Source organism: Panthera uncia (genome assembly GCF_023721935.1).
Source record: "Panthera uncia isolate 11264 chromosome A1 unlocalized genomic scaffold, Puncia_PCG_1.0 HiC_scaffold_17, whole genome shotgun sequence".
NCBI lineage: Eukaryota > Metazoa > Chordata > Mammalia > Carnivora > Felidae > Panthera > Panthera uncia.
The window spans coordinates 74,681,105-74,825,283 of NW_026057577.1; positions in this window are offsets into that span (position 1 = coordinate 74,681,105).

The window sequence follows — 144,179 nt, forward strand, 5'->3', positions numbered from 1 at the left end:
CTTGAGAGAAGCTTTGTATTTTCTACTGGAGATTCTCAATTCTGTGAGAATGTTCTGTACCTAAAGTTTCAGTCCTATTTATTATTTCTTTCAGGAATAAAAATATCTGTAAAATCTATTCAGATGCATAGAAGCCTTGTGCTCTTCCAGTGTTACTGCCATTGCTCCCTCAGGCACTCTTGATGGGTAGTCCTGGTCCTCTGCCCTGTCTAAAGCAAGCACTACCATCACTGGTCTGTAGTAGTTACCCAGGGGAGGTAAAGGTAAGTGCTAGAGAGAGGGGAGAAGAAATCTGTCTTCTCCAGTACTTTGTTCAATCATGGTTGATCACACACTATTTCTTTTTTTTTTCCTTTGTTTTAAAAGATTGAATTCCAAGTTAGTTAATATACAGTGTAATAATGGTTTCAGGAGTAGAATTTAGTGATTCATCACTTACATTAACACCCCATGCTCACCCGACAAGTGCCCATCACCCATTTAGCCCATCACCCCTCCAGCAACCCTCAGTTTGTTCTGTATTTAAGAGTCTCTTATGGTTTGCCTTCCTCTCTTTTTCTATCTTATTTTTCCTTCCCTTCCCCTATGTCACACTATTTCTTTATAGGAATTTATTTCTCTCCAGTAATACACACAAATATATGCACAAGCATATAAATACCTGCATATAGATGCCTAGTGGTCACTAGCCTACCATGCCTTGGTGAAGTGTTACAATAATTCCAGCAAAATCTTATGATAGGCTCTACTGCAGGTGTAGCAGAAATCAGGGCAAAGGGCTAGACATATGAAATTATTTGTAGTAGGATTATATTTGGAAAGTGAAAGAAAGGGAATAATGCTAGGTTTCTGGCCTGAATAAGTAATTGGAAGAGTGGTAATGTACTTTGTTGATATGGGTTAAGGCACAAAAGGAAGATTTTCTGAGCAAACAATTAAAACTTTTTTTTTTTTTTGAAATGTTAAGGTTGAGCTTACCTGTGAATCTAAGTGAAAAAGAACAGAGTCCTGGGTCCTTTCTTTGAGAATCTCAGGAGGGTAGCATTTGATTAGACTATAAAAACCAGAAAAGGAGATGAGAAACAGCAGATTAAAGAATAAAAGGAATAACAGAAATAAATGGAAACCAAGAGAGAATGTTTCAGGAAGGAGGGCAGAAATATTTGTTTTTGTTGGGCTAGACAGTACCCTGGGCCAGTGCACACCTCTGAGCTCTAGGCCAAAAGACAGGGCACAGTAGATTAACATTAACTACCTTTGTGTCTTGTGCTATTGATTCCTTTGTTAATATAAAGGCGTGTTAGGATTACCAAGTCCTGCCAGGGAGTCACACATCCCATCTGTAGTGTCTATCTCTAGAAAGAAAGTACTATAATTAATACAACTTCCTAAATTAAAAAACAACAAATTTAAAAACAAAATAAACAAAATCCAAGAACCATTATGTAAAGACTATCCCTCATTAACAGATTTCTGTGAAAAATTCTGGAATGTGGCTCCTTATTACCTTCCTCTTGCCTTCCAATGTTAACTTCGGTATACTCCCTTTCCTGAGTTAAACAGTTTCTTAAGTATATAGTCAGGTGGGTGCCAGTGAGATTAGGGTCTTTTGGTTAGGGCCTTGGTGAGAGATTTGGTATAAGGATTTCTCTCACATAAGCAGAAGAACCCTAGAGTTTCCAGTTAGTGTCAAATTCTAGGAAAAGCTTAGACTTCAGAGAACCCTGTTTTTCTGGGAGATCATTAGCTTCCCATGAGTGTGCTCATTCTTCCCGGGCCCCAGGAGACTGAGAAGAAGCCAAATAGATAGAACCATCCTAGCTTCTAAAGCTTGGAGATAATGGGCAACTTTTCCCTCATGCCTCAGCAAGGGACTGGAAACCTACACTTTTTGAAGCTCTTAATTATCTTTTGCACTCTCCCCTTCTCACCCCTTTATGTTCCCCACCCTTCTCTCCCTCTCCCCCCAACTTGAAACATTTGCTTGCTGCATTGTATCCAATAGCCCATGCTGCTGATGAGATATCTGATGCCATGCTCATGCTTATTCCCAGGCAGTTAACATCTTTCTTTCTCCTTGAAATCTTACAGAATTTTCTCTTTGTATTTATGGTTCTGTCATTACATTAGATAAAGCTTGTATTAGCCTTTCCATTTGAAAACTTGTTTTTAGCCCAGGCAGATGTGTGGTGTTAGATCTTTAATGGTCTCCACCATTTTGGTATCGCTGTTTTCTTGAAGTTCACATTGGATAAAATTTTACCTTTCTGGATTCATTCTCCAGATGACTTTATTTTTTTTAGTTCTTGTTCTCTGTCTTTTTGTCTGTCTTCTATGTGAGTAGCTATTGCTATAACAAACCACCGCAAAATCAGTGGCTTACAACAGTAATTATTTAGTATTGCTCACAAGTCTGTGTGTCAGCTACGCAGTGCTTCTGGTCTTGGCTATATTCATAGATATTTCTGTGGCTGTTTCTAAGATTGAAGCAATAAATGTGCATTATGAGTATTTTAATGATTTTAATATATCAGCTGTCAAGGAAGTTATTAAATACTAGTAGGATGTTTAGAGGAGTCAGGAGGCAAGTTGAAGATACTCCTAACGGCCAAGATGAGATAATGTGAACATCAATAGTGGCAATAACTGCAATGTATCAAAGTACAATTAATGTGTTTAAACTCATGAGTACATAATGATGCTAAGAAAGAAAAATGAAAAGCCTAATCAGTTACTTTTGAATGATATTAAGAAATTTAATTCCGAAAACTAAAAGTAAGGAATCAAGAATTTATCATATCTCTCCTGTACAAACTACATCTCTAGGTAACAAAATAATAGATAAAGTGACATTTTTCTTCATATAGGCATTCCAATAAAGAAGTCAAGAAGAAATGGTCAAATTAAACATCACAGTTGTGCAACTCCTAATGGATTAATGATTGAAGCAATGCACATCAGTGTCTGCTAACATTACAAAAAAGACAGCAAACCAGAATGTGCAATATTCTCATTAAAAACACAAGCCTCTAAATCCAAGTCAATTTACAGAAAATGTAGAAGGACATTTTAAACTATACCATGTGAACACAAGCAACCAAGTTCAGACTTGGAAACTCTACAAGACCAATTCTCCAGTTTCTCCAACAAGTAAATTACAAGGGATAAAATAAAATGATAAAGAGGGCAAACTCAATTATGATATTTAGGGATGCACACCTGATGATAAAATCATAAAGAAAAGCAGATAAGTGTTTACCATAGAATTTATCATAGTGGCTACTTTTGGAGGGAAAGAGGGATTGTGCTTTGAAGGGAGCACATAGCGGTCACAAAAATCATTCCTACTTGGGGAGTTGGTTAAATGATGGTCAAATTTCAGTAATTGAGTAAGATGCATATACATTTAAATATTTTATTTTTATGTATTTGTACTAAGTTTAAAAGTATTTTTAACTGAATGAAAAAGCAAAGCTTGTGGGATGAAGTTAAGCAGAACCACGGAGCTCACCAGCCTTACTTATCTTAACCATAAAAAAGACCAATAGATCAATGCAATCCAGAGCTATACCCTGACAATCTGAACAAATTAGACCTCTCTGCCAGGGACCAACGCTTCCAAAGAGCTAATGGCCTGGCAAATGTCCTAACAGTTTCCCAGTCTTGCTGGGAAAGCTCTACGGAGTCCTGATCTTTTCCAGGATACAAAGCAAATATGTAATGATACATTTAGATTTAATGGGGAGAATTTTTTTGCTTATATAGGATATTTAAGAAAGAGCTGCTGTAGGAAGCAAATGAGTAAGACATACTTCTCGATCCTTTCGCATAATTTCCAAACACAAGATATGTGCCAATTAGAATCTGAAATCTTTCATATTAACCTACCTTTATTCCATATTACATAATGTTTGTGAATCCAAGAACAATGAGATAATAATTTTCATTTAGAATGAAAAAAAAATATTACTCTGAGCAATCATTGTTTTTTTTCTGTTCTTGTAAAAGTTTTTATTTAAATTCCAGTTAGCATACAGTATAATATTAGTTTCAGGTGTACAATATACTGATTCAAAACTTCTGTACAACACCCAGTGCTCATCACAACAAATTCACTCCTGTTTAACCCATTCCCATACGCCCCTTTCTTCTCATAACCATCAGTTTGTTTTCTATAATTAGAGTCTCTTTTTTGTTTTGCCTCTCTTTTTTCCTTTTGCTCATTTGTTTTGTTTCTTAAACATATGAGTGAAATTAAATGGTATTTGTCTTTCTCTGACTGACTTATTTCATTAGCATTATACTCTCTAGCTCTATCCATGTCATTGCAAATGGCAGGATTTCAATCTTTTTTATAACTGAGTAATACTCCATTGTATATTTATACCACATCTTCTTTTTTTTTCAATATATGAAATTTATTGTCAAATTGGTTTCCATACAACACCCAGTGCTCATCCCAAAAGGTGCCCTCCTCAATACCCATCCCCCACCCTCCCCTCCCTCCCACCCCCATCAACCCTCAGTTTGTTCTCAGTTTTTAAGGGTCTCTTATGCTTTGGCTCTCTCCCACTCTAACCTCTTTTTTTTTTCCCTTCCCCTCCCCCATGGGTTTCTGTTAAGTTTCTCAGGATCCACATAAGAGTGAAACCATATGGTATCTGTCTTTCTCTGTATGGCTTGTTTCACTTAGCATCACACTCTCCATTTCCATCCATGTTGCTACAAAGGGCCATATTTCATTCTTTCTCATTGCCACGTAGTACTTACTCCATTGTGTCTATAAACCACACTTTCTTTATCCATTCATCAGTTGATGGACATTTAGGCTCTTTCCACAATTTGGCTATTGTTGAGAGTGATGCTATAAACATTGGGGTACAAGTGCCCCTGTGCATCAGTACTCCTGTATCCCTTGGGTAAATTCCTAGCAGTGCTATTGCTGGGTCATAGGGTAGGTCTATTTTTAATTTTTTGAGGAACCTCCACACTGTTTTCCAGAGCAGCTGCACCAATTTGCATTCCCACCAACAATGCAAGAGGGTTCCTGTTTCACCACATCCTTTCTAGCATCTATAGTCTCCTGATTGTTCATTTTGCCCACTCTGACTGGCATGAGGTGATATCTGAGTGTGGTTTTGATTTGTATTTCCCTGATGAGGAGCGACGTTGAGCATCTTTTCATGTGCCTGTTGGCCATCCGGATGTCTTCTTTAGAGAAGTGTCTATTCATGTTTTCTGCCCATTTCTTCACTGGGTTATATGTTTCTCGGGTGTGGAGTTTGGTGAGCTCTTTATAGATTTTGGATACTAGCCCTTTGTCCGATATGTCATCTGCAAATATGTTTTCCCATTCTGTTGTTTGCCTTTTAGTTTTGTTGGTTGTTTCCTTTGCTGTGCAGAAGCTTTTTATCTTCATGAGGTCCCAGTAGTTCATTTTTGCTTTTAATTTCCTTGCCTTTGGGGATGTGTCAAGTAAGAAATTGCTGCGGCTGAGGTCAGAGAGGTCTTTTCCTGCTTTCTCCTCCAGGGTTTTGATGGTTTCCTGGCTCACATTCAGGTCCTTTATCCATTTTGAGTTTATTTTTGTGAATGGTGTGAGAAAGTGGTCTAGTTTCAACCTTCTGCATGTTGCTGTCCAATTCTCCCAGCACCATTTGTTAAAGAGACTGTCTTTTTTCCATTGGATGCTCTTTCCTGCTTTGTCAAAGATGAGTTGGCCATACGTTTGTGGGTCTAGTTCTGGGGTTTCTATTCTATTCCATTGGTCTATGTGTCTGTTTTTGTGCCAATACCATGCTGTCTTGATGATGACAGCTTTGTAGTAGAGGCTAAAGTCTGGGATTGTGATGCCTCCTGCTTTGGTCTTTTTCTTCAAAATTACTTTGGCTATTCGGGGTCTTTTATGGTTCCATATGAATTTTAGGATTGCTTGTTCTAGTTTCGAGAAGAATGCTGGTGCAATTTTGATTGGGATTGCATTGAATGTATAGATAGCTTTGGGTAGTGTTGACATTTTGACAATATTTATTCTTCCAATCCATGAGCAGGGAATGTCTTTCCATTTCTTTATATCTTCTTCAATTTCTTCATAAGCTTTCTATAGTTTTCAGCATACAGCTCTTTTACATCTTTGGTTAGATTTATCCCTAGGTATTTTATGCTTCTTGGTGCAATTGTGAATGGGATCAGTTTCTTCATTTGTCTTTCTGTTGCTTCATTATTAGTGTATAAGAATGCAACTGATTTCTGTACATTGATTTTGTATCCTGCAACATTGCTAAATTCATGTATCAGTTCTAGCAAACTTCTGGCGGAGTCTATCGGATTTTCCACGTATAATATCATGTCATCTGCAAAAAGTGAAAGCTTGACTTCATCTTTGCCAATTTTAATGCCTTCGATTTCCTTTTGTTGTCTGACTGCTGATGCTAGAACTTCCAACACTATGTTAAACAACAGCAGTGAGAGTGGGCATCCCTGTCGTGTTCCTGATCTCAGGGGGAAAGCTCTCATTTTTTCCCCATTGAGGATGATGTTAGCTGTAGGCTTTTCATAAATGGCCTTTATGATCTTTAAGTATGTTCCTTCTATCCCGACTTTCTCAAGGGTTTTTATTAAGAAAGGATGCTGAATTTTGTCAAATGCCTTTTCTGCATCGATCGACAGGATCATATGGTTCTTATCTTTTCTTTTATTAATGTGATGTATCACATTGATTTGTGAATGTGGAACCAGCCCTGCATCCCAGGAATGAATCCCACTTGATCATGGTGAATAATTCTTTTTATATGCCGTTGAATTTGATTTGCTAGTATCTTATTGAGAATTTTTGCATCCATATTCATCAGGGATATTGGCCTGTAGTTCTCTGTTTTTAATGGGTCTCTGTCTGGTTTAGGAATCAAAGTAATGCTGGCTTCATAGAATGAGTCTGGAAGTTTTCCTTCCCTTTCTATTTTTTGGAATAGCTTGAGAAGGCTAGGTATTATCTCTGCTTTAAATGTCTGGTAGAACTCCCCTGGGAAGCCATCTGGTCCTGGACTCTTATTTGTTGGGGGATTTTTGGTGACTGATTAAATTTCTTCGCTGGTTATGGGTCTGTTCAAGCTTTCTATTTCCTCCTGATTGAGTTTTGGAAGCATGTGGGTGTTTAGAAATTTGTCCAATTCTTCCAGGTTGTCCAATTTGTTGGCATATAATTTTTCATAGTATTCCCTGATAATTGCTTGTATCTCTGAGGGATTGGTTGTAATAATTCCATTTTCATTCATGATTTTATCTATTTGGGTCATCTCCCTTTTCTTTTTGAGAAGCCTGGCTAGAGGTTTATCAATTTTGTTTATTTTTTCAAAAAACCAACTCTTGGTTTCGTTGATCTGCTCTACTGTTTTTTTTAGATTCTATATTGTTTATTTCTGCTCTGATCTTTATTATTTCTCTTCTTCTGCTGGGTTTAAGCTGTCTTTGCTGTTCTGCTTCTATTTCCTTTAGGTATGCTGTTAGATTTTGTATTTGGGATTTTTCTTGTTTCTTGAGATAGGCCTGGATTGCAATGTATTTTCCTCTCAGGACTGTCTTCGCTGCATCCCAAAGCATTTGGATTGTTGTATTTTCATTTTTGTTTGTTTCCATATATTTTTTAATTTCTTCTCTAATTGCCTGGCTGACCCACTCATTCGTTAGTAGGGTGTTCCTTAACCTCCATACTTTTGGAGGTTTTCCAGACTTTTTCCTGTGGTTGATTTCAAGCTTCATAGCATTGTGGTCTGAAAGTATGCATGGTATGATCTCAATTCTTGTATACTTATGAAGGGCTGTTTTGTGACCCAGTATGTGATCTATCTTGGAGAATGTTCCTTGTGCACTCAAGAAGAAAGTATATTCTGTTGCTTTGGGATGCAGAGTTCTAAATATATCTGTCAAGTCCATCTGATCCAATGTATCATTCAGGGCCCTTGTTTCTTTATTGACTGTGTGTCTAGATGATCTATCCATTTCTGTAAGTGGAGTGTTAAAGTCCCCTGCAATTACCACATTCTTATCAATTGCTTATGTTTGTGAGTAATTGTTTTATATATTTGGGGGCTCCTGTATTCGGCACATAGACATTTATAATTGTTAACTCTTCCTGATGGATAGACCCTGTAATTATTATATAATGCCCTTCTTCATCTCTTGTTACAGCCTTTAATTTAAAGTCTAGTTTGTCTGATATAAGTATGGCTACTCCAGCTTTCTTTTCACTTCCAGTGGCATGATAAATAGTTCTCCATCCCCTCACTCTCAATCTGAAGGTGTCCTCAGCTCTAAAATGAGTCTCTTGTAGACAGCAAATAGATGCGTCTTGTTTTTTTTATCCATTCTGATACCCTATATCTTTTGGTTGGCACATTTAGTCCATTTACATTCAGTGTTATTATAGAAAGATAAGGGTTTAGAGTCATTGTGATGTCCGTAGGTTTCATGCTTGTAGCGATGTCTCTGGTACTTTGTCTAACAGGATCCTCCTTAGGATCTCTTGTAGGGCTGGTTTAGTGGTGACAAATTCCTTCAGTTTTTGTTTGTTTGGGAAGACCTTTATCTCTCCTTCTATTCTAAATGACAGACGTGCTGGATAAAGGATTCTCGGCTGCATATTTTTTCTGCTCATCACATTGAAGATCTCCTGCCATTCCTTTCCGGCCTGCCAAGTTTCAGTAGAGAGGTTGGTCACGAGTCTTATAGGTCTCCCTTTATATGTTAGAGCACGTTTATCCCTAACTGCTTTCAGAATTTTCTCTTTATCCTTGTATTTTGCCAGTTTCACTATGATATGTCGCGCAGAAGATCGATTCAAGTTACGTCTGAAGGGAGTTCTCTGTGCCTCTTGGATTTCAATGCCTTTTTCCTTCCCCAGATCCGGGAAGTTCTCAGCTATTATTTCTTCAAGTACACCTTCAGGACCTTTCCCCCTCTCTTCCTCCTCTGGAATACCCATTATGTGTAGATTATTTCTCTTTAGTGCATCACTTCGTTCTCTAATTTTCCCCTCATACTCCTGGATTTTTTTATCTCTCTTTTTCTCAGCTTCTTCTTTTTCCATAATTTTATCTTCTAGTTTACCTATTCTCTACTCTGCCTCTTCAATCTGAGCCGTGGTTGTCTCCATTTTATTTTGCAGCTCATTAATAGCATTTTTTAGCTCCTCCTGGCTGTTCCTTAGTCCCTTGATCGCTGTAGCAATAGATTCTCTGCTGTCCTTTATACTGTTTTCAAGCCCAGCGATTAATTTTATGACTATTACTCTAAATTCACTTTCCGTTATATTGTTTAAATCGTTTTTGATCAGTTCGTTAGCTGTCATTATTTCCCGGACGTTTTTTGAGGGAAAATTCTTCTGCTTCATCATTTTGGGTAGTCCCTTGAGTGGTGCAGAACTACGGGGCACTTCCCCTGTGCTGTCTTGAATAACTTGCATTGGTGGGTGGGGCCACAGTCAGACCTGACGTCTGCCCCCAGCCCACCACTGGGGCCACAGTCAGACTGGTGGGTACTTTCTCTTCCCTTCTCCTAGGGGTGGGATTCACTGTGGGGTGGCATGGCCTGTCTGGGCTACTTGCACACTGCCAGGCTTGTGGTGCTGGGGATCTGGCTTATTAGCTGGGGTGGATCAGCAAGGTGCACAAGGGCAGGAGAGGCAGGCTCAGCTCACTCTTCCTTCGGAGATCTGCTTCGGGAAGGGCCCTGCGGCACTGGGAGGGAGTCAGACCCGCCGGAGGGATGGATCCGCAGAAGCTCAGCTTTGGGTGTTTGCAGAGTGCAAGCCAGTTCCCTGGCAGGAACTGGTTCCCTTTGGGATTTTGGCTGGGGGATGGATGAGGGAGATGGTGCTGGCGAGCGCCTTTGTTCCCGGCCAAGCTGCGCTTTGTCGTCTGGGGCTCAACAACTCTCCCTCCTGTTGTCCTCCAGCCCTCCTGCTCTGAGTGTAACTGTTAACTTATAACCCTCCAGATGTTAAGTCCTGCTTGCTGTCCGAACACACTCCGTCAGGCCCCTCTGCTTTTTCAAGCCAGACTTGGGGGCTCTGCTTTGCCGGCGGGCTGCCCCTCTGCCCAGGCTCCCTCCCGTCAGTCCGTGTAGTGCACACAGCCTCTCTGCCCTTCCTACCCTCTTCCATGGACCTCTCATCTATGCTTGTGTCAGGAGAATCTGTTCTGCTAATCTTCTGGCGATTTTCTGGGTTATTTAGGCAGGTGTGGGTGGAATCTAAGTGAGCCGCAGGACACGGTGAGCTCAGCGTCCTCCTACGTCGCCATCTGATTTGTCCTTGGGTGAAACTTTTTTCCTCCTAGATTGCAGAGTAGAGAGGAAACTGGCTCTCACTTTATAGTTCACCTCTATTTCTTCTCAAAAGACATTTTGGTATGGGATATTATGCCAATTACAACCACATTAAAACCGGGTATGTGCACGCCATGACGCCGGCGTGCTGTGTTCAGGCCCTGGTGGCTGCCCAGCCTGGTGGCTGCCCTGGGGCTGCATTCGGGCCCTGGTGCCTGCAGCTGCCAGCCGGACCCGCCGAGACTGCTGTTTCCTAGACAGCCGTGCTGCCGCTCCGCAGCCCCACATGTTCTTTATCCATTCATCAGTTGATGGACACTTGGGCTATTTCCATAGTTTGGCTATTGTAGATATGGTGCCATAAATACTGGGGTGCATGTATCCCTTTGAATTAGTATTTTGTATTCTTTGAGTAAATACCTAGTAGTGCAATTACTGGATCATAAGGCAGTTTTATTTTTAACTTTTTGAGGAACCTCCATACTGTTTTCCAGAGCTGTACCAGTTTCTATTCCTACCAACAGTGTAAGATGGTTCCCTTTCCTCCACATCCTTGCCAACATCTGATGTTTCCTCTGCTGTTGACTTTAGACATTCTGACAGGTGTGAGGTGATCTCTCATTGCAGTTTTGATTTGCATTTCCCTGATGGTAAGTGATGTTGAGCATCTTTTTATGTGTCTGTTGGCCATATGTATGTCTTCTTTGGAAAAATATCTGTTCGTGGTTTTTGCCCATTTTTTAATCAGATTATTCGTGTTTGGAGTCTTGAGTTTTATAAATTCTTTATATATTTATCTAGTGCAGGCTTAAAACTTCACATAGTTCATAAGCCCTACTATTTCTTTGTAGGAATATGCTATATGGAAGCCAGAAATAACTGTGTAGGCAATCATAGAGGATGACAATATTTTTATTCTTAAATGTGTATTTAATCTGAACTGGGCACTCTGGAATGAACATTTTCTTTTCCTGAATGAGGTCTGTCATCAATGAAACCTAATCATCAGAATATTAATCTCACAATATTATTTGTCATTATGCCATTATCAAGTCTACTTAGTAACCTTTAGCAGAAATAATTCAATCCTTATTACTCTCTAATATGCTCGAACATTAGCTCTATTTTGAATGTGGAATGAGCATTGGGGTAGAGAGGATTATGAAAAGAGCCAACAGCAAATGAAGAAGGGATTCTCAGAGGCTAACACCATTAAAAAATGCCTTGATAGTTGCAAACTTAAAAGATGCAAATTGAATGGATTTTACATGTAAAATCCCAAAAAGTAGACAAATATCAGACAGAAAAGTCAGCTGCCTCCTCATGGCACTCCCATTGAACTTATTGAAGATGACTTGATTTCTAATTTCAGCACTAACAGGAAGAGAAATAAATTTAATCCTACATAATTATAATAATTTAATTTTTCTGCCATCTGGATGTAAAATTTGGAATTATTGGGGTGGTTTTAATTAAACCAAAAATACCATTTAACATGACTAATAACAACTCCCTTATTGTAGGTTGGCTTATAAAACAAACTCAACCTACCTGTATATGTACAAAAGGTACATTTAAAGTTAAAAGAAAAGTGGGAAATAAAATTCTGTGTAAATACATAACAGGAAAAAAAATAGATGAATCATGTTAATACCAGAAAAAATGGTATTCAAAGCCAAGAGTAAAAATGAAGACAAAACATTATCATTTTTTTTAAGTTTATTTATTTTGAAAACGAGAACGAGAACACAAATGGGAGAGGGGCAGAGAGAAGGAGAGAGAGAATCCCAAGCTGGCTCCACATCATCAGCACAGAATCTGATGTGGGGCTCAAACTCCTAAACCATGAGATCATGACCTGAGCCAAGATCAAGAGTTGGACACTTAACTGACTGAGCCATCAAGGTGCCCCAAGACAAAACATCTTTAAAATAGAATCATTCTGCTGAACCTGAGTGGCTCAGTCAGTTAAGCAAGCCAACTTGGGTTCAGGTCATTATCTCACAGTTCCTGGGTTCCAGCCCCGCATTGGGCTCAGTGCTGATAACTTGGAGCCTGGAGCCTACTTTTGTCTCCCTCTCTCTCTGTCCCTTCCCTGCTCATGCTCTGTCTCTCTCTCTCTCAAAAATAAATAAACCTAAATAAATAAATAAATAAATAGGAATCTCTCCAAAAGCAATATACAAATTTAATGTAATTCTCATTAGAAACCAAATATTGCTATAGTTTCTGTTACCTCTATTAAAATATTTAAAAAACTTTTTTTACATGTTATTTATTTTTGATAGACAGAGCACAAGTGGGGAGAGGCAGAGAGAGACAGAGACATAGAATCCAAAGCAGGCTCCAGGCTCCGAGCTGTCAGCACAGAGCCCGACGTGGGGCTGGAACTCACAAACCAGGAGATCATGACCTGAGCTGAAGTCAGATGCCTAACTGACTGAGCTACCCAGACACCCCTAAATAACTGTATTTTAAAATAACTAGCGCTTAAAAAAAATAAAAAAATTTAAAAAATAAATAAATAAATAAATAAATAAAATAAAATAACTAGCGCTTAACTGAGCCACCCAGGTATATCTCTATTAAAATATTTTTAAATTAATATGGATGACTGAATGAGTAATAATTACCAGATATATTTTTGGTGAAAAAAAAATAATAATATAAGGTAACTGACAATACAAGATAACTGAAACCATTTTAATGTTATCATAATAAATATACAAACAGAATGTTGTGTTTTACTAATGAGATCAATAAAATAAAAACAGGGTTCAGAAATAGATGTCCTAGATATGGAAAGCATATGAGAGAAGTGTCAACTTAATTCAGAGGGAAATGGATCTTTCCCTTAATAAATAATACAGGCATAATTAGTTAATCATCTGAAAATACAAAAACTTATACACTCTTTTTTCATACTATATAAAAATAATTCATATAGAGATAGATATCTAAATATAAAATAATAATAAACATGTTAAAATAAACGTAAAGAGAATATTTGTAAACCTTTAGATGGAAAGATCCTTCAGCAAGACACTAAATCTGAGATCTGGGAAGAAAGAGAAATAGATTTGAATACTAAAATATTTGTAATTATAGCACCATAAACAAAGTTGAGAGGAAAAAAGAGAAAAATAATTTTTGAAAAATATAGGATTAATTTTCTAAATACCTACAAAATATAAAAGTAATAGTGTTTGATGGAAAAATAGATAAGAGGAAATGAAAATTACCAAAAACTTAAGAAAGCATACTCAATCTCATTAGTAGTCAATAAAATGCAAATAAAATAACAAAGGGACACCACTTTATATTCCTTTGTTGGAAAAAAATAGTTTTTTTTAAAAGCTAATATCCAGTATTTTTGAACTTGTACAGAAATGACTGGTTTATGAAATTGAAATCTTCATAAATAACAAGAAACAATATAGGAATTGTTAAAAATTGAAGAGGAACATAACTAAATTCAGAACATGATCCTACACTGAATCTTTTTTCTATAAAGGACATTAATGTGACATCTAGCAAAACTTCATACAAGATTAAATAGTATTATGAATCAGCATTGATTTCTTGATATGGATAGTTGTAATTTGGTGATGTTGGAAAATGACCTCCTTTGTAGGAAATGCAAGCTAAAAGATTTGGGGATAGAGGAACATCATTTCAGCAACTTACCCTACATCCTTTGTTTTGTAGTTGCAAATTTTCTTTAAGTTTCAAATTGTTTTATACTCAATACTCCTTAACACAGAAAACAAACTTTTAGAAATCTATTCTGTAAAAATATAAAGGCAGAAAGGACAAGATTATTTCTAATGGAAATTAGAAAAAAAATCTATCCTTCTATTAATTAAATTATCATATACCCACGATATGTAAAACTTTGTAGCCATATTAATGAATTAATAAAGCTTTGTGCTTAATTTGCACATCTGACCATGCATGGACTTACAGAGGACCAATGTGAGGAAAGGCCTCTGCTGAGTGTCATTGTGGTCCTGTTGGTTTTCTTGGTTGGCCTGTAGGGTGACTATGCAGATGAACAGAAAAATGCTAACAACCTATGCACCTAGACACAAAAACCCATCAAGAGAAAACTCATGTTTTTCATTTCAATAAATCATTTGAAGGCTTTTTTTTTACTTTTTTTTTTTTGGTAGTAACAAACTAAACCCATTCAACATAATGTAATTTTCCTTCTTACATTGAAAATTTTCAGGCCACCACAACATAATGATGTGTTCCCATTCTTCAGATCCATACATTCCCATAAAATCAGGAACCAATGTCCTAACACTGTTGATCCTAGGCTTTTACTTATTTTATTAAAGTTATGATCTCCACAAGACAAATGGGAATGATGAACTGAAGTTAATGCTAAGTATAATTCTAAGTAGAAAGATGAAGCAGAAATACCAAAAAACAAAAAACAAAAAAGTTTATTGTCCTTGAAAGAGTTACAATTACCTTTTTTATAATGAGCTACTATTCTTTAAGAAAGCTTCAGGTTAAATATTTGTTGATTTCAAAATTTAGTTTGTTGATGTTGGTGTCATTGAAATGCAGATGATAAGGGAAAGAGACACTGCTCCCCAAGGGTGGAGAGAACAGAATCAGCACTCTAGGGTCAGAAAATAATTCACAAAAATTTGATCTAAACAAATTTAAAAATCACTTTCTAAATACTTAAGTTAATAAGACATTTCATCCCCTCCTTTTTACATTTCTCTACCAAACATCAGTTTGGAGCTTCTACTCACTTGAGTGCCTTTGGGAATTTGAATTAGAGCCTGAGGAATGTTGGTCTCAGTAGGGCATGCCAAAGCCCTAAGGGACACTTGAGCTTTATTTACGCTGACTCTAGATTGATCATAGCCTCATATTCAAGTTTTTGCTTTAGTATACACTCTTGACAATGGCTTATTTTGCCTCTTTGAAAAATAGTATTGCCATTCATTTCAAGCTAAGTCTGTTCTTTGATTCAGAGGCCTGAGAAAATTTTCTTCCACTATGAGAAGGAACAATACAGAAAAATTACCAGAGTGGGCACTGGATTTCTCCACCCTAATTTGGTGTAATTCATTTCAATATGGTTATGTTGAGCATTTACTATTAACCATGTTGTATCCAGCAAAAGGAAATATGTGACAAAGTTCTCACTCTCAAAGGACGCATAGGGAAGTCTTTCTAGATCACTCCCTAACCCTGAACTGCTCTAGGTATTTGAAGTACCTAAGTTCTAAGATGAAGTACAAAATATTTGAGACTTTCTGCTAAAAATAATTTTTATGGGTAAGGTTGTAATTTTATTGTTTTCCTCTTCAAATTACATTGTAAGTTCCTCAAAAATAAGAATTATCCAGTATCATATTCTTTTCTATCCCACTGCTATGTCCTACTCACAGCACATATACATGCACACACATATTCCTCAAAAGCTCCTCTTCAGATGAATTGCTCACTACAAAGGTAAAATGATTTTTCATTAACTTAGCCTTCAAGAGTATACTCTTTTTTGATTGCTGATTTCCTTTATTTGAGAAGTCAGATCAGATATCATTTTTTTCAGTTTACCAATTTTCCCTCTAAAATATAGGTTTAACAAATATAAACATTCTTAATTAGTAATTACTGCAAGAGATAAAGCAGCTTCTCTTCCTCCTTGAAGAGGAGCTCTAACACTTACAATAACTCTTAGCTTTATAAAGGGAAGGATCTTCCTTTGTGCTCTCCTCATCCTTCATACTACATCCCCTAACCCCAGCCAGCAATGGAAAATGGCCAGTAATTATATGCATATGGTTAGGATGGCGTAAGGGCTGTGTTCTACGCTTATGCAGTCTTCATCATACAAGTAGTTGATACAATTAAACATAGAAATATTTATTATATACCTTAGGTATTAGTTTTCTAGAACTGCCATTACAAAATACCACAGACTGAATGGCTTACGCAAGAGAAATTTACTTTCTCATCGTCTGGAATCTAGAAGTCTTAAGATTAAGGTGCTGGAAGGGTTGGTTTCCTCTGAGGTCTCTCTCCTTGGCTTGCAGACGACAACCCTCTGGCTGCCTCATGACATTCCTTCTGTACGCACACATTCCTGGTGTTTCTCTGTGTCCCCTGATCTCCTTTTCTTATAAGAACCGCAGTCATGTAGAATCAGAGCCCACCCTAAGAAACTCATTTTAACTTAATTACCTTTTTAAAAGATCTGCTTCCAAATACAATCACATTCTGAGGTACTGGGGAGTAGATGTTTCAACATATGAATTTTGGAGGTCACAGTTCAGTCCATAATACCTTATTAGCAGCTATTCAATGGATATAAAAGTGGCACAGTCCCTGGTTTTAATAAGTGGAACATATACTCTATTAGGGAGATAAATCGATAAACAATAATAATAGTAGGTATAATGTAAGTACAACAAAATTCAGCCTGCAAAATGTTAAGTTTGAAAAGGAAGTGATTATACTAATTTGGAAGGATCAGGGAAGAGGTCAGGGAGCAAGTGACATTTGAGCATAAGACTTGAGGAATCCTTTGGATAGAAAATAAAGATCGGACATTAATTAAATGCCTTCTGAGGTTTTAATCTTCAACACACTCTTTAGGTTGATAGTTCTCATTTTTAAAGAGGAACATCAATATTTAGATGATTTTGGTAAGTTATAACATCAAGCAACTTTCAAATAAAATGTCAGGATCTGTCTTACTCTACTTTCCCTGAGATGATGAATTGACAAAGGAAGTTTTTAAAAGAAAAGAATATTTTAAAAAATGCAAAATGAGTCTATCAAAGTATTATAACAGTTTTTAACATGAAAAAAATCTATAAATATAACCCATTTCATAATATGTTAAAAGAGAAAATCACATGATCACTATAAATAGATACACACAAAATTACTTAATTATTCAACATTTTTATTAAGAAAAACATTCTTAGTAAAAACAGAAAATTTCTTTATCTAATAAAAGAAATATATGAAAAATCTATAGCTAGCATTAGTCTGAATAATGAAACTTTGGAAGAAGTCTCTTTAAAATCTAGAAAGAAAATTTAAAAGAAAAGAAAAGAAATCTAGAAAAAAACATAGTTTTTTGTTGTTTTTTTTTAACTTTTTAGTGCACATACTGGCCATAGCAGTGAGTCAAGAACAAGAAATAGGAGACAAATTTCAGGAAAAAAGTTATGAGTGATATGGTTATTGTTAAAAAAAAAATCATAATACATGTTCCTAGAGGAGAATAGAGATATGGAATAGGGAAGGAGCCCAGAGATGGATACAGCTGTTGGGATTTTCTTTGTAGGTTGACTGATGAGGTTTGGGATTTTGTTTTGTACGTTTGCATCATAGCCTACATATACACTGAATTCATTTTATGTATTAAATATTATAAAATGGTAATTGTAAAATCTGCAAAATATGAGCTTTCATTCTAATAACAAACTAATGTTTAAAAAGTTTCTCCAAAGTGACCTCCATGCAATATCCATGGTTTAGGCTTACACATGCAAGCCACTTTTATTAAATTCAGTGATATTTTTTCCCAAACTTAGTTCTCTTGAAAACAATCACACAATTGCTAAGTAAATATAAGCTACTGGAATAACTTATTTATATAAACAATATTTTGTGCATTTTATACATAATGCAATGTCTGTACTCCTACACTTTTTTAAATGAATCATATTGTCTCTCCCAACCTATTTTTCCCCTCTTCTCATGTTGATCTAGAATTTCTAAACAGGTTACCTATTAGCACCATGTAAGATGCCGTTAGAAAGAAAGCACCATAGCAACAATGTTTTCTATGTTTTTTCTACCCAAATAAGTATGTTCTGTGTGCTTGAATGATACAGGAACCATGGAAACTAAGCCTTCCTTTATTATTTAAGAAGACACAGTCACCAGTTCTACAGAGGAAGGAAAGGGACGCAAGTAACAACCCATCCTGATAGTTTTCTTAAGTCATACATCATTTGTAGATGCTGCTTTTTAGAACTTGTGCTTATTAAGAACTCTATTTTCCAGGCACTGATCTGGTATACACTACTAAATAATGTATCATGTCTAGAAGGACAAGCAAAAAAACAGAAATTACACATTAGACTAAATGCTGGGGTAGAGATGCTAAGGGAGCACAAAGAAGAGGCACCTTTCTTGAGAGTGTTAGAGGAAGAGTATTTAGAATACTACTAAAATGTGTACTGTATGGGCACCTGGGTGGCTCAGTCAGTTGGGCATCTGACTTTGGCTCAGGTCATGATCTGACCATTCGTGAGTTCGAGCCCGGTGTCGGGCTCTGTGCTGACAGCTCAGAGCCTGGAGCCTGCTTCAGATTCTGTGTCTCCCTCTCTCTCTCTCTGCCCCTCTCTCTCTCTGCCTCTCTCTCTCTCTCTCTCTCTCTCTCTCTCTCTCTCTCTCTCAAAAATAAATAAACATTAAAAAAATCGTTTTAAAATGTTTACTATAGGGATTTTGTATATGCTGTAGTCAGCAGAATGTCCCCCAAATCTGCCCATGCCCTATTTCCAGGTCCCTATGAATAAGTTATGTTACATGGCAAGGGAAAATTAACGTTGCAGATTTAATTAGCGTTGCTAATCAACTGATCTTAATAATAATGAGATTATTCTAAATTAACCAGGTCAGCCAAGTGTGATCACAAAAGTCCTTTAAATATGGAAGAGGAAGGCAAAAGTCATATCAAAATGAAGCAACATGAGACATAATTGGCTATTGATAGCTTTGAAGATGGAAGGGGGCTATCAGCAAAGGACTGTAGGCAGCCTGTGGAAGCTCGGTACAAAAATTGGATTCTCCTCCAGGGCTTAGCCTTGATTTTAGCCTGGTGATAAACATTTTGGACTTCTAAATTACCAGAACAGTAAACTAATATAAATACATTGTTTCAAGCCACTAACTTTGTAATATTTTCTGACAACAATCACAGAATACTATAATGCCTTTTATCAACTTAAGGAAGTGTGGTTGATTCCTAGCTTTCTAAGAAATTTTAATCATGAAAGAATGTTGAACTATGTAAAATGCATTTCTGTATCTACTAATATGGTTGTTTTTAACCTTTATATGGTGAATTATACTGATTGAGTTTTTAATATTGAACTAACCTTGCATTCCTGCTATAAATGACACTTGGTCATAATATATTATTCCTTTATATACTGCTATATTTGATTTACTAATATTTTGTTGTAAGACATTTGTATCTATGTTTATGGGAGCTATTCGTATGTAGTTTCTTTCCTTGTAAGGGATTTTATTTTAATATCAGGAGAATGAGATGGAATAAGAAATGTAAAAAATTCTATAGAATTGGTAGAAATTTTCCCCTAGACACTCCTGAGTCCTCAGATAGTTGCTTTTTGCATTGTCTCTGTTGATTTTAGTTGTGACTAGTGTAACTAATGTAGCTTTCCCATAGTGGTCTCACTCAATATTTGCTGACAGTAGAAGGTGTGTGTAGTATTTGGTTTGGTTTCTGTTTGATGCATTGTGCTTCTAATATCTGGGCATTTGTATCTTCTATTATTTATGGAAAATTTTCAGTCATTTTTTTCTTCAAATATTACCCTCCTCCTTTCATTTTATCATCCCTTACTGGGTTTCCATCTAGACGTATATTAGAACTTTTTTTGCTCTGTCTTTGTCTCTTAACTATTCTTTCAATTTCCATTTCCTTGTATATCTGCATAATTTCTTCAGACATATTTTCCACTATAATAATTTTCCATTTAATTCTGCCCATTTTGCTGCTCACTTCTTCACCAGTTTTTAAAATTTCAATAATTTGTACTTTTTTGCTTTTAAAAGTTTATTTTATTTGTTGTGATATTTAATTTTACATATCAAACTTGGCTAGGCTATAGCAACCAGTTGTTTCATCAAAATTAAGTCTAGGTGTTGCTATGAAAATATTTTGCACATGTAATTAACATTTGCAATCAGTTAACTATATGTAAAACAGATTATTCTTGATAATGTGGCTAGGCCTCACTTTATCAATTGAAGGTCCTTTTTTATTTTTTTTAATTATTTTTTAATGTTTATTTATTTTTTGAGAGAAAGTGAGAGACAGAGTGCAGGCAGGGGAGGAGCAGAGAGGGAGACAGAGAATCCAAAGCAGGCTCCAGGCTCGAGCTGTCAGCACAGAGCCTGATGCAGGGCTCGAGCTCACAGACCATGAGATCATGACTTGAGCTGAAGTTGGACGCTCAACCGACTAAGCCACCTAGCTGCCCCTAATCAATTGAAGGTTTTAGGAGTAAAACCAGATTTTTTGAAGAAGGGATTCTGTATTAAGAATATATCATAGAAATCCTGCCTAACTTATGGTCTGCTACCTTGCCCTATAATTTATAAACTTGTAGTCCTCCACAAGCACATAAGCCAATTCTTTAAAATAAATTTAGATAGCTAGAGCATTCAACTAATAGATAAATGATAGGGGCGCCTGGGTGGCTCAGTAGGTTGAGTGTCCGACTTCAGCTCATGTCATGATCTCATGTTTCCTGAGTTTGAGCCCCATGTTGGACTCCGTGCTGACAGCTTGGAGCCTGGAGCCTGGAGCCTGCTTCAGATTCTGTGTCTCCCTCTCTCTCTGCCCCTCCCCTGCTCATACTCACTCTCTCTCTCTCTCCCAAAAATAAAATAAACATTAAAAAAATATTTTAAAAAATAGGTGACAGTAGATAGAATAATATCTATCATAATATCCATTATTAAATATAAGATATGTAGTATGTATAGATTTATATATAGATATATATAAGACATATATAGATTTATATATATCTAGATAGATAGGTATATAAGATATGTGTGTGGGGGGAGATAGATGGATAGATAGATAGATAGATCCTATTAGTTCTGTTTCTCTAAGAACCTTAAATGATACAGTGATACCAAATGATTTCTTAACTTTTCTGTAGTTTCTTATTAATTTATATTTTTATTATCTCATTTTTATTTTGGTAAACATTTCCACCTTAGGGATTTAAAAGTTTAGGTCTGATTTTTACAGTTTTTTAACCCTTAGGGAATCTAAATTTATTGCTTATTGTTTTGATGGCTATTTCATAGTGATTTGGTTCTGTGTGTATCTGGTGATCTTTAGTTGTAAGCTTATATGTGATGAGTTTTATTATATGAATAATACACTGACAAAAATTGAGATTGTTTCCTTCTTGACAGGATTTTCATTTGCTTCTGCTGGGAGCCAGGCAGTGTTACCACACTGGGTCACTTCTGCCCCTTTTATGTTTTCAAGTTCCCTTAGAGTCTCATATCAGCTCTACCTATTGTATGTTATTGGTCTCAAACCAAATTTTGGGACCATTCAGCTGATATTGACACCTGATCTCAGATAACCATATTTTTTGTGGGTTTTTTTTAATTGTTGGCTGCATAAGAAGTATCTTACTCCCTGTTGAGTGTTCATAAACATAGATACATGAATACACACTTTATGTAATATCTAACCATTTTGTGCCAGGAACATCCTTTCTTAATATTTGTTCTGACATTGCCCACAGCATATTGCCAGTCCTGAGGATTTTCTTAACTAATTCTACAAGTGGTTAACAGATAACTGGGTAGTTGTAGAAATAAAATATTATTTTATTTGAAACCTACAGAATTTGCTTAAAAGAGTGCTTTCAATACACTAAATTATTTTTGTATAATGCTTTGAACTTTGTTTCTAATAGCATATCAGAGAATTCTGGCCTTGGATATAAAATAGGGGGTGGCTGAACAAAACATATCTCTAGAATTCTATAAATTCAACTTTCGGTGATTTACCATCTCAAACAGCAATGTTGAGTGTAATATTTATCACTTGGAGCCTTACAGAGTCAAAAAGTCTGCTTGAAACATTTTTATACTTAGAGGAATCTTATTTTTGGTGGCAAGAGGGAAACAGGGATTGGAAAGACCATCAGTCAGGAGCTAAAACAATTTCTCTTATGTATGAATCACAGACTCATGGAAACTAAAGTTGAAAATGACGCAGTAAGTCATCTATTCCATCTCTTTGTCAAAAAAGAATTACTTCCTCAACATTTTAAAATATATAGTTTTGTTCCATTCATTTTTTTAAACCTCCTTTCAGACCTGTCTTTTTTTTTCCTTTTAAACTATCCTGGTTATATTAAGATTTGCTTGGTATAACATTGTTTTAAAAATGCCATAGTTAGAACGGTAATATTCTGAAAAAATGTTTGGAATGACAGGGGCGCCTGGGTGGCTCAGTCGGTTAAGCATCCAACTTCGGCTCAGGTAATGATCTCACACTCTGTGAGTTCGAGCCCTGCATCGGGTCAGCACAGAGCCTGGAGCCTGCTTCAGATTCTATGTCTCCCTGTCTCTGACCCTCCCCCGTTCATGCTCTGTCTCTCTCTTGTCTCAAAAATAAATAAAAAAATTTTTTTTAATGTTTGGAATGACTGATAAATCAAGAGTAAATGTTATTATATGAAAATTAGAAATTTTGTGTCAGCTAATATTATGAAACATCCTAAGTCCTAAATAAAATAACAAATGTTCTAAATAGATACTGTTTTAGGTAATAAATAAGTCAAATTCTGCCTAAGCATAAAGACATATTTGAAATTTACAATATACATTATAGCTTAACGTCAGAGCAACCACAAGTGAGTGTAAATGCTGTCAGTCCAGGTCATAGTCAAAAGTAGTCATAGTAGTTCAGTAACTCATTTTTGCTATGATTTAACTGGATTGCTTGCTTCTGCCCACCCACTATTCATATTTAGTGCTTACGTGTCTCTCTAAATCTTAGATCTGATCTTGTCACATGACAGTTCAAAAACTTCTGATGCCTCCAGTTTACTACTGGATAAAATTGAAATAATTCAGCCTAGAATTGGTTTTCTGCCTAACTTTCCGGTTTCATTTCCCACACATCAGTGTCCCATCTCCCTTCTAAGTTCCCTATAGTTTGTTGATAGCAGTCCACCTGCTATTTCCTAAACGCATCTTTCATTCTCTGGAGTGTTTGTCTTTGCTTGAATGTTTGCCAGTTGCTTCTCCCCAGCAGCCCCACCAACTCTATAATCACCTGCTGGGGCTTTAAATATTCCCTAAACCTCATTTCAGCTCAAATCTTATCTGAAAATCATTGCAGACTCCTCTAGTTAAAATTAATCTCTCCTCTGTAACCTTTGCTAATGTTATTATCTTCTATTATAGCACTTAGCATAGCACTGCATTTAAATGATAGACATAAAAGTGTTTACTACTAACTTATATGCTCTTGAGTTGTAGGTGTTCCATAGTAGCCATCTTTTGTTTCTTCTGTAGATCTTTCATTGGGTAAGTTCACTGAGCATCATCTTATTGCTGCAGTGAGTTAACTAACTGTTCATGTAAGTGGACACACATAAAAATACAGTGTTTGAGTTATACATACAGTTTCTGGAGTCAGAAATATGCAGATGAGAACCTTTGTTAAGCTGCAACATAACTAGCCTTAGACAATTTAACCTGTCTTTGTATTAGTTTCCTCATCAATAAGATGAATTTAGAGTTCTAATTCAAGGTTTTTGTGAGGATTAAATGGTATAATGTCATGTAGTGAATAGTGCCTGACATAGTAAGTACTCAATAAATATTAGCTATTATTGTGATTATCATTTTAATACTTTCACGTGATTGCTATTTGAAATAAATCACTGTAAAACAAAGAATAAATATCAGATATCAAATCAAATATAAATATCTCAACTATCTGAGTTTGGAGACACTTAAAGGTGCATAGACACCCAAATCTATGTCATGAAACACAGAATTTTAGGCACTAAATTTATGCTGATGGAAGCTCTATGTGACAACCAAAGAATGTCCTACAATAAAGTAGGAATAAATAATTGACATAGAGTCCATGTCCCCCTATTCCAGCCCTATGTTCATTGGCAAGCATTCCTTGTGTTCCCCTTTGCACAACTGTATTTAAATAAATATAACTCAGGCAACCAAGCAGTAGGATTCAGTTTCAGAGCTCAAGAACTAATTTATTTGGGAGGACCAGTATTAATGTATACAGCTCTCTCCTACATTCTCCAGGGAAATATTGCTTCGTTATGTAAATGCTTGATAAAATTTTACAACATATGCAAGTTTAAATTTATTATCCTGAGCTTACAAGGAGCTAAGCCCTGTTTTGGAATTTGCCTTACAAGGTCTCTCAAAACAAAAGTCCATGACATTTTGTTCACCAACTATTATCCAACAGAAATCCCAGCCTAGTGTGCAGGGTCCTGCCCAAATACCTCTGTACAATAAATTTTTCTAGGACTTTCCTATTATTCCCAGAATAAGAAGTTGTTCCCTCCTATGGAGTTTTCCTGGTACAAAGTAACAAAAGGAAACTAGGACTACAACAGAAAAAAGAACTAATTGATCTTCAGAAATTTACCTCACCTAATAATTGTGAGCTCCTCATGGCATGAACAGCATGTTTTTCAGTCTTTCCCCCACTTGATACCTAGCTAGTCACTGACTCATAGGAGGTCCTCTCTATATATTTGCTCAAGTAACAAATGTTCACAACTTTGGAATCAAAGAAGCATTTGTGAGAGAAAATTCTCATTAGGAAGAACTCAGGGAAAGAAAAGATTTAAAATTTGATTTTAGTTACCTCCCTCTCCCTTGGTATCTCTCCATCGTTTGCTCTCCCTTCCCTCCCATGTTAGCCTGCTCACACATCCTCTCTCACATGCTTGTCCACATGTACACCCATACACTTAACTAGGTTTTTCCAGGCTTTTCCAGCTATCTTAGTAAGTGACTTTACTATCCCTTTAGTGGGGTTGTCATTGAAAAAACAATGCACCAAGCTTTAACTTTAAAATGCATAAGCACAAGCCTCTTATATAAAGGTACTACTCTTTTTCAAATATGTGTAAATGTAAGTAAAAGGAGATCTTATGCTCAGAACAGACTCTCCACTTAAGGTTTTCTGGCCTACACATGAATCAGTCCTTTTCCTCCTGGTTCACCTAAGACTGAATTGGAATTTTTCAAAAGAAACATTTCTAGGTAGCTAAGGGTATAGCAAGATTCTCACGCAGAGAGTCATGACACCGAGGCTTTTTTTTTTCCAGGAAACAACTTCATTTGTTCTGGCGCTTCTCACTTGGGTTCGTCGGGACGAACTGAACCCTGAACGCCACGTGGTGTACTTTTGTATTCTTTTTCTTTTTCTTTTACTTTTTCTTTTTTTTCTTTATCTTTTTCTTTTACTTTTTCTTTTTCTTTTTCTTTTTCTTTTTTTTCTTTTTCTTTTTCTCTTTCTTTCTTTCTTTCTTTCTTTCTTTCTTTCTTTCTTTCTCTCATCTCCCATATGTGGTAACACACAAACATGTAGTCTGATTAAGTGGTCTTGTGTTACACGGCCTTGAGGGATGTTGTCACGTAATCATATAGCCAGGTTGCCTTGAGGTTTTTTTTTTCCTTCCTTAGGGAGGGCTCCCTACCACAATGGTACCACAAGCACAGTGGTAGCAGGAGCAAACACAAAAGAAAATTTAAAAATGGAAGTTTTATAATATGCAGAAGTTCAAATGTATTAACCAACTAATCTGCCCTTAGCCCCTGTTGGTTCTGCCTTACAGTGCCTCCCAAAATAAAATCTATGACACTTTGTCTTACTCTTAACTAATTGAAAATTCCAGCTCTAGAACTTCATAATTTCAATCCAGAGGTATTTGGAATATAAAAAGTATATTTCTGCCTTGGTACCAGTCCATACACTATAAAAGGCATGAAAGAAGCTCCCCACCAATAAGCAAACCAAATTAGAAAATCAGGAGGGTGGTGTGCTAACATCAGTAACAAAAAAATGATGAAATGCGCATGGTATAGGAAAAAATGTGTCATCCAGCTTCAAAGATGTAAATTAGTTCTTTTGAAGAAGAACAGATATTTGAGGCTGTAAATTACCATGTCAAATTAGATAGAAATCTTCAATATAGCTCAGTCACAAAACGATGCAGGACTCTTTTGTACTCAATACTGAAAGAGATTGTATCACTTGTGTCATAAAACTGAGAGACGTGATGTGATAGCATTTTCCATATGAATGATGGGTCCACACCTGGAATAAAGCATTCAGCTTTGTGCTGGTAGGTGCCCCCAAAATGTAGATAAATTGAAAGGAGTTCAGAGGATACGGAGAAAAAATGATAAGTGGAATGAAAGATTTGATGGATGGACTAAAAACAAAAAGTACTACATCTGAGATTTCTGAGGAAAAACCTCGAGGGAGAATTTGATTGGAGCAGTTCTACTGATAGCAGAAGGCTCTAACCTTTGGGTTGAGTGAAGAATAAGGATCTGGGGGATAAATCAGTCTATGGTATTTTAGACACATTCTAAAGTAATGAGGCAAAATTATGATGAAGCATATTATCAGTGAAAACTTTACAACTTCAAATTAATGACCACCAAAGCCCTTCAAAGTGTCGCCTAGGGAAAAGCAGCATCAGCATCCCCTACAAATGCAGAATTCCAGGTCCCCACCCAGAGCTCCTGAGCCTGGATGTGCATTTTAGCAAGATCTCCAGGTTATTTAAGGATGCACATTAAGACTTGAAAAGCACTGGTTAATACCAAAGAACAAGTTTTAGTGAGGGCTGAGTTTCAAATTTGATTTGCCACTTACTAGCTATGTGACCATGAACAAATCATTTAATCTCTGCATGCTTGAGATTCCTCACATGTACAATAGGTAATAGTAATAACACCTCAGACTGTTGAAGATTATTGAAATTACACATCTTAAACGTTTATTGGAGTTGTGAGGGACATAAAAATGGAAGCATACATAAATGGCACAATGGGTTGCTATCTCTAATGGAGGATAAATGGAAAGCTGGAGGAAAGAAAAAGGAAGAAGAAAGTAAAGGGAAGAATGAAGAAACAGTAAAAAATTATATTCTGAAGAGCAGTGAGAGGACTCTTCCATCTTTGTCTCATGAATTTCAGTCTCCACAACTCCCGGTGAAGTTTTGCTTCATCATCAACCCTTTCAGGCTCTTTCCTTGACATAAATATTCTTTTGCTCTTATTCTGTGATTCAAACACTTTCCCAATGTGTCACACCTCTGGGACTTCCCACAAGGGAGTGGTAGGAGACCTGCTCAAACCACTGGAGTGAGAAAGTTGGGAAATCACTGCATCCATTGCCCTCCTCCACATTCTTATTAACCATAGCTCTGAATACATTGAAAACACATGCAGTATTGGTGTTTCTACATCACTCTCCAAACTCCAAAGGGAAGGTGCACAACAGTGGTGAGAAGATGTTTGCTCCCTGGAAATTCTATAAGGTGAAATTTCCAGTTCCATTTGACTTCTTTTGCTGGGACCAGAATTAGACTGAATTGTTGATGATGCGGATACTAAGAAAAAAATTTTCTGACATTGGTTAAAGAGGAAAGGAAAAATTTACTTAGAACTATTGTGATAGGTGTCAAGACTATTGCAATAGAGAGAGACTGGCCTAACTTCAAATATAGCAAAGATAGCTGGGGAATTATAGTCATTGAGCAGAATGGGGGGGTAGGGGCAGACAATGGATGAAAAATTCCTAAGAAGAGGCATCGAGGTGAGGAGGGTTCTTGCTAAAGAGATTTAATAAGATTCTTGTTGAATGCAGGCCAGAGTGGTCAGATATCACACACGGGGAATGAGAAATTTGACCAGATAATAAGAGTGAGGGATTCTCTTAAAACTGACTAAGGGGGATTCTTGCTAAAATTGATCCGTGGAGGTGAAGGCCAGCAGAATATGCCACACCAAAGTATGCCTGTGTCTCATAAAATCATTTTGAACTGAAGGCAATTGAAAAGAAGTAGATACAAGAAAAGCTCTCTGCTCTTCCACTGTTTGGCTGAAAGCAGGACATACATTTATAAAGGTGTCCTCCTTCCCTTCTCCACCACAAAGGACAGAAGTTAATTCCTAGACACAACTCTAGAACGTTATCAGCCCAGGTGTGACACCAGAGGAATGCACATAGCAGAATTCACTAACCAGCCCTTATCTTTTATTAGTTCCTCTGTATATTTATCTTCCCACAATTTGCCACCTTAGGAGCTCAAAGTTCTTTTCCTTTCTCTTGCCATTTCTCTAAAAAATTATTATTCTCTGCTAAGATGCTATATCAACTCAAGTTCAAAGCATCCCTTTGAGCTACTCATCATTGAGTACTCCCATGTGTATTTGCAACATATGTGTTAATAAATTTTTGTTGAAATCAAGACCCAAAGATAAGGTCTAGTCAAAAAGAAGACTCAGAGGAGGCTGACTAAAGTTTAGTAAAGGAGAAAGATTTTGTCAGGGGTCAGAGTCCAAAGTGTTCACACACACAGACACACACACAAATATACACGTGCTTGCACATACACACACACACACACACACACACACACACACACACACACACAGCCTGTATGGAAATTCAGCTCCCTAATCTGCCCTGCCATCAGGCAAACTCTGTTTTCTAGGGACATCTTTGCTGTAAATATAAGTGAATAAGAAGAAAAGCCTTTAAGACTTTCCTTTTGTTGAGGAAGCTGAAAGAGTGAGGCAAACAACATGCAGAATAATTTCAAGATGAAGAGAATGACTTGTTACTGATGTTATTAAGCACAATAAAACAGAACAAAATAAACAAACAAAACATCATTATGACCTAGAGGCTGGTCATGTTGGGAGGAGCAGTACTGGTATGTGTGAATGTGTGTGAGAGAGTCAGAGATTGAAGAGTTCTTACAAAATTTAAAATTAGGACAATATATTTTTGCTAGTTAACTCCTTCAGGGTTATCAAGTTAAAAAAAAATTGAGACGACAAAAAAACTCCCTGATTTGCTGTCCTATTGAAATACATTTCACCTAATATGAAAGAAATGAGTTAATGTGATATTAAGCTTAATTTTGTTACTGTTTTTACGGGTACTTGAACCTCCAATGACAGCGTCTCTAGTTAGGGCAATGGCTATTACCACAAGTCAGAGTACTGTAAATTTCTTATCAAAAACTATAAATCTTAATATCACTTAGGAAACATCCTTTTATGGATAAAAAATACCCCTTTGCTAGTAAAATAGCAAAATGTGTTCCAAAGCACATTTTTTTTTTTAGTTCAATAGGTTGATTTCTAAGGTTCCCATTTAGCTTGTATTTGAAAATGAATTTTCACATTGTTATTTAAAATGGCTCTGGAGTGCTAAAAAGAACTCCTGAGATAGAATTCTCTGAGAATAGACAGGCTCTCAAAATTATTTCATAATGAACAGGAGTGTACCATGGAGGCAGCAGTGATTTTCATTAAAATCAAGAAACATACATTTTGTTGGCATAGAACCTTATGTTCCACAGATATGTCTTAGGCCTGTACTTCCGTTTAAAGGAGGTTGATAAATGCAGTCTTCATATTTCAGATAGAGTAAACCTTAACAAAAGGAGTAACATGTTCCTAACAGCTGTTGCATAATTAAAACTACACTTTGGGTATAATAATGAGAAAGGGTAAGTAGTGACAAAAAAGGGAAATATATAAATCTCTTCTTTGAATAGTAACAGCTTGGTATTTGGTTCGCTATTGACAGCTATGTAACACAAATTTGATGTTCATTTCAATATTTGCTATTTGCAATATAGATGTGTGTAATAAATGCATATATTTAAATTTTTAAGTTACAGATTAGTACTAAGACTGTTGGGTGTACATAATCCTTGCTTTGGTGATTATATTTTTCCCATTCACAAGATGTTTCAGTGATCATTTTCTTTTTAAAAATTCAGTAAACATGGCAACTGCATATCTGAACATTTTTCTATTTCTTAGAGAAGGGGAAAAAAAACAATCACTTGAGTTCCAAGGAGAAATTAAAAGCATAATACATGCCTGTGAAAGACTTGTATTTCAGGTTCTGGAAATCTGTGAAGACAAAGCTTTTACATAGAAAAAGATTGAAAACATACACAGTGGGGTGAAAAGTCCCTCAAAATGCATCTTAATGTCCATTTTAATTTCATTTCCACTAGAGGCATCTTCACAGGGACTATCTCTGAGAAAAGCACACAGTCACTCTATCAACTATTAAGAGCTCATCAGTTTCATTTACCTGCCCCTTGGCTGGTGGTCACATATGCTGATGACTTCCTAAAGAGACCACAAAAATACCTTGTTCATGGAACAATGCCAGGTTTATTTACTGCAGTCAGAGAGACCACTGTCTTGATAGTCTTAGGTGAATCTTTGGAGAAAAGGACAAAATCGGGAAATCAGTAGATTTAGAGGAGCTATTTAAAGGTTTTTCAATGCCGAGGGCCTGATAGGAGCTAAGTTAAGGTTGTGATATGGTAGTTTAAGATTAGTAAACACGGAAATAGGAGAGTTTGAAAAGAAACTTTAAGAGTTAAAAGCAGTTTGATGATTCCAGTTTAACAAACTATTGAAGAATAATTTATTGTTCAGATAGATGGATTTTCAGGAATTATGTGAAATAAACAATATGGTATTTACAATGTTATCTTTCTGAGCAAAAATTTCCTGGAACAATAAAGTCATGTTATTATAGACAGTAAGCTGATGACTATAGATGGCTTCAGTTCTTATGGTCTTATGGGACTTAAGAGGCTGATAGTCTTGTTATTAAGGATAGGACTCTAGGATCTTTGATGTGTTGTGCATCCATATTGTTCTTATCTTCACAATCTTCCAGAAGTGATTCCTAGGGCTCACCAATGTTAATAGCATTTGACAAAGAGTAGAATGTATACTGCTTCTTTGATCCTGATTGTGAGTTCTGGGAAAGAGAATTCAAAATAAGTATCCAGAAATTATCCTTCACTGATGCCTCCTCTTTCAACACACTGTAACCCCAACTCACTATTGTGCAAGATTGGAAGTACAAAGCATATATTTAAAGTTTTTTGTTGCCTGGTGGAGGTGACACTTTTTATTAATACCGTAGGTCAATCTGACTTTGGGAAAGGAGTTTGGCACACAAGAACCAGTGGCTTTAAGCAAAGAATATTCTTTGACAAAATGATAATTTGCAAAATCAGGAGGCTATCTAAAGGAGGGAATCAAGAAAAAAAAGAAGGCAAGTTACATTTTTCACTTTATTATATTTATTTTCATTAATTAATACATATATATTTGCACACGAAAACAAACATAAATAGTGCTATATAGAAATCTTTGTGTATCAATAAATCTTATAATACACACTGACTTATCTAAACTGATAACCCCAAGGAGGAAGCATTGTTATATGGAAAACACATAAAAGGACTGTGCATCCCAACAAGAGGACGTGGAAACATGGGCAAGGCTTTCCATTGTCCTAACCTGGTCACTCTTCTTGAGTAGCAAAAATTATAATGTTAGCATATTTCACAAATTCGTAATGAGGATTAAATGAAATACCTAAAAGATATTGGAAAATTTATTTATAAGTAAAAATAGAAGTGGTTACTGTTAAGATTAGTTATGTATAATTAGTTATTTAGCTTCTAAAAACATGGTATGGTATGGGATTCTGTTTCTCTTCCCAAACAATTGGAACCTATGTAGAAAGTGTAAGGTAATCATAATAGTATCTACAATCTTAGTTACTTTACAAAAAAAAAAAAAAAAAAAAAAGGAAAAAGAAAAAGAATGAATAATCAATTAAAAATTAAATAATGCTGACTTACCAAAGGAAAAATAATAAATGGAAGTTAGTTAATGGGGTGATAACACAGTCATCAATATCAAGTTTTTTAATTCATTTTCACTATATGCATCATCTTTAATAAACAGACTGGAGAAAGCTAGTGCAGCATTCTATTTTTATAGTTCTTATACCTCTTTAACATATTTTTGTAGATGAAATATGATTTTTAATAAAGTTTTCCTTACATAAAACCCAGAACAATAGAAAATGTAATTGTCATTTTCAAGCGTGAGTTGAATTTTTAGCTTTCTCCTATACATCAAGGGAATGGAATGAAATGTTTGAAGTAGTGATGAATAAAAGCAAGTTGAAGCAGGTGGGCTCTCCTTTACAGTCAGAACACAAGGTTATTCAGGTTTCTGTAATATTTTGTCAGCATCCAGACCATTCATTCATCCTTTTAAATAAGACACTTTATTCTATCTTCAGATTCTGAAATTATGTTAATTTGGGCCACAGTTAGTATTATGCAAGTTAGAGCTGAGTACAGCCCCCAAATGTGAGGGAAATAAGAGCCTTGCTGCAGAGGCTAGTTGAAAGAAGAATGGAGAGGAGCAGACAAGAGACTAAAAGACAGTAGAGACTTAGAGAAAACAAAGCACTAGTAGATAGAAGATTAAGAACAGCCTAAGTTCATGAATTTCCTTCTAACTCCATTGGGGAGTCCACCTGTGGACCCTTTTCTCATCCTGATTGCTCATAAGGTTTTCCTGAGCTTTAGCTGGCATAGTTTTCATTTGCTATTGCCAAGGACCTTAGATTGTTAACATTTGAAGAACACAAAATATCACTTCTGAAATGTACAGTTGTACAAAATGGATAAGTCCATGAGCTGAAGACATGCCCCATCCACACAGATAGCTGAAAAACTTGTGGATGATAAAGACTTGGCAACACAAATATCAAATCAAGTAAAATGTATGTAGCCAGAAGACAAAGCAGAAAATATTTGCACTAATTAAAGTGGTAACTCTTTGCATAACTATTTGCATAACTCAGTAGTTATAGTCATAACAGTTTGCTAGTAACAAACAAAGATTTGAGGAAAATGGGAAAGAGTATAAAAATTTTCTGTGCTTATCCAAAAATATCCAGAGGAGAAAGTACTCTGATCTCACACAAGGCTTGGCATTAAACGTTCTCCTCACTTTTAGCTTTAGGAATCAATGACAATAGAGTAAGGATGAAATTGTATTACTTCTTTGAATAGACCTTCATACTTGTCAAATGGCTTTCAAAAACATTGCCTCACGAGATTCTCACCACTCCAATGCATAGCTGAGATTTTACTTCCATTGCAGAATTTCATTGCAGAGATTCAAAGTAGTTAAATAACTTATTCAGATCCCAACCAGGAGTTATAAGGACAAAATAAGAACACTAGTGTTTTTGTCTTCTAAATCAGTGCTGTAATCTGTAGCTGCTAGAATAAATTTAAGGGAATCTTGTATTGAAGAAAAGTGTATATCTACTTTAAATTTTAACAACAGATGAAAGGTATCTTTAAATAATGGCCAACCTAACTTCATACAGTATTGGCCTGTAGGGCAACTACTTCTACTTTGTCTCTTGTTATATCCCCAAGAGCAAGGCTCATATAGAGATGCAAGAAAGGGCAATTTTGAGCCTTGGTGCTAGATGTGGAGTTTTCTGGTAGATGAAGGAAGGAGGTGAAAGGCCATCGAAACTCTATTACTTATCTTTTCTTGAAATCTACACTCATTGCCTTGTTTCTTTCAACTGTTCCTTTTCTTAACTAGTATATTTTATATAGTAAGAGAAGCCTATAATTATTTCACATTTTCAGGGAAGTCTATCTTTCTCACTCCCTCATCTTAGATACTTTAACAAAAAACTAAGTGGTGATTTCCAAGATATAGTGGCTACAAGAAGTGTTATACCCATCTTTACGATGAAAAAGAGCCAGATTAACTTCAAATTCATGATTTTTGCACCCATCAGAAACCTGAGTTCACAGAACAAACCAATGGCCTCAAATCTGAGAAGAGATTGGTGCCTGCAAAGATAGAGGAAAAGGAAGCACTCACTTCCATAGATGAAACACCACCCCCTCCCCCCTTAGACAGACACTGGTGATAACTGATGAAAGCAGAGTGTAAGTTGGTGGGACACTGTGAAGTCCAGCAGAGATAAAAAGTGGAGGAGGTAGCACATGCTTGTAGACGTTCTTTCATGAACACAAAAGATGCTCATAGAAAAGATCCAAAAGAGACTTAAGAATGTGTTATTGTGGAACCTGTGGACTCAGAGGAGGGGAAGAACAGCCTTGAAAGATTGGAAAGTAATTCTTGCCATTAGAACACTGGGGAAAGATGAGGGCAGCCTGAAGAAGGGAATTGAGGGGGGAAAACACCTACTCCTGGGCAAGGAACAGAACTAGGCACTAGACTCAGAACTGAGAAGAGGGAGTGAGAAGGAACTAGAAGATTCTACCCCTGAGACTCAGGATTTAGAATCTGCCTAAGACAGAGACTTCATCAAAACAGCAGAGAATTTCCACTAGCCAAGTAACACACTTTGAATTACAAATTAAAAGTAAGAGCAGAATATTTCAGGGAGTGGACAGATGTGGACCACAAGCATTGCAAAGGGATATTTTTTGAGGAGAATCTTTAAGAGGCAACCTGAAGTGTAGCATACAGATGAGATTCTGTTCTGGCATACAAACTCCTACACCAAACACAAAGTATGACTGCAAGAATTTGAAGCCCATGGCACATATTGAGGGTAACCACAGCAGAGGCAAACAGTTCAACTGTTAACTCAAACAGAAGCCATATGTAGTATGTTTTCCAATCATAATGGAATTAATATAGAAATCAATAACAAAAATTTTGGGGTATCTCTAAAATTTTGATAATTAAACAACACAAGTTCAAATAATCTATGAACCAAAAAAGAAATCTCAAGGAAAATTGAGAAATAATTTGAAATGAATGAGTATGAAAATTCAACATATCAAAATGAGATTTGCCACAAAAGCAGTGCTTACAGGAAAATTTATAGCATTAAATATTCATATTAAAAAATAGGAAAGGACTCAAAGCAGTGATCTACTTCCTACCTTAAGAAACTAGAAGAAAAGTAAAGTAAACTTAAAGCAAACAGAAGAAAGGAAATAATAATGAGTCGAAATCATTGAATTTGAAAATAGAAGAGTGAGAAGTGAAAAACTGTGAAGCCAAAAACTGGTTATTTGAAAAGATAAAATTGGTAAACCTCTGGGCAATGACAACAATTTAAAAAAAACAGAAAAATGTAACTGCCAATATCAGGAATGCTAAGTGGATGTGACTGTTAACATCAAAGATATCATCAAGGTAATACAGAAATACCATGAACAATTCTATGCCCATAAATTCTAAAATTTAGATAAAACTAACTGATTCCTCAGAAAACACAGACTACCAAAACTTACTCAGGAGAAATAGATAGCTGGAATAGTCCTTTATTGAGTAAAGAAATTGATTCTTCTCCAAAAAGGAATTCCATGCCCAAGTGATTTTATTGGTAAATTCTGCCAAATAGTCAAGGAAGAAATAATACCAAGTTCATGCCATCCCATTCAGAAAATAGCAGGGAATACATTTCCCAGCTGATTTTATTGGGCTAACATAATTCTAATGTTAAAACCAGACAAGGGTTTGATAAGAAAACTACCAAAAAATATCTCTAATGAACATAGACATGAGAATCATCAACAAAATATTAACAAATAGAATATAGTAGTATATGCAAATGATAATCTATCTTGACCAAATGAGATTCATCTTAGTAATGCAAACTTATTCAACATTTGAAAATTGAAAAGTGTAACTCACCAAATTAACAAACTAAAATCCTAATACTGTCTTTTCTTAATCATAAGCTTATTTGAAAATTTGTACAGAAAGGCAAAGGAACTAAGGTAACTTACATGATTATAAAGTAAATGAACAAAGTTGGAGGACTCATACTGTCTGTTTTCAAGACTTACTCAAAGCTACAGTATTCAAGATGTAGTATCAATGAAAGGATAAAAAGATCAGTGAAACAAAATATGAAGCCCAGAAATACATTTAATATAGTAAAATGACTTTGACAAAAATGCAAAGGCAAATCAAGAGAGAAAGTATAGTCTTCCAACAAATAATGCTCATACAACTTAATTTCTCTATGCAAAACAGTGGATTTTGACACATAACTCACAGTTTACACAAAATGGGTCATAGAATTAATGGAAATCCTAGATTTGGAAAATCTGTGTGATTTGTGTTTTGCCGGTAGTTTTAGACATGACTTCAAAAGCAAGATTCAAAATAAAAAAAACATTATGACTTGGATAAATTATCAAAATTAAAATATTTTGCTTTATAAAAAATACTGTTTCAGCAACAAAAAGTCATATCCTAGAAGGAAATATATGCAAATTACTTACCTGATAATAGGCTTGTATACAAGGTATATAAAAATTGATACATTTTTTAAATTAAAAAAGAAGGGGCATTTAATCTGATACTTCATCAAAGAAGTTATACACATGAGAAATAATCATATGAACAGATGATCAAAATCATTAGTCACTAGGAACATACACAATAATGAGACATCACTACACATTAAAATGGCTAAAATTAAAAAGAAAAATGCAGCATCAAGTGTGGTGAAAGTAAAGAGCAACTTGGTGGGAATGCAAAACACTATGGCAACCTTGGAAGCTGTTTTAGCAATTACATATAAATATAAACAGACCATCTACTTAGCATATAACCTAGCTTTCCTACTCCTAAACATTTACCCTAAGGAATTGTGATATTATATTTATGAACACAATTCACAATTTATGAATTGTGATATTATATTTTTGAACACTTTATGTTCATAGCAGCTTCATTCATAAGCTCCAAAAGTTGGAAACAACACAAATATCCTTCAGCACAGGAATGGATGAACAACTGTTGTTATATCCATGCAATAGAATACTACTCAGTAATAAGAAGGAAAAAAAAATAAAAACAAAATGATGGATTCTCGCAGCATTATGCATGAAACTTAAAAATGTTTTTAAGTGAAAGAAACCAGACTAAGAGTTTCATACTGTATGATTCCAAAATATGGCATTCTGGGAAAATGCAAAATAATAGGGCCAGAAAGCAGATCATTGATGCCAAGGTCAAGTCCAGGAGGAGGGGATGACCACAAAGAGTAGTACAAGGCAATTTTGGAAGTGATGGAACTATTTGATACAGTACTGTGGACATGAATTTATGACTTGGTGCTTTCATCAATGCCCAGAGAATTTTATGCCATAGTTAGGAAATTGTACTGTTTTTAGGCTTAAAAAAAAAAAAAAAAAAAAAAAAAAAAAAGAGCTACAATGTCAGGGGAACCCAGGAGAAAATGTAGACTCTGACAATTAAGTGCATTATAAATCCACAGTAACACAAGTGGTAAAGAAAAGAGCTGACTTAGATAACTTTGAAAAATATTGTGTTGACTAGATAATATAAGACTGCAGGTGAAAATAACTGAATACAAACACTGTGAAAAGAATAAACATAATAATAGAATCTAGGAAAAGCTGCTAGGATTCCATGGCTCGGTCTCTGTGATCTGTAAGCCTAGGAGGATGGCTGCTCTTTCACATACTCAACAGACTTTCTTGGGGTTTGCCACCCCTTTTTTTCTGTCTCTTCTCATCATTGGAATGGTAGGGATGTACAAACATGAACCCAGGTGAAAGGGTTCATTGTGCCGTTTCAATTAATATTATCTAAGTATAGGCTGGTGTCTGACATGTCTAAAGAATTTCCCATAGCACTCTAAGTCCCATTTAGTAACTTCATTTCCCTGGCTTTGTCACTGTGTCCAGATCCCTTCCTGGGGGCCACAGTGATGGAGACTCAGTGTTTCTAATTCTAGGATTCCATGAATTAATTGTTTCTTTCTCTACCACTCATGCCCATATTTAAAGACAAATAGACATTTCACATATGTGACAGGACACAGTTGGAGAGACAGATCTGTCTCCTTAAACTAGGCTGTGGTCAGAACCCAAACTTAGAGTCAGAAAATGCTGACCTGGATCTGTGTTCCTTCAACATTGCCTTTTCATAAAACAATTCTATTTAATTCATACGCAAAAATCAGTAGTGTCATTGCAACCCTACTCCTCAAGGTGAAACACGCATACATTCAGAAGTATTTCTAGGGAGATTATATAATGGAAAAAAGATTATATGTGGCATGCTTGGAGCTTTGCACATTTAAGAAAGTTAAAAGGAATCTACTCTAGTTATATGACCAAAATGTTCCATGTGTAATTTAAAACAATCATAATATTTATACTCTTTTTCAAGGATATGTCAAAACATTTCAGCAACTTCATTTAGTTCTTTATGTCCATCTGTGAGGTGTCAATTCAGGAATGTTTTAAATGATCAAAAATTTACATATTTGATTGATTAATGCAACCAAAAATTAAATGACTAGGGAAGAAAGGCTGTAGCAATTTCTGTTTTTACACATTTTTAATGGGCTAAATAGGTGATGGATATTAAGGAAGGTACTTGTGGTGAGTACCAGGTGTTGTATATAAGTGATAAATCACTAATTCTATGCCTGAAATTAATATTACACTCTATGCTAACTAACTGGAATTTAAATAAAAACTTGGAAACAAACAAGCAAAGGTTTTTTTTTTTTTTACCATAGCAATTTGTACAGCAAAATCATATCTGTGTGTGTATGTATAGAGTAAGTGTGAACTTACTGATAACCCCAGATCAATAATGTATATTTTAAAATGAATCTCGGGGCGCTTAGTGGGTGGCTTAGTCAGTTGAGCAACCGGCTTCAGCTCAGGTCATGATCTCACAGTTCGTGACTTCAAGCCCCGCATCAGGCTCTGTGCTGACAGCTCGGAGCCTGGAGGCTGCTTTGGATTCTGTGTACCCCCCTCTCTCTACTCTTGAGAGTAGAGCCCCTTACCCACTCATGCTGTCTCTCTCTGTCTCTCAAAAATGAACCGATTTTTTTAAAAAATTAAAAAAAAATGAATCTCAGGTAAATTGGTTGCAATGTCACACTCGAATATCGAAATCTTATTCATGCTTTGTAATATTTTCAAGCACTTTCTTCATTTTCTATGTTGTATTTCTCAAAGATCAAAATAATCTTCAGTTTAAAGACTATGTATGCAGTTTCTTTAGACTGAGGCCTTGAAATTAGTATAGTCTTCACACAGTGGTCCTTCAATATGCATTATATGATTTAATCAGAGAATCGGTTATGTTACATGGTATCTTACAGGGCAAGGAAAGGAATACCCAGATCTGCTGTCCAGTGGTAGTGAAGAGGCACTGAAGCCCTAGTGTAAACATCACAAGAGTTGGTTCTGTGGGGAGAGAAAGAAGGAAAAGGTTTTCTGTTAAGTGGGACTTGTAGACCTTATTTGTACCCTGCTTCTGAGCTCTATCCTTCAAAGTTTTTAGTGGCTCCTTTCTATCTCTTTGTGTTTATGTCTGTTTCCATCACTGGACCCTGGGTTCTCTGATGAGAAATTACATCTTGTTCACCCTAGTTCCAATAGAGCCCTAGCCCAGTGATTTGCAAATACAGTAAGTAAATACTATTTGGGATTAGCTTCTGCTATTGGTTCAGATTTTTGTTTACAGGCTTGACCTCTTTACAAATTTAGGTAATCTCTAAGAGTTTCTTCTCTCCCTTAGCTTCTTCTAAGTATTCTTGTTCAACACTTTGATGTTTTGGTGACAGTTGCAGGTTAACTAACTTGGAATATTTTAAGTGCAGAATCCTTCCAACACAAGGTTAGATGGATGAAATACTTTGATGCAGAACAAATCAGAGCCTTAATCTCATTTTGACCTGATAGAAACTTTCATTTTGTCAACTGTGGCTCAACTTCTCCTCCTCAGCTTTTCACAGGAGAAGCCACAGCCTCTCCTTCTCTTCTGAGTAAATCTTTTTCTTTGGCTACAGGTGGGGTTTTGTCCATAAATAAAATGGTTTTGTACTTGTCTCTGTCCACTCTCTACTGTGAACTTCAACAGAAAAGCCTTAGCAAACTCTTTCCTCTTCAGTACACTCACCCTGGGTTGCTTCTTTTGATTTGAATATCTGTGGGAGTATTTCTCTTTTTTTCATTCTGTTGGAAGGGGTTAGGTGATCAGATTTCACTTCTATAGCTAAACCAGCTGTAATTCAGGCAAACCTTCAGGAGATATGTAGCACAACTCCAGCTGTTTCAAGGCTGTGGAGACCTGAAGGTTCCAGCCAACTAAACCCCTTTAGGTATCAGAGAAAGTCCCTCAAAGACATTTGAGCAGATGGCTATTTTTGTCTGTTTGTCTGTTTGTTGTTTTTATACCTTATAGAGTTGACTCCTCTGTTCTCCTTTTAAGCTAAATTTAGTCATTGTCATTGAAAAGTTAAGAGGATGAATCAGAAGAGAGAAATAGGAGAGACTGAACCTGAAGAGAAAAAGCTTAAGTGCAGTGCTGGCAAATCCCTTTTTAGACTGAAGATGAATAGTATAGACTAAATAAAGGCATAAGAGTAGTTCTAAATCAAAGAAAATGGACGTTCCCAGAGGTAAGGTCACTTTTTACTGTAACCACACACAAGTAGAGAACCCTTGGCCAAAAAAAAAGTAGAACAAAATAGGACAGGACTTAATTCTGTGTATTTCTGTGGATTTTTACTTTACTCTTCCATCTCAGCATGAGACAAAAGCATTCTTCTTTGAAGAGGTTTTTTTTTTTTTTTTGTCTTTTTTTTTTTTCTCCCCCTAGTTGCAGCTATGTATACCATAATATGGTCAGTTCCTCTCAGGGTAAATGCCTTCATTATACAGATTCCCAGAAAATCTACCACTTAATCTGACACATTAACTTTTCTGAGAAGCAGAAGTACACTGACCTTTACAAAATGGAAAAGTGGAAAGGACCTTCCTGAGAGGCTTGGTGTGTGCTCACACAGCTAACTCAAGTTGATTGCTCAAGCAGTTGAAGGCCACAGGAGAAGCACACTGGACATGGGCTTCTGCTTTCTACATTGTTAAATTGCCACCAAATATGACCCCATCCCAGGAAGAAAACATTTTGTCAGAAGTATTCTATCAATGACTCATGTTTGATTTCCTGTCAGGAATCTTACCATCTTAGTAAACAAGTGTAGAAAACAGTCAGATTAGAAGACAGGTTCAGTATCTATGGTGGTAGCATAACTAAAGGAAAAATACAAATCACCTGACCTATCCATCTGAAACAGTATTCTAGGACTGCAACACTTCTTATTTTACCACATTCCATACAGGAATGATGGAAATAAAGACAGCTTGGTTGAAAAATAATACATAAGGAAAGTATAGAACACACACACACACACACAAAAAAAAGGAAATTAATCAGATTATTTTCTCAGCTTCCAGTGAATATTGCAGATGTTCTCATAGGTCTCAGGACATCTGCTGTTCATCAATTGCAGCAAATACATGGTGTCGCTATAAAGCACAGCACTGCTCTTGTATTTACAGTCTGGGTATTTCCCACTTTTTCTTTCATGCTTTGCTTCTATAATTTATAGTGTTCAAGAAATTAGTTATTCTAGGCAGCTTTTGTTCATGGTAGTAAAGTCAGATTCCCTTCATTCAAGGCATCTTGAAGGTGGAGAAATCCATGCCTTTTGATGAGCATAAAAGAAGCAGTGGTTAATTAATCCTTTTTTTAAACATCTACTTTGTTTGCTTTTTTGTTCATTTTTTTTATTCTGATCTTTATTTCCTTAAATTAAGCACTTGGCAAATTAACTTGAACTGAATAACCATTCATTACAGAAAACAATTTAAGGACCATGGATTGTTTGTCCTCAATTTATTAGCTGCCAGACTTTTAGCAAAACTGCTAAAGATGACTCTTTATAACAATTCTATCTTTATAATTTCTTAATACTCAGATATGAAAGAACATTTTTAATAATAGATATTTTAGTTAGAAACAATTAAATTTACAGATATTGGAAATTATCTATGCAAATATATATAGACAGTTTATAAATCAAAAAACTTAAAAATGCATATCACATCGGAGCATCAAAAAATCTGAAACCAATAAATACAGTTTAACTTATGAACCAATATAGGATCTGATACAGGTTTATAAATACAAAAAGAGAGATCTCTATCCTGTCATTTTATGACTTAAGTAAAAAATAACAAGGAAAGAAATAAGACTATGTGTTGATATGTAAATATAATTGTAAATGTGTTTCTTGGTTGTTTAAATCACACATTATGAATAAGTGCTTTTGTTTTCCATGTCCCTGTAGGATATATCAGGTCAAATGTCAGCTCTGGCCTCAAAATATCCTCTTAAAATCCTGTCTCTCCTTCCTCCAAAAGCAGGTGCATGAAATAAACCAGCAGGCAGTCAAAGTTGAAATTACATTTGTGTGTCCTAAATCATGACATTCAGTCTTGAACAGAAAGAAGAAAGCACAGATGTCTTTTCACCAAAGGACCTATCTCTGTGGAAAAAAAAAGTGGGGGGAGGGACAGGAAATCACAGAGACACCACATTCCTGTTTGCTCCAACTGAGCGCTTCTACAGACCTTCTTTGTATCAGACCGAATGGAGAGCAGACTCTCACAAGTGTTCTGGCCAAGATTAGTGCTGCAAATTCTCAGCAATTCTGTGTTCACCCTGCTCTCTTTAAATTACCAAAATATTAACATCATTTTATACTTGATCATTACGAATTTCATTTCCTGGGGAAGCAGGACAAGTTTTAGAATATTGAGAAAGGGTGAGGGAAAACTGCTGAGATGTGAATGTGGGCCCCTTTTGGACCATTTCTTTGAATACAGTGTCCATTACTGTGGTTCTCCTATACAATTTCCTAAGTAATTTCCCTAGAATTAACATTTGAGCAACTTTTAAAGGAACTATTTGAAGATCTAGACATGTAATTTAAACATTAAAATTAAGCTGTGGTGTACACCTTCATTTTCTTCCATCTTTAAATGTAAAATTTAGGATATTTTCCAAATTATGCTATTGATTTATGTGTTATTTTCGTTATTAATGTTTCAAATATATATTTTTAGCTTTTTAAAAAAACAGAAAAATGGAATGAAAACAAAACAGAAAACAAAATGAGAATAAAATTCACACTTAACCCATATTCTTTTTTAAGGAAAACATTCTGGAAGTGAAAGTCCCACTCCTACCCCAATCCCATCCCCCGAAGTTATGATTATTAACATTTGTTTCTTAGCTTTCTGGACTTTATATTTCTTGCTTGTAAAGTGTTAAAAAAGAAACAACAGGACCAAAATGGAGTCACTTATGCTCAGCCCCCTTCAGCAAACCAAGACTTAATACCTAATGTGATAACAGTTTCAACATCTCCCAGGGATGTAATCGTAACCAGTCAGTCTGGAATTTCTTAGTTGTGGTAATGAAGTAATCCATCTGATAGACTCTTTCCATCCCCCAAAGAAAGATGAGGTAATCTACTTTTTCCTTGCCCCTCCTCTCTTCTGTCTATAGAAACATTCCATTTTGCACCGTTCCTTGGAACTCCTTTTTCTTTGCTAGATGGGATGCTTCCTGATTCATGAATCATTGAATAAAGCCAATTTGATCTTCAAATTTGCTTAGCTGAATGTTGTTTTTTAATAAAAGATATGCGTGTGCATGTGTATGTATGTATACATATACATTAATAAATAGTATATCCATGTATACTTTACAAAAACTGATCATATTTTATCTGATATTTGTATTTTAAATTCTTTAACAAAAATATCCTAAACACATTTTCATGGAAAAATGTGTCTCATTTAACAGATATATTATATTATATATTATGTGTAAATACTCTGTTTTTTCTTGGTTCTAAATTTTGCTGTTAAAATTTTGTGTTTTTATAGACTGATAATCTTTGTGCATAGTTACATATTACCCAAAGATCAAGTCCAAAACCAAAAACAAATTGCTGTGTCAAAGGGTTTGTGCATTTTAAAATTTTCATGGATTTTTCCTTATTGTCCTCAGCCAGCAGGAGTATGTGAAAGTACCTCTACTTCCTTCATACTTACAACTAGATATTATCAATGTTTACAATTTATACTAAAACTGATAGGAAAGAGTTTTGCTTTGTTTTGAGTATAAGTTGATTTGTTTGGCTGGTTCTCTTCTCACAATGAAATTTAATATTATATGTTGAACAGCTTTTTATGTTTTCTATGAATTGCCTGTTCAAATTTTACATCTTCTTTCTAATGGGCTATCTATTATTGTTTTATAGGCACTGTTTATATATTATGGGCTAAAAGATGACTTGCTAAAGATGTTTGAATATTTTCTGAGTCTGTTCTTTGTCATTTAAATTGATGTGAGGTGTATTTATCATTCAGAAAAAAAAAATTTAATCCAGTGTCCCTAAGCATATAGATTTTCTGAGCTTTGTGGTTTTATATCTTGCTTAAGAAGTTCTTCCTTAATAAAAGGTATGCAGCACCCCCAAGCCCCACCCTTATCCATGGTTTTGCTTTCCTCAGTTTCAGGCACCCATAGGCAACCAGTCAACCACAGTCTGGAAGCAGATAATCCTCCTTCTGACCTATCATCAAAAGGTTAATATTAACCTAATGCTAGGTCATTCACCTTGCTTCATCTCATCACATGGGAATTCTATCATCTCACATCATCACGATAAGAAAGAAGGGTGAGTACAGTACAATGAAATATTTTGAAAGAGAAAGAAAAACCACATTTGTATAACTTTTATTTTAGTATATCATTATAATTTTTCTATGTTATTACTAGTTATTGTTAATCTCCTACTGTTCCCAATTTATAAATTTACCTTGTCCTGGGTATGTGTGTAGAGGAAAAAACATAGTGTATATATAAGGCTCAGTAATGTCTGCAGTTTCAGACATCCACTGGGGGTTTTAGACTGCATCCTTCATGGATAAAGAGGACTACTATAAAAGAGTCTCCATTATTTTAAGTTTAGATCTTTCATTCATTTGGCTTGTGTGTGTGTGTGTGTGTGTGTGTGTGTGTGTGTGTGTGTTGTGTGTGTGTGTAATGAGTTAGACAGGCATATAAATGATTTATTTATTTTATTTCAAACAAATTACCAATTAAGATAGATTTTAGAGACTGAGAAACATTTTATAGGACAAGTCCTCTTCCATTATTTTTCTTTTTTTTTATGTTTATTTATTTATTTTACGAGAGAGAGCACACACAAGCAGAGAAGGGGCAGAGAGAGAGAGAGAGGTAGAAAGAGAATCCTAAGTAGTGCAGAGCCTGATACAGGGCTCAAACTCAAACTGTGAGATCATGACCTGAGCCAGTCAAAAGTCAGACGCTTAATCGAGTGAGCCACCCAGGCTCCCCCATTTTCCATTTTTAAAATAAACTTTTAATCCATCTCTCAAGGTCGTACCCTCCAAACAGATATGCACATAAGCCCCCCCCACACACACACATACCCTCACTCTATAGATTAAATTCTAAATATAATAAAAAAATCACTTATATCAAATGATGAATTAATCTATTTATAATGTTAAGTCCTCCTATTCAGCACCGTGGTATGTTTTGCTATTAACTCAATTTTTATGTTATGACTGTCAATTATTATGATTTTCTTTATGTAGGTCAGATGTGTTAGTAAGAGGTATTCATGTAGGCAGCGGCTATCTCATGATATCAGAAATGGGAGAAGGCAGCTCAGAGCCATGCAAATGGAAACTGTGCAGAAAAGATTAGGTAATATCTATGGCATTGACTGTTAACCCCAGGAATTTTTAAAAGCATGATCACTAAAAGGTTTCTTGTAATAATTAGGCCAAAAAAAAAAAAAAAACAAATTTTTTGGGCTAAAAAAAAAAAAAAGAAGGGGGGATTACAGGGACTAAATTACAGCTGTGGTGAGTTAAAACTTTCAGCCAGTTGTTACCGATAGTTGCTTTCAATTTTTAAGTCACAACGCCCCTGATGTTGTGCCCTCCCTCTCATGTATCCAGTGGCAGTCCACATGGAAACAACCACCTGGCTTGTAAAGTCTCGGGCCACTGACTCAGCACCAATGGCAAACATTTCCATTCAGTTCATTCTGCTGCTTTCTAGCCCCAGTTCTGACACAGAACATCAATATTAAACTAATCTTTCAAGCACCTGGTACAGATCTTAACTCCTAATTACTTACTACAGTGTTTAGGCCCTTAGTTTTCTGTTTGAAGGATTTGAAAAAGTGAAGAAAGGTTTGACCACAGGAAGAAGCATCAAACATTAGAGAAGCAAGCAGAACTCAGTTATGTTTTAGAAGCTAATGAGTTGGCTGAGTGGTGATACCTCTTGGATCCCTAAAAAATCCTGTTTATAAAAACTGATTCCCATACAGAACAAAATTAACTATTTTTGTGATTTTCACAAAGGTTTGCACAAGGGATTTTACTTAAATGCCAGTATAAGTCAGCAAATGTGCTTTAAATTATCCAGTATTTTCTTCCCCACTGAACATTTTCAGACATAGACTGTTGAAGGCAGATTGTTTTATTCTGTGCCATCCATGGTTTTTTTTAGGTTTCTAAAAATTTTGCAAAAATAAAAAAGTTGTATTGGACTTCCTTGTAAGGGTGCCTGGGTGGCTCAGTTGATTAAGCGTTCATGTCATGATCTCACCACTCCTGGGTTCCAGCCCCACGTTGGGCTCTGTGCTGACAGCTCAGAGCCTACGGCCTGAGGCTCCCTCTCTCTGTGTCTCCCTCTCTCTCTGTCCCTCCCCACTCACACTCTCTCTGTCTCTCTCTTAAAAATAAACATTAAAAAAAGATAAACTGTGGTACATGCACACAATGGAATTATTTGATGATAAAAAAAAAGAGTTGTCAAGCCATGAAAACACAAATTACCATGTGAAAGACGTAAATCTGAAAAGGGTACATACTGCATGAGCCCAGCTATATGCTCTTCTGAAAAAGGCAAAACTATAGAGATAATAAAAAGATCAGCAGTTGCCAGGAGCGCAGGGGTGGAAGGAAGAATGAATAGGTAGGACACATGGTATTTTTAGGACAGTGAAACTATTCTGCATGATACTGTAATGGTAGATACAGGATATTATGCATTTGTCAGACTCAGAGGATATATAGCACAAAGAGTGAACTCCTGGAAAACTAAACTTCAGTTAATAACAATCTGTAAATATTGACTTTTCAATTATTACAAATGTACTACACTACCGCAAGATGTTGGAAATAAGGGAAACAAGGTATGTATGAACCAGCAGAGTGGGAGTAATATGGGACATCTCTATGCTTATTGTCCAGTTGATCAGTAAACTTGAAACTGCTCTAGAAAATAACATCTGTTAATGTCAGAAATGCAAAAAATAAAAATAAAAAGCTTAAGGTGAAGTGCAGTGTTCCCTCAAGCACATTGTTCACTACAATTTGAGATAGTGAGATAATTTCATAACCATATTTAGAATTCTACAACTGAATGCACTGATGATCTGTTTCTTTTTTTTTTTTTTTTAACGTTTATTTATTTTTGAGACAGAGAGAGACAGAGCATGAACAGGGGAGGGTCAGAGAGAGAGGGAGACACAGAATCTGAAACAGGCTCCAGGCTCTGAGCTGTCAGCACAGAGCCCGACGCGGGGCTCGAACTCACAGACTGTGAGATCATGACCTGAGCCGAAGTCGGACGCTTAACCGACCAAGCCACCCAGGCGCCCCTGATGATCTGTTTCGTACCAAGTTTTCTACAATAATTTATCCAAAAATTTCCTTCTGGGTTATCTTTTTAAAAAAAAGGAAAAACAGAAGAAAATGATGTATGAATCAATTCACGAAATTGGTCAGTTCGGGAAGGTATAAACAGGAACAGAGAAGAGATCATGCCTGAGAAGAGATGCTTTGGGTTGTGTTTAGGATGTTTCTCATTTCAGAGTCTCCAGACTTGCTGCCATCAGCTTTGCTACATTTATATTATAGATATTAAACCAAATTGTCCAGTTTAAAGTCCACTGGACGCAGCCAAAACACTTCAGGCAGACTGCATATTGGGAATCTGCCTCTCAGCAGTTAGTGCTGAAATCTGGATGGTAATGACTGGTCTCAGGCATGTCTGAACTGGTGTCAGGAAAATGGATCAGGATCCCAGAATTCATCTTTATATAAATAAACATCACAGTAGATGTGAATGAGGAATACGAGACTGGGAGATGAAGTGCAGTGCAGGTTGTATTTCATTTAAGAGAGCTGTCATATCGGGGATTGGGTCTGTGCAGTACTGAGATGTATGTTCCCAACAATGTTCCCAGCTCTATACCACTCAAAAATAATGAGGAGAATCTTTTCCCCATACATCTCAGCAAGTGGCAGAGCTCAAAAAGGAATGGCTGATTTTAAAGAGACATTTTTTCTCCTTCACAAAGCTTCTAAATGTTAATATGGTATATTCCAGAAGTTTTATCTTTATAACATCACCCTGTGTTCAATTTCATAGCAGGGGTAACAAAACAGACAAAATATTTTTTAAAAATTAACAAAGAAAAACTATTTCTTTTGTTGCAAATCAATTTTTAATTTAACTCTCATAGTATTTTGCTCTCTTATGTAAGTTTATTTTAAAATATGAGATGGCTTTGTTAAATTGTGCTGTCTTAGCACTTGGGATATAGGCTTCTGAGGAATGAAAATTAAGATGACCAAATAATGTTTTCATTATAATAGCAATGTCACTTAAGTTTCTGTCCATTAACTTGAGGAACCTCCATTGGATTGCAATTTCAGGGTAGCTGTTTTTTTTTCCAAAAAATTCCAGAATCAGGCCAGAAGTAGCCCAGAAGAATATTATGCCCAAAGTACTCTGTAACAATAATGTACAAAAAGATTAACACATAACTTTACGGGATGCTCAGAATTTTTTGAGTCAAATCCAGGGTGCACTTAATTGTTCTATACATCCTAAATGAAACTAGTTTTTAAAAAGTCAGTCTTAAAAATAAATCTCAGATCCTATATGTTGGTGCAGACTTTAGGGATTAGTCTAAATCTCACCAATTCCTTCTAAACCAGCGTTTCTCACCCATGGCCCTGTGGACATGTGTTGGATAGCTATGTTGTGAGGGGACTGTCCTCTGCATTACAGGATGTTTAGCAGTACCCAGGCCTCTACCCACTGATGCCAGTATCATCCTCAACCAGAGTAACATTGAAAAATGTCTCCAGACATTGCAGTATCTCCCCCCGGGGTGGGGCAGGGGGAGGAGGTAAAATTCATCTGAATTGAGAATTATTGTTCTCAATCTCCCCCAGTGCTTTTCATCCAGAATGTGCTTGAACACATGTAGAGATAGGGAAATTGCTATAAAGTGAGGCTTTCAATTCAACATTTGTAACTTTGAGCTACATTGAAATCAAGGTGACTGAAATGTTATTTGGGTCACTGCCCTTCTCTATCCAACACCTTCTACTCCCCCTGAAAACAAACCACTCATCTTTTCAGATTCAGAATGAAGGTACAATCTTCACGAAGCCCTTCCTGATCTCTCTTCAAATTTACAAGTGATTCTTCTCTCCCAAGTGTCTCTCCCAAATCCCTTTCTTTTCTTCCTATCTTCCTTCTTTCTCCCTCGCCCTCCTTCTTTCCTCTCTTTTATCAAAATAATAATAATAATAATAATAATTAATAATAAAGTACATACATAAACTCCTACTATGTGCCAAGCACTTTTCTAAATTCTGGAGTTAAAATACTAAGCAAAGTAGACGAACCAACATCCCTCATAGAGTTTATTTTCTATAGTGAACATGGAGGGAGAATGACAGTTATTAAGATAGTGATAAATTCTAAGAAAAAATAAAATAGAAAGTGAAAGAATTGAAATTTTATAGAGAATCATCATTGTCTCACAAATCATCAAGATGGTGTTTTGAGAAAAGATAGGACAGAGGTGTGGGGTGAATTACAGCTCAGTGTGATCAAAAAGCATGGCAGCCTGAAGGAACAGCAGGTGTAACTGGAGGGTTGCGCTGTGTTTCATTCTTCATACACATAAGGAGAAGACACAGAGATGAGTTTTGGTTATCCACACACTTCTTGAAATATAAACAGTGCTCAAGATATTATTTTTAATGAACACAAACATTTTTATTTACCTTTTCCAAACACAGGTCTCCTAACTGCAAGAGCCAGAAAGTTTTACTAACTTCAGACTTCTTCAATTTGGAGCTGTATGAAAATGTCTTAACATACATATGCTTTAGAATTCTTATGGAATTCTTTACTATCTACCTATGCATCTATCTCTCTATATACCTACCTAACAGCATCTGTCTCTATATCTACTTAACAAAAGCAAATGTAATTGTAACAAACCAAAATGGCTTACGTTAGGAGTCTAGTATTAAGGTTGAAGTCTTTCATTAGTTTGTTTGTTTGTTTTTTATTGTTCCACCAACAACTGTTAAGGACTCTCAGTCAGGTGTTACCACATGTGGTCTTTCTTCTGGCCTGGGTTTCTCTTCCTCTTAGGGTGCTGCGTTCTGCTGAAACTTTGCATCTTGCTTCTTAAAGCAGAGGTTGGCCTGGTGTTGCCTGTTTCTTCTTGTATCGAGGGACTTACAATTATTTGTGAAAAATCTTCAGCCTCTCCATCTGTGACTGGTTCACTCTAGAGAGTAACAGTCTTTCTGCAGTAATTCACTATGTGCTCACCACAAAATCCTGTTTGCTCCCTGAGACCTGCTTTCCTTTCTCCCTTTGTGATTTTGTTAGAGACTCTCTCTCTCCCTCTGCTTTCAGTCTGTGTCTCATGTGCCACTGTTGTCCATTTGCCTGCCCCACAGAAATGTGAGGTGTGTCGTGCACTGTGCCTTCAGGGCTGGAAGAGGAAGTTCCTGGCTGATGACAGAGAGGCAGTAATTCCAGTATCCATCCCATGCAACACAATATCTGTCCTTCTGTGCTGCAACGCTCCAAGGGTTTGGATTCCCAACCAATTAAGATCCCAGCAGGAAACTGATGCCACACAGCCTGGAGTAATTTGTAATGACTCTAATAAAGGAAATATTTGCAAATATATGGTCAGAAAGTAAGGGAATCCCCAAGTGGAGTGTAGTACTAAAGGGCTAATAATGTGGGCCGGGTGGGCCTGCAGGAGCAAGAGGAGAGAGCAGTTACTGTGATTTGGAGAAGGCTGACTGACAGGGGCTGTGGTCTTTGGTCACACAGGCGGGCTGTGGCAATGACATGCAGGTAGGAAGCAGAAAGGATTCATACCTCCCACCTGTCAGAGAGCAAGGAAGTCTATCGATGTGACTGCAGAGACTGGGGCACAGCAGGACAGAGAGGGCTGCAGTGTGAGCAGCAGATGGAGGACATTCAGCACATACAGTTATAGCACCCCACCCCTTCGGTCAGCCCTCACACCTCACAGGTGGATTGTCCCAAATCAAAATACTCAGAAAAGTGATGTTATAAACTATGAAAGCTAACTGGAATCCAAGTAATCAATCATTTAATCACTAAAAAACAAAACAAAACAAACAAACAAAAAAAACCTCTAAGCATATGAAGAAATTGATGTTTGCCCATCCTATAGTGCCATCTCGAAGACAGGAAACCAGACCTCCCAACCTACAATCAATGTAAAATATTCTCATTTTAGAAGCAAAAAGAAATCTAAAATGGCAAATGGATGTTAGTCCATGTTGCAGTATGTGGGGTGTGTGTGTGTATGCGTGTGCACATATGTGTGTGTGCATATGTGTAGGTCTCTCTCAGTCAGTAGATAGAGATAAATGAGTCAATATCAATATAGATATTTATCAAAGCTGGAGTGTCAGAAAGCATGGATGACCTTTCAGTAGGTGCCACCAAAATGCACACGCAGAATTTCAAAAGTTTAGCAGAGTTCCATTTAATCACCACAAACATTGGACTTGACAATACCATATGAATTCAGGACATGGGGATATTCTTCTTTTTCAGTTGAATATCTTTATACTTCAAATTCAGTCCACGTTTCTAGTAATTTTCTCTCCTTTATAACATTTAAAACAATATTATTATCACATCCTTATTTCTATCCCATCAAAAAATTTTGACTTGAATATAATGGCTTCTAGTCTTTAGAAGTCTGAATTATTTGCATAACTCAAAAAGCATCTTATTTATTTGCTACTCTTGGAGAATAGTTATTAACATGTTATTACATTTTTCAGAAAACTTAAAAACTAATCACCATGTTTTATAAGTTTAAATGTGTGAGGTGGGGACATTTATGAACTATGTTAAAACCTAAAAAAAAAAGAACACTTGAAATGTTATTACCTTTACTTGGCAACACACAGTTGTTATTATAAATATAAATTATTAAACTGTGATCAAATTCCCCTTTAAGTAGAAGGAGAAGAGCTATTTGTCTCTACATGAAATAATTCCAAGTTATTGTGGATTTTTTGAGTTTTTATATCTACTCTGTATAGATATTTGGCCTTCTGACGCATTTCTACGTCACGAAATATCACATTTTATTGTCAGGCTACCTGATTCTTGCATCACCTTCTTCACAAACTAATACCACCAATTTAATTATGCATTTATTCAGTCAACAGTATTTATTGAATATATTCTAAGGAAACTTCGAGGAAACACATTGAATCAATATAAGCCATTTTCCAACAAAATTGTCCAAAGATAAAATAAACTGCCTCAAAGTATATAAATTTCCCATCACCGGGTATTTGGATACACTAGGCCATCAGCAGCAATGTCAAAAAAGAGATTTTAGTATGACAAAGGTATGTTGTCAGAAAGGCAAATTTGTGATATTTTTCCAAACATGAGATGCTATAATTCTAGCTATAATTATCACAAGATCTACCCTATCTTACTGCCATAGACTTAGTCTACTTTCCTAGTTTTTACATTGCAATTTAGCAATGCCTGAAATACAAGTATGAGATTGTTTAAGATGGTTTTCAGCTATTACAAGTTGAATAGCTTTCAGCTATTACAAGCTATCTGTTCAGAAGTTAAGTGATACTATATGTTATTATTCAAGAAATATTTCATATTTTTTACTCTGCTAATAAATCTTATTTTACTCACTATTCGATCCCAGAAAAAATACTCAAGAGCAATAGTGTGTTTTGTTTGATTCAAAACCTAAATTAAATTCTAAAGAGAAGCCCCCAGTTAGTCAAATCACAATTCAACACTTCCATAAATGTATGACTGACTATCGAGGAAAAGGTTGTCGACCTCCATCTTCTGTGCTTGTGAAAAGATATGACTTCTTTTCCCACAAAATTTTCTTATTCAGTTGCTTGTCAGAATTATGGATATGTGATGAGCCCTAAGAGTGAGAAGGCATCATGTAAAATAGGACTTACCTTGGTGTAAGAAGCTAGAAAACCATGTATTGGACTCCAAATGGGATCATTCAGGATCATTCACTCCACAGTGACTATGGGGTACCCATCTCGGCCAGGCACTCTTCCAGCATAGACAATTCATCATTGAAAAAAACAGGCAAAAATCTCTGCCCTCAAAGAGTTTGGGTTTTAGGCGACGGAGTAGAAAATAAGCAAGAAAATAAACGAGGTAATTTTTTTAAAATTTAGTATGTATTATTTAGTAATACTAGTGCTAGAAATAAAGTGCTAGAAATAAAAACCAAAAGCAGAGAAAGAGGATAAATGTGTGTCTCTGTATGTTACATGCTCAGAGGAATGCCAAAATTTTAGTTATGCTGCCTAGTATATATGTCACCAAAAGAGTGACTTTTGAGTAGAGACTGTTTAAATGAAGGATTAGCCCCATGGTTATCTGGGGGGGAAAAGCATCTGAGGCATAAAGAAGATGAAGTATGAAGGACCTGAAACAGACCTGCCTAACAGCATATTTGAGGCATAGCAAGGAGCCCAGTATGGCTGGAGCACATAAAGTAAGGCAGCATGGTAGGTCACATGGTTGAATCATGTAAGGTTTCATGGTCAGAGTACGAACATTTGCTTCTACACAAAGTGAGATAAGACGTCACTGGGGACCTCTGAATGAAGGAAAAACATGATCTGGCTATGTTTACACAGTGTCACTCTGGCTGCTCGATTGAGAATAGACTAAAGGGAGATGAGGTGGAATGAAGGAATGCTAGCTAGTAGGTATAATATTGATGCATGGGCAGGATAATGGTACTTGGACCAGGGGAATAGTAGTGGAAGTGGTGAGAAGTGGTTGAATTATTCCACGCATTTTTGAAAGCACTGCTGACAGATCCAATGTGAAGAATGAGCATCAGCATGAGTTCAAAGATGACACCAGGCTTTTTTGGCCTGAGCAAGTAAGAATGGAGTTGTCATTAACTGAGACTACATCAGGACCTGAAACTTAATTTGGTTGACATTGAATCGTCAGTGTCAGGCATCAAGATCCCATCAAACTGAGGATAATCCAAAATATACGTCAGCATGTTATATGTTTTAATTTATTTAAAAAAAAAAGTGGCAAAGTAGACTTGTGTAAACCAATGGGTACTACACAGTCAACAGGATGAAACAGAAAATAATGGCTATGGGGGAGGATTTGTAATGAAGCAAAACGTCTAGTGCTCTTTACCTCAACATGTAATTGTGAACATTGCCACTTAGGCAGACTAAAACATTTGATTAAAATTAGCTATTTTATTTCCAATTAGTTCCCCATCAGTTAGACTTTTTCGACTGTCCATTTCCCAGCATTAACAAACATGCTTCACTAAATCTTTGCATGCATTCTAGACCATGTGTATAAAAAACATTCCACTATGTAATTCTTGGCTTAGACTGAGGGTTCACTCTGGGGAAGTTATAACTAATATGGTCACTTTTCTCCCCCTGGCTCTCTTTCTATGTCTTTTTTTTTTTTTTTAAGTATAGTTGACATACAGTATCAATTCCCAGAGTACAGCATAGTGATTTGCCATTTGTGTACACTCTGAAGTGATCACTGTGAAAAGTCTAAAACACTTTTCTGATTACTACCAAGCCATTTAACTGGTACGTGTAAAGTAAAATAAAAGCACTTACAAAGTGGTTTAGACTAATTTGGTGGCTGTGAAGTATTCAGAACACTTAGGTTGAAGGGCATCTCAGGAGGGCAAATGATGCTCCTTTTATTTTAACTGCCTGAGTTAAGCTCTCCAACATCTTGTAATGCTATTCTATTTCCTGTCACTGGTAAAGATTTATCACAATGAATCTGGTGAGATAATCCCTGGAATAGTAATAGTCATTATGAAGCAGTTTCATTGAAATGTGTTACAGAACGGTGACCACTTATTTCTATTTGTTGCCAACAAATACATGAGTCTTTAATTGACTGAACGACAATAACACATTTCTCCTTCCTTCCCTCAGCACAATCTGTTCTGATTAGGGGAAAACTTATTAACAGTGTTCCGTGGTGTCATGCTCCATTGGAATACAACACTGGAAACAATAAGATGTAGGCCTCTTCTCCACTGGAGGAGATATTCTGCCTTCTTTTTATTGCTTTTGCTTGCTTAAAACATCGCTCGTTATTAATGTCACACTTGGGATCATGGTGACCTCTCTACAACTCTTCCAGCAGATGCAGCCAGGCTATGACAAAAACAAAATCTCAAACACAGGAGTATAATTCTATTTTGCATACAGAACAGCTGGGTATTAACTGCTTCAAAAGATTCCGAGTGTTCGCCACTTCAAGAGAAACCTCTCTCTGAAGGAAATGCCTCCGTGTGTTATGATTGGTGAAGTGGCCGAGCTGCTCTAAATGAGATGGATTCCGGACTGCAACCTTCCTCCACAACTTTCTCCACCAACTGCCTCGGGCCCGAAGCTTCCTGTTGGTTTCACATTTGCTCTCCATTTATTTCATTTCTTGAATTTCACTCCTAGGGCCAAAATTACATTTTTGTCTTTTGGGGCTAGAATCGATTCACTTTTTCTCCCTTTCCAAGCATGTTTCATTAAAACACAATGTTGATATACCTCCATGAGGGAATTAAATCTGTCCTCTACAAATTAAAGTGAAAATGCGAGATGGGACTGCTGCTGGCCTACTGAGTCTTCTTAACGTCCCTTCTGTCTCACTTTTCTTTGCAAACATGAATTGAAAAGCTTCTCTGAAATAACAGTTCCTGTATATGTTCCCGGGTATACAGATGCCAAAGGGAGTATTCAATAAATATGCACTGGACTCCTACTTTATATGAGACATTATGGTAGGTGCTAAGGTAAATACTGAAAGGTATCAGAATGCCTCCTGTCCTGAGAGACCTCCAATGTATTGGAAAGTCTGAGAAAAATAAGTCAACGATGGCATTACAAGGGCATTCTGGGTGCTGGTGAAGTGAGATTAAATCCGTACAGATCATAGCTTATTTAAAGCACATTAAAATATTTTATACACTTTCACATTTGACCTGCATGATAGCTCTTTGCTGTCATTAGAGCATGTGCTACTATCCCTATTTGGCAAACAAAACCAAGTCACAGCGCCTTACTTGCAGAGTAACTACTAGCAGAAACAAGGTCTCCTGAATCTTTGTGTGTATGCTGTTTAAAGTAGATAGATAAAAGATTCTCCTGGACCTCAAACTACAGCCCTGTCACCTTCATTCTATAAGTTTTTCATTATTATTGGAATTTGAAACAACTCCGTATTAATATCTTAGTTCTTTTCCCTGGGAAACAGGCTGTGAGACAGATAAATACGTGCAAAGGTTTGATGGGGCATACCCTTGGGATCAACATCTGTAAGGGAGTGAGAGAAACAGGAGCTGGCAGAAAAAGGAGTTGAATTTAAATGCAGTTGCTACAGGCAGTTCTGATGCTCCTTCTTCAAAGCTGTTCCCTGTTGAGGCAGCGGTGTTGAGTCTTTATGCTGCCTCATCTACCAGTCATCGAACGCAAGATGCTCTGTAGAGACTGAGCCTTGGGTCAGGAAACTTTTTATAGCTACTGCAATTCCCAGAAAGGTATTCAGCTGTGAGTAGCCTGCAGCCAGTTACTTGAGAAGTGAGCAAACTTCTTAGAAGTCAAGGTCTAGGTGGTGCCTCACAATCTCTGCTACAGCTAGTCGAGAGAGGCTAGGTTAATGCTATGAAAACCAATTAAGCTCAAGATGCCAGTGACAACACAATACAGGTTTGTTTCTTGCTCACAGGACATATCCAATGAACATTAGGCATTAGCTGTCTTGGGCAGCTGTCCTCAGGGCAGTGGCTCAGTGATCTCTTTTTGTTTCTTACCATTTCCACACATGGTCTCCACAATTATGCAGGGCTTTTTACTGCCTCATTATGAAAGTGACATGTCACTTCTACACATGGCTTGTAGACTAGAATTGGTTACAGATCCCTGCAAGAGGACTGGGAAATGTGTGCTTTTTTGTTCCTAGAAAGGAGAGAACCAAATGAGGATCGATGTTAGAAGTCTCTCCGTATACTCTTTTTGGATACCAGAATAAATTACACTAAAACATTAAAACATCAGGTAATTAATTAGTAAGTACTTCCTGATCATGGTAACAGTGATGCATTATAAGTTTTGACAAGTAGTATAGCAGGACAACAAAGCATTAAAAATTTAGATGGGAGCTGGGGCACCTGGCTGGCTCAGTCAGTTAAGGGCCCGACTTCAGCTCAGGTCATGAACTCATGGTTCACAAGTTCGAACCCAACTGTGTCAGCTGGGCTGACAGCTCGGAGCCTAGAGTCTGCTTCAGATTCTGTGTCTTCCTCTTTCTCTGCCACTCCCCTGCTTGCACTTTTTCTCTCTCTCTCTCCCTCTCAAAAATAAATAAACATTTTTTTTTAATTTAGATGGGAGAAAAGATGATCCCATTGGCAAAATAAAAGAAAGTAATCAAGGCAGACGTAATTGAGAGTTACATTGTTAGCCTAAATACTGTAAGAATGTAGAAGACATACATCAAAGAGAATAAGGAAAGACTTCACAAAAAAAGCAAAAATTGAGTTAGGCCTGAAAACTAGAAACCTTATAGAGAGAAGAGCAGTTTGCCTCCACAGTGAGAATAAGGTCTACATCATGATCAAACTAAGAATTTTTAGACGGTTCTTTGTTCTGAAAGTCTCGTGTTCTCAAGGATATGCTGCCCTAATTAGTGCAAAATCATTCCTTAACATGAAGGAGAGCTGATAAATGACAAAACAACCTCTCACAAACCAAGAAACAAGTTGTTCAACAACAAAAATCAGTGAGGTGCAAATGTGCACATAACAGAAAGCACTTTGCTAAAATTGCCTGTTGAATTCTTACTATTTCAAGACCCAAATTAAGCTGCTAAAGTCATTGGTGCCTGTAGTGCTCATCCCTGAACACCATCTGACTTCACCCCTTGAGTAATTCATGGCATGATCTAATGCTACTCCCTAAAGGATCCCCCCCAAAATGAAGCAGTCTAATCTTTTTTTTTTTTTAATATATGAAATTTACTGTCAAATTGGTTTCCATACAACACCCAGTGCTCATCCCAAAAGGTGCCCTCCTCAATACCCATCACCCACCCTGCCCTCCCTCCCACCCTGCCCTCCCTCATCTCAGAATATGTAGTAAAATTTCATACACTCATTTTTGTTGAGGAAAGAGAGCTGAAACATGCACCTGCTTTATTTCAGTTATGTCACATGTTCTCTTACTTAATCCTCACGTTCCCTGAGGTTGAACAAGTTTATCCCAAATGCCAATTTTATATGTGATGATATTGAGGTTTAGAGAGTTTACATCACTTTCCCTAAGGCTAGAGTTAGTTACATTGCTTGCCCAAATGTAATTCAAATCTATGTCTGAGATTCCTCCTCTTTTCACCATGAAATTCCAAATAAAGTCAGTAATTCTATCAAATTTAGCCTACACAGGACCCCAGAATTATTGCAGAATTTTGCATGAGGTAAACCCCGTTTTGAATTTTAAAGTAATTCAATTGCTAAAGTTCTCTAAGTGTTTGCACCATATGTCAATCCTAGGCCATGGACTCTCGGAAACCACATTATGGAAGCTCAGACATAATTCACTCTGTGGTTGTCAACATTTACTCCATATTAATAATCTGTAAGAAATTAAGCTAAGACCACCCAATCTGTGGGCTTATTCCTTCAGCTGTTTCTGACCTGAGCCATACTCATGGCAATGACCATAAGATTGACCATGCTGTGTTCTATTCTCACCCTACTGGATAATGCAGGTCCTTTTGAACACTTTGAAAACCACATGCTTTCAAAGCATCTGCCCACATTACTATGCAACAGCAGTTTTCAATGGACCATGCTTGAGATGAATGGAACTCAGGATATGTCTATCACATATAGCAAGGCACTAGAGATTAATGAGACCAGATGTTCTTAGGAGTCCTGGGGAAAAAGCAATGGAATGTTGCTCTGCTTTTACTATTGACTTTCTCCCTCTCTCATGTTTGCTGGAATAGACAGTATAGCTTAATCAAGTACATAAGCAAAGCTGCTCCAAATAATTCAGAAAGTATTATATTTGAGTTGCTAAGTGACCATATAAACAGTCTGGGACCCCAGCAGGACATTCCAATAATCTGTTTATCAGTTAAATAAGTAAGTAGGTAAGTAAATAAATAAATAAACAAATAAACATATAACATGGGCAATCAACAACAAAAAAAATAATTTAAGAGGATAAATGACCCAAGTGACACCAAAAATGCAAAATTTTAGAAACTCCGTATGTGTTGGAGAGAAGAGAAAGAGAAGGCATTAAAAACAAAACTGCAGACGAATTTGAATTTTGAGCGAAAGTAATAAATGATCCCAAGGACTGATTTTGTTCTTTATAGAGATCCTCTGGTAAACACCACTGTATTTGACCTTGCCCTTGACAAGATGGCCTATCCAGAAATTCTTAGTGAGAGGCATCTCACTCCTAAAGCTCCAGTTCCATCAAAAATAAGGCAAGCCACAAAAGTGCTGAGTCAGAGAAGCTATCAACACTTGCCTTTCAGTCTCCTGCACAGCCTAGAAGCCAAAGGGAAGACTAAGCGGATGAGGGGGAAATGCAATCATCCCTCTCACCAAGCTATCAAAATCCCCTCGGTGGTAATCACTGGGAAGCTGCTGGGAAAAAAGACATTTAATCTAAATGTAAAATGGAACATACTGCTGACCGTCCCGGCTTCAGTCCACTGAGGAGAAACATGTCATCTTCTTACCTTTTCCTTCCCTGGAAATGAATCTGTGTGTTCAGCTTTGAAACTCATCAGCACACCCCTGTTTTCACTTTCCCCACAATAGATAAGAAATCTGTAATTTTGACTGAGAACGAGCACCTTGCAGACATGATTTGTGTCAGATAATGCAATTGGTTCCAACAGTGTGATGTGAGATCAGAAGCAATGTGAACAATCAGTCTGCAAAACAGTATGTCTTCAGGTCCAGTGCTGTCTGTCACTGCATACAGAAAACAGCTTATGCATAAAACAACACTGACCACAGGTAACCAGCTCCAACTATGATGTTCATTTGTTGATGGCATCATATGATAGTTGCCTCAAAACAGAGAAGTGGGCCGACAAGGAGTCTACGTTTTCTGTGTGAAGAAGTTTTGTGATATTAGTATGTATTAGAAAGGGAAAGTACATCTGCAATTGAGGGGGCAGCTTCTCTGCTCAACTTCACAACAATGCTAGGAAATTCATCTTTTTCTGCAAATACAACTTTTTTTTATCTAAAATGTTGCTTTACCCTGTCACAAGAACTAAGTCACTAAAACTTTTTATATTCTCTCTCTCTTCTCCTTAATAAAAGAAATTTTCCCTGAAGGAAGTCTTTCCCCCATTCTGTGGCTTCCTATCATGAAGTTACCTTGGTGTGACAAGCCTGAACCCTATCCACTTACTTGAGACATGATAGATGCTGATACAGTTGAATAGAATGAACTAGGCCCAGTGGGCTCAGCATCTCCTCATCATGGAACTGAGTAGCCTGCAGAGGGCTGATCCATTCTTCTGATGCTCTGTTCTTACTCTAATCTGGGCCAGTCTGTCTACATGCAGAAGACTAACCTGAACGAAAAAGATTCCATGGCTGTGAAAACAACTCCTCTCTACACTCTCTCCCATTCTTTCTCATTCCCGTGTGTGTGTGTGTGTGTGTGTGTGTGTGTGTGTGTGTATTGTGTTTGTTCATCCCCCATCTCACTGGCTTTCCCACAGGCAGAAGGAATTCTCTGCAATGCCTTCAGGATCAAGTGTATCAAATGTCATGTCCAGAACTCCTATGATATTAAGGATGGGTAATCCTAGGGTCCAATATTAGAAAATTCATTTGCTTTTCACACTAAGCCACATCTTGCAACTTACCTTGATCAGTAACATAGGTAATATTTAGATTTCTTATCTGGCTAAAACTGTATTAAAATGCCAGATACAAAATTTGTGACTTTGATGAATGATATCCCAGTATATGTGGTCACATACATTAGTTCTCTAAATTTGCTTTGCTTTGCTGCCCTTCAGACCATCAAACAGAGAACAACATGAATTGGTGCTGGACTCACTGACCTCTAAATAGGATGGCTGTTTAATTCAAACCAGAAAACATTGAAGAGTTATAAGGGTAGGAGGTGAGTTAACAATGCCACTATAACAAATGCCATACACCAGGGATATTCCAGGAAATAGGACCTATTGGACCCTGCTTATATGGGACTCTCCAAACCAAAATTCAATGTATTTGTCCTTTTTGCCTTATATTTTTTCTCTCCTCTGAAGGAATTTCTAATGCAGCAGGATACCTTAAATGAGAAGCTCTGTTAGCTCTGTTAGTTTTATTAACTCAATGCTGTTTTACATAGATTAAAATATCTACACCACATCTATGTCCATGTATTTGTTTCTGTCCCTCACTTTTCTCTATGAAAATTCCCTAATTCCCTAGTGAATATTTTACTTGCTAAGAGGAGCATTTTAAAGGCAGGGGTTCCCATGCAATATCAATATACAGCCCCTCTCCCCATCTGAAAGTAGAGTGTTCCTATGAAATCTTTCATAAGCTCAAATGGAGTAAAGCACAGAAGTATTTACCATTTATTCAATGTGAGCATTCAGACTCAAAAAATAACCCCTTTTAGGCTTTTTTGATACTTTAGACACATCTTGCTAATGGATACATAAAATAAATCGAGATAAAGCACAGATGCTCACAGACACAGCTCAAAGTTTTGGAGGCTTGTTGCTGAGTATAGTTCCCAGGAAAGAAGTTTGACAGTGATATTCTTGTTGCCCGGGAGAAGGTGGCCTCTATAACAACTCACTGCACTAGAAACATTCTGCACTATTTTTGCTTCTCGCCTATTTTTGTGGTAAAAGTGAAAATTCTGTCAGATTTCTTTCATTAGTGAAGACAGACACTAATGTAAGTCTTTCATAAAAGCAGAGTAGTGTAATACAAACTTTTGAATAGTGGGGGATACCTATAACTGAGGCCCAAATTGCTTGTGATCATCATTATCTGGAAAGCTGTCTCAGTTCCCCACTCCATCTTGAAGTTAACGTACTATCAAGTGTGATTTTGAGAATATCAGTTCCCATTATTCCCATAATTCCCAAGGAGACAATGTCATGAATCCTTGCTCCCCTGCAGACTTGAATCTTGATAAAGTGGACTTCAATATTACTTGAGGTCTTAAAAGTCCTAAAAGATGTATTAGAAATTCAACTCCAGGGTATTTCCACCAAACAATTAATGTTTTGTAGCACAAGACTGACAAGAGTTCCCCTTTTACGTCAGGAAAGCAAAAGCAATGAGGATTCTAGGGCAATGGCATATTATTTCATTTGCCTTTCCCTCTCAGGAGACTCAATTTACTTAGAAAATTTCTAGGGTATCTGAAACTCATAAAAGTTATTTTCTGCTATCAATGACATTCCAATTCTATCTTCTAAGAAAAGGTTGATATCTTTTAGGAAGAAAAAAAAAGACTTTATATTTTCATGTCGTTGAGAAAGTTTACCTTATTTCATAAAAATAAGAGTTGTAAGCCTACATAAAGGTTGGTAATCTAATGATTTCCTCCATCTTTTGGATGAAGAATAAATACTTTGGATAGAAATATTGTTTTTACATGGAATTAAAGCTGTAATACCAATGTGTAAAGGCAGATTGTTTGGATTCTGAAGAACTGATATGCTGTGGGATGAAACAAATCTGTCTTTAAAATTATTTCCCCATCCCCTATGAAAATTTATTTTCTAGATAAATTATAAGCAACATCATTTAACTTATCTAGCATCAAAACCTTATCTGATGGAGAAGAGTAGCAAAATTAAAAATAAGGTAAATAAAATTTGTCCTGGCTCAGTTCTCTCCATATTTTCCCCTGCAACAAGATTATCATTTTATTTCTTCTCTTTATTGACACCATTTCATATTTTCTCTGATTTTAAGGAATAATTATAAGCATAAAAGTGAAACTTCTGGCAACTTAAATTTTATGTAAACTTTATTTAAGTCTTAGAATAGTTTTATAAGTCTATAAATATTGTAAATGTAGGACAGAGAATATATAGTTCCCACGTTAAATATATTGGTACATTACAGTGAACTAAACTCCATACTTTCCTAGATTTTTTGTTGTTTATTTATTTATTCTGAGAGAGAGAAACAGAGAGAGACAGAGAGGGAGGGAGGGCCATAGGGATAGGGAGAAAGAGGGAGAGAATCCCAAGCACAAAGTCACAAACCGTGAGACCATGACCTGAGCCAAAATCAAGAGCATGATGCTTAACCAACTAAGCCACCCAAGTGCCCCTTTTTTGCTTATATTAGTTTCTAATACCTTTTTTTCTGTCCCAGAGTCCCATCTAGAAAATCACATGCTGTTTTAGTCTTCTTGTCTTTTTAACCTCCTCTGCTCTGTGACAGTTTCTCTGATTTTCTTTGTTTTTGATTACCTTAATGGTGTTAAGGACTGAATGTTCCTAAATTTGGACTTTGATATTTTTCTTGATTGGAGTTTTGAGTGTTTGAAAGGAAGACCCCAGAAGTAAGATGCCATTCTCATCACATCACCTCAAGGGTAAATACCAACAACATGAGTTATCACTGGCAATGTTAACCTTGATTATCAGGCTGAGATAGCATTTGTAAGATCTCTGCACTGTAGTTAATTAACACTCCTCCTTTTTCATACTCTATTCTTTAGAAACAAGTCACTAAGTATAGATTGTGCTAAAGAAACAGGGAGTTAAACTCCACCTTCTTGGGGGTAGTTGAATTATTTGGTGTTCTTTATAGGAGATGTAGCTCTTTGCTTTCATTTATTTATTCCTTCAATCATGTATTTATATCATGAAGGAATCATGGATATTTATTTTATAATTTGGGTTACAATCCAGTAAAATGTTATTTATATTGCCTCTCAAATTGTTTTATCTTTCACTATTGTAAGCTCTATCGGTTGCCTCCTACGTCCCTTTCTCATACCCACATCATTTTGTTTTGAGCACTATCTTACTTCTTGACATTGTAATATGCTTCAGGCCCATCTTGTATATAGAAGGGCCCATCCCTTCTATAGCTTTAGGATCGGCCAATTCCCCAAGGAGCCATGGTTTCTTTTACTTAAGAATGGTATATGGGGCGCCTGGGTGGCGCAGTCGGTTGAACGTCCGACTTCAGCCAGGTCACGATCTCGCGGTCCGTGAGTGATCTCGCGGTCCGTGAGTTCGAGCCCCGCGTCAGGCTCTGGGCTGATGGCTCGGAGCCTGGAGCCTGTTTCCGATTCTGTGTCTCCCTCTCTCTCTGCCCCTCCCCCGTTCATGCTCTGTCTCTCTCTGTCCCAAAAATAAATAAAAAACGTTGAAAAAAAAATTAAAAAAAAAAAAAAAAAAGAATGGTATTAGTAACTATGACTTTTGCCCTAGTTGAGCTCAATATTCCCAGAGTGTCACTGCTTCAAGGCCTGCTCAGCACGCAGGGCTAAGAAATACATGGATATATGCTAAGATATATGTCTCTCTATAAGTATTTTTTTATCAATTTGTATCTATACTAAGCTAAATGCGAGCTCCTACTGAATTCAGTACGAATTTTAATCCAGTACCACAGAACTCATACTAGCCTTACTCCCTTACTTATCTGTAACTCCTACTCCAACAGTAAGAAACTCCTACCAGCATGATCCTTTTACTTATTTGTTCAACCTAATCATATGTGTGTAATAGTTTCAGAGTTATTAACATGTACCCACTTGAGAAAAAAAAAAAAAAAACAACCTTTAGTACCTAGAATACAGTGTTTGTATATTTTCAAAGTCAGATCCAGATCAGAGTCTTTTTCCTCACCTTCAGTGAGACTTCTGTCATACATGTGTAATACAGTTAGTTTTCTGTCACATCCCGCATTCTATCTTGAGACCTCTGAATCTCCTGATTTTTTTTTAAATCTGTATACTATTAGGGTACACTCTTTGGTGCTGTAAAGTCCTAAGGGTTGTGATGAACATCTAGGGGCTTATGGGCACCACAACATTACCATACAAATTGGTACCCCTACCCTAAAAAAGGAAAGAAACAAAAAATGAGGTAAAGGGAGAAAGAGAAAGAAAAAGGAGAGAGGGACAGAAGGAAGGAAAGGAGGGCAGAACTTATAGGTAAGTTAGTCATTGAAATCCATGATCTTACTACCACATTTCTTCAGTTTTTTTCCATTAAATCATTTTACCAACTGAGACATTTCAGCTGGATAAAGTCCAGTGTGTCCTTTTCTTATATACAATGCTTTTATGGGCTGTCATTCACACAGGAAACCTTTCTTATGGTTGATCTAAAGAAAGCATTAGATGGCAGCCAGAATAATGCATCTTTTTCCATGTTAGATGCATTGTTTCTCTTACTTAGTGCCAGCCTTAGACAGACTGTACTTTCAACAAATAAAATTTTGTACAAGCTGTCACTTCAGGGTCTGAAAGGATTTGTCTCCTTTAGAAATTAATTTCTAACCTCAAGATTGCAGTTTATATCACTTATATCCTTTTCTTACTAGAATACAGAAGGCATCTGAGGCACAAGAGTAGGTGTTTTGTGCATACTGATCAAGCCAATCATTGTGGGTTATCAGTTTCTCATGTATGCTCTAATGCAGTTGGACTAACAATTTGAAGAGCTCAACGATTATTCTGTTGGAAACTTCTAAATGACAGAGACAAGATAAAAAATATATACTGTAAACTTATGGGAAAACTGTCTTTGGACAAAAGAAAATTAGAACTACAAAATGGTACAGATTGTGCTAGTCCTTAGTTGTGTGATTTTTACTTTTACAACTCAATGGGCCTAAAAATATCTTACCAACCCATCACCAGTAATAAAATTCAATGACATGGATGGTTGTTTACAATGAATACGTCAGGCAATTCCATATGTAAATGCTATACACATAGCCTTGCCAATTAGTTTTAAAACTTAGTTTTACTCAATGGAATGACTATGAATTATGCACGTTCTCCTGTCACTTGGGCAGCTACCTTAGATAATTCCATGTACTACGTGAAAAAGCATTCAATGAACCTGTGTTACTAAACATAGATTCTTTCTTTAAAATCTATGTTCCCATGCCAGGCATCAGAGTGGCTCTTGCTACTGGTCCCTTTAATTTCTTGCATTTTTTTCTTCATGTAAAATTCACGGCATTTCCATGTTTCCCCAATCCCCTCAAACTTTTCATGACAGGAAATATGCTGATTCCTTGGGAATATTTTGCAGGATAACTATTTCCCTTCTGCCAAAGGAAGAGCTGAAAAATCTATTAGTTTAAAAACAAAAGCACACTAGACTGAGCGCTAGAAAAGTTTGTTTTAAGAGCTTGGTCTGCTCCAAACTGGCTAAAGAACTTGAGGCTAATCACACAACCTGAATGTTTACTTTTTATCTTAAAAATATAGAATTTGAAATAAATGATTTTGAATTTCTTTTTAATTTCAACTTCCTAATTTTAATGTTTTAGCAAAGTTTAGGGATTCCACAAGTAAAAAAAGATTTTCTCAAAATGTGTTTGCTAAAATAATGCTTAAATATGTTACATTAATGTAATGTAACACACATTATTCATGAAAGGGGAGACACTTTTCTTGCCTCTGTTCCTACTTCTCCACTATCTCTATTACAACATGGCCCTAAAGGACATCATCACTCAGCAACCAGTAATGAAGTGGAGCCCATTTGGTCAAGACACTCATTTTATTTTGCTTTACAACCTCTTTTGTACTTTGAATTCTTACATCTTAGAGATACAAGTTTTCTATAAGTACAAATGATTCCCATAAAAAGGCAGGAGACATAGAATTTATTTCTTTTGAAATAACATTGTCAATAAGGTTCAGTATTCAAAAATGGTGTAAACACTTTACTTGAAAATTTAAAATAGCAGGTTATTTTCTTGGGGTGTCAGGCTGGGGGGAATTGCCTGAAAATCCCAGGGAACAATTACTCTTTGTAACTTGGAAACATGTCATGTCCTGGCTGTAAATATTGAGTCTAAATGATACTACAACAATTCGCCACATATCCTGAATTGCTGAGAGCCATAGCCTTGATGGGATTACCTGCCTCATCTCACATATGTCTTTTTCAGTGTAACATCAGTGTAGTAGGGACCCTTTCTCCCCCAAGTGACAGCATGTGCAGGTGACCCATATAGTATTTACAACCACTCCTGATCTTTCCCAAGAGGATCAAAAGAATAAAAAACAGTTGAGGATCAAGTAGTCTGACGAACTGCAACTAGAAAAGGTAGGGACATTGTGGAACTTAGTAGTAGCAGTGTTCAAAGCATAACCTCCATATCTTCCAGAAGAGAAGACAGTGGGCTGATAAGTTGTGCATCTGGAGTATTGAATAGGTGCCCCTTGGCTGTTCATCAACAAATGAGTGGGTAAGACCTGACACAGAAAGCTATGGGAGGTGATAGCCTTCCATAAACTATTTAAGATAGAAAGAGGAATACTGCATGGATTTGAAAAAAGTTTAGTTACATGTATTTTTTAAAAAGCCAAAATCATGTTGGGGCACTTGGGTGGCTCGGTCAGTTGAGCTTCTGACTTCAGTTCAGGTCATGATCTCATGGATTGTCAGGCTCTATGTTGACAGCTCAGAATCTGGAGCCTGCTTCAGATTCTGTGTCTCCCTCTCTCTCTGCCTCTCCTCTGTTTGCTCTCACTGTCTCTCTCAAAAGTAAATAAACATTTTTAAAAAATGTTTTAGAAAGCCAAAATAGTGTTAAGAAAAATGTAAAACTTGCCTTCTACAACCAAACTCTAAAAGCACATGACTATTTTGAACTATCAAAAATGAGCTGGAAATAAATCATTTAGGCAACGGAAATAGGATTACTGAGTTTAATATAGCTATCAGGAAATTGTTTTTTTATTATCTCAAAACTAAATTCTGAGTGACACAAACCTAGACTGAATGAAAATATATCAAATGTGCAATCAAATAAAAATGCTATAGCTTCACAGAATATTATTGTTGGCACTTACCTTTCCCAACCTACATTTAATCAACTAGAATTATTTTTAAAGAAATAATTTATTGCAGTGAGTAGATCCCTTCCAAGTTCAAATCTCCTGGGCATGAGTAAGGTCCCCATCACCATGCTTATTTCATGTAGAGCCTACCAGTGTGGCCTGCTTAACACCAGTGCTTATCTCATTCTGCCATCAGAGTTCTCTCATTTAAAAGTGAGAGGCTCTTATGTCCCACTTTCCTCACCTCTGTGTCTAAAGCAAAGCACGATAGATCCCTTTACATTTTCGAAGGGCATATTTAAAGTTTCAGCGTTTAAATAAATAAATAAATATGGAAGCAAGCAAACAATAAGTAGAGTAGGAGTTATAACACACCTTTAAAATCCTAGTATTAATGGTCCCTGGCCTCCCTGTCAATGGGAATGGGACAAGGTGGGTTCATTTGAAACTGCTTTTACTAAATTCCTTACAATTTCCGTCCTTCCTTCCTATATTGAATGTAAACCAATCCACATTGAAATTGGCACTGGCTCAAGGCATTGAGTCAAATTAAGGGATACCAGTCTCTTCCTCCTACTCTTCTATTTGTGTTTCAGTCCAAGAAAATTTCTGATCTGAGCTATGCTGCATGTCTATTATGCCAACTCTTTGATGCTCTTAGTTCCTGTCTTATAGCTTGAGTTCTTAAGGACAGGAAGGCAATTCTCTGTTGACCAGCTAAGTAAGGTTCCTGCCTTAATCCTTCGTTCTACTCTGACTTTACTTTCTAGAGAAATTTTAGGTTCATAGCAAAATTGAGGGGAAGGTACAGAGATTTCCCAGATATCCCCCACCTTCACATATGCATTATCAATATTCCCCACCAGAGTGGTACATTTGTAATAATTGATGATACTGTGTTGACACATCATAATCACCCAATTTCCAGTTTTCATTATGCTTCACTCTTGATATTGTATATTGTATGGATTTCGACAAATGTATAATGACATATATTCATCACAGTATTATACAGAGTATTTTCACTGCCTTAAAAATCCTCTGTGCTCTGCCTACTCATCCCTCCTCTCTCCCCTGAAACCTCTGGCAAGTACTGATCTTTTTACTATCTTCATAGTTTTGCCTTCTCTGGAATATCACATAATTAGTATCATAAAATATCTAGCCTTTTCAGATTGGCTTATTTCACTTAGTAATACGCATTTGAGTTTCCTCCATGTATTTTCATGGCTTGATAGCTCATTTCTTTTTGTTATTTGAATAATATTCCATTGTCTAGATGTACCAGAATTTATTTATCCATTCACCCAGAAGACATTTTGATTGCTTCCAAGTTTTGGCAATAATGAATAAATTTGTAATAAACCTATGTACAGGTTTTTGTATGGATATACTTTTTCAACTCTTTTAGGTAAATATCAAGTAGCGTGATTTCTGGAACATATGGCAAGAGTATGTTTAGTTTTGTAGAAAACCACCAAACTGTTTTCCAAAGTAGCTATACCATTCTACATTCCCATCAACAATGAATGAGAATTCCTGCTGTTCTATATTATTACCAGCATTCAGTGTCGACAGTGTCCATATTTTGGGCATTCTGATAGATATGTAGTAATATCTCATTGTTTTGATTTGACAGATAATGTGGAGCATCTTTTCATATGCATATTTGTCATCTGTACATATTTTTTGGTGAAGGTAGCTGCTTAGTTTTTTGGCCCATTTTTTAAGTGTGTGTGTGTGTGTGTGTGTGTGTGTGTGTGTGTGTGTTTTCTTATTGTTGAGTTATAAAAGTTCTTTGTATATTTTTGATAACAGTCTTTTATCAAATGTGTGGTTTGCAAATACTTTCTCCAAATCTATGGCTTCTCTTCTCATTTGGCATTGTCTTTGCAAAGCAGAGTTTTTAATTTTAATAAAGTCCAGTTTATCAACTCTTTCTTTCATGAGATACCTTTGTTGTTATATCTAAAAAGTCATCACCATGGTTATCTAGGTTTTCTCCTATATTATCTTCTAGGAGTTTTATGTTTTGAATATTACACTTAGGTCTGTGATCCATTTTGGGTTAATTTTTCTGAAGGTTGTAAGGTCTGTGTCGTCATTCTTTTTTTTTTTTTTTTCTTCATGAAGGTGTCCAGTTGTTCTAGCATGAGAACATTGTTTGAAAAGACTCTCTTTGCTCCATTGTATTGCCTTAACTCCCTTGTCAAATATAAGTTGACTACGTGTGTGGGTCTATCTCTGTACTCTCTATTCGTTCCTTCAATCTATTTGTCTGTTCCTTTGCCAATACCACACTGTGTTGTTACGTGGCTTTATTGTAAGTCTTGAAGACATGTAGTATCAGTCCCCTAACTTTTCTTTTTCTTCAATATAGTGTTGGCTACTGTGAGTTTTTTGACTATGTACACTTTAGTTTCACTTATTCAATATTTACAAGATAATTTGCTGAGATTTTGATTGAAATGTATTGAATCCATAGATCAAATTGGGAAGAATTGACATCTTGACAATATTGAGTCTTCCTGCCCACTAAAATGGAATATTTCTCAGGGGTGCCTGGGTGGCTCAGTAGGTTAAGCATCCGGCTTCGGCCCAGGTCATAATCCCATGCTTCAAGGGTTCAAGCCCCACATCAGGCTGTGTGCTGACAGCTCAGAGCCTGGAGCGTGCTTTGGATTCTGTGTCTCCCCTCCCCTGCTTGTACTGGCTCTCTGTCTCCTAAAAATAAATACAGATTTTTAAAAAACAGAATATCTCTCCATCTATTTAGTTCTTTGATTTCATCGATCACAGTTATGTAGTTTTTATCAAATAAATCTCGTACATATTCTGTTACATTTAGTCCTAAGTATTTTATATTTGAGAGTGCTAGTGTAAATGGTATTGTATTTCTAATTTCATATTCCACTTGTTTATTGCTTCCTGCCTTGATTTAGAAGTCACCTCCTTGGTCTTTATGGGGATCAATGGACTTCTGAAAACTCTACCTTTCCCAATTAATTGTGCTGTGTACTCTATTCCACCCAGTGTATTTGTTTCACTAGCCAGTTATTTAGATGGCACATATATTTTTCATTTAACATTTGTTTATTTAACAAATGTAGTCCTTATTGATAGCTGTTTATGTGCCAGGCACTCTACTTAGGCTTGGAGCACACTATAGTGAACAAAAAGATATAGTGCCTGAATTAATGGAGCCTAATAAAAATATCTATCTGTATTGGTATAAATATAGATAAAGATATGTAGAGGTAGAGATATGTAAATATATATATTACAGATTAAATATACTGGGAGAAAAGAAAAGGATCATATGAGGAAGAACAACAGGGATCTGCTTTACATTGGGTGTCTAAGGGAAGTGACCCGAAAAAAATAAGGTTTTTAACTGAAACATTAAGGAGCAGAAAAAGCAATTCTGGAAATGAGTGGGAAGTATAAGCATTAGAGGCACAGTGAACATCTGAGATAGTCCTAAAGTGCACCAGGGTATCTTCATACAGTTGCTCAGTTTATGTAGTGGCACAAGTTGTTGGGGACATAGCTTATTCCATGAGTAGATCTTGTCTTATAGGAGGCCTTAACTTCTACTCTGAGTTGGGGTTTGGAACTATCTCATATGGATTGACACCTCATGCCCTCATCCGTTGGATCAGAATACTGTACTACTTTGAAAAGACCAGTAGCAGCCTTCTGTTGCTCTCTGTTTTAAAGTTTATACCTCTGGTAGTTCTCAAGCTCTTCTTGCTCACGTTGACAGCTCTGACCCTTCTCCCATGCCCTTCCAGAAGGCTAAAGTCCAAGGTCTGCCCACAGTTTCAGCCAAATATCAGAAAGTATGAGCAATACTTTAAAAGACACAATTTTTGTTGAGAAAGAAATTTGCATTTTAACTTAAAACTAATTTTTATTCCTTTCTGCAGATGGTCTTTTTTTACTACTATATACTTTTAACATAGTAAGAGATTTAAAAGCACAGCAACCATATCTCATGGACAGTAGTGTAAGGGCTCAGTTTTAAATATATGCAAATATAATCATCTTCCTTTAGCATATGCAAGTAAGACATAATAAAAATTTGAGTGTCATAAAATAGAATTACAAAATGACATATAAGCTAAGAAAAAAGGTAGAATGGGTGGTAACAGCAGTTAGAGTTGTTAATGAAATCTGAAAGTGGATAGTAAAATGTTTAAGCAATGGATAGGCACAATGGGACATTTTTTGAAAACTTTAAAGAATATGTCAAATATGCCTGGAGCCTGCTTCGGACTCTGTCTCCTTCTCTTTCTGCCCCTTCCCGCTCATGCTCTGTCTCTCTGTGTCTCAAAAATTTAAAAAAAAATTAAAAAAAATTAAAAAAAAATTATTTAAATATCCTCTCAATAACAATGTCAATAAAGCTGGCATATTTGCAATTAGGAATGATACTTCTCAATATAGAAGCATAAATTTTTGCATTTCATGTTTATGAATATTGATTGTGCTATTTCCTCATGCCTAAACTCTGATGAATATACTGATGCTGTGAAAACAGAGTAAAAACCTAAAGAGATTATTGATTTATTGGCTTTTCCGCTTTATTTGAAGACATTAATTTTTTTCCAAAGGAGAATTAGATTAAATATGTTTATTAAATATCTGAAATTGAAGTAATATAATTTATAAAATCTACCTTTGTATACATGTTTGTTTTAAAAAGAATATTTCATTCCTGAAATATTTACTTCCTATAAAATTGAACTGATAATAGGTCTTTGCAGGGGCACCTGTGTTGCTCTGTCACTTAAGTGTCTGATTTCAGCTCAGGTCATGATCTCATGGTTTTTGAGTTCAAGCCCCACGTTGGGCTCTGTGCTGACAGCTCAGAGCCTGGAGCCTGCTTGGGATTCTGTGTCTCCCTCTTTTGCTGCCCCTCTCACACTCACACTCTGTCTCACTCTGTCTCTCAAAAATAAATAAACATTAAAAATTTTTTAAATGAATAGGTCTTTTACTCCTAAGTAGGATTTTAAAAGAAAAAGCTGTGTGTCATCAAGACTATAAGGATCTTTTTTAAATTGTTTAATTATATTAACAAAAGTAATATATATGAGGAATAAAGTAACAGCCACAGCACTGGTTGGTAGAACATAGATATCCCTGTTGAAATTGTAACCAGAAAATTTTTTATATGTCAGTCTAGGTAGCCACCTCTTACATGCATTTAAGATGCATAAGACTATATGTTTTTCTCCTTTCTGTTGCCCTGGAAACCCATCTTGAACTTGGCAAGTTTGTTCTGGAATTGATGAACTCAACTGTCTTTCTCAAGGGCTGGTGTTAACCCAACTTACAGTGGAGGTGGATCCTATCTCTGCATTTCCATTTGAGTTCTATCACCATCTTGGGCTTCTTTCTCTTCTGGTCCTCATCTGTTTGGGGGTTTTGTTTTGATTTTTTCCCCCTCATGTTATAAACAATCCTTTTAAATTCCCCTTAAATTCCAAAGACCTAGACAGAAAATGGAAATATATAACTCTTGGAAACTCATTAGAAACTCTGATTTTAAAGTTTATTTATTCATTTTGAGAGAGAGAGAGAGAGAGAGAGAGCACATGTGTGCACATAGGTGGGGGAGGGGCAGAAAGAGAGGGGGAGAGAATCCCAAGCAGGTTCTGTGCTGTCAGCACAAAGCCTGACACAGGGCTCAATCCCATGAACCATGAGATCATGACCTGAGTCAAAACCAAGAGTTGGATGCTTAACCTGCTGAGCCATCCAGGTGCTCCAGGAACTCTGATTTCATACAAATAAGATTTTCACGTGGTAACAAGAAGGAGGTGAACAAAATGCAAATCACACTCCTCCTGGCCCATGCAAAGCCATGAGCCTTTTTCTGGCTCCCCACACACTTCTGGAGCCAATTGACTGTACTTGTTCAGGAGCTTTACACCTTGAGAACTTTGCAGGGGAAGACCATGGGTAACTACAACATTGCTAACACATACAGCACATTTGTTGGCCTCATGGCATCAGTCACTAGATGTCTGAAGTACTAACTAATAACCCACAAATTAAAAGTCATTTCTTCATTGAATGAACTTTGCAAAAAGATGAATACTATTGATTAATGAAGATTCTGATGTATAACCTCTCAAATCAATTAATTAAATGCATGGAACATTTTATACAAATAAACATTTGGTCAGAACAGCAAGCCACAAACTGCGGGTTCTACCCATTGAATATTTCAAGAATGGTAAAAAGACTTCACCACTGACCTGCCCCAGAACAAAGTCCTGACAGTACGAGAGCCTAAATTTGCCTTACAGTAGCTGTGAGGAGCATGAATATTTACATTTAACCTTTCTGGACTCTGAATTCTGTCACAGCTTTACAACCAGACTTTCTTACCTGAAAGCAATCATCTCTGACCCCAGCACTTCTCAGCCTGTTCATCTTCCTCCACATCAACTTTATTTATCAATTATTCCATCCTCATGCAAGTACTGAGTCAAGCTTCCTACATTTAACAGCCTAACATATAATCTGTGAAGTTATAAATAATTATTACAACTCTAGAGGCAAGGTTGTAGAATTTGTACTTACTTTAACTAGTTTGTAACAAGTCTACAAAATTTGAGAGTGCCTGTTCTGTGGTTGAATCAGCAGAATGTATGCCTGTTAACAAAGGTATCTTAATCCTAGACCTGTAATAATTTATAATATTACAATTAAGATGATTTCCAATGTTATAAATTTCAAGGAATTAGAATAAAAATCAGTTAATTTAATCAATTAGATGATCTCTTGCCACACTTCTCTTGCTTGCTCTCTCTCCTTTTTTTAAGGGAAAAATTAAATATCTGTGAAATCTCCAGGATAGCTTCCTATGATGAGTTGCCCCAGAGCCAGATTGCCATGTGTGAATTCTGGCTCTGTCATTTACTAGCTGAGTAACCTTAGTTAATTATTGAATCTCTACATTCTTTGGATTCCTCATCTGTAAAGTGGGAATCCTAAGAATATAGTATGATGCAGATTTGCTTGGGGGTTGAATGAATTAAGATGTATAGAGAACTTATATTGGCTAATACCAATTGGCTAATACCATACACTAAACAAATGTTAGATATTATCAGTGTCAGTGTTTAAAACACACACTAGTATATTTCAGCTCTTGAAATGGCAAAATAGTGTAAGAAGCTGATAAATGAAGGGAATTGTGTAACTTATCAGTAAGAACAAGTTAAAGATGGAAATCACGATCTGGAGGGTTCAGAAAATCATTCATGCAAAATCCTAATCCATAGAAATAGCTAAAAATATACAGCATATGACTTGACAAATAGTAGCATGTTCTTGGTCAGGATGGAAGCATTTTGCAAATCTCTAAACTTCATTTCCCTACATGTAAGACTTTTGACTTCCATATTGTCTCCTCATTCAAGGGAAAGCTGCTGAGTTTTCTGTCCAATGCATTAAACAATATTTATTTTACACAATAAATAGCATCTAATGGTATCTCCATCATTCCCTTTTCACCCTGTCTTGTGTCTTCTCTCCTTCCTAAATTGAACATCCACAGCAAAGTGTAAATTCTGCTTGGGTCACCTGGGTGGCTCAGTCAGTTAAGCCACCAACTGTGATTTTGGCTCAGGTCATGATCTCATGGTTCCTGAGATCGAGCCCCACATGGGAGCTCAATCTGCCCCTACCTTGCTCACTCTTTCTCTCTCTCAAAATAAAGAAAATAAACTCTAAAAAAAAAGGATAAATTCTGCTTGAGCAACAAGTCTCTAACATTTTGAACTCAAGATCGTTTTATATTCTTAGAAATTATCAAGACTATTTCCAGAGACAGTGCATGTGCACACATGCACACACATGCACATGCAGTCGGGGGAGGGGCAGAGAGAGAGGGAGAGAGAGAATCCTAAGCAGGCTCCATGCTGTCAGCTCAGAGCCTGATGGGGGGCTCAAACTCACAAACCATGAGATCATGACCTGAACCAAAATCAAGTCAGAGGCATAAATGACTAAAGCCACCCAGGCACCCCTCAAAAAGCATTTTTGGTAAGGATTATGTCTATCAATATTTATTATAATCTAAATGAGAACTGAGAAACTAAAATTACATATTTGTTTATATATTTAAGATAACCATAATAAACCCATTACATTACTATAAATGGCATATTTTCTGAAAAATAACATTATATTCAAACCAAGGCAAATAATATCTTAATATTATTATTAAAATTATTTTCAACCTTTAGATCCCCTAGAAGTGTTTTAGGGATCTGCAAGATTTCCTGAACCCTGGGGGTGACTCAGTTAGTTAAGCATCCAACTTCGGCTCAGGACACGATCTTGTGGTTTACGAGTTCAACTCCCACATTGGGCACTGGGCTGACACCTCAGAGCCTGAAGCCTGCTTCAGATTCTGTGTCTCCCTCTCTCTCTGCCCCTCTCCTGCTTGCACTCTATCTCTCTACAAAATAAAATAAAAATAAACATTAAAAATATAATAAAAAGATAAATTAAAAAAAAAGTTTCCCAAACTCTGCTGTAAAAACCACCGTCCTTGAGAATTCATTTGTTATCTACCAAGTATTTGTTATGCAGTGATGTACACTATGGAGTATACAAGAAAAATAAGATGCTCCTCAAAATACTTATACCCTTGATAAGGAGATTTAAAATATACATCTTCAAAAGCAAGTAACATTTTAAGACAGTTCATTTTCTTCTTTCCTATCCTGTACAATGCTAACAAGTTTATACACATTATATCCTTAAGTGAGATTATATGCCATAACCTTAGGGGTAAACCCACATAGTTCAAAGGGGAAAAAATATCACTGTAGCCTGAGAAGATTTTAAGAATGTGGAGGAAACTTAAGTTGGGCCCAGAATACTCAATAAGATATAAATAGGAATTAAATATTGGGAGAGGAATTTCAAACACCATGCCATAGCCTGGTGTATTCAGGGTACTTTCAAGAGAACCACATGGTTAGTGAACTATTTTTATATCCTATTAGCTGTAACTGAACATATGTTACTCCTAACTGCAAGAGAATCTGGGAAAGGCAATCTTCTAGTCTGTCAATCTTTCTAGTAGAAGAAATCAGGGAAAAGGTGGTTGTGAAGGAAGGATCACAGAGTCTGGTTTAGTACCTAAAACAGGGTAGCGTTATGACTTTTGTGGGCCCTTGGTACATAAATGAAGAGTAAATTAGGACAGAATAAAGTCAGGAACTCCTAGGTAGTGATTGTTAACGGTAACCAAATAATTGGATCTAAAACTGTTGATACATCTACAGGATTTGAATCAGGCTGACAATACCTGATACTACTTACCAATATTAATATTACATCACAGAGTCACCTACAAAGTATAGACCTCCTGATATGATACAAAAAAGAAAACACATGATCCTCATGAAATATTCAGCCAAAAATTCATCCATAATCTGCTCACCCCTCTAAATCTTCCTCTAAGTTTGTAAAATATATGACAGAGGAATATGTTAAGTGGCAGCTGGACAGTTTCTTCATAAAAAACTTTCAAGGAAAATAAAAGGGAATGATAACATATGGACTAAAATATGGAAGGTAGGAGGAAAACTGCAAAAGAAAAAAAATTCCCTGAAAATTGGGGATAATTGAACACTGGATAACATTAAGGAATTAATGTAGTTTTTTAACTCTGATAATATTTTGCTTATGTTAAAAATAAGTGAAACAGAATCCCTCATATTTTAGAGACTCATATTGAAGAATTTGAAGATACTATAATATTTTTTGAATTGACTTTAAAATAATGCACTGACACAAAAAAAGTAAGCAGAGATATAAGAGACACAAGATCAGTTATGTGTCACTAATTATTGAAGTTGTTTGATAGGTATTTAGTGATGCTTTATAATTTTCTTTCTATTCTAAATGTTTGATAATTTTTAAAATTTTTTTAATGTTTATTTTTGAGGGAGAGAGAGAATGAGTGAGGTAGGGGCAGAGAGAGAGGGAAACATAGAATCTGAAGCAGGCTCCAGGCTCCGAGCTATCAGCACAGAGTCCGATGTGGGGCTCAAACTCACAAACCATGAGATCATGACCTCACCTGAAGTTGGATACTTAGCCAACAGAGCCACCCAGACACCCCTAAATGTTTGGTAATTTTTAAACATCTTTCAATAAATATAAAAGTCCAGGTACTCTATCTAGCATGGAGTATTTAATAAATGTTTAGCTAATAAAATGCCCCTCCCACAAAAAGCACTGTATGAGTGGCATTTACATGTATCTGTTCACTCTGTGCATGTGTATATATAATGTAAATTAATTTTTTTAAGTTTATATTTCTCTTCCAGTAATGGAAGAATAACTTGCATCAGACTAACTCTCCCACCAATAATTAATATAAACGATGAGAAAAAAATATAATTATATATATACATATCTATATACATATATAATACATAAATATACAAAGCATATATATGTAACATATATGTAAATAATATATATATACATACCATATATGTGTGAATAATATAAACCATATATATTATATATATAAACAATGTATAAAACAATAATACATATGGTATATTTATACATATGCCTTATATATATTGTTTATATATAACATATATGCTTTATATATGTTGTTTACATATAAAATATATTTATATATATATCACATATGTGTATATGTATATGTACATATATATGTGTGTATATGCGTATATATATTTATATGTGTGTGTATGTATGTATGTACAACTTGCAAGGCAAGTTGCATTGTGTGTATATGTATGTATATGTATACATACGTACATACATATATGTACACACACAGTACTGGAGGGAATACAATCTTTGAAAGTTGGGAAGCAAATTAAATGAGCATCCAATTTAAACACTGCTCTCCTGCGGGCCCTTCCCAATTTGCCATGGAGTCTAGTATGGTAAAGCTCAAACAAAAACAGCAGCTCTAAAAGGCTGAGGAGAAATAGATCAGGCTGTCATGAAAATTCTGGAAGGGAGGCAACCACAGAGAGGAAGTATAAAATTTGCATAAAAAATTCTTTCAAATTATTATTGGCTGACTGTGGAGCTGCTTATATATAAGATATATGTCACAACCCAAAAGACAGCAGTAGGTAGAAAGCAGTATTTCATTAGCCACATAATTCTGGGGATGCCTAGTTTAATTTTTAAGGTTGATCAAGCTTGGTAAAGACCTCATACTTTTCTCCTCAGAAGGGCCAAACTTAGAAATAAGAGTAAGATTAAAGACTATGCCCTATAACTAAGTACAAAAATAACAAAAACTCATACTAACATGACCTAAAACTAATTATCCATAGGTCGAGATGATTCATCAACAATTTAACTGCCCTGCAAAACAAAACTCAACACCTTTAGAGAAAGATAATGAAATCCAGAGTTCTACAACATAACAATCATAATATCCAGTATATAGTCAAATAATACTAGACATGCAAAGAAGCAGGAAAATCTGATCCATAATCAAAAGAAAAAGAACATTAATAGAAGCCATTCCATAAATGGCCCAGCTGTTTGATGTAGCAGGCAAGAATTTTAAAACATCTGTTACAAGCATGTTAAAGACTTTGTAGGAAAAGATGACAGAATGAAAAATCTTGGCAGAAAACTGGAAAGTATTAAAAAATTAAAAATTTATTTGGAAAATGGATTAACTTACCAGTCAATCAACTAGTAAATAAATATAGAGCACAATGCGTGAGAGTGGCCCTGTTTGGCACATGCAAGAGTGGGCAGCAGAGAGAAGTTGCACTGCTGTTTGTCAGCCAAAGTAGCTTCTATTCCCTCCTCTCTTCTTGTCTGGCAGGCCGGTCTTTAATAAGACTACGCTGGGACAGATCCAGGTCGATAAAAGCCTATAGATTCCAAACCAGGCAGGTGGCTTTCATGTTTTCATAAGTGATTGAAATTAAATATTAACCACAGCAACGTCAAATTATAACAATAGATCCTTACATCCTTATACTATGTTATATTTAGTAAAGGCTATTATATGCATTTCCCCAGTGTTTTTCAAGAATCATGTATAGTATGAGTACCATGGTCTCTTTATAAAATAACTACATCCCTCAAAAAAGGTTTTAAAAAGATGGTCATGCAGTAACCTAAAAGGATTGCTAGACAATTAATTGGTAAAAAGCCCAAGCTTCATTAGAAAGAACAGCATTAGCTCTGAGCTTGGGGACCCTGAGCATATGGGGGTACCAGGTGATTTATTTACTTTGCAATTATCCAAGAGTACATGGCTAAAAGGTAATTGAAAATCCCCCAGGCACTAGATGTTGATTTACTTCACAGTTTCAATTGTAGAATCTGGCCTATACCCAGCTCATATCTCAGAAATCATTGAAAGAATAAATCATTTTAAACTTACCTACAAATCCCCACATATCTGAATCTAAATTCTACCAACTTCTAGAATTTCTAAGAGTGTCTTAAAAACCAGTAACAATCACTAAATGCTTTTTTCAAGCCAGTCTATGCAGTTCAATGTTTCATTTGCAAAAGAACCATATACAGTTCACAAGATAATAACCTTGATGATGCCTTACTTTGCCATTATGAGATAGGATGGCAGTCTGAATTAGATTTCTGATAATAGTGACAGCAAGTAAGGAGGTCTGAAAGACACAAAGTCACATAGAAGGAATTGGTATTTAGATTGAATCCAAAGGCAACAAAAGTTAAATGCCCTTTTCCAAATGGCACTTAATTCCTCGCTGAAAGATCCAGTTAAGTCTCTTTATGACAGTTCAGTCCATTGAAAAGCTGAGTTTATTTGGTTCTATATTAAAATTCTCAAAACAGGTGCTGTGATGCAAAAATGTGTATTATAATTTCTGATAAGCCTTATGAAAAAAATAAAATATTTTTTCTATGACATCCTTATCATGAGATAGAGTCATATTTCTGGGATGTTTATAAAAATATAAGAACATCCTGGGGACATCTATATATAATTTTTTAAAAACATTTTCAATAATTATCACTTGAAAAGACCTAATAAAAGTGATTAACCATTTCCTCATAGGCCATATTTCAACTTAAAACTCCAATTTCAATATTCAGAGTCATAGAGTAAATCTTATGCCCTTAAGATAAATTTTGATGAAATCTGAGGAAAAATTACTAGAATTTTATACAACCTCATAGCAGATTTACTGTCTTAAAATGAAGTGCATGAAGCCATCAAGATTTTGCCATCTTTTTTTTTAAATTTACTTACTAAAAACTTGATAATACAAAGTTTTGCTTGAGGCCAGCTCTGATTTATAGAAATATATAATTTATTACTATGTTTATATAATACCAAATAAATTATTAATTTAATTCCTAAAGAATAATCAGAGGATAACATTCATTGACTTACTTTTCCTGTATCTAGGGTAAGATGCCTTTCCTCTACCCTAATTAGTGTGAACCTTACTGGAAAGCTCTAAATTGAGTTATTTTCTAAAACAAAAGGCTAGAAAATCATTTCCCCTAGGTTTCTAGGGAGGTCATTTCCCCTTCAGGATGGACCTGTGGTAGTCATAAACTCAATGTGCACTTAGGTCTTGGAGTTATAAGCAGTCTTTCAAGTTACGAATACCTATTCTTTCTTTGTCAAAACTACTGTCATTAGAAACCCATTATATCTACTGCTTAAGTGACCGTTTTTGGCCAACTCTTCTGTCCTACAAATTTGCAGGCAAGTGACAATATTTTTAAATTCACCAACAGAGGGCATTTACTGTTTTCTTTGTTCCAAGTTTCAATGTAGAAGTCTAGCATTGCTGAGATTTCCCCTTACACTCCAGTATTAAAAAAAATGTATGCCATGACAGTTGATGTTTTCTTAGTGGCAAAGGCTCAAATGAATTACAACTGTGAAAAGTAATGTGCAATAAAAACCACATTAGGGAGTGACAAAAAGAGCATTGCCTGAGAAATATCCTGTTCTTTTTTATGGCATTTGTAACTGGCTAGATATAGTTTATTTGTTCTCATTGTAATGGGACCAGATGCCCCTCAGAATGTAGCTTTCATTCCATGTGCAGAACCAGATTGAAATGAAATGAGGTTTGTCTGTCCCAGGCTAGACAAAGAATGACTATGTAAGAGACAAGACAGGATCTACATAAAATAATGACCACAGATTTACTGGTCACATCTCTTTGGGTCCATGTTGTTTTCAAAGAGAGAGATATAAAATTGGGTGGCAGAACAGGGTGGCATAGAGAGATGAAAGATCTAGAAATGGCTAATCTCAGCTGCATTAATTCATGTTTGGAGGGTTAAGTCCAGAAGTGATAGGCCACAGGTCAGGCAAATAACAGAATGTAAGAAAATACCCTGACTGAGTGGTTAGTTGGCCCTGGAAATTTGAGAAATATTTAGAAGCTTGCAACATTTCCTCATATCTTCCAAAAAATTAGAATTCAAAAGAAAGGGCAATAATTGGTAACAAAATAACAATAACCATACCTAACATGTGAGTTGCTCCATACACATTTAATTTCATTTTAATCCTTACTGTGATTATATAGGGTATTAGCTCCCCACTGTAAAGATGAGGAAATGAACTCAGAGAGACTAAAGGGCTCCATGATACACAGCTGGTAAACAAAAGGCTCAAAAGAAGAATTTCTGTTTCTAAGTTCATATTCAGTGCACCATAGCATAGCTGCCTCTACAAGCAGGAGAAAACAAACAAACACACAAAGACTCAAAACATTATTTCTTCTTTTCATTCAAATTCCATACAACTCAACTACTATGTATTACTTTAAACACTGTTATGCACTAGGAATACATTAATAAAACACATCTTCTCCCTTTCAAAGACCTTCAAAATAATTCCAGGAGGAAGATACAGATAAAGAAATAGAAGTATAGATGTAGATAAAATACCAAAATGCATGTGTGAAATATATACCTATATAGTAAATATAGAGATTTATTTCTATAAACCTCATAAATTTGTGGAAAACTGCCAATTCTCAGTTTGTTGTAAGGAAACTTAAAATACATTTCCCAAACTTACCTCATGATAATAACAACAAAAAATTAAGTGCTAACCGTTAACTCATTTCATCCTCATAACTCCATAAGGCAGAGAGCAATAGACCCTATTTGATATGTAAGGAGGTAAAATAATACAACTAATAAGTTGCAGAGTCAAGATTCAAACTCAGACAGAAAGATGGTCTCATGGATGAACTTACCTTATAAAGTATAAAATATTAAGCCCCAAAATATACGCAGGCTACTCCAAAATTTTATTACTTTCCCTTTTCTTACTAAATCAGCAACAAAGGTGGATAGCTGTAACCCTTGTATTAAAAAAAAAAAAAAAAAAAAAAAAGATTTAATGTCTACCAGGCTCCAAACTTCATCTGAAAAAAATCAGTCATACATATTTCCCTTTCTTTAAGTAACATGCTTTATAATTTGGGAGCCAATATCCTGACATATGATTTCAAAAAAATGGACCACAATTGGTGTCTGTGTCAATGGTAGCTGTCTGTTAGTGAGCCAATGGCAAAAGAAAATCCCAAATAGGAAATTTACCCCATACTGGATGAATTAGAAACATTACAAGGAATGGTTAGTAGAACACAAGGGCATGGACCAACTTACTGAAGAAGTGAAAGCTTTTCTTTTCCTAGAGACAATCTTTTGAAGACCCCCCTTTGCTTCTTTACTTCCCCATATGTTCTTAAAATACATCCTATAACTTTGGAGAGCATAAATGTGTTTTTGTTCTTGTAACCTGAAGAAAATTATTCCAATAAAATATACCAAATTTTTCTCGAGAAAATACCATTTCTTTTAGGCTAAAGTTCATTTTTCAGTAAATCTACAAAACTGCACAAAATATATTACACACACACAATATTACATTCTTCCCTAGGGTACTAACCATCTTTCATTTTTTATAAGAAATTAAGACATTCTCAAAAATAATAGAAAATAAATTCTTCCTCATTTAAGAGAATGCTAATCCAATTCCTGTTTATAAATTCTGTTTAAAATCCACCCCTGTTTATAAATTCTGGAGAGAATGAACTAAATAATAAGATCCAGTCACAGATGGGTCCTAATACTTGCTGCCATTTCTTCTGTCACTGAAACATGATTTTGGCCTTTTAATACTGGACCCACCCACCCGACATACATGGCCTTGCTTACTGCTTCAAGGATGCTCTTGAATATGTAGATATCTACAGAGGCCACAATGATGTCCTTGGGAACCCCAGGATTACACCTCTTTGGTTTACGTACACAATCCAACAACTGTTTAGGAAAGACATCAGTTGAACCAGGAGGTTAAGTCAACAGAAAGTTCCTCATTTATTTGTCTTTACCTAGCTGGAATTAGAAGAGACTACTCGAATGATTCTTAAAAAAAAAAGAATTCCAGGGAAATTTGTTATTCCCATCTAAAGAGAAAAGGGTCTGGTTCTTCTTGTCTAACCAGGTACTGCCTAACCAAAATTCTCCAATCCAAGAATTCTAGAAGTCTATGTAACAAGGAATTATTGCCACTATTATGGTACTTAAAAAAATAAGTGACTCATAAACTCACAATTACAGATATCTCAGTAGCAAAAAGAAATTTAAAATGCCATGGAATTTGCTTCCAATTCTGGCCAAGGTGTGATCACAGGGACTGGATTTACCCTATTGCCTGAAACAACCAGAAAAATGGATAAATTACTCAAAACAATGTTTTTCAAGACATTGGACATCAGGCAATGGAAGACATTGATCTCTGAGAGATGGGAAACAAATGAGACATTCTTTATAATTGGTCCAGATTCCTACTTAAATTTTTGGACACTGGAGAAAGAAAATATAACAGGTTGCAGAGTCTTCACAGTGTATTATTCACAATGCCCAAATATAACCCAAAATTTGTCAACATACAGAGAACCAGAAAAGTGTGACCAAGTCTTAAAGAAAGGCAATCAATAGGGCCCAACCTTGTGATAACCCAGATGTTGGAATTATTACACAGAAAGTTAAAGCAATATTCTAATTACATTAAGTGAGATAATGGAAAATATTCACAAATTAAATAAAGGATGGAAAATAGCAAAGAAATGGGAAACATAAAAAAGCAAATGGAAATTTTGCACTGATGAAGTGTTATGTATGAAATAAAAAAAAAATCACTGAAAAGGCTTTATAGCAGAACAAAAATGACAGAAGAAACAATCTATGGACATGATAATCAAAAGAAATCCATTCTAATAAATGGAGAGAAAAACTGTAAAAATAGAAAAGCCTCAGAATTCTATGGGGCAATATCATAAAGGTAACTAGAATCTGAGGAGCAGAGAGAGGTAAGTTAAAAGAATTTTTAAAGAAAAAAATGTCTAATGTTCTTTCAAATTAGTTAAAGATATGAATTTATAAATGTAAGAAGTTCAAATCACTAGACAGTAAAAATATGAAGAAAATCATACCTAGATCCATTAAAGTGAATTTGTGGAAAGCTAAAGATGAAGGAACATTTTTGAAAGCAGCAGAGAATGAGAACCAAGATTATATACAGCAGAACAAAGACTTGAATGGCCACAAGCTTCGCATCAGAGGGTTTGGAGCCTGAAAGACAGGATACAGCATCTTTAATGTACCTAAAGAATAAAACTACAACTGAGAACTCTCCATCAATTGAAAATATTCTTCAAGAATGAAGGTGAACTAGAATCATTTTCAGAGAAAGAAAACTAAGAACATGTGTCTTTACCAAGCTTGCACTAGTAGAAATGTTAAAAAAAGTTAAAGAAAATTATGCTAGTGGGACATCTGACCTTAAGCAGCAAGTAAAGATCACTGGACATTTTTATTGTTGGTAAATTATACCTCAATAAAGTAAAAATTTTAAAGGAAATTAAGCTAATATTATGGTACCAATTAGAACAACAAAATGAAACGAATGAATTAGAAGTATGTCAATTGTTTTGTACCAAAATAACCCAGTGAAGTTGAACCTAAGAACAGATTTTAAGCTTTCTTTGATTCATTGTTTCTCAAAGCAAAATTATTCTAAGTCAAGAAGAAATATGTGGTTTGAAATGATTGTTATAATCTAACTGGACTGAAGCAAACTGCATTCCATCTTGGAGAGGTTTTCAAACTCTGGTAGAACTTAACTATTGGAAAAGAATTAGAGAACAGCTGTGGCATTCTATAGACCCTGCACAAATTCTAGCTCTTTAGATTGCTTAAGAAATGAAAGTAAGGGTTAATTGTGGAAGTAAGAGATTAAAAATGTTGCAAATTCATTGGAAGAGTTTAAGCAAAAAGTCTTTAAGCTGTTGACAATCAAAACTTTAAAAATTAGATTTTGCAAACAAAACAAGCCTAGAAAGTTAGCGGGATGATATCATGAAAGAAAAAGAAAATCCAAAATTAGAAACATAAAAATGAAATGACTTGACTAAGGACAGGAATCAACAAAGTACTATGAAGTCAGTGACAGGCAAAGAGGCCTCTGTCACAGAAAGACAGAGGTGTGCCCCAGTCTGCTGTCTGTCCAGGGTAACAGCCTGCCAAGAACCATCTCTCCAGTTGGAATAGTCCTGTGGAACCCAAGTTTGCAAGCTCCCCTGGCTACCAGAGCCAGGTGATCAACAGGCATCCTCTGGAGAGCAGCTGCAAAAACTGGGGCACCAGATATAAAAACCAGGGCACTAACCACGTGTAAATCTCCCCTCCAGGAGACACTAGTACTCTCAAGTGCAGCAAAGGGAGAATGTGAAGATAGCACCTACATCTGAAGTCTCTGGAAAGGATTAAGGTCAGTCCCTAGATGAGTGTTTAGTTAGAAGGCTGCCCCTCAGGCCACAGCCATGATGATTAGCCTTCTTCACAAAAGACAGGATTCTTAGGTCTGTTGCCTCTTGCTCTCCCCTGGGGTGGTAGCTATTTAAGAACTAGAGAAAGAGTTCTAGTGGTAACAGCGCAATGGGACCCATAAGCATAAACCCCGTTGGCTGCCAGAGTTAGGTGATACAAAGTTATCTCCAGGAGCAGCTGCAAAAAATGGGTGTGCCAGACAGGGGTATGAGCTCCTTTCTGAGTGGCACCTATTATTACAGTTCCACAGGACTAGGAACACAAGCTCCTCTGGTTTCTAGAGCCAGGCAGTCAAGATGTGTCCTCTGAGTGGAAGCCACAAAGATTAGGGCACCAGGCACATACATGTAAAAGCTCCTCCCAGGAGGTACTGATGTTCTGGAGCATGAGAAAGGGAATGCATGAAGATGGCATCCAACAGTCTCTATCCCCACAGTGTTCCAGCAGGCTGCTAGATGTGTGTACTAAATTCAATGCCTGCCCCTAAGGCCCATGCTTAATATAAGCAGGTGAGCCTTCTTCACTTTAGGTTTGGATATAATCAAGTACCTCGAGCTGGGCCCTGGAGTGCATAAGTCTGACCAAGGGGGCCCTTTAAGAGCTGTCTCCCAGATTGCTACAAGCTTGTGGGTCTTAGGATGTCAGCCTTTTTGGTTTTCAAAGTTAGATATTTTGGGGACTTGTTTCTCTGGTGCAGGCCCTAAAAGCTGAAATGTTCAATGTGGGATTCAAACCCTTTCCTTGCTTCTCAGAAAGAAGTTATGGGTTTTGAGATTTTTCAAAGCTGTGGGTTGCCAGACTGGGGGTGTGGTTTAGGGTGAGAAATGTGTCCCAGACACTCCAACCATTTCGATGTACTTTTCTTCTTGTTTCTCTGGTATGTAGTTGTCACTCAACCAGCTTTTAGGGGTTTTTTTTCTTTCTTTTTTGGGGGGGAGTGGGGTGGTTGTTTTGTTTTTCTAAAGAGGAAATTGTTTTATATGTACCTAGAGACTAAGTATATCTAGGGGAGGAGTTGAGTTCAGGATCTTCCTATGTTTCCACCTTGAACTGAAAACTCTGCCTTGCTCCAGCTTGCCAATATCTTCCAGAAAAGAGCTTATATACTCATCTTGAGCCCGAGTTTTGGTGATTGCAACTCAGGGAACACCACCATATTGCCATGGCAGTGGGGCTTACACTTAACAGTTCCACAGTACATATATTTTTGCATACTTTTAAAAGCTACCGCCTAAGGGTCTGGCTTCCAAATAGCTTGAATCTAGGTGCTGAGATCCTCCCCTTAGGGACACTGGCTGGTGTTAGCCCATCCTAAACTACTGGGAGCTATTAAAAATATAATAGGCTATTTAGACAGCCCAAAAGTTTGAGAGAAAACAAAGAGTGAGGGCAAGATTAAATGACAAAGTTCATTTCCTACATAAGGTCACCCATTCAGGACTGGAAGAAGTGGTTGTTTGAACTACTGTATAGAAACCAACACAGAGTGAATAAAAATGAAGAAACAGAGAAATATGTTCCAGATAAAAGAAGAAGATAAAACTTTAGAAATAAATCTTAATAAAATGGAGATAATTGATTTACCTTATAAAGGTAATGGTCATAAAGATGCTCACCAAACTGGGAAGAAGAATGCATAAACACAGTGACAACTTCAACAAAGGATGAGCAATATAAACAAGTACCAAATAAAAGTCACAGAGGTGAGGAATACAATAATTAAACTACAAAATACACTAATGGAGTTTCAGCAGTAGACTAGATGAAGCAGAAGAAATGATAAATCAACTAAAAGACAAATCAGTGAAACTCACCCAATCAAAGTAGCAAAAGGAGAAAAAAATGAAAAAAAGTGAAGATATTTGAAGGGGCTTATAAGACAACATCAAACAGACTAACATCTGCATAACATTACAGGGGTCCCAGAAGCAGAAGAGGAGAGAAGGGAGCAGAAAGTTTTGTGAACAAACAATGGCTGAAAACTTACGTAGCCTGGTAAAGGAAAAAGACATCCAGATCCTGGAGACCCAGAGAGTTGTAAATAAAACGAACCCAAAGAGACCCACATTAAGACACATTATAACTAAAATGTCAAAAGTTAAAGACAAAGAATATTTAAAGCAGCAAGAAAAAAAAATCAACTTGTTTTGTACAATGGAAGCCGCATAGGGCTATCAGCACATTTTTCAGCAGAACCTTTGCAGGACCAAAAGGGAGTAGCAAGATATGTTCAAAGTGCTGACATAATAAACACTTCCAATCAAAAACACTTTACTCGGCAAAGTTATCATTTAGAATTGAAGGAGCAATAAACAGTTTTCCAGAAAAGCAAAATATTAAGAGGTTTATCACCACTAAATTGGCCTTACAAGAAATGTTAAAGAGACTCCTTTCAGCTGATGGGGGGGGGGGGGGTGGAGGGAGGCACTAATTAGTAACAAGAAAACATATGAAAGAATAAATCTCACTGGAAAGGTAAATATATAGTAAAGGAATGGATTAATCACTTGTGGAGAAGGTTAAATGATAAATGAGTAAAAATAACTGATTACAATAATTACTGAAGAGATACACAAGATAAAAAGATGTAAAATATGAAATCAAAAACATAAACACAGGGTGGTATAGTAAAACTGTTGAGTTTTAGAATGGGATCAAACTTATGTTGTTATCAACTTAAAACAGACTCTTATAGATAACAAGCTATTAATGTAAGCCTATAGTAACCAAAAAGCAAAAACCTATAGTAAATATAGAAAAGATAAAATGAAAAAATATATATATACCACTAAAGAAAGTTACCAAACCACAAAGGAAGAGAGCAATAGAAGAAAAAGGAACACAAGGGAACTACAAAACAGCCTATAAATAATTAACAATATGACAATAGGAGAAAAAGTACATAATTATCAATAATTAGTTTAAATTTAAATGGAATAAAGTCTCCAGCCAAAAGATGTAGAATGGCTAAATGGATGAAAAAAGATCCATCTATATGCTGCATACAAGATATTCACTTCAGATATGAGGACACACACAAACTGTAAGTGAAGGAATGGAAAAAGAAACAATGCAAATGGAAACTAAAAGAAAGGTATAATAGCTATACTTACATCAGAAAAAATAAACTTTAAAACAAAGACTGTAACAAGAGACAAAGATGAATATTATAATGATAAAAAGATCAATCCAATAAGAGGATATAACTTTTTACAAATATTTATGCCCCCAACATAGAACCTAAATATATAAAGCAAACATTAACAGATATAAAGGGGGAAATAAAATAGACAGCAATACAAGTATAGTAGTGTATATTAATATCCTACTATATCAATGTATAGATCATTCAGATAGAAAATCAATAAAGAAACATCAGCCTTAAACAACATGTTAAACTAAAGGACTTAACAGATACATACAGAACATCCCACCCAAAAGCAACAGAATCCACATTCTTTTCAAGTTCACATGAAATATTTTCCATGATAGATTATCCTTTTGGCCACAAAACAAGTCTTAGTAAACTTAAGAGGATTGAAATAATATCAAAAGTCTTTTTTGGCCACAGTGGTATTAAACTAGAAATAGAAACTAGGTAGAAAGTAGAAACTAATTACATGACAAATGGGAAAATTCACAAATATGTGGATATTGAAATGCTACTGAACAACCATTGGGTCAAAGAATAAATAAAAAGAGAAATCAAAAAAAAAAAAAATACCTTGAGACAAATGAAAATGGAAATATACCAAAATTTGTGAGGTGCAGCAAAAGCAGTTCTAAGAGGAAAGTCTATAGCAATAAATGCCTGCCTCAAGAAATAAGAAAAGTGTCAAATGAACAACCTAATTTTATACCTCAAGAAACTAGAAAAAGAATAACAAATAAGTCCAAAGTTGGTAGAAGAAAGGAAATAAGAAAGATTAGAAGAGAAATACAAAAAAAGACAATAGATAAATCAATAAAACTAAGAGCTGCTGCTTTGGAAAGGTAAAAAAAAATGAAAAGCCTTTAGCTAGTCTCACTAAGAAAAAACAAAAGAGGACTTAAAAAAATCATAAATGAAAATGGAAATTACAACTGATACCACAGAAATACAAACAATTATAAGAGACTACTATGAATTATTATATGCCAACATATTAGACAACCAATAAGAAATGGGTAAATTCCTAGAAACATACAACTTACCATAACTGAATCATAATGAAATAGAAAAATCTGAACAGGCCAATCATTAATTAAGAGATTGAATCAGTAATAATAATAATAATAATAATAATCCCAACAAACAGAAGTCCAGGACCAGACACCTTCACTGGTGAATTCTACCAGACACTCAAAGAATTAATACCAATCCTCAAATGCCACCAAAAAAAAAAAAAAAAAAAACAGAAGAGGAGGGAATTCTTCCCAGTAGATTTTATGAGGCCAGCATTACCTTAATACCAAAACCAGACAAGGATACCATGAGAAAATAAAATTAAAGCCAATATTCTTGATAAACATAGATGCAAAATCCTCAGCAAAATATTAGCAAACCGAATTCAGCAATACATTAAAATGATCACACACCATGATCAAGTGGTATTCTAGGGATGCCAGAATGGTTCAACATCCACAAATTAGCCAATGTGAAAGAAACACCACATTAACAAAATGAAAGACAAAAATCATTTTATCATCTCAATAGATGCAGAAAAACCATTTGACAAAATTCAACATCCATTTATGATAAAAACTCTCAACAAAGTGAGTATGGAAAAAATATATCTCAACATAAAGGCCATATATGAAAAGCCTATAGCTAATATTGCACTTTATGGTGAAAAGCTAGAAGACTTTCCTGTAAGATTAGGAATAAGATAAGGATGCCCACTCTTGCCACTTCTATTCAACATAGTATTAGAAGTTATAGCCAGTGCAATTAGATAGGAAAAAAATAAAAAGCATCCAAATTAGAAAGGAAGAAGTAAAACAGTCACTATTGGCCGATCCCATGATACTATATATAGAAAACCCTGAAGACTCCATTAAAAAAACATTAGAATAAACAAATTCAGTAAAGTTGCAAGGTACACCATCAATACACAAAAATCTGTTGTATTTCTATATACTAATAACAAACTATCAGAATAAGAACTTAAAAAACACCCTATTTACAATTGCATCAAAAAGAATAAAATATCTAGGAATGAATTTAACCAAGGAAATGAAAGACTTGTATAATGAAAACTGTAAGACATTAAAGAACAAAATTGAAGAAGATACAAATGGAAAATTATTCCATACTCATAAATGGAAAGAATCAATATTGTTAAAATATACATAGGCAAGGCAATCTATATACCCAAGGCAATCTATATAGGTTCAGCTAATTCCCTATCAAAATATCAATGGAATTTTTCAAAGAAATAGAACAAATAATCCTCAAATGTCTATAGAACCACAAAAAAACCTTGAGTAGACAAAGCAATCCTGAGAAAAAAGAACAAACCTAGAGGCATCACAGCACCTGGTTTAACACTATATTACAAAGCTACAGTAATCAAAACAGTGTAGTATTGACATAAAAAGGACCTAGATCAGTGGAACAGAATAGAGAGATAAGAAAAAAAAAACCCACCCCTATATAATGAATTTATAAAAAAATGAGTCAAGAATACATAATGGGGAAAAAACAGTTTCTTCAATAAATGGCATTAGGAAAACTGAACAGCTATATGCAAAAGAATGAAATTTTACCATCTTACACCATACACAAAAATTAACTTAAAATAAATTAAAGACTTGGGGCACCTGGGTGGCTCAGTCAGTTAAGTGTCTAACTCTTGGTTTTGACTCAGGTCATGATCTCATGGTTTCTGAGTTTGAGCCCCACATCAGGCTCTGTGCTTAAATCACATGTGGGACTCCAACTGTGCTTAAAGCACAGAGCCCACATGGTATTCTTTCTCTCCTGCTCTCTCTGCCCCTCCCCACCTTGTACTTTTTCTCTTTCTCTCTAAAAATAAATAAATAAACTTAAAAAAAACCTTTAAAAAGAAAACAAAGCAAACCAATAAATAAATAAATAAATAAATAAATAAATAAATAAATAAGTAAGTAAGTAAAGACTTAAGGGCACCTAGGTGACTTGGTCATTTGAACAACTTACTCTTGATTTTGACTCAGGTCATGTTCTCACTGCTCATTTGGGAGATCGAGCCCCTCATTGGGCTCTGTGCTGACAGCTTGGAGCCTGCTTGGGATTCTCTCTCTCCCTCTCTCTCTACTCCACCCCTAGCCCCATGCATGTACCTGCTCTCTCATAATAAATAAATAAGTATTTAAAAAATAAATTAATAAACTAAAGACTTAAATGTAAGACCTGAAACCATAAAATTCCTACAAAAAAAACAAAAAAAAAAAAACATAAGCACCTGGACATGATGGTTATGATTTTTCGAATCTGACACCAAAATCAAAAGCAACAAAAGAAGAAAAATAATAAGTGGGGCTACATCATACTGAAAACTTCTGCACAGCAAAGGAAACCCTTAAATTGGAAAGGCAACCTAGTGAATGGGAGAAAATACTTGCAAATCATATATCTGATCAGGTGTTAATATTCAAAATATATAAAGAACTCATACAACTCAATAGCAAAACAAAAAACAAACAAAAAAACAAAAAAAAACCATCAGATTAAAAAAATGGGCAGAAATAGACATTGTTCCAAAAAGATAGACAGATGGCCAAAACATGTAAATGCAGAGATGTTCAAAATTATTAAGCATTGGGGAAATGCAACTCAAAACCATAATAAAATATCACCTCATACCTGTTAAAATGGCTATTATAAAAAAGACAAGAGATAACAAGTGATGGCAAGGATGTGGAGAAAAGGGACGCTTGCACACTGTTAGTGGGAATGTAAATTGGTATAGACACTATGAAAACAGTAATAAATTTTTTGAATATTCTCAAAAAATTGAGATAGAACTACCATATGATCCAGTATTTCTACCTATATCGGTTTTTATCCAAAGAAAATGAAACGTTAACTCGAAAAGATATATGTATCCCTATGTTCATTGCAGTATTATTTACAGTAGCCAAGATATGGAAATAACCTAAGTATCAATCAATGCATGAATGGAAAAAGAAATTATTGTGTATATGTATACAGTGTAATGTTAATCAACCATGAAAAAAAGGAATAAAATCTTGCCATTTGCAATGGCATAGATGGACCTTGACAGTATTATGCTAAGTGAAATAAATCAGAGAAAGATACGTAGCATATAATTATGTGGAATCAAAAAAAAAAAATCTCATAGAACAGATTGTGGTTGCCACAGGTAGGGCTCTGGGTTGGGAGAAATGGGTGAAGGGGTCAAAAAAAAAACAAAAGATAAAAAAGAAAGAAAGAAAATGGAATGAAGAACACTAGTCAAAAAGCACTATGAAGCCAGTGAAATTGGACCCAATTTTTCTTTACTACTCAAATCACTATTTATTTAAAAATCAAAACTAAGCGGCTTGACCTTTCAGAGATTCTGATTTTCTAAATAACATTAGTTGTTATTTCCAAATGAAATTGCAGAGCATTTCTGGATAGGAATGATTTATTTCCCTTGTGTTTTTTTTTTTTTTAATATTTTTTTTCAACGTTTTTTATTTATTTTTGGGACAGAGAGAGACAGAGCATGAACGGGGGAGGGGCAGAGAGAGAGGGAGACACAGAATCGGAAACAGGCTCCAGGCTCCGAGCCATCAGCCCAGAGCCTGACGCGGGGCTCGAACTCACGGACCGCGAGATCGTGACCTGGCTGAAGTCAGACGCTTAACCGACTGCGCCACCCAGGCGCCCCCCTTGTGTTTTAAATGAAGTAATTCTGATACCTGTTTGACTCTATGTATTAGTGTGGCCAAATATTTCTAGCCCCTTTATTCATTTGTAATTCCCATATGTCTCAAAAATGTGTTCGTCTAAAGCAGGGTTTCACAATTATGAATATATATTGCTCTGTAAATTGTTCATATATGTATCTCCCTTGTTATGATGAGCTCTTAAAGAGAAGAGTGGTCCTTATTTACCTTTGAGTTGCCAGCCCCTAGCACAGTGCCTTGTATATATATGAGATGTTCAGTAAGTTATTGTCAAGTAAGTGAATTCTATGTCTATTTATGCAGAAATGGCTACATAATTTGAGAATCTAGTGTGTAATATGGAGCTTCTTATTAAAGAAAGTCCTTAAGATTTTCAAGATGGTTACTGTTGAGCCTGTGCAAGTGCGATAGGTCACTTACACACTAAGCCTGCCCTACCTTCATGCTGTCAATTACCCACAGACTTTTACTTTTGTTCCTGAGCAGGAAGTAATTTAGAAAAGATTTTATTTCATAATGGCTGTAAAAAATATATTGACAAGGATACCAAATAAAGGCAAAAGACAATAGCTTTGGGGCTGTTACTTACAACATAATAAAGACCAAAGAGAGTTTCCAAATAAGGTTTGAAATACAAAACAAAATTGTAGTGAAGTAGAAGGAATAAATGTTCAACATTTTATTATCAATATTTGTAGCTTTTTTCTTTCTAAACTACCTACTTAAGAATAACTTCACAATTCACCATATATTTGATTAGCCTAACATTTTCAAATAATTTAAAATAAGCTCCCCATGTTCATGTGCAGTATTGTAATGCCAAATATTTAGAGTACAATACAATTTCACTAATACTAAACAAATTAATGATTTCTTGCATGATTCAAAAGGCACTCCAGGCTCTCTCAAGGTCATTGTTAAAAGATAGCATTTTTCCTTGACCCTCAAGCGCAAAGGACTGAGTTAATCAGGGCCCATAGCTCACGACATGTTTTTAACATTGGCCATTAAAAAACACCTCTCTTTTTTTTATTCATTTTATACCTTTTTTATGCTTTTTATACCCTTACCTGCCTCCCATTACTACTTCCTCTCCACGCAGTCATTCAATTCTGTTCAATGTATTTCTTTTTACTTATATGTCTTACAAAAATGTGATTTTGTTTATTTTGGATGAGTGCATTCAAATCATGAATTCAAATTTATGGATTCATTTAGGTACATAATTTTGTGTGTTACTCATGTTCTTACTTTTTAAGCACTGTGTTTTTAAGATTCATTCACATTTACTACGTGAACAGAATTCATTGTTTCTAACCACTACATGATATTCCATGGCATACACCCACCACTTTCTATTATCTGTTCTCCCAGTGATGGACATCCAGATTGGTTCAACTCCCACCACCACAAATAATGGACCAATGAATATTCTTGTACATGTCCCTTAATGGATCAGTGTGAGACTTTCCTGGGGATATACATTGGGAAAAGGAATAGTTTAGATATAAGGTATAAGAAAAGTTATTGTAAGTCAATTTATATCACTCTTCTTAATGGCTCCATTATTTTTATCTCCCACTAGCAATAAATGTGGACTATTCTATCACTACCACCCTGTCAATACTTGGTGCTACCTAGCTTTCTAATTATTGCTAGGAGTATAGGTATAAAATGATAGCTCATTTTAGCTATCATTGAGCTAAATGAATTTGAGCATCTCTTTGATAACTCATTAGGTTGCCTTTTTGTAAATTTCAGATCTTATGCCTATTTTATTGGGTTTTCTGTCTTCTTTTTGTTAATTTGCAAAAATTTCTTTTATATTTTAGATATTAGTCCTCTCTCAGTTGTAGATATTACAAACCTTTTCCTCTTTACCATTCTGTTGTCTGTGTATTATCTTAGTCTATGATGTCCTTCACTGAACAGATCCTTTATTCTGATAAAAATATGTTTTCCTCTTATGTTTTACAATTTTAAAGTTTTGTTTTAAAAAACCTTCCTAGGCCCCAACTCACCAAAATATTTTTCTGCATTGTCTTCTACTACCTTTTACATTTATTTTTCACATGTAGACATTTAACTAGGCATGTGTTGTTGGGTCCTCAATCTATATAGAGAACCAGTTTTCCATAATGCTACCAATAAACAATCTATTTTTTACCATTGATTTGTGCCACAATATCAAAATATCATTGTGCTAATTAAATACTAAAATGTACAAAAAATGTTAAAATGATCTATTTCAGATAAAATAATACATTGTTTTATTATTTGTTTCTAATGAAGAAGGACTTTGAACTTTGCTAAAGGGAAATTTGTATAATAATTTAAGACACTCAAATGTAGGGGTAGTAGCCACAAGAAAAGTGAGCTCCCTGTCCCTGGAGTTGTTTAAGTACAGGTTGAATGGTGTATAACCTCATTGTGCAAAATAAGAGGATCAGGCTATCTATTATCTAGGGTCGTATGTGAGCTTAAGTTCAATGATTCTATAAGTCTATGCCATCTAAATTTCCTTCCAACTTATTGAAACTGTGATTTTTTTTAATGTTGTCTTCTCTCCTTTATAAAATATTCCTATAATTGTATCAAATGTCTTTGCCCTGGAAACTTATGAAGTAATTATGCATATATCTTATATAAAATACTCACAGAGCTTTGACTGCAGGTTCTATGTAAATGAGTTGAATTATACCCTATATCATTATGCATCAGGCTTGCCTTTGTTCACCTTTGCCAACTCCTTGACTGATTTCTTCAAATAAATAATGTATCTCCTGCAAGGTTTTCCTAAGAATTGTAGAGCTGTCTTTGCAGAGGTAAAAAGTGAAGTCAGACATACCGATTCATTGAGGAAACAGCTTCCTTCCTTCCTTTCTTCCTTCCTTCCTTCCTTCCTTCCTTCCTTCCTTCTTCCTTCCCTCTTTCCTTTTGAACTTACTAAGAGTTCTTTACACATGTAGGGGAGGAAAAAAATCTTTTCTTCTACCCATTTTAGGTTCTCCAGCTGGAGCCCTGTAATTAGACTAGTTATAGACAGATTACCAAGGGAAAAACAAACAGAACTGTATCAATATGTGCATGCTACATGTACACATGTGAGCACCCCATGATGAGTAACCCAAAGGAGTGTTTAGAATTGGGGCTTATATACCATCTTAGGCTAAGCAAAGGAAAAGGAGTCTGGGACTTCTGAGAGAAGAAAGCAAGTTATGGGAAGGTAACTAGGAAAAGTTTGGTGAACAAAGGTTGTTTAATTAAGCTTTTTATGCAGATTTAAGCACTGGCTACTAGTTAAGAGTGCCCCTCTTCCTCTTCCTCATGCTGGAGAGAGGGAGACATCTTTACAAATGGAAATCTCTTTTACAAAAGCAAGACCTCTGCTCGGTTTTTAGAGCTTTTCCGGCATCTTCTTATTCTCAAAGGCCTTTACCTCAAAATAATCCATATGTCAAAATGGCATATTTCGAGGCGGTATTTTCTGGAATCTGTCATACCCAAAAAATATTTCTACATTCTACTACTTTTCAGGTTTTTGTTTTGTTACTGTTCTTTTTAATCCTGACTACATGCAAAAATCTCGTATATAATGGTGGAGTAAAAAGTCAAGTCTTGATTTCAAACACTATTCTTAGTTCAGAAGGAAAGAAAAAGGACATCTCTCAAAAGTTGATGTTACTAGCCTCAAGACCATGCTGGAGTCTTGACCTGTGCTTCCTCTCCCAAAATAGTTGCTTATTATAAGATACTGAAAGTTAATATCCAAATCAAGCTTCACATTTTTTGTCTCTGCCAGAGACCTTAGTGGTACAATTCAAGTTAGAAAGTGTCCATAAAAAAGTGACATTTCCATTCAAATCTAAGTAGGAAACTCTGAGGACAATGAACCCATACTAATGAATAAGTGAATTTGCACAATAATTGTGTTGAGAAGGTTGTATTATAGCAATATATCACTCTCCCAGCACTATTTGAGCCAGGGTAATTACACTGCCATGAAATGACAAGAACAACAGTAAGATGCTGTTTGATTTTCTAATTACTATTGAGGAATGCCTCCTGAGCCCAGCCTTGAAGGCTTCTCTTTGGAATCATCGCAGCTCATGCTGCTTCTCATGCATTATACATTAAACGCATATGGCTGTTTGAGGTGGAGGGTCTCTAGAGGGAAGTTCCATACTGCTCTTTTCACTGTGGGAGGGAGAAAAGTAGGAAAAACAAGAAAGAAGGGAGAAGGCCGGACTAGTGAGAGACGGAAGGAAGGAATACAACTGGGCTAAGTTCAGAATTCAGGCAAAGGTGAGTCGCATTAATAACCATTAAAAAGAGATGGGAGCCACTTCTAGAAGATTTTTTGTGTTTAGGTTTTTGTTGCTAAGCTTGAAGAAGCTCCCAAACGAGCTTTGTCTCCAAAAATGTCAGTTTCTACTAAGAATCTGTCAGTCCTATCATTTGCTAAGGAGAAAGAGCTGGAGCTATTTGGCAAAATGGATCTATGCACTTCATGTTTGATTTTAATGGAATCATGTTTAAAAATGATATTTAAAGGTATCTATGCAATATAATGCATACAAAAATATTTTTATTTGACCAAACATTTGTAATTTCTTTTAAAAAGAAAATATAGGCATTTTTCAGTATGCTCAGAACCCACCCCCAACAGTGTCCCTTTTAAAACAAATAGCAGATTGTTAATTCCTCAGAAATAAATTACAGAAGGAATCCCTTCAGCTCTTCTCAACAGAATAACGCATCTAACTTTTAATTTTTGCAAATCTTGAAAGTTATACCTATTTATTAGTCACATTCACCTTTGTTTCTCTGCCCTAGAATGATATTCTTCAGATTCCATAGACTTAAAAGATCACCTAATAATATAAAGAAGAATTGAGCCAAGCACAGTTACAAGTTTTTAAAATCCATTATTTTATTTATTTCTCATAAGAATCCAGTCAGATATATATTTATATTACTCTTATTATTTCCCCCCTTACAAATGGAAAAACCAAGGCTCAGAAAGGCGATATATTTATAAAAAGCTCAGCTCTCTATATTAAATGTTATCATTAATATGAAAGATTATAAAATGTGCACTTTACTTTTGTTCTTGCAACTGGATACATGGTTTAATGTAATTTTATTTTTAATTTGATTAGTCATCTTGCCTACAGATATAAATACAGCCTTGAAAGTTGACAGGTCATTTTCATGGTGCTTCCTTTTTCACAGAAAAACAAAACTAAACAACAACAATAAAAAAAAACTGTGTGAATTAAAATATTAATGGCATTTCAGCCAATGGGCTGTTAAATGTCATCCCACTCACATTTTCCTTATCAACACCTCTTTATAAGTTGGGTAACATGGTTTCCTGTCTGCAAATGTTAAATTTCCAATTAAATATCTACCAGTTAAAAAATATTTTTAAAAGAATCTGATATAGGTTAGTAAGCACAGGCATGATGGATGGAAGAGAAGCCTGCAAATAGCTCTGAGCAGATTCTCTGTATTTTTTTTAAATGAAGCAAAGCTCCAAGGAGACATTACATTTTATTGTTTCCAAAAAGATGGTGTTTTTCTCTTTACAATTCTGGCTTCTTGCCCCTGTGCTCCTATATAGTTAGGAGCCTAAGGGGGCTCCAGATCTCCGTCCCTCACTCTGCTTTTTGTCAATGACAAATGAAATCTCTCCCTCACAACCAGTCTATGGTTCGACCTGTGCCTAGTGCACTATCCCTTATTAATCAGGATGAGACATGCATCTGCTGCCCTGAATTGCCAAGCATATGAGTTATAATAGTTGAATACAAACTAAAAAGAATCTTCAAAAATATTAAGCTGTCTGGTATGCAAAGTCCTGAGCACTTTTTGTTTTAAAATAATATACTCAGAAATTTATTTTTTTGTTTGTTTGTTTCTCTTGAGGGCAAATGGTCCTCTAAAAATTACAATTGTACAGTTGAATTGTACAATTCAATTACAATAAGGAAAAAAAAATTAAGGCACATAACTATTCTATTCTCCACTTTTTAAATTAGTAAATGAGCTTAAAATTCCATTTAATAAGTGTAATTATAAGCAAGTATAGGGAAAGAACAACACTTTTCCCTCTATCCTTCTGATTCTTGGCTCTCTGCTATAATAAAAGATGGAATAAGAGAAGAATTAGAGAAGTTTATTAACATATATACCTCATATGTACAGGGGAGATACACAGGGAAAAATGAGTAACTCCCTGAGGTGGCCTAAGCCACCAGTTTAAAACTATCTTCAGCTAAAGACAAAAGAAAGAAAGGAGTGTGTGCTGGGGGGTGGGGATGAGGCCAATTATGTGAGATTACCAGGAAAAGCAAGGGTAAATGAGGCCTAGGTTTGCTATGCAAATTTAAATCTGTGCCTTCTCCATTAATAAGATTCTCTTGTGATTTAGTGTCATCCTTCTGTTCTTGGTACACAGAGAGAGACATCCTTACAAATGGAGATTTATTTTATAAATGTAAATTTCCCTTGCAAAAGGATAACTTATACTCTGTTTCAGAGCTTGTCCTGTGTCCACTGTTTCTCAAAATAATCAGTTTAAAATAATCTATATGCCAAAGAGGCAAATTTTGGGTTGGCACATTCTGCTACTCTTCATAATGTAGTCATTTGTTTCTGTTTGTGTTATTCACTAGATTGAGTCAAAACTAGGAGGCATTTTATACATCTTTGTAATCTCCCCCCCTCCTACTAGTGCTTCCTGCATTATCTGGTAAATAGTAGATACTCAAAATGTATTAGATGATGGACGAATAAGCAGATATATAAATAAAATAATGTGTAGAATTGTAGAAAAGAGAGCTTTAGAGATTATTTTGCTCAACAAATGGGAAAATCAGTACCTTTAAATGTAAAAATTAAAGATGTAAATAGAAAAAGTCTGAGATCTGATTCGAGTCAGAATCAGAACTCAGTCCTATTTCACTCACCATGCTTTTTACTGTTTTACACTTAAACTCTAAAGTACATCCATCTAACAGTGAAATACAAAGAAAAGCTTAATGAGTAAAAATGTGCATAGGTAGACAGAAAGAAACCAAGACAAACGGGAAAAGACACAAGGAGAGGCATAGAAACACAGTAACAAACTCACAACCCCAGAGAATATAAAGAATCAAACTCAGAGATACGCTTCTATGACCTGGTATCCCCACCTTGTGGCATTTTGTATAATTCACCTAAAGACTTTAAAGTTATGTTGCATTTTTACAACTTCAAACTTTAAAGCACTTTTTATCAGTTGATATGCACTGTAAAGTATCTATCAATAAAAAACAATTAAGTGGATCACAGTGCAGGTATATGATGGAATACTATACAAATGTGACTTCTATTATGTACTTATACTGATGTGGACCAAACTTTGTTTTAAAAACTAACTGTAAAAAACAAAAACAAGAAGCAAAAATCATATGCTACTAAATGGACAAAAAAAAGCAGTATAGATGTGTATGTACATACTTGACAAATCTAGAGTATCTCAGATATATATACACAAAAATTAGAAAACAGGTTGACTTTGGAGAGGAAACTAAAGGACTAGAGATGAGAAGTGGTCATTGTGTTGATGTGCTCCCCATGGCAATGTTTAAATTTCTCACTAGATATAGATAATCTTCTAAAAATAAAAAAATGGAAATAAAGAGCTAGTGTGGCTCATAAGGTAGTAGAATCCCATTGCTGACACTTTAAAAAAAAAATTCTTCAAGTTTTTCCAGGATTTTTGAACACCAGTAAGTAGTCACAAACTAACAAAATAAAATGAAAGGAAATTATATTAGAAATTGAATGTAACTATGCCTTCTAGTTCAGAGCACAGTGTTTGACATCAAGTAAGCATTAAGTCACAAAACCTGATGCTAGTCAATGAGTTACAGATAGTGGTTTCCTTCACCCTCTTCTTTTCTACCTACATCACTCACTGAGGTCTACTTACTTTTTCTCAGAGGCTCCAAGTCAAAAAGTAATTATTTTCTGCTTATGTCCTATCACTCCTTGCCTAAGCCTCTGACTAGTGGACGTAGGGACATTATTAGACATATGGTTTGATGTGAGCATTTCCATCAACTCATGAGACTAATTGTACTAGATAATTTGTCTCTAAAATGGTAGGTATAATAACTCTTGAAAGGAATATTACTCAGCCATAAAAAGGAATGAAATCTTGCCATTTGTAACAATATGAATAGATCTCGAGGGTATAATGCTAAGTGAAATAAGTCAGTCAAAGAAAGACAAATACCATATAATTTCACTCATGTGTGGAAATTAGGAAACAAAACAAACAAAATTAAGAGACAAACAAAAAACAGTAATAAATATAGAAAACAAGCTGGTAGTTGCCAGAGGGCAGGTGAATGGGAGATGGATAAAATAGGTGAAGGGGATTAAGAGAACACTTATTTTGATGAGCACTGAGTAATATTTAGAATTGTTGAATCACTATATTTACACTTGAATCTAATATAGCACTGTGTTAATTATCCGGGAATTGATACACATACACACAAAGAAGTAAATAAATAGAAAAAATAAAAATAAAGCATAACTTTTGAAAGAAGACATTTCTGAAAGGGAACAGCTGGAGCAATACGAAAAGATTATGTGGAAAGAAAACCATACACTTGGTTAGAAAAATAGGTTCAGTGATCTAAGTATACATTCTGAGGACTTCAAGCAGTAATGCCACAAAATATCTCGAGCTGCCTTAAATCTTTCTTAGAATAATATGAAGATATAAACAAGTATGTATTTATTAACTCATACTGATTACATTATATGTCACCAGTAAAAAGGGAAGCATACTTTTTATATCTCTGTGGCATGACCCGATTGCTGATCCTACCCCTTGATGGGGGAATGCCAAGTCACATTGCAAAAGCACATGTGTCTTAGGAAATCTTATTACAACTATCTTTGGAAAATTGAATAAGCCACACTGAAGTGTCTTCCAGAACCCATACGATGTATTCATGGGCTGTAATTGTGTTATAGTAGAAGGACCACATGCTTAGGAGTCAGAAAACCAAGTGTTAGTTCCACCCTTTAATAACTTCATAACTTGTCACAAACAAGAATATTAATTAAATAATTTTGATTGGCTAAATATGGAAAATACTGACTATACAATAATTTTGAAAATTTAAAAGTTAATATAAAATTGCCTCACGATTCTGTCCTTAATTAACGTTATTTCTTATTCTCTCTTTCTATAGTGATTTCACCTTAACTATTGCCTTAGTAACTTCACTTCCATCCTAGCGAGTAACTCTCAAATCTACATCTATAACAATGAATTAATGCTCTAGCTCTATAACAGAATCCCAGTATGGATGTCCTTCCAACAAAACAAAAGCTATAAAAGACATTATTGGAAATATTGGGAAAATGTGTATAGGTTGTAGGTTAGATAATAATACAATAATTTTAAGTTTCTTGATTCCCACTTTCACAAATCTTAATGGTCATTCACTTGGAATATTGAAATTAACATATTTTAATGTTACTTTCCCATTCTTCTTTTTCATCCCAGATTACCACTCTAAAACCTTCCCTGTCTTCCTGGGGAGAAAAAAAAAAAGTCTTCAATGTTCCTACATATACCTAAAACAACGAAGTCTGTATTCATGTACCTCCTTCTATATCCCTCCACCTTAGTATATAAATTATAAATATCCACCTATATTTGCAATCATCTTTTGCTCTATGACTGAGCATTTAAGAAAAATTAAACCTAAACTAAGAAAATGTGTTTATGCGTCAGAAATGAGGATGCTGCAGTTTGCAATGTGGATGGGAGGAGCCTGTGTGAAGAAAGATATGGATTTGTAATATGCTATATAGGATTAGGCACTGTAGTCTGGTGGCATCATTAATCAAAGCTAAAAAATTACCTAACAGAACCCAGCAGTCCCAGACACCAACCATCTATTTTCTTGCTGCTTTCTTGTATAAGCATGCCACTGTGAATTTGATTAACACCTTTCTCTAATCTTTCTGTTCAGCTCTACCACCTGTTTTATAAATTATTATTACTATCAGTCAGGATTGGGATTGGTTTATTTGTCTTCAGTTAAGGCAGACCCTGGGGAAGAGTTTTCTGACCTAATCACATGTTTTTTTTAAACAAGTACACCCACATATTCTTATGGACTTGGCAAGCTTTGTGCCTACAAATTGTGATGTTCTGATATGCAGTAAAATTATTTCACTCTGAAGTAACTTCAGATTGAGCCATTTATCTCAGAACATCAAGTGCTGTCTTAAAAGATAAAATGAATTGTAGCTCAATTGTCTAGTTAATTTCCTAAAATGGAGAGCCCTTGTCAGTGAGCGTTACTCATGTACATACCCAATCTCCTTTAACTAGACTCTAAGCCTCATTTTAGGATTCCTACCACACTCAATACATACACATACACACACCACTTAGTCCAGTGCCATAGACATAGTAAATGTGCAATATACATTTGATAAGTGAGTAAATCAAGTACTCCATCTTGTCTTTTATTTAATATATGCTAGATATTTTTACCTGAATTATCAAATTCAACTCTTCAATTTATTTTTCTGATCACAGCATGTTAGATTTGTGGAATTGCAGAGTTCACAGGCAGCTTTGGGATTCATAGAATGCAGCTCTTTATTTCCCAGATGAGAATACTGGAGTTATAAGAGATTAAGACAATTTTCTAAAGTCATGTAACTAAAGAGTGGCAGTTCCAGAACCAGCCTCAATATGAGTTCTAGAATTCTCTCTGCACCATACTAAACTGCCTCCCATCCAAACAATCTAACTACATGGTGAAAACACAATCACATAAACCTTAGTATTATATCTGCTTATTTCTCTGCAGAGCATGTCCTTTTTGCCTTCAAATGAAAAAATATGAATATTTGTCTAAGATATTGTATAAGTTGGATATGCACAAAGAAAGTCATTGAAAGACACCAACAACCTTTGGCATTATCACAATAAATAACAGAGACAGAAAAAGTTCTTGAGATTTTTCCTGAGTTGATCCAACCCAGGATTCATTAGGCAAATTTAGTATCTTGTGTAGAATTTGAAGGGAGTGCAACAACAGGAGAGTAAAGGAAAAAGAATACACATTGACTTCATCTAGTCATTCAGAAACCTTGACTGAGAATCACCTTTGCTAGACAATATGTAGTATATAGGGAGAGAAATAGGTGGACATCTTCAAAGGTCTAACAGTTTCATAAGATGAAATCTAGTAGTGCTTTTTTTCTATGAATCACATACTGACATTCCACAGCCCACAAAAGGAAGCTTTTCTGACTTTTACATAGCCACACCTTGCATGCAGAATGGCAACTGAGCTTTAAAAATATAAATGTGTAAATAACTGATAAGTTCCCCTTCCCTGAACAAAAAAAAAGTGTTTAACTGAAGAGAAAAAGCACATTTCAGCTATGGTTGGAATAATTTTTAAAAAATCAAAGAGTGATCTTCAGAGTCACTTAGGCTGAGTATTATAGACAAAGCAGGCAGTCTTCTAATGACCTATGGTATAACCTTTGTGTGCCTGAGCAATGGCTCATTACAGAGACTGTGGGATCACTGGATTTACATGCTAGGGAAGTTTACAATGAAGTTCCTAATCTTGGAAATAAAGGAAAGGTGATGGGGACAGCCAAATGTCTAGGGGAACCAAGGAAGTTACTTTTTACTTCCAGATGAGTTGCTTCTTGGAAATCCCAGCCGATCTAAAGAGAGTATTGTGGACTGCAGGGAGGGGTAGTGACAGCAATAGCCAGCTACCATTAATCTACTGGAGGTATTCAAAATCTACCATGCCATTCTTATGTATTGACTGGCAGTCAGTATATTTGATTTGATCAACTTTCTGATCCAATAAAGTCAAGACAACCAAAATAACAAATGCAGATTAAGTGAGCAAATGTGATTATCCTTATATAAATAAACTCTATTGGAAAAAATAAAATAGCAGCAGCTATAGAAATGAAAACAATGATGCCAGTATTTATCGAGACTTAGTATGCTTCAATTGCTATATGTAAATTATTTTATTTAATCCTGACAGTAACCCCTCTAAGATATACATTATTACTTACCATCAAACCCCAAGCTTCCCCCTTCATTTGAATACACATTTCTAATGTACTTTGTTGGTGATCTCTTCTAAGTCATTTGGCATAGTCTATCTTGATTTCTGAATTATGTGCCTGTTTATTTCTTTTTCTAGATTATAAACCTTGAGGGCAGGAACCATGAGAGCAAAATAACATTACTTTTCATTTAAGTGGGTATCCACAAATATTTGCAGGATTGGATTGAATTACTTTTAATTTGAAAATAGCTTGTAAATGTGTAAGAAAACCCAAGTTACTGAAGAGTTAATTAGTAAACCACCGTTCAAACTCCAGGTGTTTTGTAAGTCACCATGACATCTATGTGGTTCTAAATCTAAGCCAATTTGCTATTTCTAAATTTGTATTCTACAATAATTTGACAGTTTAACAATATCATTACTAATTTCTATTCATCTAAGGGTGGGCTAACTAGGAAACTGAGGTTTTCCAAGTATGAAATGGAGTGCAGACCTCAAAGCAAATAATTTCTATGTAGCCAGATATGGATATGCAAGGTTATGAAGGCAGTTATTTATATAAGTTAATAACAAGTCATAAGGGGAATTTATTATACTAGGATCAAAAATAATACTCTAACAAGCCTTTTTGATGTTCTTTCCCTCATTATTACTGTCATTCCACAGATACTGTCCTGAATCACAGCTTTCAATGACTTAGGGTCATATAAAATATAATTTGCTTTGGACTGCATTGGAAAACTACACAATTAATTTCTTGGCAGAGAAAAATACTTAAGAAATAAAAGTAACTTTCTCAGGAATTTAATGCAAGCATGCTACTTAGCAATATTAAATATTTTACATTCACAAATATTCTAGTCCTTTTCTGTCACATCATGCAACAATATTTTGAAAAGATACTTACTGCTTTTACTTGTATTTTTTTTAGATGAGGAGGCTTATATGGGGAGTTTTGATATTGCTAGCCCAAGGTTAATAATTATATCATTTTGAAGCTAAAGGTAGAATTATAAACCTTTGTTTTATATATAACTACAGATCATAGGACAACTTACAGTAATATGAAACAATCTCTTGCAGCTACTTATATAGCCTCTATTTCCATTTTCCATGGCATACTATTTCATTCCAGTGCCTTTCATTCAACTCTCAATCACTCCCAATCAGATAAAATATTTTTCTGGAAGACCAATTATTTATTCCATTACTCTTTGGCCTCATATTTCTAGTGTCCTAAGGTTCATATCTGAGTTCCTAAAATTGACCCCCCTAACTCAGACCTACCCATTCTATCCCACCTAATTCCTTAGTTCTCTTTGTGTACTCAATGTTGTAGACAAATCTGTCCTTTGAACACAAATGGACCTACCTTTTCATCTTTCTTTTGAGAAAAGTTTCCCAGTGTCTCAGCACCGATCACATCCTACCCTTGTGGAGCAATTCACACCTTATTCAAAGCTTCTCTTTATGCTCTTTTTAGCCTAAAAGTAAAAATGGAGACAATATTTGCACCAGCTATCTTTTTTGCATGGCATATTACTCTATAGTTCAGTGATTTAACAGCAATTATTACTATTTCTCTCTGTTTCTGTGGATTAAGTATTTGAAGAGGGTTGTGTGAGCAGTTCTGTCTCAGTCTCTCATGAGGTTGCAGTCAGATGTTGGCCAGGCCATCATCATCTGAAGGTTTCAGTGAGGCTAGAAGATCTGCTTCCAAAGTATTTTACTCACATGGCTGGCAAATGCAGATTTTTTATGGGAGGCCTCAGTTACCCTCTCTGTGGGCCTCTCCACAGGGCTACTTGAATGTCCTTAAGATATGGAGGCTGGCTTTTCCCAGAGTGAACAATCTAAAAAACCAAGGTGGAATTTTTATTGCCTTTTATAAGCTACCTTAGAATCACACTCTATCACTTCCACAATATTCCATTGGTAACATGGGTTAGCATTGATTTACTGTGTATTTGCTTCAACACAAGGACATAAATATGAGGAACCAAGGAGTATTAGGAGGCATCTAGGAGACTTGGTAACAGCATTAATTGTAATAAACAACCTCTTTAGCGCTCTGCCTTTTTCTAGTATTTGGGATCTCTAGAATCTCTTGAAAATCTCCCCTAATTATTTCTAAAAGAATCACATATGGATTGAAACAGAGTTCTCTTAAATACCATGCAATCACTGCCTTTCCCCCCCCTCCTCCCACCTCTTTTGTTCCATTCCTGGCTCTCAGAGCTAAGGTCTGCTCCTCAGGCTTAAGGCTTATAAAATATCATGAAGACCTTTTTCTGGCACAGATCCTGATAATTAATATGCACTATGCAAGGCCCTCCTGAGCTAAAACCTCTCTGTTGTGCCAAACATGGTGTAGTGCCTGATGTTGCTGACATCATGGAAGCCACCTCTTCACTGGATGCCTTCAGAGTGGCAGCAATGCTGTGCTATACGTTCTCTACATAAATAGGAGAGAATCCTCAGTCAGCCCCTGCATTTTACTCCATTGCATGGGCACAGAGCTCCCAGTGATTTCAGGCTTTTTGATAAAAGAGCTCTGTCTGTCAAATATTACCTGGGTCCTTCTAGCACTTGACCTGAGTCATTTGGGGTTGAAGGGCTGGGCAACAGACACCATTCTATATTAATAATGACTCTTTCTTTCCAGTACTGATGATATTGTTGGGCACAAATATGTGCCAAATTCCCTTCTTCCTTGTAATAGTTATTTCCCAGGAGGCTTTCTTTCTCATAAAAATCTGCCTTTGGTAGACCTCTACAACAAGAGTTTTAAAGTGCATTCAATTTAGGTCCAATTGGGACTCCCGTTATACTCCTCCAAGTAACATTTCTTAAAGGTCTCTATCCACATAGATGGACAATTATTTTATTGGAATAAATGGAGCCTCTTTCTATGTTTGATTCTGAGAGATGCTGAAACTCATACCGTAAATGGCCAGAAACTAACTGTGTAAAACTTTCCAGAAGTTCTGATCACAGGAGTAGCATAATCAACTTTGATTCAGTCTGTCTTTAGCAACCTCTCCTGTGAAAGTTAATTCCTTTTAGAAGAGCCTTCTCCATTCCCTCACAGTACCATTTAGGGAGGCAGAGTAACTAATGAGATAGCCCACAGGCTTTGAAGTCAGACAGATTAAAAGCCCATTGTCCACATAGTAGTTAAATAAAATTGGTGACTTTACTAAATCTGATTTTCTTCATCTGATATTATATGCTTATTGTGAGAATTACATAAGAATATTTAGGTCTGTGCTTTACAAATAAGTGCTTAAGAACATTAGCCATTATCATTATCTTCAAAATAGTTATAGATGCTGGTCCTTAATAAAACTTCTTGGCATTCTGGAAAATTCCCCTTCATAGCCGGTGACTCATAGTAAACCAACATCTAGCTCTGAATTGATTCTTGAGGCCACATCATCAGCTACCACCTTTTTGTCCCCAAAAGTCAAATTCCACTTTAGGATCCTCAGGGTGCAAATAATTGGAGGGGTGAATCCCAACTTACCTTTGTCTTTATTATGGGTTCTAGGACATTAACAGCAGAGTTCTGCCTATGAATCAATTTCAAAAGCAGGATATTACGGTTCCTGGCAACATTCTGCTCTGTATTTTCCTTTTCTGGTGGTTGCCTTCATCCCAGAATTCATTCATCAGTATTCATTTGCCAAAAAGACTGTAGAATTATGTTTCTCAAACTATGATCCCTACATTACTTTGAGAAGGAAGCTATATTAGCTAAAATTTAGATTCCTTGGCCCCATTCCAAACTTATTGAATCTGAATACAAGGTGGTAGGACACAAGAGTAAATATATATTTTTTTCCAACTTTCTCTTAACATGATTGAAATGCAGGGAGCTTGTGTATAAACTATGAGTAGTACCAGCTCACAACACAAAAAGCTGGAAAACCAAGAAATCAAAACATCATGAACTAAGCCTTATCCTTAAAGGGCCAGAAAAGCTGAATTTAACAATTTAACATGGCTCACCAGGTAGATGATTTGGCTTTTCCTTTTTCACATGCCACAGGGAAAAATGGTATGGATGAATCAGTTACAAAATGGTTTGTAGCTCCAATTCTCAGTTCTATATATTTATTACACATGACATTAGAGAAGGGGTTGATGATCAGCCACTAGTTTGGATGGACCTCAAAGTTATTTCTTTTTTTTTTAATTTTTTAATATTTATTCTTGAGAGAGAGAGAGAGAGAGAGCACGCACTCATAGTGGGGGAGGGGCAGAGAGAGAGGGAGATACAGAATCTGAAGCAGGCTCCAGGCCCTGAGCTGTCAGCACAGAGCCTGACATGGGGCTTGAACTCACAGACCGCGAGATCATGACCTGAACTGAAGTTGGACACTTAACGAAATGAGCCACCCAGGCGCCCCCTCAAAGTTATTTCTAATATGATACCTTGAAATCCTGGCTTATTTGGTAGCTATTCTATGATTTGTGCTCTACCCCCCTCCACCTTGGATTTTGCTTATCTTAATGCTAAAACTGGCTTCCTATTCTCATCTAGTATGTAGTAATTATGGGAATCTAGGATGCTGTAAGTTTTTTCCCCTACAATCTAAGCCACCATGAACATTTCACTATGGCAACCATTTGCTTACAGTGATCCCCATCTCACCTCCTGTGCCTGTTAAATGTTTTATTCCTACAACATATAAGTAGAACTTTCCTGCATTATGCTATATCTTAAGAAAGCTCAAATCACCCCCTTTTCCCAGCTATGCTTTTACTGACTTCTATGGAGTACTCAAAATCCAACAGTCAAAAGTGCATATATATATATATATATATATATATATATATGTATATGTATATATATATAACAGTTTATATATATAATATATATATAACTTTATATATATAATATATATTGTATATATTGTATATAATGTATATAAATATATACTGTTTATATATATAATATATACTGTTTCTATATGTATACATATGTGTGTGTGTATATATATATAAGCATAAGATGCTCAAGGCTGGTGTATTAGTTATCTAAACTAATTAGATAATAAATAAATAAATTACCCCCAAAACTAATGACTGAAAACAACAAACACTTATTATCTCACAGTTTCTGTGAGTCAGGAATCCAGGAGTAGTGAGGCTGTGTAAGTCCTTAGGCTGTAATCGTGGTGTTTCTAGGGCTTCGTTTATCTTGGGGGTCAAATGGGGGACAACACGCTTGCAAGCTCACTCACATGGTATTGTTGGCAGGCCTTGCTAACTCTTAGCTGAAGGAATTCATTCCTTACCAAACGGTCTCCCCATAAGGTTTTGTAACAGCATTGCAGCTGGCCTTCCACAGAGTGAAGTTTCCAAGAAACAGAGAGACAGACAGACAGAGACAGACAGATAAAAAAAAGAGAAAGAGAAAAATCAGTGCTCAGAATTCCTATTCCTGATTACATGAGCTTTGTGTGTAAGTAACTTCTCCATAGTAATTTGACAATATTTCAGGATGGAGTCATTTTGCAGTGTTTATTAGGAAACTCTAATGAGTGCTGAGCTAAAGTAGAACTCTTAAGAAATGGCACATGACAACTGGGTGAATATTAAATTAATTTATTGCCATAACACTGAAAAGCAAAATATCAAATATATCCAAAATAATTGGCTGTTTAAAATCACATTTATAAAACAGTCTGTGATTAAACTATAAACTGCTTGTTGGTTTAACAATAGAAAAATAGGATAGTTTTATACTGAAAAGCTTTTAAAAAATACTTCTACCAAACAAAGGACTTTTACTGAAATTATTTGTGAAAGACCTTGCATAAAGCCATACCACAAAGAAGGTCATCAACTTCATACTTCAACATTTATGCTTTCTTGTGGTAACCTAAATAATACCCACCACCACAGATGTCACTTCCTAATCCCTGAAATCTGTGAATGTTACTTTACATGGCATGAAGGATTTTGCACATATGACCAAATTAAGGGTCTTGAGATGGGGAGATTATTCTGGATTATCTGAATGGGCCCAATGTAATAATAATAAGGGTTTGCCTAAGAGGGACCTGGGAGTTGTCAGAGTAAGTCAGACAGTAATGTCAAAACAGAAACAAGGAACTTCTAGAAAGACATTTGAAGATGCTATATCACTGGCTTAGAGGACAGAGAAAAGTGGCCACAAGCCAAAGAATTCAGGCAGTTTCTAGAAGCTTGAAAAGTCAAGAAAATGGCTTCTCCCATAGAACTTCTAGAAGGAATCAGTCCTGCTGATACTTTGACTTACTATAGTGAAGTTGATTTTGAACTTCTGGCCTCCAACATTTATAGTAATTCATTACAGCTGTGATAGGAAACACATATATTTCTGGAAGAAATAGAGTTCTGAAAGAAACAAGTGTTTCATGATGGATTGAACATCTTGAAGGTTTGTCAATAAATGTGCACCCCAGTTCTCCAAATACATAGAAGGACACTGCTTCTAAATGATTAAAGGCCTAGGCTGGGAAGAGCTTCCTTGTAAAGCAACTTGTCCCTCTTTCAGATGGAGGTGCACCCTGCAGAAAGCCCAAGCATCAGCCATAACACAGATCCTTTATCAAGGGACAAAATGTGAGAGACCCTTGCAGCAACCCATTCTGGGCTCCCCAGTGGGTGAGAACCTGAGGAGCACAGTCACTGTTGTATATATAGCAATCCATGGATTTTGGCAGATTACACAGGAACTCTATCCCTGAAGATAATTAGGGTTATATTCACCCATGCCATCTCCACAATAGGTATAAATTAAGGAGTAAAAAACATATCCATGTCTTTCATGGCCCAGGTTATTCACGCCATTACCTCCCTAAGCTATTCATTATATACTGAATTGGCCATAAAATGAAATTTCAAACAAGGTTCTTGGAACTTATATTAAAGAGAGTAACTTGAAATGTGAAAGTATTTATTTTACAAAATATGTGTACTTCCCCCCAAAATTTCATACAACCTCAAAGAATTAGAACTATATGTAAGATGAAATTTAAACACATTCCTAGCTACTGTGGGCTAAATTGTTTTATTTAGAGATAAATACATTTTAGTATGACATTTAAGAATCAACTTCATCATGGAAGATGAATGGTGGATAGATCCCCTTCTTACAAAACAAAGAGAGGTCTGCAAGGGCACTTCCTAAAATTTCTAGAATTAAAGTATGTTGCAGCCTTGGGGGTGAAGATAACTGTTAAGGAGTGAGGTTAGCAGACAGAGGGCATTTCAGTTTATAACTGGGTTTCAGTGGCTTGGTTCTGACAGGCCAAACTTAGGAAAAGACTGAGGGCTCAGTGTGTGAAAAAGAGCCTAGAAGCCTAACATGGAGACTTATGTATCTGCCCCTTCTTCTAGCCAACACCTCAGAGGTGGTGGGGGGAGGGATTGTTGTGCCTATTCTGGGTCAGGGCAGGCACTTCAAGTGTATGTGCCCAGCATAAACACCACTATGTAAGCTGAAGAAAATTATTGTAATTTAATGCTCAACAGAATCTGACAGAGCCTTGTTCTGAGTCTCACAGCACACCATCCCTTAGTCGTTAGGGGTAAGAAGAAGCCCTCAGCAACTCCACAGAACACCTTCTTGATAAACCATGATAAATTCAGGCCACTGCTGATAGCACCTAGCTTCAGAAGGACTTGTGTCCCCCTTCAACTGCCCTCAAAACTGGACTCACAGGATATGATGCCTATCCATCAGAGTTTTGCACATTTTCCCTGATCCTCATTGTCCCTTTACTAAAGATCCATGATATTGTCATCACCTGAGGGACCCACAAGCTGTACTTCTTCTCTGAGCATTGCCAGCAGCACTGCCTACAGACCCTAAAGGATGCCATCCCCAGAAAAGAAATAAGTAATTCTGAATTTAAAAGCTCCAAATACTCAAGGATGTCCAGTGACTCCTGGGTTTTTCTTAAGTGAGCACTTTAAGTGCTCAATTTCCCATATCACTAGGAGTCTTTAAAAAGGAAAAAGATTTATTAGAGATTTACGACCAAGCAAAATATTCCAGCATTTGGCACCTCTGTCTGTTTCACCTTATTTGTAGTCTGCTCTGATCCAACCCAGAACATCAAAGATAAAACTAATTGCCCCAACATCACAGTGGAGGCCATCCTACCACTACTTTGGTAGAAGGACACCCTGCATCTGCATCTTCAGTATCTTGGTCTCAGCCATGGACACCTGCCTCATGAGGAAGCAAGAGTTTCTGGTCTAAAGACATTGCGGTCAGGGGGCACCTGGGAAGCTCGGGGAGTTTGGCTCAGGTCATGATCTTGTGGTTCGTGGGTTTGAGTCCTGCCTGGGGTTTTATGCTGACAGCTCAGAGCCTGAAGCCTCTCTCTCTGTGTCTCCCTCTCTCTGTGCCCCTCCCCTTCTCTCTCTCTCTTTCTCTCTCTCTCTTTCTCTCTCTCTCTCTCTCTCTCTCTCTCTCTCTCTCAAAAATAAATAAATATTTAAGAAATTTTAAAAAAATGTAAGAGACATGGAGGTCAGGTGATATTACATGATAATCTTATCACTGCAGCTTTGACTGTTGAGGCAAAGGAAAACACAGTGAGTCTCTTGGGTAAGATGGAAATATTTTTTTAATGCTTCAACAATTAAATAATTTATGGGTCAGACTGCATAACCACCTAGGAAAAGCTTAGTTTTGCAAGAGGCAAAAAAACAAAGAGTAGTAGAGATTGTGCTACATTCCCTATTCTCTCAATATAATATTTACTAAATACTATGGCTGCCTGCCAGCCTGGCCAAGGACTGACATGAAGGCAAAAGGGCTAATAAAACTTCTTGCTGTTACCACTTGTTCCCAGGACATTAACATAACCAACTCTGGCAGAGATTTCCCTTTCCTCCATGACTTGCTATTATCTGGGTGGTGGTGGACCACTTGTTGACATGTTGCCTTCATCCTATACGTTGTCTTCTGTTCTAGCCACCACTACACTGTTCACCAAGGAAATCTCCTTCCATGTGCCATACAGACAACTGAGCTAACACTATGGCTCTTAGTTTAAGACTTATTCTGAAAAGTATTGTTCAGATTCTTCAGCTTTTATATTCTCCTGTTTGCCAACCTTTAAATACAAACATATAGACACATAGTGTTTATTAACCCAACCATGTTATAGAAAGCACACCCATTCAAACTGACCCCACAATCAGGGGAAAAATATATGAGCAGGGCTATCTACATTATTGCAAAGTCCAATGCAAATTAAAATGTGGGGCCACTTGTGAATAAAATATTAATAATTTCAAAACAGTAGCAGCACAGCATTAAACAAACATGGAGCCTTCTAAGCATGGAGTCCTATGTGCAGCTGTGTAGGTTGCACATACACATGAAGCCAGCTCTGACTATGAGGAATCATTTTCTACTTCCCAAATTACTGCTTTTCACTAAGGAGTCACCAGAATATGTCAGGGCTTTCTACTCAACAATCCATGAGAAGCCTTAGCTTACCTCAACTTGAGAAGAGAGACTATAGATTATGGGACTGGACTCTGAGCCTGACCCAGCACTACTACACCTGGGCTGCAGATCTTATATATATATATATATATATAAAAATATATATATATATATATATATATCTGCAAGGAAGTTCCAGACACCTCCCATCTTTTCTCATTTTCTCAGCTTGCTTATGCTTGTTCTAGTCTTTGTAGTTTTTGCCTTTCTGGCTCCATAACCCACCTTTGATATCTGAATCTGGCATCCTCTCTTTGGTAACCATCCAGATGCCACTTTCTGACTTCTTAGACTCTAGCTTCTGGCACTGGTTTCAGCTCTGCTGGCTCCTCAGATTTTAATATCCTGTATTTCACATAACAGATTGTCTGGAAGTTCCCTCCCCTAGTTCTATGTAATCTCACCGGCCAGACCAGTCCTTTTCCTCTACCAGCTAGGGAAAAAAATATATAAGCAGAAGGTTCCATATGTAGCCTTGACCTGGTAGTTAATTTCATTCAAGAGTTGATAAGAAACCATTACCATGTTCTTTCTTTTTACCTCCTTCTTGGCATTCTTTATGTATTTATGTATTTGTATATGTATGTATGTATTTTTATTTTAGAGAGTGTGCACAAGGCAGGGAGAGGGGCAGAGAGAGAGGGAATCTTAAGCCGACTCCATGCTCAGCATGGAGCCCAACACGGGGCTCAGTCCCACAACCCTGGAATCATGACCCAAGCCAAAATCAATAGTCCAACACTCAACTGACTGATCCATCTAAGCGCTCCTTGAAATTCTTTTTTTTTTTACCTTCTATGACACTATACTCTTCTTGTCTTCCTTCTACCTCACTAAAGTACCTTCTCTTTTTTTCTTTTCAGTTAGTCCTTCTACTAATTGGCTTCTGTATCTCTACCAGCACAACTATCATCTCCTTACCTTACTTTGCCATAAATATTGGAATGGTCCAATGGTCATTCCTCAGCTCTTTTCTATGTCTTCTCATTATATACCTTTATTAATTAATGACCTCCAAATTTTTATCTTCATCTCTGACTTCATCCCATATTCCAGATTTATATATTTCACTGCCTTCTTCATGTATTCATGTTTTTCCTATCCCTAGGCACATATAAGTATATTCCCTGACTCTAAAAAAGACTGTTATTCCTCCAATCTCAATAAGTCTCAATAAGGGGCACCATCAAATTTTTCAAGCCAGAAACCAAGCATTTGTCATGTATTCTTGTCTCCTTTATCTATTGAATCCAGTCTGTAAGGCCTACTGGTTGTACTTCCTAGTATATCTTTTATCAATGCAGTTCTCACCAAAGCCTCTGCCATTATCTGCCTTATTTGAGCCCTATCAATTCTTTCCTGAACCATAGCAATCACCTTTGAAATACCTTCTGATACTTTTTCCCACTAAAATCTCTTCAAATAAGACCAGGACAATCTTTTAAAAAATAAATTAGATAATGTAATTGCTCTACTTAGAACTCTCTAGTGGCCTCTGACTGCATTTAGAATGAAATCCAAATGCTTTACAATTGTTACATTTTCCTCTCCTACCTTAAGTCGTAATACTTTCCCCTTCAAGCAATTCGCTCAATAATGCTACATAGCTCTCTTCTCAGTCACACCACAGGGACTTTGAACTTGCTTTGCCTCATTACTGAAATATTCTCCCTTGAACTTCACATAGTTGTCATCTTCTCATTATCACCCCTGCAAAGTATTTTCTGTCCACCCTTTCAAATGTTGCCTGTCCTACTATCTGATTTCTCTGTATCATTTCCCCCACCTCTTATTTCCTTTTTTCCTCTTTCCTGTTTTTTCCTTTCTTTTTTTCTTTGTTTATTTCTCTTTTTTTGTATATATGTTTTATTTTTTTATTAGGGCAGAGGCATTTTTTTACCTTGCCCAGCAATGTGAGCATTTAGAAGAATTAGCACATAATGTATACTCAATAAATGTTTTCTGAACAAACAAGTCCATAAAGTTATGAGAGATACTGTAATACAATAATATGTGCATCATTTTACACAAACCCATTGGACAAATCTGGCCACTACCTATTTTGATAGATAAAATGTCATTGAAACAACCATATTCACTTGTTTACAAATTGTCTATGGTGGCTTTTGCACTACAACCACAGAGCTGAGCAGATGCAACTAAGACCAAAAATCTTGAAAAACTGAAAATATTTTTAATCTGGCTCTTTCCAGAAGGTTTTCTGACCCCTGCAATAATATATACCAGGTCAAGTTGCCATTCAAATAAAAAGAAATGGGCATCTACCAAGGAAACTAAAGCCATGTGCCCTTTCTGGAGATGCTGGGGACACTACTTGAGAAAAAATTCAACTAAGCAAAGTATGATGCAAAATAGAAGATTCCAGAACTGGAGAAGCTAAAGCAAAAGTTTTTGTGGGTGATTTGAATCTACTTAAATATTAAACTATAAGACTAAAAACCATAGCAATTTTTATTGACAGAATGCAAAATTTAGTAAGTGAAACAAACCTTACTAGCATGACCAACAATAACCAAGGAAGAAAATAGGATTAAATCTAATACTACTCTCCTTGGTAATCATCACAGCAAGTTGACAAGGGTTCCATTTTTCAACGGAAAAAAGGTAGTCCTGTTTAACAAATGGTGCTGTGTAACTGAATATTCACATGCAAAAGAATAAAGTTGGAGCCCTTCCTCACAAGATACATAAAAATAATTCAACATTTTCATATAACTGGAATCATACACTATATGCATTGTGTATTTGGCTTCTTTGACTTAACAAAATGTTTTCAAGATTCATCCATATTGCATAATGTATAGGTATATTTCTTTTCATTGCCAAATAATATTCCATTCTATGGCTATACCATAATTTTATCCATTGTTTTTGTTTATCTGTTCATCAGATGAAAGTCCAAAGACCTTTGTACTATAAGAGCTTAAGCTATAGAACTACTAGAAGAAAATAGAGATATATAAATCTTTATGACCTTGGCTTAGGCAATAACTTAATAGATAAAACATGAATAGCACAAGCAAAGAAAAAATAGATAAATTAGCCTTCATCAAAATTAAAAAAGAAAAATCTTTTGCATTTCAAGGACTTATCAATAAAATGGAAAGACAACCCACAGAATGAGAGAAAATATTTGCAAATAATATATCTGATAATCGTCTAGGACACAGGATATATAAAGAACTCTTACAACTCAACAATAAAAAAACAAATAATCCACTTTTTAAATGAGCAAAGAATTTAAATAGACATTTTTTGGAAGATATGCATATGACCAATAAAGCCATGAAAATATGCTCAACATCATTAGCTATTAAAGAAATGCAAATCGAAACCACAATGACATATTACTTCACACATAGGATGTGTGAATAGGATGGCTATAATAATGTAGGCAGATAATAGCTAGTGTTGACAAGAAATGGCAAAATTAGGGCCCTTATACACTGTTTATGGGAATGTGAAATAGTTCACCTGCTTTGGAAAACAATTTTACATTCCTCAAAAAGTTAAACATAGAGTTATCATGTGACCCAGAAATTCCAGTACGTGGAAACAACCCAAATGCCCATCATTTGATGAATGGATAGCCAAAAACAATGGATAAAATTGTGGTATATCCATAGAGTGGAACGTTATTTGGCAATAAAAAGAAATAAAGTACCTACACATTATACAACGTGGATGAACCTTGAAAACATTTTGTTAAGTCAAAGAAGCCAGGTACACAATGAATATATTGTATGATTCCACTTACGTGAAAAATATTTGGTTGAGCTTGTGGTAGTCTATAAAACTGAACTAAGTAACACCATTTAATTTGGGTGTCAGAAAATGGATGAGTCCTGAAAAATTATATGGTGATATAATAGAGACCACCATCCCTATAGTCTTTAAATACGTAACCGAAGCACTAATCTCCACCAGTATGTGGCAATTTTTTTTAAATTTAATATCTTGCCCAGGGGGCAGGACAGAACAGTTTCAGAGGTTTCCACTTAGCATTGTCCTTCTTTGCTATGATAACTCTTATTGAACAATAATTCAGTTGTGTTAACTGCCAAGAATATCAATTCTTATTATACTCTCAGAGACTGGGAAAATAATAACCAGGTGATTCCACCCATAGACCCAACAGCCACTGTAAGCTTGACTTTAGTCAGGACTCCATCTACTGCTTGGCCTTCTGCTACTTCCTTCTTTCACAAAGGAAATGTAAAAAGCCTTGAGTCTCCTAGTATAGATATTAATTCAAATTCTGTGTGCAAGAGTTCTTATAATGTCTGGGTATTCCCCTTTCTCCAATGAAGTAAGTGACTTTGAGCCCTTTTGGAGATGAACAGGGGGTGTCATTATAGTATATACTTGCTGTGGTGTAGCAGGTCCCTCTTCTTCTGTTAATAGATTCTATATGTGAAAATCAGCTCAGGTCCAGAAACCCAACAAAGAATTATGACTGTTTATTGAAGAGACTGCCTCAACTCCCTGTTTTTCCATTCTTACCATCTTCTGGTTAGAGATATTGAGCAGCACTCTTGCTGGCTGCCCATCTATTTTGCTTATATTGATACCTTCCTCTATCAACCATGTCTACAAATCTTCTTGACTGCCCCTCTAGTCTTTCTGGTTGTTACAGTAATTGTGACCTCCTGGTTTCTGGATTTAAGCAGTGCCCCTGGTGTCTTTTACTTTGGTGCCTTATAATCCACTTGGATGTTAAAATGCCCAGGTCTGTGAGCCCTTCTCCTAGTACAAGTTCTGGCCTAAAGAGAAGATTCAGCCCTGGAATTTTCAGTGATGCTGGTACCCTTCTCACCAGCACATTCATCATGGCATTAGTGATGGGACTTAGTCATCAGAGTGGTCTTCTGGCTTTACACAAAATATCCATTCTACAATATCTGTCTCCCTGGGATCTTATTCCTTTCTCTACCAACTACCAGAGAAATTCAGGAAAGTCATCTTGCCACATGATCTCCTGAATATGTACTATTTTCATCAGTTCATGTCCTTCCAGTCAAGCATCAAGAGAGGGTTAGACATTCAAGAGATTCATTGTGGTGTCTCTGAAGGATAAAAGTGAGCATAGGAGTGGACAATAAGAAGATTCAGACCAGTGTATAGGTTTGACACTTGTGAAAAGAGAAAAGGAATGGACAAGTCTCTGAATGCAGTGTAGTTCTAAGAGAATCCTGGGCAGGCCAATGGGCAGACCCAAAGTACAAACTCTTCTTGAAGAAACCTAACATTGAGTATAAATAGTCTGGTTCCTATGTCCCCACCAAGCTCGGTCATTGGTTCATAGCAGTTTGGGGAAAGCATTACCTATGATGGTTAAGTCAAAGATATAACAGCTGAGACTGTCAATCAACTTGCTCCCTTTATTGGGTTCTTTAAGAGATGTGAATAGCCTGCTTCCATGACTGCCATAGGGTGAATATTAATACTTTGACTTGATTAAAGAGTGAGGATAGGATACTGCTATTTTCTTACCAAATCCACTTTACCTCCTTATCCCTGGCACTACATTATCCTACCTCACTGAAGTGAGTGGGGTATGTGACTCAGCTCTCGTGATAGAATGTGTACTTTCTCTATGCCTGAGCCATTAAATTTCCAAGCAGTTCTCCACTCTATTTCTGAGGCAAACTTGAAGTTATGTGTTGAAGAAGAGCCACAAGATGGAGGGAGAGTCTGGGCCTCTGAATAACCACTTTGAAGAGAGAGGCCAGACTGCAATGGACTATGTGATGTGAGCAAGCAACAAATCTCAACTGAATTAAGATTCTGACATTTGAGTTTCTTATTTCAATAATTAGCCTATATTTTTTGTTGCCAGAGTCAGTTTACTTTCTTCATAGAAACATTTAAAAATAAGCAATATTTTAAAGTTCTGTTTTGATTACACAGCTAGAATCATCATGCAAGAGTGTGTGTTGGAATGACTGAATGAAGAGGCAATGGAATACAGAAATTGAGTGACATCTTATTCTTATCCACCTTATCTTTTAAATAATAATATTCTGTAAGGCATAGCTGCACTCTACTAAGTAAACATGTAGAGCTCTAAATAACTAATGTAATACACACTTTTAAATTTCTTATACAAATCATTTCGCATTAACTTGCCAAAGTATTGCTCACTCCTGTTCTCTAGACATGTTTTCCCAAATGATGACTACAGTTTCTAAATGACTTGCAGGTTATCATCATTCAAATTGTCTCTGAACCAAAATAGTATTGTTTTCCCTCCAAAATAGCATTTCTTGTTTTCTGTAATGATGTTTTAGTGAAATGAGTCTTTACATGGTCCCTCCACAATGACTGGTAAAAATTGTGTGCAATGTTGCAGGACTGTGAGAATAGTTCTTGGAAATCTTCCTGAGCTCAGTAAAACAGATACAATCAACTTCATCTCCAAGCTGTGCAATGGTTAAGTTATTTTATATGGTGTTGAATCTAGAAGCAAGGGCCAAATCACATGTGAAGACGTGAAATGAGTTGTAATCATCTGAAATCTATTGTACTTCACCTACTCATGAAACCAGGATCATAACACTCTATAAGTTGTCAGAATGATTGTGTTCAGCATATTATAAAAGGCACAAGATCTGTTATTTCATTCCATGTTTTAAAAATCCTAGATTCCTGTTACCTATCATCCTAAAGACATAAAATATCTGTTAATTCTAGTAATGTTTCAGTGGTTCCACTTTTAGTAATTTCCTCCAGTAATTATACCTAGATTGACTAATTACTCTGTGTTAAGTTTTCCTTAATTCTTTAATGTAGTGTTTATATTTATAGGCACCTAAGAAATATCAGATGCTTTGCAAACACTGGAAAATCCCAAAGTAAGACAGTGACACTGGACAGAGAGGCAATTTTAAATATGTGTTCCATGGACAGACTCTCTGAAGGAAGCATTTAAGTTACAGACTAAGGCAACCACCTGACACCAAGGAGACTGCATCCCCTGGAGAAGACAGAGGGGGCAGCTGGTGCAAGGTCTCTAGAGCAGAAACAAACTTGGACAGTTTGAGTACGAAAGGAAAGGCTAGCATGGCTGGAGAGCATATATACAAAGGAAATGGGGGCTAATGACATAGAAGAAGGACTTTTATATTGAGTTTATATTTTTAGATAGGTTTGAGACTTTTATATAGTTTGAATTTTATTCTAGATAACCCAAGAAGCCATTAAAGAGTTTTTAAGCAGAAAAGTAATATAAAACAAATTATATTTCCAATGCAAAGGAATATTTTGTGAGGGTTCTTAAACATGGGAAGATTTTTGGATAGTCACTGGCACTACCAAAAACAATATACTAACAAAATCTTTAGAAGATAAGGGTATAACTTTTGACCTAACACAGTACTTATTCATTCAGACATGACTAGAAGAAGTAATAATAGTCTATAAATTTTGACAATATCGAAACTATAACCAATGTATAATGAGCTCCCATTTTCCATGTAAGAGATTCAGACTACTTTCGATAAAAGAACTTATTCAAGATCATAGGACAAGTACAGAGGACAAAAACCCATGTGTTTCACCCCTCTTCTTTGTCTAACCTCAAAAGTAAACCCCACCGTGCTTCCTAAGAATTAAGAATGTCAATTGTTAAAAGGAGGAGGAGGAGAAGAAAATGTTCATTAATTTATCGAAGATGGAAGTTAAAACTACATTTGTCTTTGTCTTAAGTCAAGTCACTTTAAAACACTACCAAAAATTTATCTAGCTATCTTCATTTCTTTATTTTCCATTGTTTCTCCATTTATCTTTTTCCAAATTTGATATAAGATATTTTAACAGAAACATTATATAATATTATAGGAGAAAATAGAGAAGGAAAAAAAGGAAATGTGCAAAGAAGGATAGAAAATTATCTAAACATAGGAAAAGGCAGCAAATGGTAAAAGGGGCCTAGTTTTATCTTATTTGCTGGCTAATTATTTTTGAAGAATATTTGGGATTATGCAAACAAAGCACTTAGAGATGAATGGAAAATGTTCCTCTGACTATCCTGGAAATAGAACCAAGAGGTAGATATAATTACCATAGTGTAAAGCATCACAATCTCAGTGACATAGATATATATCAAGTTTAACATGGCAGATTGACTACAGATATTTATCTTCACCACCACCCACACCAACAACTTTAAAATGACAGTAAATAAATTTTAGAAAGAAAGTGGACAAACCAATGGAAAACATACTGGACAAGAAATCGCAACAAAGTTTTGAAGGACAGGAGAAGGCCAGGAAACTGACACCAAATTGAGAAATCTTCAGAAGTACCATTGAGAATAAACTGGTTTAAACCATTGTCTCAAATACACTGAGAATGGATAAGTGTTGGGGCTAAAGACAGCCATTAAAAACCTGAATAAAACATGTTTGGACTTCTACTTTTTCCTCCACCCCTAGTGGACTATTTATGCTCGGCACTACCATCTTCCTCCCCAAAGTGTAGAGTTTCAGCAGAGGGTGGGAGGCAGGAATGAGATTTCAAGGAGAGGGAATAATTAAGGTGTAACTGACCAGTGGGAATCTCTCACCTTCCCACCTGTGCACCAGAACCAGAACCCTCACAGCTAGACACAGCTCTGATGCAAGAGACTAGTGGCGTTACTACTGGAAAAACTGAGCAGGTCCAGATTAAAAACAAAAACGAAAACCATAGATACATTCATTTGGGGGTATCTCAGTAAAGAAAAGCTGCCCACTTTTGATAAACACCATCCACACATTCAAAGCTAACTATATATTTCCTCACATTTAAATATGAATAGGGAGATATGAATTACCAGAGATGTGACCAAAACCTCCACATATAAGACAGAATAAGAGAAGACACAAAAGTAAAAATAAAATCAAGAAGAGACCAAGACAATGTAAGAAAGAAAAGAAAATGTCAGAACTTTACAATCAATATCCTGAGATAATATACGATATCCTGCCCATTAAAAAAAGAACAGGAATTATTAAAAATATGAAAACATCAGAGAACAAGAAAGAGCTTTAAAAGTTTTTTATAGTGTATCTAAAATTTAAAAATTGATTTCTAAAATCAAGGACATTTTGGAAAAAGTCAAACAAGAACTCAGATATGTGAAAATAATGAAAGAAAGGATAAGCAAATAAGAGGTCCAGTTTAAGAGGTTCAATATCCAAACAATGAGATTGCTGAAATAGAAAACAAATGAAAATGGGAGAATTTATTTTCCCTAACATAATATAAGCACAGATAAGAAAATTTTCTAAAACATAAAGACATTAGACTTCAGATTGAAAGGGCTCCCTGAGTGTTAGCACAGTGAATTAAGAAAGCCTCCGGGGCGCCTGGGTGGCGCAGTCGGTTAAGCCTCCGACTTCAGCCAGGTCACGATCTCGCGGTCCGTGAGTTCGAGCCCCGCGTCAGGCTCTGGGCTGATGGCTCGGAGCCTGGAGCCTGTTTCCGATTCTGTGTCTCCCTCTCTCTCTGACCCTCCCCCGTTCATGCTCTGTCTCTCTCTGTCCCAAAATAAATAAAAAACGTTGAAAAAAAAAAAAAGAAAAAAAAAAAGAAAGCCTCCTAATTAAAAGATAGCACTGTGAAATTTTGACACCAAAATTGGGAAAAGAATTTAAGAGCATATACACACACAGCAGTCTCATACAAAGGATTTAGAAATCAGAATGGCACTGAATTTGAACTACAAAGCTTGAAGTTAAAAGATAATGGAGTAATGTATTCTAAGATTAAAAGGAAAATTATTTTCAATTTAGAATTTAACCAAAAGATCCAGGAGAGTATAGAATGAAGGTATTTTCTGACATGTAAAATTTCACACTGTTAACAATTAAAAATCCTTCTAGGAAGTACACTGTAGAAAGGGTACAATCCAAAAGGAAAGCTATGCAATTCCACAAAAGAATATCCAACACACAATCACGAGGAAAACAATGAATGTTGAAAACAAAACTTCAGATTTAAACAGAAGGAGAGAGGGCTCTAAAGAGAGGGCTTTGGGGTAGGAGGCAGTGATTAATTCTTGACCAAAGAAATTATTGTTCAAAAAGGAAAATGTGAGGGGGAAAATGCTATAAAGAATAGTATAGGGTCCATTGACAATGCAATATGAACTGTATTCACCTAAGACAAATGAAAATTTATGTTCATGCAAAAACCTGTATACTAATGTTCCTAGATGCTTTATTTGTGATAGCCCCAAACTGAAAATAATCCAAATGTGCTTTAAAAAGTAAATAGATGAGGGGCACCAGGCTGGCTCAGTCAGTAGAGCACGCAACTCTTGATCTCAGGGTCATGAGTTTGAGCCCCATGTTGGGCATGGAGCATACTTTAAAAAAATTTTTTTTAAATAAATAAAGCACATTGATATAAAAAGTAAATAGATGAACTGTAGTATACCCATAAAATAGCATATTATTCAACAACAAAAAGAGCAAAGTATTGACAGACACAGCTACTGGGATAGATCTCAAGGGCTTTATGCTGAGGGAAAAAGCCAATCCCAAAAGATTGTATCTTTTGTAATTTATAATTACATTCATAAAACGTTTTTTTTTTCACTTTTCAAATTAGCTCTAATGGCTATTACATTAATAAAATATTGGAAGAAGAGCTAATAATCCATGTTGTTTTATAGTTTTAAGTTTTCATTTCAATTCCAGATAGTTAACATACAGTGTTACATTAATTTCAAGTGTACAGTATAGTGATTCAACAGTTCTATATATCACCCAGTGCTTATAACCACAGAGTACTCCTTAATCCCCATCACTTATTTAACCCATCCCCCCACTGGCTTCCCCTCTGGTAACCATCAGTTTGTTCTCTATAATTTAGAGTCTTTTTCTTGATTTCTCTCTCTCTTATTTTTTTTCCCTTGGCTTGTTTGTTTGCTTGTTTGTTTTTTCCTAAAATTCCACATAAAAGTGATATCATATAGGATTTATCTTTCTTCGACTGACTTATTTTGCTTAGCATTTATTCCCTAGCTCTAGCCATGCTGTTGTAAATGGAAAGATTTCATTATTTTTTACAGTTGAATAATAGTCCATTGTATATATATACCACTCTTCTTTATCCATTCAGAAATCAATGGATACTTGGAGTGCTTCCATAATTTGGCTATTGTTGATAATGCTGCTATAAACATAGAGGTGCATGTATCTCTTTGAATCAGCATTTTTGTATTCTTTTGGTATATACTCAGTAGTGTGACTGCTGGATTGTAGGGTTCTATTTTTATACTGTTTTCCAGAGTGACTATACCAGTTTGCATTCCCACCAATAGGGCAAGAAGGTTCCTTTTTTTCTCCACATCCTTGTCAATACCTGTTGTTTTTTTGTGTTGTTGATTTTAGCATTCTGACAGGTATGAGGTGATAGTTCATTGTGGTTTCAATTTGTATTTCTCTGATGGTAAGTAATGATGAGCACTTTCCATTTATCTGTTGGCCATCTGGATGTCTTCTTTGGAGAAATGTCTATTCATGTCTTCTGTCCATTTTTAATTAGATTATTTGTGTTTTGGGTGTTGAGTTTTATAAGTTCTTTATTTTGGATACTAACTCTTTATCAGATATATCCTTTGCAAATATCTTCTCCTGTTCCATAGGTTGGCTTTTAGTTTTATTGATCATTTCCTTCGCTGTGCAAAACCTTTTTATTTTGATGAAGTTCGAATAGTTTATTTTTGCTTTTGTTTCCCTTCCCTCAGGAGACACATCTATAAAGAACTTGCCATGGCAAATGTCAAAGAAGTTATTTCCTGTGTTCTCTTCTAGGATTTTAATCATTTCAGGTCTCACATTTAGGTCTTTAATCCATTTTGAATTTATTTTTGTGTGTGCTGTAAGAAAGTGGTCTAGTTTCATTCTTTTGCATGTTGTTGTCCAGCTTTCCAAACACCATTTGTTGAAGAGATTGTTTTTTTCCCATTGGATATTCTTTCTTGCTTTGTTGAAGATTAGTTGACCATATAGCTGTTGGTCCATTTCTGGGTTTTCTATTCTGTTCCATTGATCTATGTGTCTATTTATGTGCCTGAACATACTGTTTTGATTCCTACACCTTCATAACATAACTTGAAGTCTGGAAATGTGATGTCTCCAACTGGAGATTCTAGACTCCGAACTTTCGAATTCCAGACTTCACTCTTCTTTTTCAAGATTGCTTTGGCTATTTGGTGTCTTTTGTGGTTCCATATAAAATTTAGGATATTTTATTCTACTTCTGTAAAAAATATTGTTGGTATTTTGATATGGACTGCGTTAAAAGTGTAGATTGCTTTGGGTAGTATAGACGTTTTAACAATATTTGTTCTTCCAGTCCATAAGCATGGAGTGTCTTTCCATTTCTTTGTGTTGTCTTCAATTTCTTTCATCAGTGTTTTACATTTTTCAGAGTACATAGGTCTTTCACCTCTTTAGTTAGGTTTATTTCTAGGTATCTTATTATTTTGGGTGTAATTGTAAATGAGATTGTTTTCTTGCTTTCTCTTTCTGCTGCTTCATTACTGGTGTATAGAAATGCAACAGATTTCTGTACATTGATTTTGTATACTGTGGCTTTACTGAATTATAATACTTTTTTGAAATGACAAAACTATAGAAATAAAGAACAGATTAGTGGTCACCACGAATTAGAGGATAGAATGTAGGTATAAGGGCTAACATGAGAGAGTATCAGGGGTTGATGGAACAGTTCTGTATTTTGATTGTGGTGGAAGTTACACAAATCTATAAAAGGTGATAAAATTTCATAAAATAATACACAAAAAAATGCATGATAAAGCTGCTGAAATCACAGCTAAGGTCTGTAGTTAATAATAGTTTTATACCATTGTTAATTTCCTGGTTTTTATCCTTGTTTAGATGTTAGGATTAATTAAGATGTTCTCATTGGGTGAAGCTGAAAGACTAGAATGCAGGAACTCTCTACACTATTTCTGAAACTTGTATGTGAGTCTAAAATTATTTCAAAATAAAAAGTTAAAAATAAAAATACTCCTCTCAAACAGTATTCCCAGAGATTCCAGTTCAGTAGACTGAAGAGAGGAACAGGACTTTGTATTTCAGCAAGCTCACCAAGTGATTCTCATGAGCTGTTGCATTTGAAATTCCCTCATAAAATACATGATGTCCTCAAAAGATCCTTTGGCAATGAAGACAACAGCCAAGTTCTACACAATAGTTCCTATAATGCCTCTTATTGCAAACTGAAGTTATCATACCAGAAGACAGATAACAAATTCATGAGGGGCCAAAATTGTGCACATCACATCCCTGTGGCATGGCTAGATTCCCAGATAGCAACTAGATGAAGGTTGGACAGCTTCAGATCTTTTAAGCAGCACTCAATAAGCACTATTTCTTATGTTTAAATGTCTCATAAGATGTTTCATGTTTCCAAGTAAGGGGAGATGAACAGATGAACCTGGTTTGATATTACACCAAATGGTGAGGAAGGGTATTACAGAAGATCCCTACTTGAAGGGTAGACCTCCCACTTTCATACACAGTTGGGCTAAAGGAAAATATGTGAAAAGGACCAAGATTTTAATATGAAATCTACATAGAATTAAATGAGTCATAGATGCCTGAGGCAATATCTTTTAATTATAAGGAATCTAAAATGTGGTTTATCTTAATGAGTATCAGCTGAATTTAATGGGAAAGGTCTATAATGTGGTAAAGGCTCAGCACTTCTATACTTCTTAGTATCAACTTTTATCATTTTACTATCATGAAAATTCATTCTCATGAAGAGAATGGCTAAGTCTAAATATTTTCCCCCAGTTATTTTATTCAAGTATTAATTTGTTAATATAAAAATTAGATGGCTAATTCATATATATATATATATATATATATACATATATATATATATACATATATATATATACATATACATATATACATATATATGTATATACATATACATATATGTATATGTATATATATATATGAAAGAAGACAATTATTCACTAAATAGACCCATCTTTTAGCATCTCTACTTTATATCCGTTACTATGTTAGATAATGAGATTCAAAAATGAATAGTGTATTGTTTCTTTCCTTAAGCAGCCAGTGGCTACTGGAGTGAGAAAAAATTAAACCAACAACTGCAGTATATTAATTGATTATAGTATAGGTAATTTCTAATCTGAATCTTGAAAGCTGAGTAGAATCTAGCTACATGAAGAAAAATATATAGTACATTATAGGGAGAGAGAAGAGTTTATGAGAATGCACAGAAGAATCCATTATGATGATGCATTCAGGTAACAGTGACTCTATCTAAGGTAAATGTTGCATTTGGGTGTAGGTGTGTAAGTGGCAAAAGATAGGTAAAGCCAGATAATGGTGAGGATCTTTATCATGACAGGCTGCCATATAAGGCCACCTTGAAAGAATTCAAGCATTTTGAAAAAAGCTTGTAAGTAGTAGTGTTGTGATTGGACTGTAGTATGATTAAAGTAAAGGCAAGGAGAAAAATGAAATTATTGAACCAAGAAAATGGTTTGGGGTGCAGAAAAATCATCCTTTATGATTATTTCCATTGTCATCACAACTTACACTCATTTTTGCACATTGGAACGACACTTCTTTGTTAAAGCAGCTGAAATTAGTCAAAACCCCAAAGGTTGGTCACATTTCCTCTACAGTCAAACCATCTGTATACAATAATTTGAAGAAAATTTTAAAAATTTCATGTGTAGCCAAGTCTCTGTTAAAAGAAAAACAAGTATCCTTTGGATTGGAAACACCATCTGGATCACTTAAAGCTTACCAGGCACCAAATGCAGCACTGAAAAGCCTAAAGTCTGAAATATATAAACAAAACAAAACAAAACAAAATCTTAAAAGAGATTTCAGATCTTTACAAATTCCCTCCAGTAAGACAGGTTGACATTTTCTACACTGTACCTGTGTATATTAAAATGTCATGTTACTTCCTAGAAGGGATATTGTGAAGATTAACAAGATCATGTTTTAAAGCTCTTTGAGTTCCTCAAAGAGTAAAGCTCTGTTCAGTTCAGGTGTAACATTCATTTTTCAATGCATAGTCACTTGAATCCCAGTTACATGTGATATCAGAGTGAAGCAGACTCAACTTCCTTTCAAAGATCTTACTACCTACATGAAATAGATAAATAAAATTCATTAGAGAATTATAATTATTAATGTTTGAATTATTGAACAAGAACTGTCCTAAATAACTGCATCCACATTACTTATAGGTGTATGAGATCTGTATAGGTCTATGAGATCTGTGCCAAAGGCTATTAAAAATGAAGATCTGTGCTTCTATTAATTCATCCAAACGGCATTTATAGATTATCACCCGATATAAATCCTTTTGTAAATGGGCTAATATGGCCTGAATTATAATTCCTTTGTTCATTCAAACATTTATTAAGACCCAATCGCAAGGGCAAATACAAAATAAAATAAACTGTTGTCAATCTCCCTAAGGTCGTTTTTCTTTTTTTTTTTTTTTTAATTTTTTTTTAACGTTTATTTATTTTTGAGACAGAGAGAGACAGAGCATGAACGGGGGAGGGGCGGGGAGAGAGGGAGACACAGAATCGGAAGCAGGCTCCAGGCTCTGAGCCGTCAGCCCAGAGCCCATCGCGGGGCTCCAACTCACGGACGGCGAGATCGTGACCTGAGTTGAAGTTGGCCACTTAACCGACTGAGCCACCCAGGCGCCCCTAAGGTCGTTTTTCAATAGCGGTAGAGGCATATTCTCAATTCATTTTATATGTAAGGTAGAATAGTAATTAAGATGTATAAATAATATAATGAAGTCTAAAATACTAAGTCTGAAGTTCTGAAACCTAGTGACGTTTTGGAATCACTTAATTTTTTTCTTTAAGTAAAGTGTACAGCACCCTCCTTCTGCCAATTCTGGTTTAATTGGGCTAGAATGGAACACTAGAGGTTTTTTTTTTTTTTAATTAAAGTTTATCTATTTATTTTGAGAGAGAGAGAGCATGGGAGGGGTAGAGGGAGAAGGAGAGAGAGAGTCCCAAGCAGGCTCCGTTGCTGACAGCACAAAGCCCAACACAGGGCTCGATCTCACAGAGATCATACCAGAAGGTAGTAGTCTACATTGACAGCCTATTCCATCAGGAGCTATAGTTCTACAGTTTGGAGTTCTCAGTTTTCCTTGCTAATAAACAAAACACATAAAATAAAAATACAAGGGCATCTCTATTTAAGAGTTTTGCAAGAAGTTCAACTTCCAGGTATTTGTGAACATTAGATTTACCATTTCCACAGCTATGATAAGAATACAAATCAGCCACAAGGTGATCTTTTATTGAGCCAAGCCAAGAGAGGCTTAACATGAATAAAACCTCGGTACCAAAATGTACTATATTGAAGTCCTCAATCATGAATTACCCAGAAAATCTGAGACCAAAGTTTTACAGACTTATAAAAATATTTTCTCAGTAGCATCACACCTCAATGTAATATTTTTAAGCATGCTAAGTAAGTTGGATTCAGCACAGTTGGAGAAAAAGAATCATATAAATGAATAGGTAAGTTTCTTCACTGGAGGATTTTAAATATACCTACATTCACCTCCCCACCACCCTTCACTACTGTTTTTGAAGCTTCTTGCCTTGGATTAAAAACATGGTTATGTTTAATTAATAAACCTAAATATATCTTTAGAATATACAACATTTTTATGAACCTAGAACTGTCATCAAACACCCATAATGTCATTTTTCTAACTTAAATTTGTGATGCACCTATAGCTTGTTGGCAAGTTATTTTCTTGCAGTTTGGGATGTTATAGTAAAATATGGGGCTATATAAACATGCATGGGTAATATTTAAAGAATATTCTTTACAGCTACCATGCATGAGTAGTCAAAAGAAATCCTTTAACTATAAGCTTTATTTACAGAAGAGATAATAAACATGTGCACTTTTCATCCTTTTCGGTTTTCTAAACATGACAAGGTAGGTCACTGTACAAGTATGTTTGTTATTGGGTCATATCATTGTTTGTGGTGTTGGCCCCACTGAGGCATTTGGTTTTTATTCCTCATCTATTGCTATAAACCCCTCAATTTTTTTTCATCACTCATACAACGCATACTTAATAGTAGGCCTAATCACTACCAAAGGAGATATTGGGAGGCTGGAAGTCCATTGGCCGAGCAGTTTCTATCACAGAAATCTCCAGGTAAGCCTCCGTATAAGGAGTTCCATTAGGTGACATGAAATAATGTATCTAATTTACCAGAAGTGTCAATTCCTTGAAAATATTCAGGGACCAACAGTAGTGAATAATACACAGTGCAATTAGATACGTAAGAGAGCTTTCTTATTTAGGCTAAATAGAAGCTGTAGACACTATGTGGCAATAACATAAAAGACAAAATATGGCAAGGACAGTTGGCCTCACTTTAGTGCTTTCTATTTCATTATTAAACAAAGATAGAGATTGCCATAATGGTGGCATCTTCTGAAACAAAGGACAGAAATCAGTATCTTCTGAGCAGGAAGCAATATCAATATAATATCTGAATCCTCCTTCTGAAGATGGCAAAAAGTATTTCCTCAAGCAGCTGCTGAAATCCATTTTGCCTAATTTTCACAAACAAAGAACATGATGGTTTCGTTTCCCTGACAACACTCTCACGTGTGACAGGCTTTCACCCTTTGTCTTCTGATCTGTGCCCAAGCAATAGACCAACCTCTCAAATTAATCTTTGCATGCAGTGGGCAATCACAAGGCAAGTGGACACAGGTGTTCCTGAGGTCATTACTGTCATGTGTTGTATTAAAAATTGCAAAGATGAGAAAAGCTACATGTCCTAGTCTATTTGGGCTGCTATAACAAAATATCACAGACCGGGTGGCTTATAAACAACATAAATTCATTTCTCAGATTTGGAGGCGGGAATTCAAAAGATCAGGGTGCCAGCATGAAAGTGTGAGGAATCTTTTTCAGGTCCCAGACTTTTCTTTGTGTCTTCTCATGGTGGAAGGAATGAGGGATCTCTCTCTGGTCATTTATATAAAAGAGATTCCATTCATGAGGGCCGTACCCTCATGCCCTCCCAAAGGTTCCACCCACCCTCCTTGAGGGTTAGGGTTTCAACATATGAATTTTGGAGAGACATGAGCCTTCAGACCATAGAGCACTATGTCTTCTTAAATCTTTGGGTTTTCCATGGCTCTAGTAATAGAAAATGTGTGTTTAATCCCTTGTAAAATAGCAGATACAGGGTTTAGTGTTTTTTTAAGTGTTTTATTTTGTTTTGTTTTTGTAATGCTGGTGAAAAATAGTGCCTTGGATTAATTTGTAGTAAATGTATGTAAGATATAAGAAATGGATTGGAGTGTTCATCCACTTCATGACAGAAGTTGTCTTTGGGAAAGGAGAGAAACTAATGGAATAGCAGGGAGTTTTCATAGGAGACCAACTAAATTTGTAATGTTTTGTTTCTTTAAAAAATGTTCGGGCAACTATAACTAGTGGTATGTTTTTAATATTGTATGTCATGATGGATGTTTTTTAATGTTCTTTCATTTTTTTCTGTATCTTAAGATCTCAAAAAATTAAGAAAACAGGACTATTAGCTAATCACATGCCCATTGTGCTGTCTCTTTTTGAAGGAGATGATTGCAATTAAAACACCCATCCTTGCTGTCCAATTAGCAGTTTGCATCAAAGAAATTTTCATTGGGTATTAATCAATTCAAGATCACAATTTTAATGTCACCAGTCACCCTGCTTTTAAATAAATACATTAATATTCAAATTCATGTGAAAGTGCCCCATATATCTGATTAACTGGAAGTTAGACAAGCCTTAATATATGCAGAACACCATTCATGTGCTCTAAAAAGCAAATGAAGAAGCTGGAATAAATATATTATGAGTTCTATGTGTCTGTCTTTTATGGAAATGAACAAAAATCCCCTCAGGAAGATTCCAGATATTTGGCTGTTTTAGCATCAGTAAGGATAAGAATGACTACATTCATTTACAATAAGTTATGAATAACATTTATATTACATATAGGTATCACACATAACAACTGCATGTGTATAGAATTTCTCTGAGTACTGTGTTGTTTATAAAAACCTTCCAAAAAGGATCCCCAAATTATTGATGACTGTTTACTTTCAGTCCATGAATCATTTCCTGAAGATATTTTACAATTGAGATTCAGCTGGGCTTTTAACTGATTTATTTATTAATTTTTTTGGTTTCCTTTTTTAAAAAATCACCATTTCTGTTTTCAGATTATTCCCAGGTTTGGCCTATCTCATGGGTAACACCAGACACATCTGTGATTTCTCCCAAAATGATGATAGCAACAATAGTGAGTGCACTTACAAAATAAAGGCCAGAGAGCGAGAGTCTTTCCAAAACACAACAGGGAAAATAACCCGAAATGAGAGAAATGAGATAACCAGCAGATGCTCCAGAATATGGAAGTCATCTGTAAGCGTTTAGTGGGATGGAGAATACTGAAACAGTTCTCCATTTGCCAGACGCCTGAAATAGAGACAGATGAGCTATTTCTCTGAACTTCAACAACAGCGCCAGCTGAAAAAGCAGACCCTTTCTGCCAAGGGTCACTTGTTGAAACTGTTGACTGTAAATCAGAGTTCTCTTTTTGGACTTAGGGTGCCCAAAAAACACAACCCAAATGTTCTTATGTGCATCTTACCTGGGGCACAAAGATGATCATCTGTGATTGCTGAAGGTCTGTGAAAGTGGGGACAAATAGTTTACATGTTCGGAACAAAGATAATTCATTATGAAATCCACATATTGTACATGCCATTTTTTCCCTTTCCTTGGCGAGTAAGAAATGTTCCCAAACGAAATAACCCACCTTTCAGCTGCATTGGTAAATAGTGGTAAGGATATTTAGGTCTGGAAATAGTCATGAAAAGGCCCTTTATGTATTTTTTTTCTCCCTAAAATAATTTCTGCTGCATTACACCATGTCTTCAAACCTGTTTTAGAAGAAAGGAATGTCTTTGTGTGAAGTGTGCTATCTGGAATCCTTTTCCTCAGATTGTTGAGATCATGAGTCTGTTTTTTTGCACTTGCTCCCAGGGTGTCTGAAACATTTAAAAATAACAGTGGGTAGTCAGAGCTGCTCGTGCTGGCAGCGGGTGCCTTACAGTTTGCCATCATATAAATGTCAATTTTGCTTTCACTTATGGAGCTAAGCAGAGATAAATCCCAGTAGCACTGAAAGAAGTCTATAGATTTCATAGTTTCCTTCATTTCTGTGTGTGGCCTGACCACTCAAACCCAAGCCTCTCTGTTCCTCTCCATCCTGTTTAACTCCATTACTCTTTTCCTTTAATTTTTCCCACTCTGTCAAGGGGCTAGAGGGATCGCTAGTGGAGTTAGGATACATTCTAAGCCAGTGGTTCTCATGCTGTGGTCCCAAGACCAGCAATATCACCCAGGAACTGTTAGAAATACACATTCTTTATATCTCACCTATTGAAACCAAAACTCTGGAATTGAGGTCCAGTAATCTGTGTTTTAATAAGCCCTTCAGGTCATTCTGATGCACACCAAATTTTGAGAAACAATGGTATAGGCCACAATGCAGAATTTCCGCTAGGAACTCTGCAAACCATCACCTTCATCACTCTCCATCAAATAACTCTTCATCAAATAACCCCAGTGAATTCCCCCAGCGCAAGGGCCTGAACGTTGTCAGATGCCTCTTTTGCATCTAAACTATGCTGGCCTCAAGGTATAAAAGGAATCCCATTAAGGATTCCATAATTATGGCCATAATTAAGGCCATAATTAAGGCCGGTGTCAATTTCTGGAATAGGTAATGGTGGATTAATTTGCATTAAGAATTTATCCTAGATCAGCAAAATTGATCAGCTAAACTATAGTCCCAATGCCTTCTAAAGATGACACTCCTTTGATTTTCGCCTCCACTAATGTATACCAAAAGGGAGATTTTAAAGTCTTGCAGGATAGCACTGCCAGCTGTGTAGAAGACAGGCACTCCCCCTAGTTGGTGGATGGATTATACCTACCAATGAAGTGTCCTTATAAAAACAACTGATTCATTATCTTCTTTAATTAGCTTTTGAATATACTACTCAACTGAATGAGGCTTTGCAGGATTTTTTAGGTTACATTCCAGAAGAATGGATGGTCAAAATATGCAAGTGAGGAACTACAAAGTCAGTGTTTTATGACATTTTAATCTAAAAACTGCTGACATTCAGGGGCACCTGACTGGTTCAGTTGGTAGAGCATGTGACTCTTGATCTCAGGGTTGTAGTTTTTAGCCCCACACTGGGTGCAGAGTATACTTAAATAAATAAAAATTTTAAAAAAATAAAATAAAAATAAAATAAAAACTGGTGACATTACAAACATAAAGAAAATTTCAAAAGGGGTTTGTGAAATGACAGAATTTATGAATCACCTCAGAACAAAAGTACTGAACTTACATTAAGAAAATAGATGAGGAGGGGTGCCTGAGTGGCTCAGGCAGTTGAGTGTCTGACTTCAGGTCAGGTCATGATCTCACAGCTTGTCAGTTCGAGCCCTGCATCAGGCTCTGTGCTGACAGCTCAGAGCCTGGAGCCTGCTTTGGATTCTGTGTCTCCCTCTCTCTGCCCCTAACCCACTTGCATTCTGTCTCTGTCTCTCTCAAAAATAAATAAACATAAAAAAAATCTTATAAAGGGGCTCCTGGGTTGCACAGTCAGTTAAACATCTGACTTCAGCTCAGGTCACCATCTCATGGCTTGTGAGTTCCAGCCCCGAGTTGGGCTCTGTGCTGACAGCTCGGAGCCTGGAGCCTGCTTCAGATTCTGTGTCTCCCTCTCTCTCCGCCCCTAGCCTATTCGCATTCTGTCTCTGTCCCTCTCAAAAATAAATAAACATTAAAAAAAATTTTTTTAAACAAAAAAGAAAAGAAAATAGATGAGGGGCGCCTGACCTGGGTGGTTCAATCGATTAAGCATCTGACTCTTGACTTCGGCTCAGGTCATGATCTCACATTCATGAGATGCAGCCCTGTGTCGGGCTCTGCGCTGACAGTATGTATCTTGCTTGGGATTGTCTGTCTCCTCTGTCTGCCCCTCCACCAGCTCGTGTTCTCTGTTTCTCTCCCCCAACCCCTCTCTCGAAATAAATTAATAAACGTTTAAAAAAAAAAAAAGAAAATAGATGACTGCTTTGTGTTGTGCCTCTCAAAGGTATTGTTGCTAAGATCTGTTGAGAGTATTTCCTCAGTGTGACCTACACATAATCTTCAAAGACCCCTGCACATTCCCACGTAGAAATTAGATTTTTTTTTCCCCTTCTCCATTCTGCCTGTAAACCAGGTAAGTGCCCTCCCCATACTACATCTGTAACCTCTGTTAACCCAGGTCAGAGAAAGATTGCTTCACAGGGGAAAGACAAGAGGAAAGACTGGCCTAAGGAAATGCCAAGAGCTGGAGAAGTGCTCGGTTGTCAAAAATGAATCAGCAGCCCCTTTGCTTTCAAAATGGGAACAAGATTTATTCTTTCTTCAAGAAACATCACCAGCAAATATTGTAGCAATGTCTTTCAAACTGAAAATGACATTTCATTCTGTATTTCTTATTCTTTAAGGGTTGAGAAGACCAAATTGTAACTTGGTATTGCCCAGGGCTAGCTGAGTTCTGGAGTTGGTGGTCCAAAGGTAAGTTCACCCCCTCTCTGGGCTCAGACCGATAGGCTCAAGCTGTTTCTTCCAGAACCACATACAGGTCACAGGCCCAAGAATCCCTGAGGCTTTCTTAGCAGGAGCCAGCCAAGCAGCCAAAAGAATTTCAGGCTTCCACAATGATCAGCACACAATATACAGTGTTTCAACAGTGAAACGATACCCTTAATTATTAATAATATACTTCAATGCCTGCTACTGGCAGAGATAACCTCAATGTTCTGAAAAAGCGAGAAAAATATAAAAAAACATAAAAACATTCCTGTTCATTTCAGGAATAATTTTCAACTCAGCTGGAAAGAACAAACCAGTAGGAATGAAGTGGCATCAGGGTGCTACAAAGGAGTGCACTCATTTCAAGTCAGGGTGTTAAGCACCACTTCTTTGCACCCAGTCCACACTTTCTCTACCCTACAACTCTCTGAAAGAAGAGAGTATGCTATGGAGACTGTTATCTGTAGGACTTGGAGGCATTAATGAAACATGAATAGATGCAACCAGCATGCAACAGGGACTGCCTCATGTTTCCATCACTTTTGACAAAACCATTTATGCCATACCCTAAGCTCAGAAATGCAGTCCTTGTTGCAAATATAGACACATTCCACCCTAATGATTAATCTGAATAGTCATAGAAGGGGGAAAAATTCACAGGGAATAATTTAAATCTTTCTCTTCTGCACTAGAGGTGAATCAAGTATCAGAGAAATTCTGCCTCTAAATAAAAACGAAGGTATTTAGCATTCTAATTTTGGTGGGGTTTTTTTAAAACAATATTTTTTTTCTCTTCCCCTCTTTAAAATAGATCCAAAACTCAGGCCATATATATTACATATACTACATATACTACTTTATACTACATATAGAGTATGTATGTATGCAGTACACACACATAGTATTTGGTTGCATTTTAGCACTAAAATCCCTTTTGTGAAATGAACATTCCTCAGTGTGACACTACATCCCCTAACAATATACCATGATGTTGCCAAAATATAACATCATGTTCTGAATTTAGAGCTATGTGAACAAATTCACACCCAAAAGAAAACCAGCAAAGTGCTGTCTTGCTTCCAGTTTCACTTTCCTCATTGTTTTGGAGGAATAAAGAGCAATTTTGTGGTTGAAAATGAAAATGTCTTTTCCCATCTGTGATCAGCTCTTCTGACCTATCAGAAATGACTTGAGGCCTGTGTCTTTCGGGCCTTGAAGTCTTCTGCCCCAAAACTATTTCTGCTCAAGAGGACATTCTCAGCAAGTTTAAAGCATCTCAAGTCCTGGTCTACATTGTCTGCTTGATCTTACCTTGCTTTCTTGCATATGTAACTTCTTACTAGAGTATCATAAGTTCTCTTTTATCCCAAGGCTTCCCAAGAGGAAATGTACTATCTGAGGATGGGACTTGGGGCCATTTCAGGATGCACAGGTAAGAGTTAAGATTAACTAAGTCTTTAAATCAAAGTGTCTATGGGGCTAGGCTCAGCACAGCGTGCTCTTCATACAGTATAAAATGTAGACTGATCATTGTGGAAGCCTGAAATTCTTTTGGCTGCTTGGCAGGTTAAAGTCAAAAATCCTCATCAGTGCCCAAAGTCATTCTTTTATCTCTTTTACCTATTTTATTTTATTGTCACAAAACAAGGGGCTGTAGGGAAAAGCCACTCTTGACAGCGGTAATTTTTTTAAACAAATTATATAACCACTGTGACTAATTTCACATTAAATATTTACAAGGCAAGGTAGTTATGTAAAAACAAATGGAACTAAACTTTGGAGAATTAGCTACTAGAATCTTATTGGTGATTGAACTGTTTTTCCATTGGTGTTACATAAATAACCTCAAATAGAGAAAAATTAACAATAGATAAAAGTTACTGGATAGAAGTGGTGTTTTTTTCTTTAACGGTAGAAATGGAGGAGTGAATTTGTTAAGAGTTCTATGAAAAATGATATAAATATAAATTTAAATTAGTGAGAATTAATTATTCTATGGTGTTATAAAAATGTTAACATTATTTCAGTTTTAGCAATTGCAGATGGCATTAAGTACATATTTTAAATCCAATTCCACTCAACAAAACTCAAATTTGACATTTTCCAAGATCTGTAAAGTTTAAAATCATTCAAAATGTGATAACAATATTTTGAAAACTAAACAGAATCAACTACTTTGCAAAATAAAAATTCAATCCATTGATTTTCAAAATTTTTAAATGAAAAAGCTAACATATTTTTCCCTTCTACCATCCCGTTTTCTTTATATGCCTGCCTCTGCTGGTTCACCCCTTTCAGTACTTAAATGTTTTCTTCTAAGTACAAGATTTATAGTGGATTTTCATTTCTTTTTTCATAGGCTTCTCAGGTGTCTTAAAATTCCCCTAAAAAGGATACCGTAACAATTTCAGAGGCCAAAAACTTTGTATTACCTCCCCACTCCCTAAAATGAATTAATATCATTCAGTACCTTTAGAAATGAAGAGGTAAGAGACGCCTGGGTGGCTCAGTCGGTTAAGTGTCCAACTTCGGCTCAGGTCATGATCTCATGGTCCATGAGTTCGAGCCCTGCATTGGGCTCTGTGCTGACAGCTCAGAGCCTGGAGCCTGCTTCGGATTCTGTGACTCACCCTCTCTCTGACCCTCCCCCGTTCATGCTCTGTCTCTCTCTGTCTCAAAAATAAATAAAACATTAAAAAAAAAAGAAAAAAGAAATAAAGAGTTAAATAGTGGTGTTATATATCCAAACAAATTATAAATCCATTACATTCTCCTCCTATTAAAAAAGGATATAACTTTTAGTTAAATAACTTAAGGAATTGAGTTTGAGTTGTTTTAAAATAGGCTGAAAATTGTAATAGAATCTGTTGCCATTTGAAAGAAGGAAGAGCTTGTCTGGGCCTATTGACTCTTACCTCTATTAGCATATATATCATTGCTGGGCAATGCATGCAACCTACAGAACCTAGCAAAATTTTACCCAGTAGAATAAAGTAGAAGCTGAAAGAGAAGTAATGCCTATGCATTTTCTAGCATTTTACATTATGGAAGGCTCAGCCATAATAGGTCCCTCTGCAGTAAGAACAGCCTCAAGCGTAAGATGGAAAGAAAAGTTGTAAGTCAATCATTTCTCTCCTTGCTTTTCCTAAAATGTCAGAAAATCCTACAAATGTGAAGCCAGAAGGGACCTTCAAGATCACGTGATTGACCTGCATTGTTTTAAAAATTATGGAACTATGATCTGCAAACTAACAGGCTTATCCAAGGTCATATATCTATGCTCTGAGAAACAGAAACTTAGCTTCTCAACTGTTTCATCGAACAGAGCAGAGCAGGACACTTACCAGCATGGACCCATAGACATAGATAGCCTAGATGTACTGTTTTAATGAGAAACTGTGCTGCCAGATATGTCACGTCTCCTTCATGACAACCTCTGCTTTTCCAGTTGGCGGAAATAGCAAAACAGGAAGGAATACAAATCTACTTCTATGGTCAAAGTTTTTCTGATCCAAATGATGGTTTTCCCAACTAGCTTAAAGGTTAAAATTTAACTAGTTTGTTCCTAATTTAAAAGTAATGGAAAACATTACCTTGCTTCTGCAATATCTAAACTTCATACACAAGACTTATGGCCCAGGGGTAAGTTACCAGTGGCCAGATATGTTAGTAGTCCATAAAGCCACATAGGTTCACAACAGGTTGTTAGGTAGACAAAGCCCAAAGAACATAGGTTTCTTCATTTATTACATATCATGTACCACCGATAAAGACATTCACCCTAAAGTCTAAGGGTGAAATAATAATAGTAATAGTAATAATAATAATAATAATAATAGAAATGCCTACGATCTGCTCAATTTCTATGCTGGGCAGAAGATGAGGGGATGAGTAAGGAACAGACCTTCCCCTCAGAGAGTTTGCCTTTGAGCAGGTGAGATATGATGGCATGCACACAAATGACTATAGTTCGAAATAGGTCCCTTCCACTAAAAAAATTATAAGACTCTAAAGGAACTTAAAAGATCTAGCTTTCTTGGGAACATGAAAAGCATTATGAAATAAGTGGCATGTGAAATAAAACTTGGAAGCTTCCAAAGCCTGGGACTGGCAGGGAAGATGGAAATGGTTTAGGGCTGATGTGGCCTGGAAGCCACCTCAGACCCTCTCGTATGTTCTTTGTCATTTTCCCATCTCTGTGCCTTTGTTCATGATGTTTATTCTTCAGAGTTACCTGCCCCCACCTCTCCAGC